The sequence below is a fragment of the Cervus elaphus genome, chromosome 23 (assembly GCF_910594005.1).
Source record: "Cervus elaphus chromosome 23, mCerEla1.1, whole genome shotgun sequence".
Taxonomy (NCBI): domain Eukaryota; kingdom Metazoa; phylum Chordata; class Mammalia; order Artiodactyla; family Cervidae; genus Cervus; species Cervus elaphus.
The window spans coordinates 64,319,199-64,441,143 of NC_057837.1; the positions used below are offsets into that span (position 1 = coordinate 64,319,199).

Genomic DNA, 121,945 nt, shown 5'->3' on the forward strand with positions numbered 1-121,945 from the left:
GGACCACATCATGTTGGTCAATCTTTAGGCCGAGGCCAGAGCCCCGTAGGAACTTTGAGTTTCCAACCACTGCACAGGTCCGGCACCCCACATGGTCCAGTGGGTGTGTGGAAGGCCCTTCGGGTGGCTGCTGATTCTGATTCCCAAACTCCTCTGACTCCATGCCCTAAAGTTCATAGGAATGCAGGAGGGAGATATATAGGGGCTTTTCCCAGGCTCCCACCACCTAGAGAAGAAGGTTAGAGCCTGGGGCCATGGAGGAAGAGATGGCCAGGGCCTGGGGTTGGGGGTGGGGACTGGACAGAGACCAAGAATGTGCACTGACCAACCACAGTAGCAAAGCATCAGAGGACATGGGCACTTCTGACCTCATCAGGGGCTCAATGTCCATCTCAAAGCGTTCATCAAACCAGACAGACTCTCCGGGAATGCCGAGGCAGGTGGAGCACTCATGGACCTCAGATTTACAGATACACTTTCTTAAAGAGTTCTGGGGGCAGTCGCAGGTCTTTGAGTGATTTCTGGGCATCTTACGATTGTCATTCTGGTTAGACTTCTGGTCCAGAAGGAAGACCATCAGCCACAAGGTAAGCACACAGGTGGCTAGCAGATGCAGCTTCAGGTATTGAACCCTCATCTCTGGCCCAGACGCTGGTGCCCCAGCAGGCAGTAGATTGGCTCTGACACCACGTACTGGGGAGGAGGAGGGGCTGGGGTCATCAGACATCCCCAGCGTCCCTTGTCCTAGAAGCTTCCATTCCTTCTCCAATCCTTCACACCATACACCCTCCCAACACCTTACCTCTCACCTCCTCAGCCACCTGCTAAGCACTGGAAAGAACTCTGCCAAGGCCTGGGCTAGAGGCTGAAAGGACAGGAGACGTGTCAGTTGGTGAGTCTGGTGGTCTCCCAGGGAGATTGGTGTCCAGTGAGGTCTTTCACCCCGGCCCAGTTATATCTGGGGACCTCATCACAGAGAACGCATTGTGACCTCTGCACAGGCATCTTGACAAACGCCCCATCCCCACCAACACACACTTTGGTGTTCAGCCCAGAGTCAGGCTGACAAAGGAGGTGTGGATTTAAGCTCAAGGGGACAGGAGGGTGAGGGAGCAGTGGCCATGTGCCAAGTCTGGTGTGGAGGAACAGGAGATCAGAAGGCAAAGAAGAGGCCATTTGGGACCGCTTGTGTGTGTGTTAGTCATTCAGTCGTGTCCAACTTTTTCTGAACCCGTGGACTGTAGCCCACCAGGCTCCTCTGTCCATGGGACTCTCCAGGCAAGAATACTATAGTGGGTAGCCATTCCCTTCTCCAGGGGGATCTTCCCAACCCAGGGATTGAACCTGGGTCTCCTGCAATGCAGGCAGATTCTTTTTTTTTTTTTTTTTTCAGTTCTACCACTTTATTGCTACCAACCCATTTCCCTCCACCCTCGTGCACACATACTCAGTCATGTAATCCCGTGGACTTCAGCCCGCCAGACTCCTCTGTCCATGGACTTTTCCAGGCAAGAATACTGGAGTGGGTTGCCATTTCCTTCTCCAGGGCAGATTCTTTACTGTCTGAGCCACCGGGGAAGCCCTGGGACCTTTTCTGTTCAGAGAGAATTTACCATTTTGACAAAAGTGAATATTTGGTGTAGTCAACACTTGAAATCTCTCAGGAATTGAATTTCTTTTTTTTTTTTCCTTTAAGATTGTTACCAAGATAAATGTTTGAAAACTTTTCCCCAAAAAATCGCAGAATTCAGAAAGACTTTTAATGTGGAGCAGCAGTTTCCCAGCCTCTCTGACTCCTTACCCTGTGGCCCCTCCTCAGAGGACTCCTAACTATGCTTCGGGCATTTGCTTCCATATCTCTAAATAATATGCTTATACCACCATATCATGATATTACATGCAGACTACCTGCTGTATATAATCATATCATTATGTTTAATAATAAACACTTGCTCACTTTGTGACTTTGCACATTGGACTCTCATCTCTATTTCTCATTCTGTCACTTCAAGACAAGATTTCTCTTTTTTTAAGACAAGATTTCTTAAAGCCTTGTTCTCTGAGATGAGAATATTGTGTCTGTACACTTCCCTTTTTTAAGTACTTATTTATTTATTGGCCTGTACCAGATCTTAGTTGCAGTATGTGGGTTCCAGTTCCCTGACCAAGGACTGAACCCAGGCTTCCTGCATTGGGAGCGTAAAGTCTCAGCCCCTGGACTACCAGGGAAGCCCCGTGTCTGTATACTTCTATTTGCCAATTTTTGTCTTTTTGTACTTCCCAACATTGGCATGTGAAAGTTTACATCATCAAGGATAACGTTCAGATTCTGTTGTGTAAGCAATCTGTTGTATCATTACTTTTCACATGCTTTGTTTATAGCAATGCCATCCAAAAGAAATATGCCGAGCCACGTGTATAATTTTCTAGTGGCTGTAGTTTAATAAAAAATAAAATGAAGTGGAGGAAATACATTTGAATAATATATTTAACACAGTATGTCTATATATTATCATTTCAACATGTTCTCAATACAAAATATTAAAATTTTGCATTCTTTATTGATACTAAGTCTTCTAAATAAGAATTGTATTTTACACTCACAGTACTCACAGTATATCTAAATTTGAACACTCAGTTTTCATCAAAAATACATGATTTATAGATTTTAAAAAATTAAAAAAAAATTTTTACAACATGAAAAGTAGATCTACATACTCCAGTTATAACAAGTATACCTACTTAGAAGTGTTCCAAAAACTGAATTGCATTCATCTTAAATTTTAGATTGTTTAAAATTAATTTTTTGTTGTATGTTTTTCATGCCACATTTGGGATCTTCGTTCCCCAACCAGGGAATCAAACTCACAGCTCCTGTGGTGGAAGCATGGATTCTTAATCACTGGAAGGTCAGGGAAAGTCTCTAATTAAGTTAGAAATTCCCTGGTGGTCCAGCAGTTAAGGCCTCATGCTTCCACTGCAGGCGGCATGGGTTCGATCCCTGGTCAGGGAACTAAGATCTCACATGCTGTGTGCCACAGCCCCCAAAAATAATTAATTTAATTAAATTTTCAATTTCTCACTTACACTAGATATGTTTCACTTGCTGTTCCACCATACTGAATGGCAGAGGATTATAGGCTGATTCTGAAAGTCAAATGTCTGTTATCAGTGTTTATAATATTGCAACTAGGTAAACATTGTTTCCTATATAATCTAGTAGTAAACTAGGACTACTTTACTCTTATCATTCATTAAAATTCCCTAGGAAAAAAAGCTATGTAAGAAATTAAATTTCTAAATTTTTGTATGTCTAAAAAAGTCATTATTCTGCCTATTGTGAGTAGCATTGTGTCTGCCTCCAAAAAACTAGCTTCAAGTCTGGACCTCTGGTACCAGTGAACGTGAGCTTGTTTGGAAATAGGGTCTTTGCAGTTTAAAGTAAGTTCATACTGGACTAGGAAGGGCCCTAATCCAATGACTGGTGTCCTTATTTTAAAAAAAAGGAAAATGTAGGAAGAGAAGACACAGAGGGAGAGTGCCATGTGAAGATGGAGGCAGAGAGTAGACTGCTGTATCTGTCTACAAGACCAAAATGGTAAGAATTGCTAGCAACCACCAGAAGCTAGGAGAGGGGCATGGGACAGATTCTCCCTCAGATCTCCCAAAGGAAATCAACCTGAAGTTTGGACTTCTAGCCTCCAGAACTGTAAGAGAAGAAATTTCTGTTGTTGTAAGCTACCGGTTGTTGTTGCTTAGTCGCTAAGTCACGTCTGACTCTTTTGAGACCCCATGGACTGTAACCTGGGCTTCTCAGGTGGCGCTAGTGATAGAGAACCTGCTTGCCAATGCAGGAGATGTAAGAGACGTGGGTTTGATCCCTGGGTTGGGAAGACCCCCTGGAGGATGGCATAGCAACCCACTTCAGTATTCTTGCCTGGAGAGTCCCATGGGCAGAGGAGCCTGGCAGGCTACAGTTCATAGGGTCACAAAGAACTGGACACAACTGAAGCGACTTAACATGAATGCATGTTTCCACATTTTGGCTATCATGAATAATACTGCTATAGACATTTGGGTTCGAGTTTCTGTGTGGACATGTTTTCATTTCTTTTGGGAACCTACCTAAGAGTGGAATTGCTGGCTCACGTGGTAATTCTATGTTTAACTTTCTGATGAACTGCCAGGTTATTTTCCATAGGAATGAGGCACTGAGCCACTGCCCATAGAACTCACTGACCTTATCACATATTAACCAAGTTCATGGAACTGCAGAAGAGCTACAAAGACTTAGTTTTGACTCCAGATCTAGCAAATTAATGAAGAAAAAGATAACCTAAAAACTTTCCTACAATAAAAATCCAGTCTGCTGGTCAAAACATAGTTTTAACTTTTTAAAATTATATTTATTATTGAATATATAATATGGGTCTGTGGTACATAGTCCAAAAGGTATAAAAAGTAAGTAAAAAGAAGGATTCCGTCCCTTTCTTGCTCCCCTCCTACCCAGTCTCTTCCCCAGAGGCAACTACCACTCAAATGTCTTGTTTATCTTTCCTGAATTAATTGGTAATTTTGCAAGCATATACATCTATATTGTTTAATAAAAAGTATTTTAAATGCAGACCAGAGGTTAAAAGAAAACAGGAAGTCCCTAGATGCCAGAAATGAAAAGAGAACTGAAAAAACAGTATGGGGAGTGCTTAAGATGCTTAAGGGGTTACCCAGAAACTTAAAAGTTTAATGCCCATGAAGCAGAGGACCTTGATCCTAGGGGAGGCAGAGAATCAGAACGGAGGCCCCCACAAAACACTGGGAACCTCAAAGAGCTGAATCTTTGGTGAAAAGCTGGGCCCCCAAAAAAATCACCCACCAACATAGGGTGATATAAGCAAGCTTATCTCTTTTGTCCAATGGGAAATGAACTTCTCTGGAGACTCAGTCTGGGCCTGCACTTGACATGGAGCTGGCTCTAAATTTACATCACCTGCATGATCCAGGGGACCAGGCATAGAAATTAATGCAAATATTGTCCCTGAGCTATGAAAGTCAAGTCGGGCCCTTCCTCCCCAACACTGTCCCCGAAGGTAGGAGAATCAGGCCAGGATTTTATTCAGTACCAGACTGATCACTATACAATTTCCTCTTGACCTTTATCCCTGAACGTCCCCAGAGTCCTGCTGCAACTCCAAGACTCCCCTGCATTCAGGCCCAAAGGACAAGGACTTGTGTGGACTTGTGTGAACAGCGAGCTTGTCCACTCTAGCTGACCTCCATTTCTGCTTCTTACTGAGCATGGACAGAATCTCTGTTGGTCTGATTAATATCCTCTCAGTAAGGGGACCACCTCCTTTGCTTTTCTGATCCAGATCCAAAGCGGGAATCCTAGTGGATGAGAGAGGGATATATGCATCAGCAGGCTGAATCCTGTCTTCATCCCACCACCCTTCATTCAACATCAAGGGTGACCAGCTGCCTCCTGAAGCTTGAACAGAGCTCACCTTCCCCAGGGGAGACAGAGTCTGAGCACACAGTGTGACTCCAGACCCCAGACCCCAGAAAAGAGCATCATACGATTCTCTTTGTACTGGGGGAAGAGAAGGTTCTTTGGGGAGACAAGAGGAGGGCATTCCAGGCAGAGGGATCAGCGTGTGAAAAGGCGATGGGGTCAGACCACACAGGGTCTTGGAGGGCAGAAACTTTTAGACTCTGTGCTGAAGGCATAGCTGGGAAAAGTTTTGTTTTGTTTTTTTAATATTTTGGCCACACCACAAAGCATGTAGGATCTTAGTTCCCCAATTAGGGATCAAACCTGCATCCCCTGCGTTGAAAGTGTGGAGTCTTAAGCACTGGACCACCAGCAGGGAAAAGTTTTAAGTGAAGAAAGGACAAGACTCTTTAACTGAGTCACAGGTATGCAAGGCACAGAACAGAGCCATGAGCCCCAAGATGGAGAGTGACCCTCTAATTCAGCCTGTTGCCCCAGTTGTACTTGAGGAAGGTGGGGCTGATCACCAGGACTTGGAGAGGAAGAGGAGGTGGCCAACCTGGGTCCCAGCCCACAGCAGCCCACAACCACATCTTCCCACCCGTCGAACCCTTACCTGGTCTTTTCTATCTTCCATTCTACTAGGGAACTGGACCACCTTCAGAAATCTAAGGCAGAATTAGGAAGTGGAGGGGTTTCAGCAGCCCCTGAGACCTGGGAAGGTCTGGCAGGTGTGCCCAGTAAGTCAGTAGAGAGTCTCCTTGGAGGCCCCTCTGTCATCCGCTGCAGTACCCTCCCCTTACCTGCCATACTAAGAATGTCTGGGTTCCCAGACCACCATCTCCTCACTCAGAGCATCTGAAGTCCATGCGAGATCAAAGAGCTGCAGGAGAAGCAGCAGCACCTGCCTCCAAGAACCCTGGCCCCTGGCATTCCTGTGGGAGACGGAGCATCTCATGGTTTGGTTCCCCAGCAGCTCAATGCCCTGAACAGGGACCTGGTTCATCCTGAGAAAGAGAGTAGAAACTGAAAGAACTCTGGGGGCAGGTCTGGCCATCCAGTCCCCTGCCCTCTCCTCGAGGCCCACCTGGAGACCATGCTGGGTTGGTTGACGTTGTTGCTGAGACTGGCAGCCTGCAGGATCTTCGAATTCCCCATCAGGGCACAAGTCCCACAGAAGAGATCAAAATGGCTCATTGAGGGTCGGGGAATCACCTTGAGCAGCTTCTTCCACACTCTGCCCAGCTCACTTGCTGCGTTCAGGTCCTGAAAACAGCAGGAGAGAGGAGATGGGGGTGCCGAGACCCAGGTGTTGGCTCCCGGAGGAAGGGAAGCAGATCTGAGTGGGTGGGACCTCCATTGGGAGATCAGGAGTTGAAGCTGTGAAGATGGGAGGCACTCTAAGTCAGGGCTGAGGGCAGGGGTTTGGGACGGAAAGTGGGAGGTGACCTGGGCCCGGGGGAGGACAGGATGGGACGCCCCAGTGTGGACCACTGACCGACCACCAGAGCACAGCACCGGGGTGCATGGACTCTGCTGCTCCCATCAGGGACCCCCTCATCTTCTCATAGCCTGCATCAAACCAGCGCTCTCCAGCCGTGTGGTGGCAGACAGAGTGGTTGAGACCCCCGGACGGGCTGCCACATTGCCTGAATTTGAACCAAGGGCAGCTGCAACGCCGTGGTGCCACGTCCATCCATTTTTTCTGGGGTGTTGAATCAGTCTTCAGATCCAGGCAGGGGGCCATCAGCCACAAGAGGAGCATCCAGAAGATGCACAGGACAAAAATCTGCCACCAGCACCTCATGTCTGGCCCAGGTGATGGCTCCAGTGGCAGGCGGCCAACTGGTTCCTCTACCTGGGACTGGAAGGGGTGAGAAACTGAGGTCATAGACAGCCCCCCAACTCTCTGTCCAGTGGGCCTCTGTGGCTCCCCAGACCTCCACACCACACCTCCTCCCAAGCCCTCATCTCCCACTTCTCTGTCCATTTGCTTACCCCCAAAGGGCCCTCCAACTGGGCCTGGGATGGAAGATGTGAGGGCAGAGAGGTAACATATGGTGTGTCCCCTATCCTTCCCACAGAAGGGAGGTTGAGCTCTCAGTGGGGTCCTCCCTGCCAAGGGGTATATTACAGATCTCATCACAAAGTCCACATTGTGACCTCCCTCCTTTAGGCTCAAAGCCACCACCCTATCCTGTCTGTCACACTCAAGCTGCCTGCCTTGAGTGCGAGATCCACATAGACAGGGACTGACCTTTACATTTTTATATATATATATTGTTTTCGGCTGCCTCGGGTCTTAGCTTGTCACACGGAATCCTTTATTATGGTGTGTGGGCTTCTCTCTAGTTGTGGCACGTGGGCTCCAGAGCACACAGGTTCGGTAGTTGCGGCAAGCGGGCACATTGCCCCCATGGCGTGTGAGATCTCAGTTTCCCAGCCAGGGATCAAATCCACGTCCCCTGCGCTGGCAGGTGGATCCTCAACCACTGGACCGTCAGGGAAGTCCCGTGATTACCTTTTTTACCTCTGAATCCCTAAGACTTAATCATTTAAGAAATATTTATGGGATACAGGAACAGAGTGGACAGGGGACCTTAAGTACTGTTTATGGGTGACGGCCCCTCTCCAATTGCATAACTTCGGCTCAGACTTTGCTTCTGTTCTCTCGACCCCCCAACCCGGCAGTCTGTCGTACCTTGACTTAGTTGTCTCAGAGACCTGTCACCCCGGACGAGCCTGAGACCGAACTCATGTTCCTCCTTTTAAACCAAACCCTTCCCAAGACTTCTGTATCTCAGCCCGTGTTCCTCTCCTCACCTCTTGCTGAAGCCAGGAACCCATATGTTACCCTTGACTCCTCCCTCTCCCATGATTTCCAAATCCACTTTTAATCCTTTTGTTTCTGTCTCAAAACCACTTTCCTCACTTCCAGTGCCACTCCCTTAATTCAGCCCTGGCCTGTGGAAGATGTTAAACAAGAAAATGAAAAACGGAGTTGTTTTTAAGGTTTTTAATAGAGGGGGTGGGGTCAGAAATCATTTTATTTTTTTAAAAAATCAAAATGTTTTCTTCCATGGGATGAGAACAGGAAAACAGTTGTCATAACTAGTGAAAATCTGCAGTGGGTATTTTATAGCTTTAAAAAATTCACCAGGGGATTTTGCTGGCAGTCCAGTGGTTCAGACGCCAAGATTTCACTGCAGGGTCTATGGGTTCGAAACTTGGTGGGAGAACTAGATCCTATATGCCGAGTACTGCAACCAAAAAAAAAAAAAAAAAAAAAATTCACCAAAAAATTTGAGTAAGGTCTGTAGAGTAATTGATGCTTTTGAACTGCAGTGTTGGAGAAGACTCTGAGAGTCCCTTGGACTGCAAGAAGATTGAACCAGTCAATCCTAAAGGAAATCAGTCCTGAATATTCATTGGAAGGACTGATGCTGAAGCTGAAACTCCAATACTTTGGCCACCTGATGCAAAGAACTGACTCATTAGAAAAGACCCTGATGCTGGGGAAGATTGAAGGCAGGAGGAGAAGGGGACGACAGAGGATGAGATGGTTGGATGGCATCACCAACTTGATGGATATGAGTTTGAGCAAGCTTTGGGGTTTGGTGATGGACAGGGAAGCCTGGAGTGGTACAGCCCCTGGGGTCACAAAGAGTTGGACACGACTGAGTGACTGAACTGACTGCAGACTAATTAATTGTGTCACTGTCAATTCCCTGGTTTGTATAATGTAAGATGATACCATCAAGAGAAACTGGGTGATGGGTACATGGGATCTCTTTTTACTATTTTTGTAATTTTTCAATTTCAATTTTAATTAAATTTTAAATTTAATTTTAATTTTAATTAAATTAAATTTTAATTAAATTAAATTTAATTTAATTTCTATTTTAAAATAAAAAGGTTTTTTTCTTTTTCTTTTTTTAAAAAAAAAAAAAACAGTGGTTTATTGAATACTTACAACGTTTACACCTTCAATATTAATTCCACTTAATTTTAGAGGACGGAAGTGCACAAAACAAGGAGCTGCTGGAAACATCTTCAAAGTGGGAACCACATCAGATGGAACTGTGGCGCTAGACACTTACCCCCAACATACATGATGGTGGTGATTTAATTGCTAAGTCGTGTCCTACTCTTTTGCGACCCCATGGACTGCAGCCCGACAGGCTTCTCTGTCAATGGGATTTTCCAGGCAAGAATACTGGAGTGGATTGCCATGTCCTTCTCCAAAAAAGGTTTTAAAAAACCATCTAGAAAAAGATGCATAGTAAGTTTTATTGGTGTTTCACTTACATGAACTAACATAATATTTTTGTTGTACAACACTCAAAAACTTACCATTTAAACCATTTTAAAGTGTACAATAAATCAATGACATTTAGGACATTCACACCATAATGCAGCCATCACCACTACCTAATTCCAGAACATACTCATCATCCCAAATGGAAACCCCATACCCATTAAGCAGTCATTCCCCATTCTCTTCTTATCCAGCCTTAGCAAAATATAACCTTTTAAAAACATCCTGAAACATTAGCTTTCATTTTGCGTTTTAGCAATTTTATCAAGGCACAATTCACATGCCATAAAATTCACACATCTTAAGCGTATGATTCAATAAATGTATACAGCTGTATAAGCATCACCACAGCCCAGTTTTAGGACATTTCCATCAGAGATCCCCATTTGCATCTGCAGTCAATGCCACTCCTCATTCCAGGTAACCACTAACCCACTTTCTCTAAAGATTTGCCTTGTTTATAAATGGAATAATACAATATGCAGTTTCTCATATCTGATTTCTTTTCCTCAGCATATTATTTTTTAAAATGTATGCTGTATCATGCACCAGGAGTTAACTCCTGCTGTTGAGTAGTATTCCAGTGTGTGGATAGATCACATTGTGTTTATCCACTCACCAGCTGATGGACATCTGAATTATTTCCACTTTTTGGCTATTATCAATAATGCTCCTATGAACATTTGTTTACAAGTTTTTGCAGGAACATACAGTTTCATTTCTCTTGGGTAGACAGCTAGGAATTGTATATTTAAGAAAAATCTTTCAAAGTATTTTCCAAAGTGGCAGCACCATTTTACACTTATCACCAGCAATGTATGAAGGTTGTAATTTTTCCACATTCTCAATGACATTTGGTTTTGTCTGTCTTTTTGATTATGGCTATTCTAGTGAGCAGGAGATGGTATCTCATTATGGTCTTAGTTTGCATCTTCCTAATGACTAATGATGCATAGCATCTTTTCATGCACTTATTAGCTAGCCATTCATATGTCTTCTTTAGAGAATATCTATTCAAATCTTCTGCCCATTTTTAAATTAAGCTGTCATCTTACTATTTTTAAGAGTTCCTTATGTATTCTGGATATAAGTCCGTTATCATACGTGGTTTGCAAACTTTTCCCTTAGTGTCTTTTGAAATGCAAAAACTTTAGTCATGGTGAAGTCCAATTTATTTTATGGATCATGACTTTGTATCAAGGATTTGCCTAACCCAGGATCATGAAGGGTTAGGGGTGACCATGGTTCAATGTAGTTTAATGGTCCAGTCACTGATTTGTTGTAAGTTATACTTAAACATCTTGAGCTAATAAAGCTTCTGCCCTTTACTAATGGATCTCCATGTGGTTTGGAGAACACACTGACAATTCAGGCAGTTTACAAATTCATCCCCTTTAACTTTCTGCATGCTCCGGACCTCACATTCAGCCAAGGATGACAGGATACCTAGAACCCTCTCCCGTCTCTCCTGAGCATGTGTATAGGCTTGTATACGTAGGCAGCCTTCCAGACCACCAGGGATGTGTGAAACTTTATTAAGACCCACAGTAACTATCTTCTTTCCAGATCTGTTAAATTTCTGGCTGGCTTACCGGTCTGTTGCTTGTCCCAACCAGTATCATGACCTCAGGATTGCTGCACTGTTGATTTTCCTTGATTGTTTGCCACTAGATTGCTGTTATTTTCAACAGCATCCATGGGCAAGAATTTTCCAAACTCTGCTCCAAATCAAATCAATGACTTCCAAGAGCAAAGCTCCTAGTGCTCACAGGCATCCCCACTCTTGCAGGACTGCCACCACAAAGCTGGAGTGGGGGAGGTGGGAATAGCTGCTGTCTAAAATGCACCATGAAACTCATTGATCTTACTGAGGTTTGATAGTTTCTCTAGAATAAATGCATCTCCATTTGATGTATCCCTTTGGTCAATTTCCAGAGTCCTAAGGTGATTGTTCTGACAATTTTATACAGTTTCATTGCTTTAAAAAAATTTTATCTATTCATTTATTTGGCTGTGCCTGGTCTTAGTTGCAGCACATGGGATCTTTGAACTTTGTTGCACTTCGTTGAACTTCCTCTGACCAGGGATTGAACCCAGGCCCCGTGAATTGGGAGCCCAGAGTCTTAGCCATTGGACCATCAGGAAAGTCTCAAATATACTTGGTTCTTTTTAAAATAATTTTATTAATATTTATTCAGTTTTTGCTGTGCTGGGTCTTTGCTGCTGCTCAGGTTTTCTCTAACTGTGGTGAGAGGGGGCTATTCTCTAGCTGCGGTGCACAGGCTTCTCATTGCTGTGTCTTCCATTGTGGAGCATGAGCTCCAGAGTGCGTGGGCTTCAGTAGTTGTGGCACGTGGGCTCATTAGTTGTGGTTCACACTCATTAGTTGTGGTTCATCATTTGTAGAGCACAGGCTCAGTAGTTGTGATGCATGGGCTTAGGTACTCTGCACCATGTGGGATCTTCCCAGCCCAGGGATCGAACCCATGTCTCCGGCATCAGCAGGCCGGTTTCTTCACCACTGGACTACCAGGGAAACCCTCAAATATACTTATTTCTTTGATGATTTAAGGAAAAGTTCACTTATCAGTGTCTCATGTAAGGTGAAAGAAGGCTGTGACTGGGCAGAATGAACCAGTGAAAGGGCCTGAACCCTTCCCCTTCTCTGGTCAGGCTTAGGCTGCATCTACATATGACCAGTGACCCCCTCTTCCTGCAATCCAGTGTGCAGAGTGAGGCACTCCTGTACAGGATCCAACTGCTCCCATGGCCAAAGGACCTTACCTCGATGGGGAGGACTGGAAGCATTAGGGGGAAGCCTGACATTGTGAAGAGCAAAGTTTCCAACTGGTCAGTGTCTTGGTCTCCTGACTTCTGTGCCATGGTCACCTAGAAGAACTCTATGAAGGGAAAGGACTACCTACTTCTAGAATTCCTAAAAAAGAAAGTCTCCCCACTTTGCTGTCCCTATTACAGTTTCCTGATTTTTCCTTCACAGTGCAAGGCACATTCTCCTTTATTTTAATTATTTTTTTCAAATTAATTTGAAAAATTAATTTAATTATTTTTTTAAAAAAATTTTATTATGGTAAAATACACATAACATAAAATTTACCACTGTAACCATTTTCAGAGCACAGTTCAGTGGTTTATATAACATACATACATTTTGTTGTTGTTTACCTCTCCCTATTTCCCACTGAAATTTCCTCAAGAGTAAGTATGAACCACATCTTTGTTACTCAACCATGGTATTCTATAACAGGGGAGACAAGAAAAGCTTGAGAAATACATGTTGAAGAAGTGAAGTGTGTTTTAGCAGGGAACCCCACTGAGGAAGGAGGGCTTGGAAGTCAAACATGAATGGGCATAGAATGGACATATGGCAGAGAGGAGAGGATAATTTCTGTCGACATTGTTGGTGGGCATCCAACTGAGAAACAGACTTCTCCTGCATTTGGTGGTGGCAGCTAATGTGTGGGAAAGACCCAGGCTCTGGAGTCAGAAAAATCAGGCCTTGAACCCCAGCTTTGCTCTGTTAACTCCCCCTGCAACCTCGGGCAAAGTTAGTCCAACTCTTGGCTTCTTCAGCTACAAAATGGGGTTTGAAATAGCACCGACTTGTCAGGGCTGTTCTGATGTAGAATATGCTCAGTCGCTCAATCACTTCTCTTTGCGACCCCATGGACTGTGTAGCTCATCAGGCTCCTCTGTCCATGGGATTCTCTAGGCAAGAATACTGGAGTGGGTTGCCATTCCCTTCTCCAGGCTGCTGTAGAATGGATAACAGTAATTGGCATGTTGTCAGTTTTCAATTAATATGCATTAGCCCTTTCCTTCTTCCCTTCCTAGCAGGCTGTAGCCTGCAGACAGAAAGGGGGACTCAGCTTCTCCTGAGTTGGACTGTCACAATGCACCCAGCTTGTGTCCCTTCTCTTTCTCCTGGAAGCCTTCCCTGACTCAATGTGTCAGTAATTTTCTTCTATGGACTCTCCACAGTTCCCTAAACCCCTCCTTACAAAGTTCTGGTCTGTGTGTGTGTGTGTGTGTTAGTAGCTCAGTTGTGTCTGACTTTTTGCAAGTCCATCGTTGTAGCCCACCAGGCTCCTCAGTCCATGGAATTTTTCAGGTAAGAATATTGGAGAGGGTTGCCATATCCTACTCCAGGGAATCTTCCCAACCCAGGGACTGAATCTGCACCTTCTGCAGTGGCAAATGGGTTCTTTACCACTAGGGCCACGTGGGAAGCCCAGAAGCTCTGGTCCAATGCTACTGAAATGATTTGAGCCAGGCACCTCCACTAGCCATGCTGAGGAAAAGCACTGAGAGGCTGTTTGGGTAGAATCAATCCCAAAGGCTCTTGCTCCCAGAGTACTTTGAGGTACAGAAGAAATGGGTTGGAATCAGGCTCTGCCATTAATTCCTACCATCTAGGCCAAGTTGGGTTTCTCTGGTGGCTCAGATAGTAAAGAATCTGCCTGCAATGCAGGAGACCTGAGTTCGATCCCTGGGTTTGGAAGATCCCCTGGAGAAGGGAATGGCAACCCACTGTAGTATTTTTGCCTGGAGAATCCCAAGAACAGAGGAGCCTGGTGGGCTATAGTCTATGCGATAGCAAAGAGTCAGACACTACTGGGCAAATAACACACACACACACACACACACACACACACACACACACACACACAAACAGGGCAAGTTACTTAGCTTTTCCACGGCCACAGTTTATCCTTGAGAAAAATGGATATAAATGTCACACTGACTTTACAGAGGTGATTCTCAAGCTGTAACTACAGGAAATCGCCTGGGAGCCACTCCTAGAGTTTCTGATCAGCAGGTTTGTGTCAGGGAACAATAATTTGCATTCCTAACCAATTTCAGATGATAATGAGGCTGCCCATTGAGGACACTGTGAAAACCACTGTTCTAGGAGGTTCCAAGAGTCTGACGTGAAACTCGAGGTGCAGCTCCGGGCACAAGGCAAGCGAATGCTGCTATTACTGTGTCTATCCGGTGAAGTCCTCTTCCAGGCACTCTGCTCCACAGAAAACCTAATCCCTTACTTCTTCACCCCCTCAACCACCCCGCGGGAGCCCGTTCCAGCCGCCAAAAGCAGTGTCAGCACAGGTGGGCGGGGCGGCCTGAGTGAGAACGCGGGCAAGGGGTGGGGCCAAGCGTGGGCATTGCTGCGCCTGCGTGCGGAAGGAGGGGGCGTGGCCCAAGCTCCAGGCCGGAAGCGGGAGGCTGCCGGGGCGGGCCCGCTGGCGTCCCCTTTCCGGCTGGTCCCCATGGAGGCGCTGGGGAAGCTGAAGCAGTTCGATGCCTATCCCAAGACTCTGGAGGACTTCCGGGTCAAGACCTGCGGGGGCGCCACGGGTAGGGCGTGGCGGGGTCGGGGTCGCGGGGAGTGGGGTGTCCTGGAGGTTGGCCGGGGCGCCTGGAACCTGTCCGGCCTGCCGGGGGCAGAGGGTTCCTCTTGTCCCTCTGGACAGAGGCCATTCTGACCCTCGCTCCCTGCCCTGCAGTGACCATTGTCAGTGGCCTTCTTATGCTACTATTGTTCCTGTCGGAGCTGCAGTATTACCTCACCACAGAGGTAAGGGGCGGGGCCTAGCATGTGGGCGGGGCTTAGCATTATAGTGGTAGGAGTTTATGGAATGGGGCAAGAGAGGCTTGAGGTGAAATCTTACGAAGGTAGTCCTGCCCCAGGTGCATCCTGAGCTCTACGTGGACAAGTCACGGGGGGATAAACTGAAGATCAACATCAATGTGCTCTTTCCGCACATGCCTTGTGCCTGTGAGTACCTCACCATGGGTGGGAATGGCAAGCCCCAGGGTTCTCAGATAGGCTTCCTAGGTTCACAGCTCCAGCCTTAGGTTCTGGACTGGACTCCAGGAAAGCCTCCTTCCCCTAGTCCACTGCCACCCCAAAACAAGCTCAGCATCCCCTTACTCTCCAAAACCCTTGCCCTTAGGACACAGCCCTTTACCCTGACCTCCTGCTTCCAGATCTGAGCATCGATGCCATGGATGTGGCTGGGGAGCAGCAGCTGGATGTGGAACACAACCTGTTCAAAAAACGGCTTGATAAGGATGGCTTTCCCGTGAGCTCAGAGGCAGAGCGTCATGGTAACTTGGGGGGAAGAGGCCAGATCTCAAATCCCAGAGGTGGACATGCCCAAGCCCTACCTCCTGGCAGGTGGGCTGTGACTGACTCAGTGACACATGAAACAACTAGGACCCAGAGAAGTCAAGTGGCTTGCCAAGGGTCCCCCAGCTATTAAGAGTCAGGGTGGACTGAAATCCTGGCTTTCTAGTCTCTGTGTATTGAAGAGAGTACTCTACGTGGCTGTCATTCTGAGGTTCTGAATCCCTGCCTATTGTGGTTGAGTAACAGAAGTCAGAGGATGAGTCCTATGTGCCTTGGCAGAACTCCTCTATGTGGACCCAGGCTTCTCTGGCTGTCTACTTCCCCGTCCCACAGACTGATTTCAGCCTATAATGCTCTTCCCTCTTGGAATGCAGGATGGCTTAAGTTTAAGTCTTTGTTCTTGAATTAGATTGCCTGAGTTCAGATGTAGCTTTGTCTTTTGCTGTTCATGCCCTCGGCTATTATATCGTGATAAACAGTTGTACCTACCACGTGGAATTGCAGGATCAAATGAAGTAATACATGTATAATGCCTAGTTCAAAGTGTTGTTCACTTTTAGCTTCCTTTCTTTTCTCTGTGCCCTCCCAGTGCCTCCATTAGTTCGGTTTCCCTCCATAACAAAACCTTCCCGAAAGCTCTGATTTTTTTCACACCTTAGAGATTGCTTTGTTGGTCAGCTTTATCATTTGTTCATTAAAATGTTGAACACCAGTAAAACCAATAGAATTTGCTATAGGATTGGATATGAAGTCAAGATTGATTCCAAGGCTTTGGTATGAGCGAGTGAATGATTTAATGACCAGAGAAAGAAGAGGATTTTTGTGTATGGGTGGGAGAGGTGGGGGAATATATATATCTCCACTACTGTGTAATAAGTTACCCCAAAAGTTAGTGACTTAATTCGACAAACATTTGTTTTTGTCAGTTTCTGTGGGTCAGGAATTTGGGAGCAGCTTGGTTGGGTTGTTCTGACCATTGCAGTTGGCAACATGGAGGTCACTGGAAACTGAATAGAATAGTTTTGATACTGTTGGGGTTGAAAATCTAATCACAGAGCAGAAAAGGAAGTGGAGACATCAAGTATAGATGACCCTTCCAGGAGTTTTGCTGTAAGAGAGAGCAGAGAAGTGGGGTGGGGTCTGGAAGAGAGTGCATGTGGGTTGGTTGGTTTGGTGTTGAGATTAAGCCAGGTCCTGTTGCTTCTGTCTTTTTGGTGGAGATTGAGAACAAGGTCATTAACTAAGAGTGGAGAAAGGGGAACGGATTTTGGAAGCCTAAGGAGAGAGGAAAGATATAAATTAGTCATCTCAGCGAATGGAAGAGTGAACTAATTAGTGAAAGGAAGTAGGATTGCCAGGCAGTCTTAAGGGAGGCACAGGAAGAAGTAGGCACAGAGAGCTGAACTCAGCTAGGAGGTGGGTTTTGCTACACTTATACAATGAAGGGAGAACAAGTGACTTGTGCTTGTGTGCAAGAGAATAATTATAGCAGTGGACTAGAGAATTTTTTTTCCAGCTTTGTGGGTGTATAATTGGAATATAGCATCATGTAAATTCAAGCTATACAATATGATGATTTAACATACATATATATTGTAAGATGATTACCATAGTAGGGTAACAGCCATTACCCACAGTTACCTTTTTTGTGTATGAGGTGAGAACGTTTTAAGATCTACTCTTAGCAACTTTCAAGTTTACAGTATCATTAACTATAGTCCCCATGCTGTTAGATCCTCAGAACTTATTCATCTTATAAGTGAAAGTCTGTGCCCTTTGACCAACGTTTCCCCATTTTCCCTACCCCTGAACCCCTGGCAGCCAACAATCTACTGTCTTTCTATGCATTTGTTATTTTTAGATTTTACATGTAAATGAGACCATAACAGTATTTGTCTTTCTTTGTCTGACTTATTTCACTTAATATTAATATCCTCAGGTTTATCCATGTTGTTGGAAATGGTAGGATATTCTTCTTTTTAATGGCTGTATAATATTCCAATATATATACATACAGAGCTTCCCAGGTGGCCCAGTGGTAAAGAATCTGCCTGCCAATTCAAGAGACACAAGAGACACAGGTTTGATCCTTCAGTCAGAAAGATCCCCTGGAGGAGGAAATGGCAACCACTCCATTGTCCTTGCCTGGAAAATTCCATGGACAGAGGAGCTTGGTGGGCTACAGTCCATGGAGTCACAAAGAGTTAGACATGACTGAATGACTAAGCACACACACCCACGTATACATATACATAATATATATTGGTTTGGCCAAAAAATTTGTTACATATATATACCATATGAAATATGTGTGTGTATATATACACACAGACACACAAGTCACAGTTTCCTTATCCATTCATTTGTTGATTGACTCTCACGTTGTTTTCATGTCTTGGTTATTGTGGATAATGCTACAGTAAACATGGGTCTACAGATATCTCTTCAAGATAGTGATTTCTTTCTTTTTTTTTTTTTTTTTGCATATATACCCAGAAATGGGGATTGCTGGGACATATGGCAATTCTATTTTTAATTTTTTGAAGGACTTCCATATTGTTTTCCATAACGGCTATACTAATTTACACTCCCACTAACAGTGCACAAGGGTTTCCTTTCCTCTGCTTTGTCAACAATACTTATTTTATTTTTTGTTTTTGTTTTTTCCAATAATAGCCATTCTAACAGATGTGAGGTGATATCTAGTGGTTTTGATTTGCATTTCCCTGATGATGAGTAACACCGAGCACCTTTTCGTGTCTCTGTTGACCATCTGTATGTCTTCTTTTGAAAAATGTTTATTCAACTCCTTTGCCCATTTTTAATTGGACAAATTGGTTTTTTTGCTATTGAGTTTTATCAGTTCCTCAAATGTTTTTAATATTAACCCCTTATCAGAGTTATCTTTTGTAAATATTTCCTTTGTTCCATAGGTTGCCCTTTCATTTTAATAGTTTCTTTGCTGTGCAGAAGCTGTTTCTTTTGATGTACTATAGTAGCACTTATTTCTTTTTGCTTTTGTTGCCTGTGCTTTTGGTATTGTATCCAAAAAATCATTGCCGAAACCAGTGTCAAGGAGTTCTTTCCCTATGTTTTCTTCCTAGGAGTTTTGCAGTATCAAGTTTTACATTTAAGTCTTTAATCCATTTTGAGTTAATTTTTGCAAGTGATGTAAAACAGGGCTGTGATTTCCTTCTTTTGTATGTGAATATCTGTTTTTTTCCAGCACCATTTAATAAAGAGACAGTTCATTACCCATTTGAACCATAGAATTTAAATAAAGAGGGAAGTGAGGGTATGAAGGGGTGATAGTGGTATCAAAGAATTGGTGGGTTCTGGGAAAAAGAGGATAAGATTTAAGATTGGGATATATGAAATTGAATTTTGGAAGGTTTGCGACCACTGATAAATAACTGAGTATGGAAATGGCTGGTGGAGGATGGTTGACGAAAATAAAAAGTTTATTGGAGGACTAGAAGTCAGGGTTCTGAATATTGAAACTGCGAGTTATGGTGAGGTAGTTAAAGGCAGGGAGCCAGGTGCAGAGAGAGCAGTCTGAGAGCAAGCACCAGGGCGAGGGGGTTAAGAGCTTACACTTTGGATTCAGAGCTGAAATCTGCCGTTTACAGTGTTGTATTAGGCGAAATCACTTTTCATCTCTGAGCCTCAGCACCTTCTCAGTACTGTGGGGATAGTAACCTCCACCTTCACAGAGTCATGTGGGGTTGAAAAGAGACTATGTGTAAAGTACAGCAACCTGTACTCAGCTAATCTTTAGGATTCACTTTTATTGTTTTATTGCTATTACCTTTTCTTTAAATACTACAGGTGTGGAAATGCTTACTGCCTGACACATAGTATGCACTATGTAAATATTAGGTATTACAATGTTTATTATTCCTAAGCCACAGGCCAGAGGGCCCATGCAAGGATTGTGCTGTGCTTAGTCACTTAGCCATGTCCGACTCTTTGTCACCCCATGGACTATAGCCCTCTAGGCTCCTCTGTCCATGTGGATTCTCCAGGCAATAATACTGAAGTGGGTTGCCATGCCCTCCTCCAGGGGATCTTCCTAACCCAGGGATCAAACCCAGGTCTCCCTCATTGCAGGCAGATTCTTTACTGTCTAAGCCATCAGTGAAGCCCATGCGAGGGTTAGGGGTGCCGATTTCACTGTGCCTGCCCCTGGCTCATGACCCTGCCTCTTGCCCTCCCCTTAGAGCTCGGGAAAGTCGAGGTGAAGGTGTTTGACCCTGATTCCCTGGACCCTAATCGCTGTGAGAGCTGCTACGGTGCTGAGACGGAAGACATCAAGTGAGCCAGGGTCAGGGGGTCAGGCTGGGGGGTGGGGAGCGGGGCTCCCATCAGTCATCCCCAGCCTCTGTTGGATGCCCGTGGTGGGAGGAGTGGTGTTGGCCAAGAATTCAGATGGGATCGGCTATGTGCCTTGGTCACTGATCCCAGGTCAGGTGTCAGGCTCAGTGGCAGGCCCTTCCTGGGGGCTGCAGAGCTGGGGACGAGGTCAAAGTGGTCCTTGTTCTGGTTCAGTGGTAGTCTCTGGAGTCCAGCTGCCTGGGTTCCACCTATGTGTCCTTGGGCCAAACTACATAACCCCAGTGACGGGGGTGAAAAGGATACCTTTCTCATAAGACTTACATAGGGAATAAATGTATTTTCTATGTACAGCACTGAGATTGAAAGGCCCGGCCCAGGTTCTTAAGCCTTCCTTATATGGCAACTGCTATTTTGTTTCTCAGGCCCTGACCCCCAAGATTCAGCAGACCTAGGGTAGAGCCTGGGAATATGTATTTACAATCTTTTTTTTAATTTGGGTAAAATATACGTGACATGAAATTTACCATTTTGACTGTTTTCATATGTGCCATCTGGTAGTATTAACTACATGCATAGCCCTGTGTGATCATCACCATGATCCAGTCTAAAACTTTTCATCACCCCATCAGAATGGGAGTATGTATGTTTTCACAGCCCTGCTGCCGCTGAGGAAACATACCTGGAGGACACTGGACGATCAAGGATGAGGCTGGGGGAGGCTTTGTCGGTGGGCAGCACTGCCTTGTTCCCAGGGTGCCGGCACTCTTTGGGTGCCTCTCTGACGCTCCCCCCGCGCCTCCCCTCCTCAGGTGCTGTAACTCCTGTGAGGACGTGCGGGAGGCGTATCGCCGTCGAGGCTGGGCCTTCAAGAACCCAGACACCATTGAGCAGTGCCGGCGGGAGGGCTTCAGCCAGAAGATGCAGGAGCAGAAGAACGAAGGCTGCCAGGTGTACGGCTTCCTGGAGGTCAACAAGGTACAGGAGGAGCCCAGGCGGGACAGGCCAGCTGGGCTGTGGGTTGGCCCCGTCCACTGTGACTCGAGGGCACACTTGCCCTCAGGGGACAAAGGACAAAGGGAAAGGAGGAAGCGGCTGGAGGATGAGAGGGCATCTCCCCCCAGGTGGCTGGAAACTTCCACTTTGCCCCCGGGAAGAGCTTCCAGCAGTCCCACGTGCACGGTAAGCAACCCAGGTCAGCCGGGACACCTGGCGAGTTGGAGGGCCCCTTCCCCTGCCTGATGCTCTTTTGTCTTTGGCCCAGAGCAGACCCTAGTCTGAGGGCAGCAGTTTGGTAAACAGTTAAGGGCACACGCCAAGGAGCCAGACTGTCTGGCTTCAGGTTTCAGTTTTAGACCTTCCAGGCTGTCTACAACTTTGAGAAGATTCCTTTACTTTTTTTTTTTTTGATTCCTTTACTTTTTGAGCTTCAGTTTCCTTGTTTCTAAAGTGGTGATGATAATACTTATCTCCTATGCTGTTTGGGCAGGTTAAAGATGATAGCAGGGAACCTGGCGTGTGGTAGGTACTTGTTTAAGTGGCAGCCCCCTGTGTCAAGTAACCCATGTGCGAGACTCTGACGGAAGCAGAGCTGGTTTGGAACCCAGAGTCTGCCTCTCTCAAGCTGCGTCGAACTGGGACGTACTGAGCCCTACTCTGTTTCTTCTTCTGTAAAATGGGCCTGAAATAGTACGTGCCTTACAGTGTTGTTCACGAGGATGAATAAATGGAGATTTATTCTCATTCCTTTTTTCATTCATACATTCACTAGATACTTAGTAATCACCTATTGTGATTGTCTAGTCATGCGCTAGTCTAGGTGCTAAGGAAACAGCAGCGATCAAAACAAAGTCCCTGCCCTCAGAACATTCTAGTAAAGAAAGAGACAGTCAACAAGCACATATAAAGATATGGTATATCGAGAATATATTTAAGTAACTCAAACCCAAAAAAAGGCAGGATAAGAATGATTGAACTGAGAGGCTTGGGTGAGATGGTATGTGTGTGTGCTGTTCCATGGAGGGTGTCAGGGAAGACTGATGGGTAACCTCTGAGTGAAGATCTTAAGTGAGTACAGGGCCCGGCCATGTGGATGACTGTGGGGAGGTGTTTTCAAGCAGAGAGAAGAGCGAATGCAGATCCCTAAGGCAGGAATGTGCTTGGTGAACTCAGGGTGCAAGGAGGAAGTTAGGGTGACTGGAGCACAGTGAGCTGAGCTGCACGGTTAGGATAAGGTAAGGGAGGTGACAGGGCCCTGTCATGCAGGGTCCGGGAGGGCATTTTAGGGACTTGGGCTTTTACTTTGCGTGAGATGGGAGGGTGTTGTAGGGCTCTGAAGAAGTGGCATGTGATCTGACTTCTTTGACTTAACTCCGATAGGCAGCATTCTGCTGGTGGAGGAGACTGGGGGGTTGTGGGTGAGGGGGCAAAGTGTGGGAGGACAGGGGCAAGAGAGGCCAGTTAGGAGGCTGTCGCGGTGGTCAGTTGAGGCACCAGATGATGGGGCTGGGCTGGAGTGGGGCTAGAGGCTAAGGATACAGCAGCGAGAAGTGATATAGCAGGTATGAAGCGACCATGGCTATTTCAAAGGTGGAGCTGAGAGGGGTTGCCGACAGATGTAAAGGTGAGGGGAAGAGGAGTCAAGATGACTCTGTGGCTGAAGTTACCATTTAGTGAGAAGGGGAGGCTCAGAGGAACAGGTTTAGATGGTTGGAGTGATAACATAAGGCCACCTTTGACATGTTCAGACCAATGGGATGTCACCCCAGATGTCAGGTAAGCAATTGGCCACTCCAAGTCTGGAGTTCAGGAGAGAGGTCTGGCCTAGAGATACACATGCTGGAGTCATCTATGTATTTAAAACCATGAGACTGGAGAATCACCTTTCAGGTGGAGGTGAGGGTAGATGGAGAGGAGGAGAGTTCAGGGGTCTAAGCGCCGGGCCCCCAAAATTAGAGGACAGAAGGACACAGTGGCGGAGACACTGGGGAGATGAGAGTGTGACCCAGAGAGTGACATCCTGAAAGCTAAGGGACGGGTGTGTTTCCAGAACTGTATCAGGTGCTTCTGGACGTCAAGTAGAACAGCCATGGGGTGTCTAATATGGCAGTGGTCACTGTGACCGTAACAGAGTAGTTTGGGCCAGGAAGCACCCACTGAGAGGTTCAGGAGGGCATGGGAGAGGAGTTGGAAGTGGTGAACAGAGGCAACTCTTGCGGGACCAGTACTCAAGGGGAGGGGGAGGGGCCGTCGCTGGAGAGAACGGAAGTCAAGGGGGAGTTTGGTAAGATGTGTGATGTAGCCATGTGTCAGCATGCTGTCGGAAATTGCCTAGTGGAGAGAACAGAAGGGATGCCCTGTAGGTGAGGGGGACATTTGCTAGAGTGAAGTCCTTGAGAAGGAAAAGGAAGACAATGTAATGCCCTAGAGGTGTAGAAAGTCCCAATTTGACAACAGGAGGGAAGGCGGACCTGCATAGGTACAGGTAGGTTGGCAGCTGAGTGACATGGAAATCATCAGTTGTGACGGGGCCATCGTCTAAGAGAGCGTGACAGCGAGTGGCCAGAACTCTAGAGTGCCAGTGTGAGAGGGCTGCCCGGTGGTTCTGCGTGGGTCTCCAGGCGATTCAAACAAAGGGGATGGAAGGTGGTGTAGTGCCGTGAGCTGCATACCTGAGATTTTTAGGGAAAATCAAGGGCAATGAAGTGATCTAGAAATGGCATCAAGGAGCACGGAGGACCTCTGTTAAGGCCAGGAAGGAGGACAGGTGTGGGAGAGGAGTAGTCACTGCTTGGGGGCTGCAAGGGGAGCCGGGCTGTGGCCAGAGTGTGAGGGGGAGGGAGTTGTGGAGGTTGGAGATGTCGGGGTTTCGCTGATGAGTAACAGGGCGTGTGGAAGGACCTAGAAGGGATGGGAGTCAGGATTGTACTCGGGGACATACAGAGCCACATGGTGGTAAGAGTCCAGGGGACAAGAGATGACCCGGCAGTCCTGAGCTGCCTGGTAACAAAGGACAGAAGTAATAGGCTTGGTGAAGATGGCCCTGCTGGTCTTCAAGGCGGTCTGCAGGGATTCCCCTGAGCGTGGGGGCAGGCAGGTGCATCTGGAGGGTCCAGGGAACGTGGTCTCACTGGGATTGTAGGAAGACGATCAAGGTGGCTCTGTGGGCAGAGGGCCTGCGGGCACTCAGTGAGAGGTGACCCACCTCTGCTTCTCCGTCTGGCTGTTGTCAGAGCAGGGAGCCCGGGGCAGAGGGTCCCCCATGCCCTCGAGGGATATTCCAAACACAGAGCTACAGCTGCCCAAGGCCAGAGGCTGAACTGAAGGCCCGGAAGCTCGTTTCTGACATCGTGTTGATTTGGGGGAGGAGAGAGGAAGATTGTAAAGTTTATCTTAGCTCCTACCTGGTCTTCAAGATAGCCCTGTGCAGAGAACACCAAGGCTCAGAGAGAACAAGTGACCTGCCCAAGGTCACACAGCTAGGAAAGGGACCCTCTGGGCTCTAGGTCTTTTGTTCTTCCTAGGCTACCACAGGCCTGCCCCAAGCCCCCTTGCCCTCTTCTCTGGCCAGGGGAGGGGCCCGGGAGGAGGCCTGTTAGCTGAGTCCAGAGCCCGCTACTGAGGCAGGAACACCTGGTGCTCCCTTCTACCACGTGTCCTGCTCTGTAGTTCTCGCTGTGAAGCTTTGAATCTTTTTTCTCTTCCTCCCTTCTCTCTCCTTCTCTCCCCCATGCTGCAGTACACGCTGTGGAGAGTAAGTGGCCCTACCCCCAGGGAAGCCAAGCCCCCATTTCTGGGGCAGCCTGTCCTCCCAAGAAGGGGTGTGGGTGTGGGTGGGCCTGGGAGGGGGGTCTTCTCTGGCCTGACGGCTGGGTGACTATAACAAGCGGTGGGTGTATCCATTCACTGGGGTTCCTTGTAGCAGGAGGGATCAGGGTTTGCGGGCAGGAGGAATTTGTTTTGAAACAGGGGGTGTCGGGTGCCTGCTGGGTTCCCTTTGGTGGCTTGAGGGTGGGAGCAGAGGAGGTTGGGAAAGAACTTAGACCACATTCTTAAGTCCCACCTTGCTTTGGGGTTCAGTGACTGGCCCATCGGCTCTAGTTCCTGAAAGACCTGAGTCAGTGGGCTTTATCTCCTGAGATGCAGGGCCTCGGGCCTTGGTGGGAGCAAAGGTCTGGAGTGGTGCCCATGAAGGGCTCCCTGCACATGCGAGGGAAGAAGTGGGCCCTGTAGAGGGCATGAATTCTCACCTCTCATGCAGGCCCACAGCAGGCCCTCTGGCTGCCCTCAAGCAGGGCTGGGTTGGTGAGTGAATGAGGGGTGGAAGACGAGCCAGGCAGGTCATGGTCCAGCAGGAGGAGTGGGGAGGCCTGAGTAAGGGTCTGGAGAGCCTGCTCCCCTGCTGACACCTCCTCCCTTCTCTCCTAGTCCACGACCTGCAGAGCTTCGGCCTCGACAACGTACGTACCAGGTGGAAACCATGGAGGGCGGATGGAGGTGGAGGCGTAGTTGCTGCCTTCATCCTCTGTAGAGACATCCTGGGATGCGGGAGCAGATACAGAAAAATAAACCATGTTCTGACAGGGGTGCAGTGTGAGGATCACTGGTGTGACTTTTGAACTGAGACCTGCATAGGCTGGAGATGGGGGATGGGCTTGGACAAGAGCATCCGGGCAGAGGGAGCCTGGGGTGAGGTCAGGAGGGTTGGGGCACTTGAGGAAAAACAGGGCTTTTTCCTGTGTGGTTGGTTGAGGATGAGCCTGGAGGGTGTGCCATTCAGGGGAGTCTGGTCTCTTTCTGGAGCAGTGGGAGGCAGTTGGCTTACTTCAAGCAGGGTCATGATGGAATCAGATTTGCATAGTTTTTAAAAGATCCCTCTAGTGGCTGTTTGACTCGACAGGAGCAGAGCAGGCGAGGGAACTGGGAGAAGTGGGGCCCCTCCAGCCTAGGCCACCAAGGACCTGTGCTGTGATTGTCTCATGTGTGGGTGCAGCCAGAACCTCAAACTCTGCAGCCCCATGAGCCCCAGACCCTGAGGAAGGAGTTCCTAGGTGGGGGCTGGGGTGCCTGTCTCAGGCAGGTTCTTAGGGAAAACCCATCTCCGCACACCCACTCCCCAGACCCAGGTGCCCCTGTGTGAAAAGCTTTAGAGAGGGTGGGGCCTGTCGGAGCCTCGAGTGCTTGGAGGCCCAGGTGCTGGTGTTGCTTGCAGATCAACATGACCCATTACATCCGGCACCTGTCATTTGGGGAGGACTACCCAGGCATCGTGAACCCCCTGGACCACACCAACGTCACGGCACCCCAAGGTACCAGCGCGGGAGGTAGCCCCCAGCGGCCCACGCCCTGCTGGCAGCCATGCCCAGCGCCCTCTTCTCCCCGCAGCCTCCATGATGTTTCAGTATTTTGTGAAGGTGGTGCCCACGGTGTACATGAAGGTGGACGGAGAGGTGAGTCCAAGGGGGCCCAGACTTCAGGGCACCCCCTGGAGCCAAGCCTGAGAATTCCTTCACCCTGGGAAGTGAAGTCCTGTTCTTACCCCATATGATGGGTGACAGGCTGAGGCTCAGAAGGGGCTGGGTGACTTGCCCCATCGCTAGAGCTCAGGCCCCAGGCTGTCAGAGTTCAGAGCACTTTTTCTCCTTGCCACCCACTCCTCCCGTGTACACTCTCTGCCTCTCTGTCCCCCACGGTCTGCCCTGGGCCAGGGGCTAGCCAGGCTGACCCTTCCATGCCCCTCCCTCCTATCTCTCCTGAGGCCTGTGGAGCGGCATCTCCACAGATGGGTAGAATGCGTGAGGACTGAGTGGAGAGGATGCCAGACCCAGCATTGCCTGGGGTTCATGGTGCAGCCCTGAAGAGTTGCTATTCTCCCCCACTGAGAGGGTCCACCATATGGAGCTGGGATTGGTAACCCGGAAAGAGCTGGTGACTGGAGGGAAAGCGGGGATGGTCAGGCTGCGAGAGGGCGTGGAGGTGGTCCCCGGGCCCTGCAGTGTTTGATTCCAGCACGGGGGCCTTGCTTTCTCCTCCACACAGTCGAGGCACTGCCACACCAGGGGCAGGAGCGGGGGCTGGGGCCGCGGGGCTGGGGGCCGGCTCGCAGACCTGGCCCCGGCCCAGCCTCCCCTCCTGTGCCAGGTGCTGAGGACGAATCAGTTCTCTGTGACCAGACATGAGAAGGTCGCCAACGGGCTGATGGGCGATCAGGGGCTTCCCGGGGTCTTCGTGCTCTACGAGCTCTCGCCCATGATGGTGAAGCTGACAGAGAAGCACAGGTGAGGGCCGGGGAACGGAGGGGCCTGGGCCTGCAGGGGGCAGGGTGCCTGCTGACCTCCCCTGCCCTTCTGCCAGGTCCTTCACACACTTCCTGACGGGCGTGTGCGCCATCATCGGGGGCATGTTCACAGGTCAGAAGCTGTGGGGTGTCTGTCTGGGGCTGAGGGCGAGGTGGGGAGTGGAAGGCTTGACACCCCCTCCCCCCAGTTGGGTTTTGGTTGAGGGAGGAGGGGCACTTCAGGGGCCAGAAGGAGATGCTGACCTGGCCAGTCAGGTGATAAGGCCCGGAGGTCAAACCAAGGGCCCACCTGGGCCAGTGCCAGCCTTGGTCTCTCTCCCCAGTGGCTGGACTCATCGACTCTCTCATCTACCACTCAGCTCGAGCCATCCAGAAGAAAATTGATCTAGGGAAGACAACATAGTTGTCTGTCTCCCCACCCCTTCCCTCTTTCTCCTGTTTCTCTTTGACTTTGTGGTCATTTTCCCAGCCTCTTCTTACCGTACTCACCCCCACCCCCACCCCCATTCAAAGAGGCGGTTGCAGCTCCAGGTTGTTGGTAAATCTATTGATTGTGATATACTCGCTGGTCTCCGTGTGGTTCTTGGGTCTTGCTGAAGTGTGGGAACAACCCCTCATTGCACCCTTACTGAAGGCAGTCAGGACTGGCAGATCAGAGCAGGCGGCTCTGGGGGCCCCAAGCGGACATCCCTGGTTTAATAGGACTTCATTCAAACCAGACTGATGTCCACCGCACAGCCCTGTCACCAGTGCTCCCACTGTGGTCTTCGGGCCTTTTGGGTTCAGCCCCAAGGCTAAGATGGAACTTTCCAGGATGAGCTTCCCGGAGTCACCGCAGCTCCCAGGCTTGTGAGTTTCCGACCCTACTGGTTATGGGCCCTGTGCGCAGGCTGGGGCTTGTCCCCCCTAGTGGTGGCTAAAGCTGGGGCCCCTCCCTGCCACCCTGGGCTCAGTCACCTGATCCTCTCCTGCTTACTGACCCTGCTCTGTGCCAAGCCCCTCCTGGCTCCTGGTGTCCAAGGGGGGTCCATCCAGGTCCTTCGCAATTTCCTGGGTGGACACAGAACTGAAAAACGGGGAGGGAAGGTAGTGGTACTAGCAGGGCTAGCACTAGATCGCGGCCTTGGACCTTGTCAGGGCTTTTCATTAGAGCCCTTCAGACGTGTGGGGAGCTAGTCGTAAGACCTCACTACTGCACAGCCCGGGGAACCAGGGATTTTAAAAGCTGGTCAGTTCAGCTGATCATTTCTCGGGGAGTTTCCGTGTAAGACAGTAGTGGGGGGAGATGCAAAGTAGAGAAATGACCACAAAACTTCTGGAGGTAGACGGACATGAGACCCAGCTCTGACTTGGCCACTTGCGAGCTATGACTTTGGACATGTTATTGGTGGGCACTCGTCTATAAATTGCAGATGATGTCAACTTCAGTGAGTCTTGTTTTTTTGGTCGCCCAGGAACCATTCCTCCTATTAACAGTATCCTGGGTTTCCTCTGGGAACCTCCCTGCCCACCCTGTCAGCTTGTGTGATTTTTGAGGAGGGTCGATCTCCCACCCTAAGCTCCAGGGGAGGGCCCAGTCAGCATGCCCTATCTCTGCTGGCCCCAGCGACCCAGAGCGAGCCAGGCTCCAGCAGGACTAGGAAATCTTTCCTCCTGGACGTGAGGATGGGGAGAGTCAGGGTTGCTGCAGCCATCCTATACTTCCAGGGACAGACCATCTTTGTAAATGAGCTTCCCCTGAGAACAGCAGTGCCAGGCTCAGAGGCAGAGAACCAGTCTCAGTGACATTGTCTGAACCCTATGACAAACAGCACCTGAAACCCACCATATCCTGGGAATTACCACTGTGGAAGCCAGAACAGTCCCTTTTTGCTTCAGCCAGCTTGGGTTGGGATTTCTGTCACTTGCAACCAAGTGTCCTAAGTGACCTGCCTACTCTCAGGGTTACAGGTTCATGGAGCGCACAGAGGGTTTAGCTGCCGTGGAACAGCAGCAGCCACCGGCAGATCAGGTGAGCGCACCCAGCCATTGGCAGGGGCAGGAGGGCTGCTCACAGGGCCTGACACCTCAGTGGCCAGGCCTCCTCAGCAGGGAACCTCCCCTGGGTCCTATTCCTCCTGGCAGTAGGGCCACGTGGGCAGCTCCCTCATCCTGTGTATTAGTCCAGTGGACCCCAGCTCCCAAGGTCACCCAGGAACACCTCTATTCTCTGCCCCAAGCATTATTTGGATTATTTATTATCTGCTGTGGGTGTGCAGGTGACAAAGGTGGATTCCCCGGAAGGTTTGGGCAGAGGAAACGGGAACCCCAGGATGGTTTCCTGTCGGTAGGAAGGAGGCAGGACCTGGCATTACGGGATGAGTGTCCACGGTGAGTTAGGGGTGGTGGAGGGGGCGGAAGATGACCTGGCTTATCTGCCCTGGCATGGTGTAAAAAGACGAGGAGGAGGAAGACGGTGATCAGCACCAGCAGCAGCAGCAGCACCAAGGTGCACCAGTACCGGTGCCAGATGAAGAAGACGAAGGTCTTCAGCGGGTTCACAAACCAGTTGAAGGAGGTTTTGGGGCGGCTGCGGGGGAGCAGGTGGTGTCAGACGAGAACGAAACCCTCTGCTGTCTCCACCACCACCACCGCCGCCACCCCCCCACCCCGGATGTGGCCCTGCCTCCTGCGCCCCCCACTCACTCTGGATTCTCCAAGGGCTCAGGCTCCTTGTGCCCCTTCCCCACTGGCCGTTTCTCAGCCTCCTCCACAGTCAGCAGCTCAAACTCTGCCTCTACCTTTCCCTGGAAAAGAAGGGACAGAAGCCAAGTTCTTGGGTGGGCTCAGGCCCGACCCTCGACCCCCCCCACCCCTTCCACCCCCGTTCCTGCCCTGACCACTGCACCCACCGTAAGGATGTAGACATTGCCTCCTGAGTCCCAGAACTCTAAGTCTCCCCACTGGCCTTTCCTCTTCTTCCTGCTGGTCTGAGCCTCCCGCTGCTCCCGCTCCTTGTCCTCCAGCTCCTGCAGCTTCACTACCGGCCACCAGCCCCGCAAGCGGTGGCAGCGAAATAAGTTACACCTGGGTGCGGCCCCATCCTGGGCCAGCCGCATGGAGCAGAGCTCGGGGCCCCGGGACCCTTGCATGTCTGGTAGCTGCAGCTCCAGGGATCCTGCAAGTCCAGAGTGCTCTGGGTTAGGCAGGAGCAGGTGGTCTGTCTGAGCCAACCTCCCATCCCTGAGAGTGACTCCAAGGAAAGCAGAGCCCAGAGCTAGAAAGTGACTGATGGCTGACTGAATCCCGGGAGATGGAACTCAAGGCATCTAGAGTTAGAATGGCAGTCCAGTGGTTAAGACTCTGCACTCCCAATGCAGGGGCCCCGGGTTCAATCCCTGGTCAAGAATCCAGATCCTGCACACTGCAACAAAAGTCCCAGCTGCAGCAACTATGACACCTCCCGAAGACAAATTTCTTAAGAAGAAGCTAGGATGTGGTGGTCAGGCCACAGCTATGGACCACACATGGCAGCCCAAATGTCAGCGGGTTGTCCTCTGGGACAAGGCACAGCAGGGACCAACAGCTGTGGGGCCAGAGTAACCTGAGCTCAGGTCAAATTAGAGGACTGAGTTGGAGACTGGGTGGGGACAGAGGTTATGATGCTCAGGGCTGAATAAATTCAATAAATTAGGCCAGAAAGCAAAAGTTAGTGACTTGGATCTGAAATCCAGGATTCAGGGTTGGGTTAGAGTAGGGAAACCAGGGGCCAAGGGCAGGGCAATGAGGGCAGAAATCGGGGCTAGGGTGGAGATGGGAGGACAGCTCAGCAGTACCAAGGAAGTCGTTTGCAGAGATGCGGTCATAGTCCCAGACCTGCAGGACTAGCATAGCCGGCTGCCGGAATTTGGCTTCTTCCAGGGCAAAGGGTCTAGGGCGGCGCCAGATGCTCACGTCGCGCTCCGTGGGCAGGTAGTCAAAGCGGAACACGAAGCGCCAGTTGAAGTTCCCCTCCCCGGTCAGAGAGTTGAAGTGAACGTCTGTCTCCTGTTTGTCCTGCTCCAGCCCTTTCACCCAGCTGGGACCAGGGGAAAGGTAGAGGCCAAGAGGGTGGGCATCCACACTGGGCTGAGTCCAGAATCAGCTCCTCACACCTGATCTGCCCGTCCACTCACCCTCAGGCTGGTCCCTCCACCCAGCTCCCAGTGTCATCAAGGGCCCATGGGACAGGCAGGGCTCTGGCTCAGCCCAGGACCCAAGCCCCTGTTTGCAGTCTCACCTCGGTACATAGCCATGTGCCCATCTCGGCTTGCAGGCCTACCTTTTCACATAGATGTCACTCGACATCTCTCCAGTGAGCGGGTTCATGTCATCCAGAACTATATCCTCCGTGTTCCAGATGATGACTCGGAGCTCATAGCTGAGGGATGTATTGGGGGGAGGGTTTTCAGACTCTTGAGAGGGGTCTTGGGAGGAGCTGCAGGAAGTACCTGGGTCAGGGCCACTGACACTCAGCAACTGGAGTATGCCTAGCCAGGTGATCAGATGTCCGTAGTCCCTTGAAGGGGCAGCCCAGGTATCACTGACCACCCCAGCCACTGCGGATGGCACCAGGAATGGTCTGCTGACCCACGCTGGGTCAATGAGATTTTCCCTCCTGTAAATCTGGAATCAAGACTCTGAAAACGTGAGTCCCAAAGCATCAGACATAGATCTGGAGCCACCACAAGCTAAAGTGCTGTGCAAGCGGAGAGAGCCAGTCTGCAAAGAAACACTAAGTGGGGATGAGAGCACAAAGCCCCTAAGAGACAGAAGGAGGGTCTGTGACATTCTTGATCCTATCCCAGGTAGCCCTGTCCTGGGCTGTCAAATGGTTTCCGGATATCTGTTGTTTTGTCCAGCGTTAATTTCCCCTCATTTGTTGACTGCACCTTGATTTTCTGTTGGTGACCCTACCCCCACTACTGTCAACTGTGTCATACTGGTGGGTCTGTCACCTCGGGGACATCACCCAGGACTGACCAATCAATGTATCACAGCCCCCTGATCATAGTGATTGGTTCTGGAATCAGCATTTGATCCAAGCGGGTCCAATGATAGTTAGCCCAAGACTTTTGCTCTAACTGGGAAAGAGGTGTTTATTTTTCTGCTCAAGTAGTCTGGTTGCTAAGATGTAAGCTTGCGCTGTTAAAAGTCACTTTGACCCCAGACTGCAAAAGCTTCTATGAGAGTGGCACCTAGGAAAGCAGAGCCCAGAGGTAGAAAGTGACAGATTGCTGACGACATCTGAAGTGCACACACTCCCCGCTCAGATCAGCTTAGGTCAGAAGGTAGTTAACTGGTACTTGGACTCTTCAGTTGCAAGTGACACCCAACTCACAGGGGCTTATGAAAAAAAAGAATAATGTCTCGCCTACCTGAAGCCTGGGTCAGCTCTGCCGGCTTCACCAGGGTCGCTTGTCCAGGTTGGCCAAGATGTGCCCGCCCCATGGGAGGAGGGGCCAGGACTCCTCTTACCTGATTGGCTGTCGAGGCTTTATGTCAACTGGGGGTGGGGCAGGCACGTCTCTGGGGAAGATGTCAATCCACATGTGAAGAGACCTCTGGGGGCACAGGACCAGGCTGAAGGGTCTTCCCGGGGGGTCCCACCTCCCCTAACAGCCCTGGGGCCAGAGGTTGTGCCTTGCCCCAGGTGGAAAGGAGAGCTGGGGTCAGGAGGGCAGATCCTGGGGGATGAGGATGAAGGCGGGGTCTGAACTGGGGATTCCAGGGTTGAGATTAGGCTGGGTGTTCAAAGATGAGGCCCTGGAAGTGGAAGGCTGAGATCAAAAGTGAGATCCAGTGTTCCCAGGTCCAGATCCTAGAAATCTGGGGTAGAGGTCAGATTGGGAGTGCCAGGTCTGAGCCTTGGTAGCCCAGGGCTGGGACTCCTTCAGAACCAGAGTCTGGGGTGAGGGGAGGGGGTCCACAAAGGAAGTCCAAGACTGGAGTGGGGAGGGGAGGGACCAGGATCAAAAGCCAGAGTCAGAAGTGGCTGTGCCCAGGTCCAGGGCCAGGTGGGAGTCCTGGAGCTCTGGGGATGCGCCCTGAGCCCTCCTTCACCTGCAGCAGCCCTGGGCTGCGGGGATGGTAAAGGGGCCGTGTTTCTACGTGCTCAGGTACCAGCTGGATCCCAAGCCCTGGCATCTCCTGCCAGCGCTGCAGCACCAGCAATGCCTGGGCCTCCTCAGAGACATCTCTTGCCGCCTTGGAGCCCCTGATACCTGCAATGAGAGGTTCGTGAGCTTGGGTTCCACATAGTTCCCAACTCTGCTCCCTTCCTCCCAATCTCCCGCCCTCAATAGACACTCTGGGCTGAGGCAACTGCTATACTGGACAAACCGATTTCCTGGGAGGGCATGTCCACAATGCATAGAAAGTGGCGGATGCTGCTGTAACAACTTTTGCCAGTGAAAAGCCAGCAGTTGGGGGACAGTGGGATTGGAGGGGCTGTGGCCTTTGTGCAAACCTTGTTTAGAAAACAGATCACTGGCCATGTATGAAGCACAAGCTAAATTCTGCACCATATTGTATATTGCATGGGACCCCGTGTCCTCAATTAGCTATGGTTCTGAGGGGTTCACTAGGGCTCCCCGGAGATCTCACACTCACCAACAAAGACCATTTTCTCTCCATTATTGTCATTTCTCAGCCAAACTCACCTCCTCTGCTTGCAGAGGGAGGCAGGATCTTTGGGGACACATTAGGCTGATCATCAGTGGCCTCCCCCATACCTTGCTCTACCATCTTGCCCCCTCTGGATTGTCCAACAGAAAGAGGCTGGTACCTGGGGGCAGGGTCTCTGGCGGTGTCAGAAAGAGTTTGCTGCCTGCCTTGACAGTCTCGACTCAATATTCAGGTGGGGGGAGGCCACAGCACTGGCATAGCCCTGCCAGGATCTGCAAAGGCCGGAATGCATCATGCCAGGCATTGTACCCATCCCTGCGGGTGGAAACGGAAGATGCCTTGGTTGGATCCAGCACATAAACATAGTTGGGCACAGGGGCAGGGATGGGCCCTTGAGGACTTAGGATCCAGGTTCATAACTCTACTGGAGAACAGGTTAGTCCTCGCTTACAGTAATGGTGAAAATCAAGTATGCATGCCAGATTCTCCTATGAAAGAGATACTGATATTATTACCCCCATTTTGCGGATGAAGAAACTGAAGTTCAAGGAAGTCAAGTGACTTATTAGTTACAGATCCCAACTTCCAAGCCCATTTCTTAACCAATAAGCTATAATGTTTTGGTTGCAGGGGAGTCCCTGCTATGAAATTAAAAGATCTGGACCTTCAGGTGGGATGTGACCTTGAAAGTCTTTGGTCAGACTTAGAATGACTCCCAAGGGCCCTGTGGGACTCACACATCATACTGGGACGCCAGCCCACAGTCCGCCCTGTGGTGGCTATAGAATTGGTTTTCCAGATCAATGTGGGTCTCTCCGATGAGGTCATCAGAACCCACGAGGTCATGGTCAAACACAGCTACGGTCAGCTCAGGCTCAGCAGGGAGAGAAATGCTGAGTTCCAGGACCCTGGCCAGGAGAGAGCACAGCTAAGAACACCCCCACACCCTGGGGGTGTTCCTGCGGGGGAAGGGGTGGACTCAGCACCCCTGTCCATTCCCCCACCATCACCACTAGCTGCCTGAGTGAGAGTCACAGGGCCAGATGGCAAAGTTACTCCCCATCCCCAAGCCCAGGGCCCAGCCTCACTCTCCCTAGATGAGATTCAGCTGCTTGGGGATGTATCGTTCCTTGGGGTCCAGCCGCTCCCGGCCAACGCTCACCACCACATAGGGGTCTGCTTTGCCATTGGGGTCTTCAGGAGCCAGGTTGGTAGCCTAGGGAGACAGTATGGGGTGGAAATGAGAGAAACGTCAAACCCAAGGTTGCCCTTGCTGGGCCTACTCTCCGATTTAGTAAAAACAGGAAGTTACCACGGAAAATTCTTCCACTGCAAGACGTTAGCTGAGAGGTTGGATGAGGTGACATACTTTCTTTTAATTATTGAAATACAGTAATTATTGTCATACAAATAGGTATAACAGGAATATAATGAAGGCTTCCCTGGTGGTCCAGTAGTTAAGAATCCACCTGCCAATGGAGGTCACATGGATTCAATCCCTGGTCCATGACTCCATGTGTCGAGGGGCAGCTGAGCCCGTGCCCCACAACTGAGCTTGCACTCTGGAGCCCTCAAGCCTCAACATGAGAAGCTGCTGCAATGAGAAGCCAACGCACCACAACTAGAGAGGAGCCCCTGCTTGCCACAACTAGAGAAAGCCCGTGTGCAGCAACAAAGACCCAGTGCAGCCATAAATAAATAAATACAACTATATATATAATGAAACAAAATATGTGGAAACATGTATAGTCAGTTCAGTCGCTCAGTTGTGTGTGACTCTGCGACCCCATGGACTGCAGCATGCCAGGCCTCCCTGTCCATCACCAACTCCCGAAGCGTGCTCAAACTCATGTCCATTGGGTCAGTGATACCATCCAACCATCTCATCCTCTGTTGTCTCCTTTCCTCCCGCCTTCAATCTTTCCCAGCATCAGGGTCTTTTCTAGTGAACCAGTCCTTCGCATCAGGTGGCCAAAACACTGAAGTTTCAGCTTCAGCATCAGTCCCTCCAATGAATATTCAGGATTGATTTCCTTTAGGATTGACTGGTTTGATCTCCTTGCAGGCCGAGGGACTCAAGAGTCTTCTCTAACATCATGGTTCAAAAGCATCAATTCTTCGGTGCTCAGCTTTCTTTATAGTCCAACTCTCACATCCATACATGACTACTGGAAAAACCATAGCTTTGACTAGATGGACTTTTGTTTGCAAACTAATGTCTCTGCTTTTTAATATGCTGTCTAGGATGATCATAGATTTTCTTCCAAGGAGCAAGCATCTTTTAATTTCATGGCTGCAGTCACCATCTGCAGTGATTTTGGAGCCCCCCAAAATAAATTTTCTCATTGTCTAAGGGACTTAATATTCAATTTGTAACTTTCCATATCATTTGAGTTTCACTCTTTCACAATGAGCACATTTTACTTTCATTTTACTGTTACTTTATTTTACTTTTTATCCCTTTTTTTGTTTTGTTTTGTTTTTAATTTATTTTATTTTTGTATTTTTGGCTGCACTGGGTCTTGGTTGCTGGGCACACCGATTTCTCTGTGCTGTGAGGGGAAGCTACTCTTCCTTTTGGGGCTCAGGCTTCTCACTGCTTCTCACTGCAGCAGCTGCTCTTGTGGTGGAGCCCGGCTCTAGGGTATGCAGGCTTCAGGAGTTGCAGCACATAGGCTCAGGAGCTGTGGCAGCCGGGCTTAGCTGCTCCACGGCATGTGGGCTCTTCCAGGACCAGGGGTCAAACTGGTGTCCCCTGCATCGCAAGGTGGGTTCTTAACCACTGGATCACCAGGGAAGTTGTTTATTTGTTAAATTAAGAATATTTTAACTAAATAAAAAAAAATTACAATGAGCATGTGTGTGCCCAGCTTCATAAATAAAACACTACCAACAAATGTCTCTTGAGTATGTGACCGGATTTAATTCCCTTTCCATCTCTAAAGTAGGGAGAACTCTTTATTTGGGGTTTTTTAATTGGGGTTTCTCACACACACACAAAAAAAGAAAAAATACTTCTGTTACATATACATGCATCCCTAAGCAATATATAGCATGATCTTTCATGGTTTAAACTGTATGTAGTAAACTTACTTTTTCTGTTTTTGAAAACTATGTAATTTAGTAAATACATAACTTATACATAAATTACTGAAGTAGAATTTGTACACAGCAGAGTTCCAGTTGCTCCTCATCTTTCCCAGCGTTTGGTATTGTCAATCTTTTTTTATTTTCCTCATTCTCATGCATGTAAAATTGAAGCTCATTGGGGTTTAATTTGTGTTTCCCTGCTGATGAAGCATGTTGAGCTTTCTTTTTTCACTTTTGAGTATGCTTATTAGCCTTGTATATATATATATATATATTTGCTTTTGCGAAATGACTTCAAAGCTTTTGCTCCATCATTGAGTTTTTAATTTTCAATATTACATTTCTAATTTCTAAACATTCTAACTGGTCCTTCAAACTTGCTGTTTATTTGTGATGGTCTCTCGTTCCTTGCTCATTTTAATTTCATTCTATTTCTTTAAACATTTCATATTCTCTATCTAGTCATTCCAATATCAACGGCCTTGGGATCTGAATCTGTTGTTATTTTTGCTAATTCTTACTCCTGATGGTCTTTTTCTTTTTCTTTTGGTACTTTTTAATCACGACTCATATTTGGTATGACTCATGCTGAGGGCTTGTTGTGGGTGTTCTCTGCCAAAGAGGGTTTGTTTTCACTCCTGCCAGTTCCCTAGGCAAACTACCAACCTGCAGCCACTTTAAATTTAATCCTCCAAGTCATCTCGCCCTGGAGCCCACATGCCGCAACTACTGAGCCCGAGTGCTGCAACTACTGAAGCCCTCGCGCCTAGATCCCATGCTCCACAACAAGAGAAGCCACCACAATGAGGAACCTGTGCACCTCAACTAGAGAAAGCCCTCTCGCAACAACAAAGGCCCATAGCAACCAAAAACAATAAACAAGTAAATGAACGAATGAATGAAATCTTCTAATTGAGGTTGTGAGGATTACATCAGAGGTGAGAATGCAGACTGTGGTCATGGATGCTTAGGGAGACTTTTCCCCTCTAACCAATGCCAGGGTTAAGACAGGCAAGCTTCCTTGGTGTCTCCTTCTGCCTTGCAAGTTCCTATCTTTGTTCATCCTTATGCTGAAGGTGTAGGTGTGCGGGCTCCAGGTGGCCCCAGGATTTCATCTTCTGTCCTCACTGCCTGCCATGAGGAAGAGGAGGTCTCTCTGGTCAGCAGTGAGTGTGGGGTGAGAGCCAGCTTTACTACTCCTTTTCTCTTAGTTCCTGTATTAGCTGTACTCCCATATTTTCTGTATTCTTTTCTGTTATTTGTTTTTGACTATGCAGGACTACTCTTCATTGTGGTGTGTGGGCTTCTCATTGTGGTGGCTTCTCTTGTTGTGGCTCCCCGGCTCCAGAGCTCAGGCTTCGGTAGTTGTGGTGTGAGGGCTCAGTTGCCCCAAGGCATGTGGAATCTTTCCTGATCAGGGATCGAACCCTGTGGCCCCTACACTGGCAGACAGATTTTTAACCCCTGGACCACCAGTCCGATTTTCTGTATTTTTGATGCTGTGGTATCTGGGGCTGTACTGACCCTGGAGAGACTGCCCCTGCCAGGGCTACTAATTCCTAGAGTTAGCAAGCAACACATTTGCCAGAGTACTTTTCATATACAAACCAACTAATCCAGACCCCATACAATATCCAACCACCTTCTCTATCTGGCCTTTATATTCTAGAAAGTAATATTTCTCTGCTTTTATCATCCCCATGGCCAGGTTCAGACAGCTAGAGACAGTTAGACAACTACTGTACCCTAAAGCCCGTAGGAATTATTCAAACTAGCCAGTCATAAGCCTGCTTATGCTGCCTTGCCCTGCCTTTCCATCACACACACACACACACACACACACACACACACACACACAACAAAGGCTCTGGCCCTCATGCTTCCCTTGTTCCTTCTGCCTTCGGACTGGCCATTATGTTTTCCTCTGTAACCCTGCAAGGCACAGCCTGCCCCACCTCTAGAAAACCGAAACAAACAACAGTCTTTTCAATGGCAGCCATCTGATCTGTCGGCTTCACCATACATGGATAATAACAAAACCGTGGGTGCATTTTAAAGCGTTCCTGCTTTTACTTGGGGTTTTTTTCTACTCTAAAATCTCTTACTTTCTTGGAAGCTCAACATTGCATTTAAAAGATGTTTTCGAAGTATGGAAGTTTCTCAAAAAACTAAAAATAGAGTTGCCATATGATCCAGCAATCCCACTCCTGGGCATATACCCAGAAAAAAACTGCACTTCAAAAAGATACAGGGAATTCTCTGCAGTCCAGTGGTTAGGACTCTTTGCTTCCACTACAGGGAGCAAAGGTCTGATCCTTGGTCAAGGAACTAAGATCCTGCATGCCTCTTGACATGGCCAAAAAGAAATAGAGAAAACATAGCAACAATAAAGATACATGCACTTGTGTGTTCATAGCAGCACTATTCACAATAACCAAGACATGGAAACAACCTAAATTTCCATTGACAGATGAATGGATAAAGAAGATATGATATATATATATATGATATATATATACACACACACTGGAATACAACTCAACATAAAAAAATAATGAAATAATGCTATTTGCCACAACATGGATAGAGCTAAAGATTGCCATATTAAGTGAAGCAAGTCAGAAAGAGAAAGACAAATACCATATGATATCACTTATATGTGGAATCTAAAAGATTACACAAATGAACTTAATTATGAGACAGAAACAGACTCACAGACATAGAGAACAGACTTGTGGTTGCCAAGAGGGAGGAGGCGGGGAAAGGATGGGTTGGGAGTTGGGAATTAGCAGATGCAAATTATTATATGTAGGATGGATAAACAACAAGGTCTTACTGTATAGCACAAGGAACTATATTCAATATCCTGTGATAAATCATAATGGACACATGAAAAGGAATATATATATATGTGTGTGTAACATATATATACACATATATACATACATATATGCAATATATACATGTGTATATATGTATAACATATGTGTAACATATATGTGTGCATAACATATATGTGTGTATAACATATGTGTATATATGTATATGTATATAGATGTATATATACATGTATGTATATATGAATATGTATATATATGTATAACATATATATATGTATAATCACTTTGCTTTACATCAGAAATTAACACAACATTGCAAATCAACTATGATTCAACGAATTTTATTTTTTTTTAATTTTAAGATGTCTTTAAAATTTGATCCAGCATTTTTAGCTTTTGGTGAGTGATGTTAGCTTTAATCCTCAGGGTGTGCTCTTCCCTGTGTTATATATGTATAACATACATACATATATACACACATGTATATACATATGTGTATATATGTATGTATACATATACGTGTATAACATATATGTGTATACATATGTATATACCTATATGTATATACACACATATATATGTATATACGTATATACACATATATACATGTATATATGTATATACATATATAGACATATAGGGCTTCCCTAGTGGCTCAGAGGTTAAAGCGTCTGCCTCCAATGCGGGAGACCCAGGTTCGATCCCTGGGTCAGGAAGATCCCCTGGAGAAGGAAATAGTAACCCACTCCAGTATTCTTGCCTGGAGAATCCCATGGACGGAGGAGCCTGGTAGGCTACAGTCCACAGGGTCGCAAAGAGTTGGACACGACTGAGCGACTTCACTTTCACTTATATACATATATATACATATGTATATATATGTGTGTGTATAACATATATATATGTATATCATATATATATATGTATAATCACTTTGCTTTACATCAGAAATTAACACAACATTGTAAATCAATGATGATTCAACGAATTTTTTTTAAAATCTTAAGATGTCTTTAAAATTTGATGCAGCATTTTTAGCTGCTGGTGAGTGACGCTAGCTCTAACCCTCAGGGTGTGCTCTCCCCCGAGACGCAGGCTCTGCTGACCTTGAGCTCTGATGAGTGATGTCCTCTCTCCCTTCCTCCACCTGCATGGCTCTTGGAGGCTCTACAGCTGCCCTGGTGGTTTTGCAGTTTTAAGGCTCTGATTTCAGCAATTGAAACTCAGATTTTTTGTTAATTGTTCTTGTCTGGAGGTGATTTTCAGGAAAAGGAAGGGGAAACGCCCCACTGGTGCCACCTTCCACAAACTGGGAATCATCAAACTTGCCTACTTCATCCAAATTTCTGTTGGGAGATGTATCCTTATTGATATATGTTACTTAGTTCGTTCAGTTTAACTGTAGTACTTGTTATGTGACCGATACACATGCTCTCTCTCTCCTATTTAGGAACACTTTAGGTTATTTCTATATTTTTTATTATCACAAATACTACTAGAATGAGCATATATGTTTTCTTAGACACATTATGTGAAAATTTTTCTAAGATTTTATCTAGAAGCATAATTACTGGGTATTGGCTATGAGAATCTTCTATTTGACAACATATTGTACATCTTACTACAAACTGTTCTCCAAAGTTGTTATAACAATTTACATTCTGTGGCAGGCAGAATAAAGCGCCCCACAAGATCTCCAAGTATCCCTGAACCTGTGAATATCTTACTTTACATAGTAAAAGAGACTTTGCAGATGGGATTAAAGATCACAAGATGAAGGAAGTAGCCTAGATTATCCAGGTGAGTCCAATATAATCACAATGGTTTTTATAAGTGAAAGAGGGAGATGAGAGACTCAGGGAGAGAGCTTTGAAGGTGCTACACTGCTGGTTTTGAAGATGGAGGAAGAGGTCATGAGCCAAGATACACAGGCCGCCTGCAGAAGGTAAAAAAGACAAGCAAATGATTGCCAGAACCTGTAGAAGGAAGGCAGTTGGGCCAACACCTTGATTTCAACCCAGTGCAACCTGTTTTGGATTTCTGCTCTTCTGAATAGTAAGATGATAGATAGACGGTAAGTCTGCGGTAACTGGCTGCAGCAGCAAAAAGAACTAATGCCTCCTTCTACCAGCACTGCGGTAGAGTTCTACAGCTGCCCAGCCCCTGTCTAATCTTGCCAATTAAAGGGAGGGAAATGTCTCAAGGTTTCAATCATTTGCCTGTCAGATTACAGTTAAGGTGCAGGTTTCGTTGTTGTTTTGTTTCTTTGGTTGCACTGCACAGCCTGTGGGATCTTAGTTCCTGACCAACGATCCATCGAACCCTCACCACCTCCCCCCCGCAACCCCCGCATTGGAAGCACAGAGTTTTAACCACTGGACCGCCAAGGGAGTCCTAAGCTGTAAGACTTATTAATATGTTTATTGACATTGGAATTTCTTCTTCAGTTAATTTCCTTTTCATACTTTTTTCTCAATTTTTCTTTTTGGTCTTCTTACAGATTTGCAGGAGTTACTTAAGCATATTGCAGACACTAGCCCTTTATTGATTATGCATAGGGTAAATATTTGACCCAGCCTGTGTTTTGGCTGTCATTTAATCGAACATGTCTATGGATGCCTAGAAGTTTAGTCTGAATGAAGTCACATGTATTATTTTTTTTTCCTAATTTAGGAAAACTTCCCCCCACCCAAGATCATAAAGAAATCTTAATATTTCCCTATAGTTTTGCTTTTCACAATCAAGTATCAGATTTGGCTGGATTTTTTTGTGGATGCTATAAGTTAAGAATTTCATTTTATTTTATTTTTTCCACACAAATAATCCATCTTCATGGGACCACTTACAGAACAGTCTCATTTTCCCCCAAAATGATCTGCAGTGCCAACTCTGATGTAAATTTCTAGGTCTTTTTTTTTTTTTCCCTTTGGTCAAGATGAGCAGCTTGCAGGATCTTAGTTCCCCAACCAGAGATCAAATCTGGACTCTCAGTAGTGGAAGCATGGAGTCTTAACCACTGGACCAGCAGGGAATTCCCATCTGTGTCTGTTTTTGTTTTTTTTAAACTTCTACCCTGTCCCATTGGCCTAATCATCTGTTCCCATGCCAAAACCACACTGCCTTAATTACCATAGCTTATAAGAATTCTTGTCTTCCTACATTGTTCTTCAAAATTGCCTTGACTACTCTTCGAACTTTGTTCTTCCATTGAAATTTTAGAATTAGCTTTTTAATTCCAGGGTAGCAACCCTTAGCCTTGTGCCTGGCTTAGAGTACACACTAACACTGCTTGAATTGCATTCTCCCTTTCTTTCCACTCCTTAACCATCCACACTCTTTAGGTAAATCAGCTCCTTTAGTTTCTAGTTTACTCTTCTGGTATTTCTGGTTCACAGAGGAACAACTATGTAAATTCCTTGGATCTTTTTCTTTCTTATATGGAGAGTGGCACTGTAGATACTCTTTTGTATTCTGCTTTTTTCACTTTATACTGTGTCTTGGAAATCACTCCATCTTGGTTCAGAGACCGTCTTCATTCTTTTTACAGCTGCATAGTACACTGGTGTGTAGCCTTACCACAGTTTATTCACCCGTTCTGCTATGATGTATGTGCATTTAATAAGATTTGATTTGGGGATGTCCCTAGTGGTCCAGTGCATAAGATTCTGTGCTCCAAATGCAGGGGGGACAGGATCAATCCCTGGTTGGAGAACTCAGATCCCACATACTGCAACTAAGCTCACATTGCCACAAAGTACTGTATGTTACAAAGAAGACCCGGCACAGCCAAAATAAATAATAAAATTTTAAAATAAAATTAAAAATTACATTTGATTTTTAATGGCACTCCAGCTTTAGAAATTTTATTATTTTCAAAGGGAAAGTGAAAAGTGAAAGTGAAAGTCTCTCAGTCATGTATGACTCTCTGGGCCTCCACGGACTGTGGTCCAGGGAATTCTCCAGGCCAGAATACTGGAGTGGGTAACCATTCCCTTCTCCACGGCATCTTCCCAACCCAGGGATTGAACCCAGGTCTCCCGCATTGCAGGTGGATTCTTTACAAGCTGAGCCACCAGGGAAGCCCTTATTTTCAAAACTGCCCAGCAAATTTTTTAAAATATTATTTATTATTTATTTATTTGGCTGCACTGGGTCTTAATTGCAGCCTATGGGATCTAGATCCCTGATCAGAGATCAAACCCGGGTCCCCTGCACTGGAAGGGCAGAGTCTTAGCCACTAATCCACCAGGGAAGTCCTGCCCAGTCAATTTCTATAGCCTTTTGTTCTCTGCCTGTGAAATAATTTTAAACAACTGTTTGTATTTTAATATTTGAAAATTCTAACATCCAAAGCCTTTAGAGATCTAATTCTCCTTTGTGTTATTTCTTTCTCACAATTTTTCCTGATGATTGTTTTCTTTTCTTTTTTTCCATTTATTTTTATAGATGACTGTTTTCTTACATAGATTGTCATTTAGGATTGTGAACCCAAATTTGGTTATCTAAATCTCTGGAGTCTGTGAAGCCTGATTTGGGACCACTTTAAGCCAATTTCTCAGCTTTGAATTTTCTGGATTATGCAGATAATAAAATCTCAAGTCTTAGGGATTTCCCTGGTGGTCCTGTGGTTAAAAATTCACCTTGCAATGTAAGAGACATGGATTGGATCCCTGATCAGGGACCTAAGATCGCATATGCTGCAGAGCACCTAAGCCCGTGTGCTGCAGCTACTGAGCCTGTGCACCACAACTAGAGTCCGTGTACCACAACTAGAGTCCATGCGTCACAACTAGAGTCCATGTGCCACACCTAGAGTCCGTGCATCACAACTAGAGTCCGTGTACCACAACTAGAGACCATGTGCCACAACTAGAGTCCATGCATCACAACTAGAGTCCGTGTACCACAACTAGAGACCATGTGCCACAACTAGAGTCCATGCGTCACAACTAGAGTCCATGTGCCACAACTAGAGTCCATGCATCACAACTAGAGTCCGTGTACCACAACTAGAGACCATGTGCCACAACTAGAGTCCATGCATCACAACTAGAGTCCGTGCATCACAACTAGAGTCTGTGCACCACAACTAGAGTCCGTGTACCACAACTAGAGACCATGTGCCACAACTAGAGTCCGTGCATCACAACTAGAGTCCGTGCATCACAACTAGAGTCTGTGCACCACAACTAGAGTCCGTGTACCACAACTAGAGTCCATGTGCCACAACTAGAGTCCATATGCCACACCTAGAGTCCGTGTACCACAACTAGAGTCTGTGTACCACAACTAGAGTCCGTGCATCACAACTAGAGTCTGTGCACCACAACTAGAGTCCATATGCCACACCTAGAGTCCGTGTACCACAACTAGAGTCTGTGTACCACAACATGAAGATGCCACATGACACAACATAGATCCTGCATGCCGAAACTAAGACCTGATGCAGCCAAGTAAAGAAATACATTTTTTTTTTTTTAATTCAAGTCCCAAATCAATGTGAGGGCAAAACTCTAATAATAAATCCTCAGAAAAGGTATTTTTTCTGTTTCACCCAGCTGGAACAGAGACTGAGACAGACCATTTACCTTACAGGCTCCTTTTCCAGTGGGTGGGCTTCCTCTTGACCACCTTTCACTGACGGTAGAGCCCTTCCTGAGTCCTGCTTTATGCAAGTGTCTTAGTTGTGTCTCCCACCTTGTATAGGCTGTTGAGGATTAGAACCTAAGCCTTGGGGTCCAGATATTCTCAAGAGAATCTGACTTTAGGGCTTGTTCTGGATTCCTGCTGTTTCCTCATTTGACCATTGAGAATTCTCCTTCTTATGAGTTTAGCATTTGTATAAAAGACTGCTTATCTAGCATTTCTAGATGTAGTATATCAGGAAATTATTTCAGACCATCTAGGCTGCAATGCTGTTAGAAGCAGAAGGTCCAGATGACTGCAAGGTCTCCAGAGACTTCAGGAAACAGGTGTGTTATGATATAAATAGAAGGGAGGGAGGGACTTCCCTGGTGGTGCAGTGGTTAACAATCTACCTTGCAATGTAGGGTTCAATCCCTGGTCAGGGAACTAAGATCCCACATGCCTGAACACTGCAATGAATACCCAGTGCAGCCAAAATTTGAAAAACAGTAAATAAATAAATAGAAGGGGGGAATTCCCTTGTGGTCCAGTGGCTGACTCTGCGCTTCTGATACAGGGGGGCTGGGTTCGATCCCTGGTTAGGGAACTAGATCCCACATGCCACAACTAAGACTCTATGCAGCCAAATAAATAAAAATAAATGTTTTTAAAAAAATAAAATAAAAAAATAAATAGAAGGGAAAGGACCTTCTTTCCTATTGTCTAGGATGAATGTACTGTTGGGACTGAGATATGGGAAGTGGGAGCAGAAGGAAGAGGGGAGTGGGCCAAGGGAGTCTAGACTTTTCCACAGGTACAAAAACACCTATAAAATAAGGATAATTAGTGCTTGCTTCGGCAGCACATATACTAAAATTGGAACGATACAGAGAAGATTAGCATGGCCCCTGCGCAAGGACGACGCGCAAATTCGTGAAGCGTTCCATATATTTATTGTAAAGTAATTAGTCTCCAAATAATAAAAATAATTGAAGAAAATAAAATAAGGATAATTACCAAACTAGTATGTCTAGTCTACTAGTAGTCTAACAAACTAGACCAAGTTACTGAGGCATCATCTCATTTGATTTTCCATTTGCTCTGAAGACAGCATATCTTATCTGCCTGTAGACAGATAAGGATGCTGAGTCCCAAAACAAAGCATAATGGGACTTCCCTGGTGGTCCAGTAGCTAAGACTCTGCCCTCCCAGTGTAGGAGGTCCAGATGTGATCCCTGGTCAGGAACTAGATCCCACATGTCACCCTCACACCATGACTAGAGAAGCCTGCATGCTGCAACGAAGATTCAGCTCAGCCCGAAAAAAACAAAAATGCTTTTTTAAAAAAGCAAAAAAGCTTCGTGCCCAAAGTTAAACATTCATAGGTGATACCAAGCTGTTCCTCTTTACAGCTTGTATTCAGGGCTAGAGACACCAAAAAACAAAAAGAAAATGTTCACAGAAAAGAAGCCATCATAATTAGATACAGAACATATTGTATTGTCCCTGCCCATGAAACATTAAAGGAAAAAGAGCCAAGTAATTCACATTATCTAGTGTATGCACTAGGATGCTTAGATTATGGCAGAAGAGTGCCACAGAATGTTTCTTTAAATTACATCTTAGAATCCCTATATTTAAACTAGATAAAAGTACAGCATCTGCTCTGTGCTGGGAGTAAATGTGTAGCAACCCCCTCACTCCTTTCATTCTCTGAGATGCCTTTAAAGAAACTTCAAGGCCCTGCTGAGTGCCGTATGAAAACCTTGATGATCCAGTGGTTAAGAATCCACTTGCCAGTGCAGGGGACACAAGTTCAATCCCCGGTCTGAGAAGATCCCACATGCTACGGAGCACCTAAGCCCACGTGCTATGACTACCGAAGCATGTGCTCTGCAACAAGAAAAGCCACCGTAGTGAGAAGCCTGTGCACCGCAAAGAGTAGCCCCTGTTCACCGCAACTAGAGAAAGCCCTCGCATATCAATGAAGACCCAGGGCAGCCAAAAATAGTTAATTCATTACATGATTGATTTTTTAAAAAATAAAAAAATACCCTGCAGCAATGGGAAGACCTGTACAAAGGCTTTGGTGGGAGGCCATCACGAAGCTTTATGGGTTGTGCTCTTCCTGGAATTACTCTCCTCATTCTTTTAATATGAGACTAGAACTATGAATAAGGAGTCAGCAGATCTAAGCAGTAAATTCAGGTTCTGCCATGAGCAAGTCGTGTAACCTTGGGGAGTCTCTTAATGTTGTGCCTAAGATTTCCAAAATGAAAAAGCTGGACTCCGATCCCTTCTGTCTGTAGGTTTTGTGTACATTACCTTTGTTGGACTTAGAGGTGTTCAGGGTCAATGGATGCTCACCTTTACAACATATACTCTAACCAGGAACTTGATGGGCTGGTTCTGTGGGATCCCCCAGGAGATCTGGGGCTCAGAGAAGGACACTGCCTCTGATTCTGGGTAAATGAGGAAAGGAGCCCTGGGTGGGATGGGAGTGGGGGGCAGAAAAAACACTGCTAAGAGAGACTTCCTCCTGCATCCCTGTCTGTGCTCCCTGGTCCCCCACTCCTCCCCCTAACATACCTTGAACTTGCCCACAAGCTTTCCAGACCCTTCATCCTCTCCATCTCCACCCTGACCCCCCTGCCCACGGTACAGGGGAACACATTCAGCCAGTCTTCAAAGTGGTCAAACTCTTCCTCCAGGGTGGTGTTGTAAATCTGAAAGGCAAGGGCCTCAGTGACAGCCCGATGTTTCAGAATCAGAGCATAATTCCCAACACCCAGTTACCTTCAGAGTGGCGAGTGCTTTTTTCTGGGACACAGAGCCTTTAACTTCAGGCTCACTCTGGTCGTGGGCTTCCCCATCCACAGAAATGGGGTGAACCCCGTCTGGGAATAGCAGAAAGGCCCCATTAGAAACTGGTGTGGGGCTTCACTGGTGATCTAGTGGTTAAAAATCACCTGCCAATGCAGGGGACACAGATTTGATCCCTGGTCCAGGAAGATCCCACATGCCGTGGAGCAGCTAAGCCCATGCATCACAACTACTGAGTCCGCACACTGCAGCTACTGAAGCCCATGTGCCTAGAGCCCGTGCTCCACAACAAGAGGGGGCACAGGATGAGCAGCCCGTGTGCGCCACAAGAAAGAGGAGCTCCCACTGGCTGCAACTAGAGAAAGCCTTGCACGCAGCAAAAAGACCCAGCACAGCCCAAAATAAATAAATAAATCTTAAAAGGAGAGAAGGAAAGAAGCATGGTGTTGGGAAAGGGAGGGAGATGGAAAGAGGAAAAGCAAGAAAGCCCATCTCTTACCTGAATCCCCAGGGTCATCCATTTCATCCTCATCAAAGTTGGCCTGAAATCAATGGGCAGGTCAGAGACACTTCCCTTTCCTTCCCTTCCCCTCCTTCATCTACCCCTTTCCCAGGATAGGGAGGTGGGAAACTTCAGTTCAAGTTCCAACTGGGTAAGCCTACTTGTGTTTTCAAAGCCTTAGTTTATCATGTAGTCCTGATATGTAACCATCAGTTACATGTGGAACTGTTGAGCACTTGAAACGTGGCTGGCCCAAACTGAGCTATGCTCCAAGTATAAACTACACACTGGATGTCAAAGACTAGTATAAAATAAGACTGTAAATTATTTCATTATTAATTGATTTTTGATAGTTACTTCTTGAAATGCTATTGTAGGTATACTAGGTTAATAAAACATATCATTAAAAATCAACTGGTAAAAAAAAAAAAATCAACTGGTTCCTCTCACTTTTTAAAAAAATGTGGCTGCTACAAAAGTTAAAATTGCATATGTGGCTCACATGATATTTCTGTTGGACAACACAGCTCTAGATAATGGAGTTAATAACCCCCAACTTCTCAAACTGTGGTAAAGATGAGCAAAGATGGCTGTAACAGAGAGTTTTGAAAATCTGTAGAGCTCCGTGTTTGATAAGATCCTTCTTACCATTCACCCTCCTCTGCCTTCAGCTCCCCCACTCCCACCCCCAGCACCTTCCCCTGCTCCCACCTGGCCCTGGAGCTCCTGAAGTGATGCATAGTACTTGGACCACCAATCAAGCTCTTCAGGCTCTGGGATGTCCTCCTCCAGCCCTGGGCCTTGATTCAGGAGGCCTCACAGAGGCAGCTTCTTCAGAGGAGCCTGGGGGAGTGAGAACTCAGCGCCCCTAGCCCAGCACCACCCCAAGCCCTGCCAGCCCCTTCTCCATCCCCCTTCTCCATCACCTTCAGGAACTGTCTGAGTGTCCCCATGTTGGCCCTGAAGGGGTCCAGGGACCTCTGTCCTGAGAGGGGACAAATGACACCAGGAGAAGGACAGGCAAGGAGAAATCAGACTCCATGTCCCACTGGAAGATCTCTGGGAGCCATCTCAGCCAGGAATTAGATGAAGACTTCTGTCTGGTGGCCCCTAAGGGGAGAGCCCTTTACCTTGAGGTTTCTTGGGGACCAGATCCCCTGCCTCCTCCTCTTCTTGCTCCTCAGGGGCATCCTCTTGACCCCGGAGAGTGAATCTCAGCATGTGGGGGACAACATGGGACCCCACAAACACCGTGCGGCCAAAGGCCCGGCGCTCGATCACCAGGACACTGAGAGGGGGCTGCAGGTAAGGCTGCTCCGGCAAGTCCTGGGGGTGGGAGAGAGGACCTGGATCTCTGCAGACTCAGAGAGGAGGGAAAGGCCGCAGCAGAGACAGGTGAGAGAACAAGGCAGCTGAATGTGCGTTCGAAGTCCACAGCCTCACTGAGTCCTCTCTGGTGAGTCACTCACTGCCTTCCCAACCCACTCCCCAGCTAAAAGGGGACACAGTCCTGGATTGGAAAGGTTATTGTATCACATGACAGAACAGATACAAAAGTAATTTGGAGCCTACAAAGTACTATCAGAAAGGTGAGGTTGTTGTTATTATTATGTAAAGGAGAAACACTCAGTTTGCTAATATAGATTGAGAACCATAAAATTATATATACCCTTTAACCCAGAAATTCTATTCTATCAGTGGATCCTGAGTGGGGAGGAAGAACAGATTATAATACTGTATTGTTGGTTTTATTTTACATATATGTGACAATCACAGCACAAAAGAGAGAGAAATGGAGTTATAATAGAGCAAAGTATTTCTGTTTTATTGAAACTAAATCAGTATTAATCCGAAACAGACGGTGAAAAATCAGTATGCATACTGTAATCCCTAGAGCAACTACTAAGTAAATATCAACTAAGGAATTAAAGTAGTGTACTAACAAATATCTATTTAATACAAAAGAAGACAGTAAAGGAGGAAAAAAAATAAATGAAATGTATAGAAAACAAACAGCAAAGTGGCAAAGGTAAATCCAACTATATCAGTAATAACATTAAGGACTTCTCTGGTGACCCAGTGGTTAAGAATCCCCCTGTTAAAAAAAAAAAAAAAAGAATCCCCCTGTTAATGCAGGGAATACATATTCGATCCCTGATCCGGGAAGATTCCACATGCCGTGGGGCATCTAAGCCCGTGTGTGGCAACTACTGAAGCCCAAGTGCCCTAGAGCTCTGCAATGAGAAAAGTCACTGCAATGAGAAGCCCAGGCACCACAACTAGAGAGTAGCCGCTGCTTGCTGCAACAAGAGAAAAACCTGCTTACAGCAGCAAAGACCCAGTGCCGCCAAAAATAAATAAATAAATATTAAAAAGCCTTTATTTCATTGGCTCCTCATAACACACTCTGTCCCTTTTTCAAACAAACAAGCAGACAAATCAAAGCTCAAATCAGACAAGTGATTTGACAAGCACTTAAGGGACACTGCCAGAATTTGACTCCAAGTCCACACTACAGTATGGTAATTACAATTTAAGCAAAGAATGTATTTATCTTTCTAACCCCTGGCGTCTCAGTTTCCTTCAGACTCACATTTCATGACTTTTGGCTAATCCACTCAATCAATAGAGCCAGCAGAGCATCACCAGTTCATGGATTAATCCAGGGATCGGCTAATTATTGCCTGTAAACCAAGTCTAGCCTGTTGCCACTTTTTGTAAGTAAAGTTTTCTTGAAACAGTCATACTCATTCATTTCCTTGTTGTCTTAAGACTGTGTATAATAGCAGAGTTGAGTAATTGCAACTGAGACTGTATAGCCCACAGAGCCTAAAATCTTCACGAACTTGCCCTTTCTAGAGGGGCTTCCCTGGTGGCTCAGTGGTAAAGAATTCACCAGCAAGGCAGGAGACACAGAAGATGTGGATTCAACCCCTGGGTTAGGACGATCCCCTGGAGGAGGAAATGACAACCCACTCTCAGTATTCTTGCCTGAAAAATTCCATAGACAGAGGAGCCTGGCAGGCTACAGCCCGCAGGGTCACGAAAGAGTCAGACACAACTGACCAACTGAGTACACACAGCACATACACCCTTTATAGGAAGCCTCAAGACCCCCGGGTTGGTCTAATATACCCAGCCAGGAAGTCACCATCTCACTGGCCTATTCCATTTCTCAGCCCAGCACTTCTTGGCCCCAGCCCATGTTCTCACCACCGTCAGATGCTTGACGAGCTCGGTGAAATTGGGATTCTCACAGTAACTGGCCAGGACCTCGGACTCCACTCGTCGCCCCGCCACCTCCGGCACCACCTGGGGCTGCTCCACCTCGAGCAGATGCACGCGGCCAAGGCCCCTGAGACCCAGGAACAGTACCTGGAGTTGGGAAGTGGGAGATTCAGGGGCCTGGACCTGACTGAAGGACACCCAGATGCGGGGAAGGCGGAGGATGCGAGTTCACTACCTCAACAGGGAACTCCCCACTCCCGGGTGCACGTGGGGCGGCAGGACAGGCGTCCAGAGAGGGGCTCAGCCGGGAGGGTCAGGTCCTGGGGCTTCACATCACTGGGCACTGAGGGCTGCAGGGAGATGAGGTCAGGGCTCAAAGAGGAATCAGGCAGGAGGAGGGGAAGTCTGGGCTCAGGGTAAAGACATGGAGGACTGCTGGTGAGATAGAAATCCAGAGGAACCTGGCAAGGCTAGATTGGCAGGAGGGGGTTGTCTCGAACAGCCATGTACAGGGAGAAGATGGGTGTCTGAGGCAACGGGATCAACCCATAGCCTGGGTTCTCTGGGGTTGGAGGCCTGGCAAGGTGAACCGAGGGAAGGTCTACTTGGAGTGTTCCCTGGAGTCAGGAGGTCCAGTGAGGTGGCCCAGGACAGACCTGCAGCCCGCATTCTCTGGGGGTAAGGAAGTTGGAGGAGCAACCCTGGGACATGCCCACATTCCCGGAGTGAGAGGACCTAGAGGAATTGCAGGAGCGGTCCACGGGGTGTCCCAACTAGACTCCAGCACTCTGACCTCAAGCCCCCTACTGTAGTCCAGTTCAATGAGTTCAAAGGTGGCGATGAGCTCCCCCGCTGCCTGGGGCCCCTTCCTCAGGGGGAAGAACTGCAGTTCGGGACGTTGGTAAGGGTCCTCCATCAACTTCACCCTCGGGGCGGGCAGCGCCCTGCCCAGGAACACATCGGGGACCTGAGGGGAGCAGAGCAGTGAAGACAAAAGTAGAAGAGGCTCAGGAACCCAGAGAAGGCGCATTGAGATGGAGAGAGGAGGGTCCTTGGGGGTGGGAACCCAGGTGGGGCCCAGGTCACACTCACGAACTTACTGTGGTCAAAGACATTGACAATCACTGGTGGGGGCTCATACTGCAGGTGCTCCCTCCTCCCGTCCACGATTGGCTGATCAAACACCAAGAGTTCGTCCCACAGGGGGCTCAGCTTCTGCTCCAGGACCTTGAGGGCCGTGCAGGGAGGGAGGTAACAGCGGCTAGTGTCAGGAGAACCCGTCACCCCTAAGACCCTCTGGCTCTACACCACCCCCTAAATCAGGGCGATCTGATCCAACATCCCGTCCTGAAAATTGAGGGCAGAAGAGAGACTGGGAGCCTTGGAAGAAGCTCAGTTCCCACCTACCTTGTCTCCCAGTGCCCCTCCACCACCCACCTCCCAGTCCAGCCCTCACCCGCATGGTCTGGCACTGCGTAGAGATGAGGACTCGAGCAAAGGGGTCCGAGAGCCCACTGTCATCTGCTGCCAGCACCCCTTGGGTCTGGTACAAGTGGGCCCGGAGCTGGAAGTAGCTGAAGTCTAGGGTGGAGGGAAAGAAGGGGCCGTGTGAGCTCGGGGACCACTGGAGTCCCTGACCTCAGACCCCTCCGAATCCCCAGCTGAGCACCTAGCCCCACACCTGGGGCAGATGGAGAGCCAGCCCGCCCGCCTCACGGCCTGCACTCACTGTCCCGGTACAGGCTTTGGGGCAGCCCAGCTGAGGACTCAGGCAGCAGGTCCACGGGGAGCTCTGCAGTACAGGCCGTGTCTTGTTTGCCCAGCCCCAGCCACAGGAAGAGCTCCAGCTTGGCACAGACCTCACCAGGGGCTGCCCCCGGTGCCTGTTGTGGGAGGAGCCATGTTAGGGCCCCACCTCTTACTACCCCTGCAAGACCAGTCCGCTCTCTGTATTCATCAGATCCCTAATCCAAACAGCACTCCGTGGGGACCTCCCTGGTGGTCCAGGGTCAAGACTCTGCACTTTAAATGCAGGGGACACGGGTTCGATCCCTGGTCAGGAAACTAAGATCTTACCTGCCTGGCAGTATGGCCAAAATAAAAACCAAACAAAAAAACAAAGAGTACTCCCTGTACCTGAGCCTCTTCATGCCCTCCCCCTGAGACTCCATTATCCTTAACTTCCATTCCCTGTCCCCCCTGCCCCAATACTGCCACCTCCTATGCCCCAAACCCCAGACCCCAAACCATGCTCTGAGTTCTGCACTCCGCTACCCCACACTCAGCCCTCTGTCTCCTCATCCGCAACACATGCGATTCCCTGTCCCTTACCCAGAGATCACAACTCACCACCAGGGACCCCTGCCGATGTCTGTCCCAAGGACACCTCATTTAGAAATATTCTGCCCCCAAATCAGCTGGACTTCTCAGGAACTAATTAGTCCTATTTTCATAACCTGGCCCATCTGTTGGGCCAGAAGAAGGAAGCCCATGCTCAGAGATGACAAGATTTGCTGTTTATCTCACATCAAAGCTCACCTGGGTAAAGGCACAATTTCCTTTTGGCATTTTAGATAATTAAGAGTTTGGTATCCTTTTCTAAATTTTTTTGGCCACGTGGCACAACATGTGATATCCTTTTTTTTTAAGAATAATAAATTTCTAATTGAAACACTTTAATTTTTAATTTAAAATTTTTAATTAAAATTTTTGACTAAAAATTTTAATTAAAAAAAGTTTAAAAAGTAAAATAAAGAGTTTTAAGGGAATTCCCTGGCAGTTCAATGGTTAGGACTCTGCACTTTCACTGCCAAGGACAAGAGTTCGATCCCTGGTCAGGGAACTAAGATCCCAAAGGCAATGTGGTGAGGCCAACAATTATAAATAAAAATTAAAGAGTTTGGGGACTCCTACTGTGCACCGTGTGGCTCCACCCCAATGCCTGGGCCACCCTAAGAGCCTCATCCCACTCCAATCCCCAGCACCCTCAGCCCCCAGGACCCCTCACTGTGAGCAGCAGGCTCTGGATCTTCCCACAGTCCCGGCCCCATTCCTCCTCTACCACAGAGAACAGCACATCCTGGGCAGGAATCCGGGCCCAGGCCACACGGCACCGTCCACTTAACATCCAGACCAGCACACCCGGGAGGGGCGACTGGGGCTGCAGGCAGAGAACTAGGTTACAGTGGTGAACTTGGAGTTGAGACCACCTGCTCCCACAGCTTCCACTGGATGGACAGGCCAGAAGTCCATCTCCAGCCCTGACCTCCCTCCAAACCCCAGGTCCACCTGGCCCCCTATGTCCTGGACATCTCTCCCCTGGATGCCCTATCCCTACAGGTCTGACTTATTTTTCTGGTCTATTTTTTTTTAATTATGTTAAAATACACAAAACATGGGGTTCCCTGGTGGCTCAGGTGATAAAGAATCTTCCTTCAATGCAGGAGAACCAGGTTCCATCTCTGGGTTGGGAAGATCCCCTGGAGGAGGGAATGGCAACCCACTCCAGTATTCTTGCCTGGAGAATTCTATGGACAGGGGAACCTGGTGAGCTACAGTCCATTGGGTTGCAAAGAGTCAGACACGACTGAGCAACTAAGACTTCCACACTTTCACTCACACATACTGTAAAATTTCCCATCTCAGCCACTGCTAAGTGTACAGTTAGGTAGGACATTCACATTGTCGTGAAACTATCACTGTTGCCCACCTCCAGAAGCTTCTTCAACTTTCTTCATTGGTAGGACTGACACTCTGTAGCCATTAAACACTAACTTCCCATTTTCCCCTCCCAGCCCTGACAATATCTATCCTACCATCTCTCTATGAATTTGACTGCACTAGGTACCTCATATCAGTGGAATCATATGTATTTGCCCCTTTGTGATTGGCTTTTTTCATTTATCATAAGGTCTTCAAGGTTCACCATGTTGGAGCATGTGTTAGCCTGATTTCCTTAGTTTTCCCTCCTCCCAACCTGATTTCTCTGCAGTGATCCCCACCTCTCCTTCCGCTACTCTGCTTTCCAGTTGTGTCTTTGCACATGCTCTTTATTCTTTCATACTTGCCAAACTCCAACATGCCCTTCAAGATCTGAGACCAAGGACTTCCCTGGTGGTCCAGTGGTTAAGCATCTGCCTGCTAATGCAGGAGATGCTGGTTCGATCCCTAGGTTGGGAAGATCCCACATGCCGAGGAGCAACTAAGCCCATGTGCCATAACTTCTGAGCCCACACTCTAGAGGCCATGCTCCACAACAAGAGAAGACACTGCAATAAGAAACCCATGCACTGCAACTAGAGAAAGCTGATATGCAGGAACGAAGATCCAGCCCAGCCATAAATAAATACATAAATATGATTTTTTGAAAAAAAATCTGAGACCAATATCCAACTACTCACTCTCTTTGACCCTGAGGACCTATTGGTTCCGGTGGTCAAAACTTTTTGGAATGACTGAGCTTCAGAGTGGAGCAGAAATGGCTTTGAAGTCTAACTCTGCCACTTAACCAGCCATGACACAGTGGATCCATCACTTTGCTTTTTTAAGCCTTAGTGTCTGCACTTGTCAAATGAGGTACATCTTCCCAAGGTTGTTGAATTACATGGGATAGTACATGCAGATACTTAGCAAAGAAAACTTTCTAAAAATGTGAATATCCTTTACCCTTCCCATGTGTTGTGTTCAGAGCTTCAGACCAGGGAAGTCATGCCAAGGAATGTACCCTGAAATCTTCTTCCAAAGAGATCCTGGCTGTTCCCTGCATCCCTGCTGGGTCCTAAAATATACATCACCCTTAGCTGCTCCAAATGGAACTGGGTCCTCTATTCAGAGCAATGGATCCTATGGCCAGGCATGGATCCACAGGACTAATGTTAGGTCAGTCCTACCCAAAGGCCCCTGGTAGGCTTAGGAGAAAAGGTATTCAGGGTCGGGGAATGGATGGGTAAGGCATTACCTCCTGGGCCAGGAAGCGCAATTTCACCAGGAGCTTCTTGGCCAGCGCCACTTTCTCTGGCACGTTTCTCTGACTCAGGCCCCGTAAGAGCCACAATCCTTGCTTTGCCAACAGGTTCTGAAAAGTCAGGAAGAGAACATGAGTGGCAGGTCTCTGCTGGGTTCCCCTGACCCCCTTCCCTAGACCGTACCAGGCTATACACCAGCAGTTTCCCTCGGCATTGATCCAGGGCGTTGGGCCGGGTCGTTGTCCTGCGCTCAGCACCGTGGCCAAACTGTCTGCATGAGCAGGGGCAGGCGTGGCAGCCGGGAACACTGTCCGTTAGGGGTCACCTTCCTCAGAGCAGGTCTCCCACACCAGCCTCCCTCACAGCTCGTCTCAGTCTTGTTCGCAAACAGGCAGCCTTGGGGCTTCCCTGGTGGTTCAGTGGTTAAGAATCTGCCTTGTAATGTAAGGGACGTGGGTTCCATCCCTGGTCCAGAAAGATCCCACGTGCCATGGAACAGTTAAGCCCACGCACCACAACTACTACTGAACCAGTGCTCTAGAGCCCACGAGCTACAACTACTGAAGCCCCCAGAACCTGGGCTCTGCAGCAAGAGAAGCCACAACAATGAGAAGCCTGCACACCGCAACTAGAGAGAAAAGTGCAGAGCACTGAAGATCCACCACAGCCAGAAAATAAAATAATCTTTAAAAAAGAAAAATAACAGCCCTGGGGCAACCCAGAGGGATGGGGGGGAGGGAGGTGGGGGGTGTTCAGGATGGAGGGACACGTGTGCACCCGTGGCTGATTCATGTCGATGTATGGCAAAAACCACCACAATGTTGTAAACTAATTATCCTCCAATTAAAATAAATTAATTTTTTAAAAATGAAAAACTAACAGGCATCCTTCCTCAGTTAAGGATGGCTTCTGTATTTGGACCATTTCCCAACTCATCAAGGCCAGCATCACTTTGGAGTCCTAGAATGTACTATAAATTAACTATTTACTGCCCTGGCTACTCAGTGTAGCCGAGGCCCAACAGCATTGGTGTGACTTAGTTAGAAACACAGAATCTCAGCCCCATCCTGACCTTCTCTGTCAGAAATCTGCATGTTTATACTCGGAGGATTCAAGTGCATATTAAAGGTTCACATGGGCTGTACTTGACAGTTCCAACATGGACTAAAGATAGTTCCAACAATGCATGCCCAAACCAGGTGCATGAGTTCCAATGACTGCCCCACCCTATCCGTCTAAAAGCAAACCCTGAAAAAAAAAAATAAATAAATAAAAGCAAACCCTGCTTCACTTCAAACCTTCCAAGTCTCCGTCGCTGCTCTTTCTCTCACTCACATTCCACATCAACCCATCAGCATATCATTTATTGTTGTTGTTGTCCAGTCACTGTTGTGTCTGGCTCTGCAACCCAATGGACATGTCATATAACTTAGCATATCACTTAGGCTCTACTTTCAAAATACATTCAGAATCTGACCACTTTCCTCCTTTTCCAGGCCCACCCTGGTCCAAGCCACCATCACTTCTCACCAAGATTACTGCAATAGCCACCTAGCGGTTCTCACTTCTTCCACTCTTACCCTCTGGCCTACAGAATATTCTCAATACAGCATCCCAAATGAGCTTTTTAATGTTTTTCAGACCATTTCACTCCTCCCCAGAAGTTTCTCATCTCAGAGTTAAAAACAAAATACTTAAAATGGTCTTAATGGGGAGATTTCCCTGGTGGTCCAGTGACTAAGACTTGGCATTCCCGATGCAGATGGCCCCAGGTTCAATCCCTGGTCAGAGAACTCGATCCCGCCTGCTGCAGCTAAGAGTTCCCATGCCACAACTAAAGACCCCATAAGCCAAAATGAAGATAGAAAATCCTGCAGGCCTACTAAGACCTGGTGAAGCAAAATAAATAAATAAAAATATTTTTAATGGCATAAAAGGCCCTACATGCTCTATTTCTCTTTAGTTCCCTGTCTTCACCAAATATTGCTCTCCCCTCAAGCTCAACCCTATAGTCACACTGGCCTTTTTGCTCCTCCTTGAATACCCCAAGCCTATTACCGTCCTCAAGGCCTCTTATTAGCTGCTCCCTATGCTGGAATGTTTGGCCCTAGACCTTCCCATAGCTCATTCTCCCCTTCTTTGTTAAGGCTTTTGCTCAAATACCTCTTCACAGACCTTCCCTGGTCATCCCATCTCAACAACCCCTCCCACTTTCTCCATCTTCATCTCTGCTTTTTCTATCTCTCTAAATAGAATATAAGCCATGGCAGGGACTTCATTTTGATTACCACTGTATCCTCAGGGCCTGGCACCTAATAGATGCTCAAGAAATACTTGTTGGGTTAAGTAAAATGATTTTAATCCATGGAATTTGGGTCCCTTTTTGACTCCCCCTCAATGATTTCTTAACTTTTTATTGTGGAAATTTAAGTATATATACATATTATATATATATAAAATAAGTGACTCCAAGGATTTTTCACCTAATTGTGCTCCCAGAGCTTATCTTTTTAACTTATAATGCTCTTTACTCCAAGATTTCTACTGGCAGACACAATCTGACTGACAAGGGTCAAAACTGCACTTGCTTCTTGAGAAACCTATATGCAGGTCAGGAAGCAACACTTAGAACTGGACATGGAACAACAGACTGGTTCCAATAGGAAAAGGAGTACATCAAGGCTGTATAGTGTCACCCTGCTTATTTAACTTATATGCAGAGTACATTATGAGAAACGCTGGGCTGGAGGAAGCACAAGCTGGAATCAAGATTGCTGGGAGAAATATCAAAAACCTCAGATATGCAGATGACACCACCCTTATGGCAGAAAGTGAAGAAGAACTAAAGAGCCTCTTGATGAAACTGAAACAGGAGAGTGAAAAAGTTGGCTTAAAGCTCAACATTCAGAAAACTAAGGTCATGGCATCTGGTCCCATCACTTCATGACAAATAGATGGGGAAACAGTGGAAACAGTAGCTGACTTTATTTTGGGGGGCTCCAAAATCACTGCACATGGTGATTGCAGCCATGAAATTAAAAGACGCTTACTCTTTGGAAGGAAAGTTATGACCAACCTAGATAGCATATTAAAAAGCAGAAACATTATTTTGTCAACAAAGGTCCATCTAGGCAAGGCTATGGTTTTTCCAGTAGTCATGTATGGATGTGAGAGTTGGACTATAAAGAAAGCTGAGCACCGAAGAATTGATGCTTTTGAACTGTGGTGTTGGAGAAGACTCTTGAGAGTCTCTTGGACTGCAAGGAGATCCAACCAGTCCATCCTAAAGGAAATCAGTCCTGAATATTCATTGGAAGGACTGATGCTGAAGCTGAAACTCCAATACTTTGGCCACCTGATGCGAAGAGCTGACTCATTTGAAAAGACCCTGATGTTGGGAAAGATTGAAGGCAGGAGGAGAAGGGGATGACAGAAGATGAGATGGTTGGATGGCATCACCGACTCAATGGACATGGGTTTGGGTGGACTCCGGGAGTTGGTGATGGACAGGGAGGCCTGGTGTGTTGCAGTACATGGGGTCGCAGAGAGTTGGACACGACTGAGTGACTAAACTGAACCAAACTGTATAATTTTTAAAACTTCACTTATTAACATTGCTATTGATTAAAAATTGACAAGAGAAAAATATCTTCTTGACAAGATTTAGATCCACAAAACTGGATTCAGGAAAATTAGATCTGGTAGAAATAACAGTGGCATACACACACACACACACACAAAACCACACTGGATAAAGCTATAAAAAGTGAAATATTACATGAGTAAATCTTTCATTGAAATTTCCCTGCCAAAGAATAATTTTAGTAATAAAATAACTAGGACTTTTCTTGTGGCTCAGATGGTAAAGAACCCTCCTGCAATGCCGGAGGAAACGGTAACCCACTCCAGTATTTTGGCCTGGAGAATTCCATGGACAGAGGAACCTGGCATGCTACAGTTCCATGGTGCCACAAAGAATCACACACGACTAAGAAATTAAAACTTTCAAAGAAAAAATCAGTGAAGTGAAAATGGAAATAGTTTCATTGCATCATATAAAAAATCAAGCAAGGAATTAAATTGGATTAAATATGGTTGCTCTTTTGGAGACACAGAGAACATAGACAGAGAAGAGAGCCTTACAGTGAAACCCAGGGACACAGTACACGAAATTTGTAACATTCAGAGGTCAAGAAGATAGGGAACCAGCAAAAGAGAAGAGAAAGAATGGCCAGGGAAGCCCAAGGAAAACCAGGGACATTGAAGTCAACAAGAGAGTCTTTCAAGAAGGAGGGTGGGGTCAACTGTGTTTACCTCAGTGTTTCACTGAACTGAAAGGTTGACTGAGATAAAGAAAGAAAAGTAACCACCAACAAACAAGTCTTTAGCCGAGTTCTCCTCTTCTTCCCTCCCTCTAAATGCTGGAGCTTGCCAGGTCCCTGGAATGCAGGGACAATGCAGGGGACCAGAGTTTGATCCCTGGTCAGGGAACTAGATCCCACATGCCACAGCTAAAGAATTCACATTCCTCAACTAAACATCCCACATGCAACTAAGATCCAGAGCAGCCAAATAAATAAATTAAATTAATATTTTAAAAACAGAAGTCAGAGTTAACAAGTCCAAAAATGAACTTTTGACATTCTCTCCCCTCCCACCAGAACTTCTCCTCCTCTCATTTTCCACAGCTCAGTAAATAGCACCATCTACATAGTTATTCAAGTCAAAATCGTAGGAGTCATTCATAACTTTTCTCTGCACATTTTCCAAGTCCCCTAAGACAATTCATTAGTGAGTCTTGAGATGTCACTTTCACAAACCCATACTGCCCTTGAATCCAGTCCTATCACTCTATTCATCCTAGATTCAATTCAACCATCACCTCAGTTATTACAAGGCCCTCTGCTTTCTCTCATATCATCCCTCCCCCACTGATTCTTTTTAAGGATAAGTTAGAGCATATCATCCCTTTTCTTTTCAAAATCATCAGTGGCGTGCTCGCTTTGGCAGCACATATACTAAAATTGGAATGATACAGAGAAGATTAGCATGCCCCCTGTGCAAGGATGACACGCAAATTCGTGAAGCGTTCCATATTTTTAGGAAACCAGATCTGAAAGAGACATGTGCACCCCAATGTTCATCGCAGCACTGCTTATAATAGCCAGGACATGGAAGCAACCTAGATGCCCATCAGCAGACAAATGGATAAGGAAGCTGTGGTACATATACACCATGGAATATTACTCAGCCATTAAAAAGAATTCATTTGAATCAGTTCTAATGAGATGGATGAAACTGGAGCCCATTATACAGAGTGAAGTGAGCCAGAAAGATAAAGACCAATACAGTATACTAACACATACATATGGAATTTAGAAAGATGGTAATGATAACCCTATACGCAAAACAGAAAAAGAGACACAGATGTACAGAACAGACTTTTGGACTCTGTGGGAGAAGGCGAGGGTGGGATGTTTTGAGAGAACAGCATCGAAACATGCATATTATCAAGGGTGAAACAGATCACCAGCCCAGGTTGGATGCATGAGATAAGTGCTTGGGGCTGGTGCACTGGGAAGATCCAGAGGGATGTGGGGGGGAGGGTGGGGGGAGGGGGGATCCGGATGGGGAATACATGTAAATCCATGACTGATTCATGTCAATGTATGACAAAAACCATTACAGTATTGTAAAGCAATTAGCCTCCAACTAATAAAAATAAATGGAAAAAAAATTTAAAAAAATCATCAGTGGCTCCTCATCTGAGGAACTGGAAGGTGTGTGGAGATTAGAGGAGAAGGGGAAAGAGTTTATTGAAGGGGAGTGGCCTAACATCCAATAATTTCCATCAAGTTCCCTCCACAATCATCTCCTCCCTCTCCTGTAAAGTGCTGATCAGACTGCAGCATCCAGGGCCCTTGGGTCCAGACAGCTATCATGGGTTTCCCTTACCTCAGAGTCTGCAGCAAGGAAGGGGAGGCTCTCCGCTCGCCTGCTGCCCGCCACCAGCTCTTTCAGTGCCTGCTTCAGCCGTGTGAAGGCCCCAGGTCCTGGCCGGCGCTGCAGTGTCTCAACCTCCTGCAACCCCTGGTCCTGTGCCAAAGGGAAAGGGTCAGACTCCACCTCCTTTAGACCACGCCCTCACTCCAAGGCCCCGCCCACTCACGACTGCTCCTCTTGGCCCCACCCTTCTTTGACGCCAACTAATTCTGGGTTCAGTTTCTCAAGCCCTCGGCTGGCTCCACGGCTGTGAGTCCAGGCCCCCAGGAGCTCTACTCTTGTTCTTCCTGGGTCCAACAGTTCTGAATTCCAGCCCTCCCACAATTTCTGGCCTTCTCAGCTCTCCCGGAAGCTTGCACCTGATGAGATGTTGGGTAACCCTGGTGCTTTACCCATTAGCCCCCGCTTCATAAGTCAGGGTGTCCCGAATGCCCCTCTATCCCGGCCTTGCCCTGTGAGCACCCGCCTTGCTCTCACCAGCCTCTCGGCCACTCTCCGCACACAGTTACTGCTCTGCAGACGCCACAAGTGATTCTCCCAGCGGCTCCACACACTGACACAGGGCTTGCAGTGATGTAGGGGCAAGCAGAAGTAAGGCCTGGGCAGAATGCAGAGGAGCAGAGTCTGCGAGGGGCAGTCCTAGGCCGCTGGGAATCCCCCAACGCCTTCCTTCCAGCCACCAGGAGCACTCACCCACTGCCATCCATGAGCTCAGGCCGCTGAGCTGGGGTACCCAGCTCCTCCTCCTCCACTGGCCCCACTCCCATGTCTGACTCCAGCAGGAGCTGTTCCTCCCCTTCTGTGTCCTCTGCTTCCTCCCCTGCCCTGGACCCTTGGCTCAACTTCTCCTTTCTGTAACCTGCGTCACCCGCCAGGAGCCACAAGTGTCAGTGGGTACCAGCCTGAGGGTTCCCTCCCCCAACCTCTGCCTCAATAGTTAAGTCAGAGCCCACCCCTTACTGAAGGTCAACTGTGGCCTAAGTCTGGAACGAGAGTGACCACCCTCAAACCCACTGCCCTTAGGGCTTTGGTTAGGTCTCACACCGATGGAGATCTCAAAGCTGATGGGCTGGGCAGCCACGGCCGGGTCGATCATGGTGGCCTCGAAGAGCACAGCGAAGAGCAGGAAATCTTCACAGGAGCCAGGGCATTCTGGGAAAGGCGGGTCAGGATGGAGTCAGCCCCCACCCTCCCAGTTTGCAGCCTGGACTAGGCTTGGTCACAGTGCCCACAGAAGGACATGCAACGAAGGCCTAGAAGATTTGCTGCTGGTGTCCTGCCTCCCTCCGCCCCTTGTTGTCCCAGTTCATTGGACCTGGGACTTAGTTCTCTCTGGTTCGTCTCTGAGTTGTCACCCTCCTCTTTCCATGTGTGTAATATACATAGGAGCACATGTGTACACACACTGCAGTCTTCACCCAGGTCACCAAGTTGAGACACCCCCCTGCCCTGGTGTTTAAAGCCTGGGAGCCGGGTACACACTCCAGAGCTGAGAGTGTGTACCCCGACCCCTCACTAAACTTCAGCCCCACCTCTGGCAGCAGCAGCAATTCCTCCACTTCCACCTCCATGGCACCAGGAATCTCAGGCGCATCAACACTGGAGCTGGCATCCCAATGCTGCTGTATCCCTGTAGGAATCTGGCCACGCCTGGCTTTCTTCTTCTTTCCTGTGAGCCGAGACAACCTGGACCCCTGTGGGGCCTGGGAAGGCTCGGGTTCAGTTCTCCCTTCCAACACTTTCATGGACATGGCCACCAGCAGTTGGCCTCGGAAACAAATGCCTTAGCCAACACCTTCACTGAGATTCTGAAAACCATCCCGAAGACCCGTACTGGGGGGTGAGCCATAGAGAGGTACCCAGGCTGGGCCGAAGGTGGGGTTAAACCCCGCTGTGGGGAGGTGAAGGGGCAAAAACAGTGTTTTGGAGGGAAGCGTGGAGCAGGTGGGTACTAGCTCAGTCTATACTGAGGAAGAGGGGTGTCAGATTGGACCTCTGGAAGGAAAGCCTTCGAACAGCTAGGGACCGAGAGCTAAGGACCAAGACCTGGGAGAACTATTTTTTAAAAACAACTATTATTTAGTTGTTTGCTTTTGGCTGAACTGGATCTTTGTTGCTGCCTACAGCCTTTCTCTAATTGCGGTGCTCGGGCTTCTCATTAGTGTGGCTTCTCTTGTTGGGAGCACAGTATCTAGGGCGTGGGCTTCAGTAGTTGTGGTGCACCGGCTTAGTTGGCCCACGGTATGTGGAATCTTCCCAGACCAGGGATTGAACCCGTGTCCCCTGCATTGGCAGGAGGATTCCCAACCACTGGACCACCGGGGAAGTGCCCTGAGAGCAGTTCGACAGGAAAGCCGCCCTGGGGGCGGAGCCAGAGACCGGGAGGTGGAGTCAGAATTGGGGTGGAGCTACAGGTGACCTGGTAAGGGTCGGGAGTCAACCGTTAATGTGGTCAGGGCTTGTTTTCCTGCAGGTAAATCTGTGAGAAGAACTGGGCTGCAGTGATTACTGGATATTCAGCTGTAATTAAGATTCTTGTCAACAGAACCAAACCAAGGGTAGGGTCTGTAGTCTGCGGGCGACAAGTGGGACTGTGAAGGGAGGGGTCGGCTTGGAGCGAAGTAGTTACTTGGCATAGACCCGACTTTCTAAACTGAGCTGGGTCAGGAGGATGGGGTTTGCCGTCGGGGGCGGGGCCCTGGGCAGACAGGGCCCGGAAGGAAGCGCAGCAAGCGTTGGCAGGATGCACTTACCCGCGCGGCCGGAATGCGAGATCTGTGTCAGGTCCAGCACATGCGTGGCGAGGGCCGCATCTACGAGGGGCGCATCGTCCCTTAGCTGCAGACGAAGGCCGCGCGTTAGCGGCGGAAAGAGCTCCAAGAAGCTCAGCTGCTCGTTCCACTCGAGCGCCATGGTCTCACTGCGCACCGACGTCTCGCCCTTGAGCGCCGGGCGAAGACAGGTGGAGAGCGGTCAGTGCGGATCCGGGCCTGGGCCTCCGCCGAGTGGGGATGGGAGGGACTTACCTGCTGCCCCAGGAAAGACACCCGCACGTAGGGGTCCACGGGAACGCGCTGGTCCAGCAGGGCGTGGGCCAGGCTGCCCAGCAGCCCGGGGCGCAGCGCCGGAAGCCCCTCCGCGCGGTACACACGCACTCTCAGCCGCGCCCACGGCCTCTCCGCTGGCACCCGACGCGGCAGCAACAGGTTCCTAGGGGAGACGGGCGCTGAGGGGCCCAGAAGCCCGAGGCTCGGCCCCTCTCCTTCTCCGCATCCCGGAAGCCTCGCCCGGTCCTACTCTTTCCCATCCCCGCCCCCGACCCCGGCTCACTTCTCGACGTTCTAACTGTGGCCTGGGTCCGGTGGTGGCAGTGGAGGGGGCAGATCCCCGCGCGCCCTCACGGACAAAGTGACCTTGACGAAGCCTTTGGTCCCGGCACGGGTGTCCCGGGGGTCATGCAGTGGGGCCCATTTCTGATAGAAGTGGCCATCTGGGGACAGAGGAGTGGGCCCACGGGTCAGGCGGCCCGGCGGGATGTGCAGGGTGGTCGTGGAGGCTGGGATTAGAATGTTGGACAATGGCCGGGGTTCAAGTCCGGCTCAGTAGGGAGGAGCAGGAGTACGTGCCTGCCAGTCAGCCGTCGGAAGAGACTGCTACTTACAAATTAGTACACTGGGCTCGGTGCCCAGCGGGTCCGCTTCCCCTGTCCACGCAGAGGAGTCTCAATGACGGCAGGGAGGGTGGGGTGGGGTGGTGGTTCAGTACCTGGCTGGTCGAAGATCATGCCCAGGTCCATCCTGAAGGTGCCAATCCGAGTGGCCATAAAGGGAAGCGTCTGCGAATGGAAAGCCTGGGGAAAGGTGGCGTTAGTCTGGATCTTCAGCATCTGTCCTTCTCTGATGGCAACCTCTCACCCCTAACCCTCTCACCGTGATTTCCAGCAGCAAGTTCTGGAGGTGAAGCCGGGTCTCGTGAAATTCAAACAAGAAGTACTGGGTTGAAGTGGAGAAGCAAGAGAAGTGACAGCAGGTTATACGTGAAGGGTTCACACCCTCTGGCCCCTAGCCCTTGTAAAGAGAACGCCCTCTTTCCCCCCTTCCCCACTCCACCCCAATTCGGTGACCATACCCCTTTGCACCTTTTCCAGCACCAAGCGCTTGGCCCCAGGCCAGCCAATAGGCTCATTTCCCCCCCAGGCCACGCCCCCTCCACGCATAGTTCTTCTCCTGGGTCCCGCCCACTCTCTCAGGCTCCTCCTTCCCTGGTTGCGCCCACCTCGTTGTAGAAGGGGCAATTGGTGCCGCGCTGCGTGGCGGTCACTCGGCGTTGCTCTCCAACGCGCACGGCCACATAAGGGTTATTGTTGACTCCCACCAGCTTCTGGGCCTCCAGCACCGTGACCCCCACCTGAAGGGTAAGGAAGAAGGAGGAAAAGAGCCAACCTGCCATGGTTAGAGGGAAGAACGTGTGTGGAGAGCTGATGGTACTCCCCAAGGGTTTGGGCCTGGAGGGAGAGCGGTACCTGGAAGTCCTGGGCCCTGGACACCTGGAAAGGATCGCCGCAGGCCAGGCCCCGAGCTCGGCTGCAGAGAGGGGGTTACGGTCAGCTCTCACTTCACTTCCTCCCCCTCTGTACACACACTCTTGCTTGGTGCTGGTGCTGAGATTTCTCCCCCTAAATTTTTGGTTTTTAAGTCCTTCCAGTCTTGTCTGGCCTCCATCTCAACTCAACACTCAGAATTCGACTCATTTCTGAGCCCTAAAACCATTCGTTCATTCAACAAAGACTGATGGAGCACCTGCTATGCACCAACACTTTTCTAGGCACTGGAACGCTGCAGAGAACAAAAGAGATTAAATTTCTTGCCCTCATCAAGCTGGCATCACCTTCATGGGTTCCAGAAGCCATGTGTGAATCAGTGTAACTGCGTGTGTGAATGCGGCAGTGTCTACGCCAAAGAGTGAATGACCCTTGACCTCAGGATATCCACTCCCCACCCATACGCTTGGAACTCTGTATTTGTGAGGGTGGACAGGCATGGGCCTGCAGGTAAGAGCAGGTGAGGCTGACAGACACACCGGTAGGCTAGGGGAGTAGGTGTGCAAGGCTACAAGTTACCTTTTGAGCGGGCTGAACACAACGCCAGAAAGCTCCACATCAGGCTCATCGTCCAGCTTCAACTCCAGCTCCAGCTCGTTGTCCTCATTGTCCTGCTGACCTGCTCCTCGAGCTAGCCTGCGGCCCAGTGCCACTGCCTGCCGCTCCAGCTGGGCCTCCCCAGGCCTGACAGGAAAGGCCCTCCAGGAACATGTCTGGGACCTCTCACCCATCTCTGGGCACCCATCTCTGATGTCCCTGACTCTAGGACCCATCCCTGACTCTGAACCTGAGAGCCCTCTAATTCCAGAATTGACCCCTTATTCTAGGACTGATTTCTCACCCCGGAATTGGTCCAGTACTGATCCCAGACCCAGGAACTGACCTCACATCACTGGGTCCCAATCCCAAGGCTGACCCTGTAACCCAGGTCATCCCCACATACTTACTCTAGCTCCTGGAAGCCCACATTGGGGATGATCAGCTCTGAGCTGGGAGAAGGAGAAATGACAGGAGAGGGCCAGGTGTGACTACAAAGTTACAAACTGGGCAGCATGGATCCAAGAGTAATCACATCCAGCAGATCCACAGGGGAACTGGTTACCATTCTCCTTTACTGAGGCCTGCCTGGGCCTTGCTTAGATGGGTGGGAGGTTTACCTGTCCCGAATGGGTGCTCCAAAATTCTCTTGTGTCCAGACTCCAGCTGCACCCTCTGGAGGCTGATATTTCAGGTCAAGTTCCACCTGGACCTAAAACCAAATCCACAGTGGCCTCAGGCCACCCAAACTACCCTGAGGCTAGGAAAACCCCAAAGACAGTGCCTTTTACTCCACCTATAAACAGAGACCCTCCTGGCCCCATCTGTGGTGACTTTGGTTCCTCTCTGATCATTAATAGTAGTGGCTGAAAGCATGAAATTGTTAGTTACTCAGCTGTGTCTGACTCTTTGCGACCCCATGGACTCACGGAACTGTAGCTTGCCGCACTCCTCTGTCCATGGGATTTCCCAGGCAAGAGTACTAGAGTGGGTAGTCATTCCCTTCCCCTGGCGTCTTCCTGACCCAGGGACAGAACCCAGGTCTCCCACACTGCAGGCAAATTCTTTAGCATCTGAGTCATCAGGGAAGCCCCAATAATAGTGACTACTCATAAGCTATTAAGAACTTACCAAGTGCAAGTAACCTCTTGAAGGGGCCCAACACAACTCCAAAATTCTCTCATTGCTCTTGGAAATGCACTAATGTGGCCTTCACAGTTCTGCATGGTCTGGGCCCTGCCAAACTTTCCAGCTGCATCTCTTTGGGGCTCTGCTTTGCCCTGCACCCCAGTTATGCTATCTCAGGGTGCTGGGCTTTTGAATATGCTGGTTCTTCCACCTGGAACAGTCTCTCCTCCCACTTATTTAACTCCTATCATATCTTTCAATTCTAAGCTCAAACACTACTTCCTCAGGGAACCTTTTCTGAACCCTATATAGGTCACATCTCTCCATTATACATTCTCCCAGCCCTCTGCCAGCTATTTTGTAATGTCCTTCATAGGCATTTTTACATTTGTTTTTGTGAATATTCTTTTTTAACTGTTTTTTTTCTTTTTTACTGTGCCAGGTCTTCATTGCAGCTCACAGGATCTTTAGTTGCAGCATCCGAACTTTTCATTATGGCTTGTAGCATCTTGTTCCCTGACTAGGGATCAAACAGCTCCCTCCCTGCCTTGGGAGCATGGAATCTTAGCCATGGGACTATCAGAGAAGTCCCATGAATATTTGTTTAATGTTTGCCTCTCTCTGTAGATATGGAGTTCTAAGAGCGCAAGTCCTTATCTGGTTTTGCTCACCATTCAATCCTCATTGCTTAGAACTGCACTTGCTTGTAATCAGAGCGTAACAAATGATGGCAGGCTGAGTGAAAAGCTCGGCATTTTGTAGGACTCCACATAAGGTAAGTGAGGAAATGGGCTAGAGAAGCTGAATAACTTGGCCAAGGTCTCAGATGGGAAGTGGAGGACTTGAGGTTTGAACCCAAGTTCATTTCTATGAGGCTACGCTGACTCCCCATGAAACACCAGGAAAATCCACCCAGGCTCATTTTTGTCTCCGACAAGAACTGTACCTGGTACAGGGTCATGGGGCCAGAACTTCTTATCTTCTCCCCTTGCCACACCCCTGGCCCTCAGAGCTGGACCTGATTCTTGGCCCCAGGAGCTGTAATCCAAGACACCCTGACTCAGGGGCCGTGTTACCACTCCTGTCTGGCTCTGAGTTTTCCCCTCTGAGAAATGGAACCCACTTCTAGAGGGACCCTCAGGCTTGAGGGTGGCAGGCTGGGGGGCTGGCGGAACTCACTGGAGACACGCGCAGATTCTTTTCCACTAAGGCCTCCTGCAGCACCAAATGCCCGGCAGTCTGTAGCTGCTGCAGGGAGATCACAAGTATCCCCAGAGATCTGGGGGTGCAGCACGAAACAAAAGAATGACCCAAGAGAATGGCCCCAAGGCCCCCTCTACCCCATTTGCATCCTTGGTTCCCCAGGCCTACTCACCTGGGGCTGAACACACGGCTGCAATTGACCACCTGAACAGACAGACACTCCCCAGCCAGAGGAGCCCCATAGTGTGGCCAACAGAAGAGCTGGGAATAGGAAGAAGCTTGTGACACCCAATGCTAAGCTGACACTGACCCCCAATCCATAGCCTATTCCCCAACCTGAAGTAGGAGCCAACAAATTGAGAGCTAACTCCATGGCTGATCTCCTAGACCAGGAACCAGTCCTCCCCGATTAGGGCTGATCTGGGGCTAACTATCAGTCAAGAACTAATCTCCCTAGTCTTGATCCTGACTTGTCCCATACTGAGTCTAACCTCTTGAGCATTAGACAACCCCACCTCCTGAGACTGTACCACCTCCCCAAGTTCAGGAATAAGCCTCCCAGCTCCAGGATGGACTCAGATGGGGTACAGATCAGCTTCTCCCAATCCAGAACCCAACCCCACTCACCTCACCAATATCTGCCTCTCGACCATGGTGAATTCTCCTCGTTTTCTGGGTAAAACCTACTCAGAATTGAATCTAGTCATTTATCATCTCCTCCCCCTATGCACACACAAATCATCTCTCCATCCCCTCTTGGCCCAGAGTCCAAACCCCCTGGACTCACCCTTAAAGAGCCATAGAAGATATGGAGGGAGGGAGGCAGAGAGATGGAAACATCGGGCTCAAGGACAAAGGAGACAAACTGTAGAGATGCCCAGAGATGAAGTGGGGGACCTGGGGGGGCAGAGCTCCCCATTTCTAAAATTTCTCAGAGCATCCCTGCAGATCTCACCTCGAAAGCTGAGCCTCACTTGTCGGTCATGGGTGCCTGGCAGCCCTGTTAGTCGCCGCACACACACAGTCAGAGCCATTGTCCCAGGGCCACTGGCTCTGCCTCTGCCCAACTGCCCTCCTGCCCACCTGAATCGCCTCTGACTCACTGGACTCACCCAACTGGTTCAGCAATTCCTGCCCTTTAGTCAAACACAAAATCAGCAGGCCTGGGGGTCACAGGTAGGGAGGGAGTGAAAGGACAGAAAGATAGGGGTAAGTAAGGTCCCAGTGGTCAGTTTAGTCCTCCCTGCTTGCCCCAGCTTCAGCCTCTGTCCTGCATCCTTATTGGTGGGGGCAGATACGACCATGTGGGAATGGAGGCAAGGGGAGAGGGCTGGACCCAGTCCGGCCTCTGCTAGCCTGTGAGGACTCAGAGATATGGGGCCTCATGTTGTTCCCTGTTCACCTCTCAGTCAAGCAAATTAAAACAACATTAAAAAAAAAAAAAAGTGAATCCTCTAGCCCCCAGTATTAGAACGTAGGCACTCAACATATTTTTTGAATTAATGAGTGAATGTGCGTCCCTAGCTTGCATATAGCAGGTATTCAAAATGCTTCTTCTTTTTTTAAAGATTTATGTAGCTATTTATTTTTATTTTTTGGCTGTCATGGGTCTTTGCTGCTGCACGCAGCAAAATAGTTGTGGCACATGGGCTTAGTTGCTCGACAGCATGTGGGATCTTCCCCAACCAGAGATAGAGCACATGTCCACTGCATTGCAAGGCAGATTAACCATTGGACTGCCAGGGAAGTCCCAGAACATTTCTTAACCAAAATCTTCGGGTTTACTGGTGGAACCATAGATGGGAGTGTGCAAACCCTTGAAATTGCCTAAAATTTTGAGCATGTGTGCATTTTTCTGGACATAGTCCTCCCAGCTTAGATTATTAATCCTGAAACAGATGTGAAGTACTTTGAATGAATGAAGGGAATGACCGTGTCTCACAGTCTGAACCCATGAGTGACAGTAACTCTGTGTTGAGTGCATCTCAGGGCCATCGGTGACACTGCCTATATACAGAACACATGCTGTGTCACCCTTGGTGAAGGGGGAGAGGAGGTGCCATCACAGAGGTGATTCAGGCATTTCTTCCAAATCGCTTCATGGACTCCAACACCAAACAAAGCCTAGATCCCCATCAGAGCAGGAGAGGGTCAGGGCTGCACTGCTCAGGGGAGGGAGGCCAGAGGGGCTTCCTTGAGGAGCGACTGCTTAAATTGGGCTTTGAGGACAGGAGTTCAGCAGAGAAGGGCATCCAGGAAGTGGGGAGAAATGAAAGGCATGTTCCAGGACCTATGATTTGTTCAGTTTGGCCAGAGTACAAGGAATGTATCAATCAGGCGGCAGCAGCAGATAAGAGGAGGCAGTCAGAGGAGCTGGGTCTGGCCAGTTCCTTGAACCAGAAGTGGTCACCTCCTGTGCTTCAGCTGCTTCATCTCAGCACAGATTTCCCCTGCTGTCCTAAGGCAAAGTGGCAGAAGGCAAAAAAGCAATCGCCCTAGGATACATCTTGCTATTGGATGTACAAAATAAATCTGAATGAAGCACAGATGCTCACAGACAGTTCAAGGCTATGAAGGCTGTATACTGAGATGCTGAGTTTGTAGTTCTCGGGGAAAGAGCTTAGCGGTGCCAGTCTTGCAGCTCTGGGTGCAAGCTGCCTTTGTAATAGCTCGCTGAGAATGCTATTTTTGCTTTTTGCCTTTTTTGTGAAAGTGAAAATCTTCAGGTTTCTTTTCGTGAGCAAAAACCAGTACTAAAATAGGTCTTTTGTAAAAAGCAAGGGATAACTGTACTGAGGTTGGAGAGTCTCATTCTGCCTATTCCCCAGGTGTAACGTGCTCAAATGAGTTTTGGGGTCTATACAATACCAGACAAGAGGCATGGGTGAGTCTATTCCTAAGCAAGGCTACACTTCAAAACTCCTAGATGTTAAGAGAGGGCTTCATCTCCCCATTTGACAGATGGAGACACTGGGACCCAAAGGAGGGTGGAGAGGGGACCAGAATTATTAGGTGTCACTGCTCTGGCTTTCTCTTCCCTCCCTCCCCTGAACTCTGTGGCATCTAGTCAAGCAAGGTATTTTTGCTTTTTTTTTCTTTTAATTTATTTTATTTTATTTTTTGGCTGGATGGGGTCTTAGTTGCAGCACACCAGATCTTTCACTGCAGTTTGTGGGCTTCTCTCTAGTTGGGGTGAGAGGGCTCTATAGTTGCAGACTGTAGGTTTAGTTGCCCAATGTCATGTGGGATCTTAGTTCCCTGACCAGGTGTTGAACCCGTCTTCCCTGCATTGGAAGGTGGATTCTTAACCACTGGGCCACCACGGAAGTCCCTCAAGTGAGTTATTGATGCCTCTGGAAGCTAACACAGGTGCCTCCTCTTTGGGTTGGAACACACCCTGGTTGGTTCTCCCTGGGCCTCGACCCTTTAAGAACTCCTACATCCACGTCCTAACATTCCAACAAAAATAGGATGTGGTGGAAAGAGTACTAAGCTCCAGGGCAAGGTTTTGGAATTCCAACTGCTGTCATTCATTGTGTGGTTTCCGGAAAATACTTTCTCCTCTCTGGGCCTGGTTGCCCACTGTGTAATATGCGCAGGATGAACTCCACCGCTTTTCAAAGTGTGGTGGTTAATCAGGATCACACGTGGTTGTTAAAAATGCACATTCTTGCTCCCACTGTAGAAATGCTAACATAATATCTCAAGGTGTGGCTGGGACCTGAATTCCAGAAGCCACTTTGGTACTATTCTGCTACACAGCAGGAATTTGGGAATATCTGGTCTCTTGACTGTGACTAAGTGTGATTCCTTTCTGTTCTAGGTGACTCAGATGGTCTGCGTGTCCGTATGGATATTGTTGTTGTTGTTTAGTCACCCAGTCGTGTCCGACTCTGTGCAACCCCATGGACTGTAGCACGCCAGACCTCCATGTCCTTCACCATCTCCCAAAGTTTGCCAGATTCTTGTCCATTGCATCAGTGATGCCACCCAGCCATCTCATCTTCTGATGCCCTCTTCTCCTTCTGCCCTCAATTTTTCCCAGCATCAAGGACTTTTCCAATGAGACCGCTGTTTCAATCAGATGACCAAATTACTGGAGCTTCAGCTTCAGCATCAGTTTTTCCAACAAGTATTTAGGGTTGATTTCCCTTAAGATTGACTGGTTTGATCTCCTTGCTGTCCTTGGGACTTTCAGGAGTCTTCAGCACCACAGTTTAAAGGCATCAATTGTATAAAAGAACAAAAAGATATGGTGATTGAGGGGTACTGAATTCCCCACAGACCCCTGGTGAATATGGGTCCAGAAGAGATCACAGATCCCTGAGGTCACAGTTCTCTGACTTGATGACTAGGATGAGAGGAGGAGGAGCCTGAAGGGTTTTTAGAGCAAAAGAGACTAAAAAGACTGTATTGAGAAGTGCCACATGGGGGTGATCCCTTGCCCCTTCTTAACATCTATTCTTTTATAGATACATGAGCACCTACCACATGCTACATTCCATGGGGTCACAAAGAGTCAGACACGACTGAGCGACTGACCCATTGAACAACACTACATGCTAGATAGAAACTAACTATCGAGGTGCTGAAAGATACAGTAGTGAACACAACAAAAATCTCTGCCTTCATAAAGCTTACTGCTCTACTGGGAGTGACACGTAATGAAGAATGAAATAAAACACCTAAGTGCTAAGGGGAAAAACAAAGCAGGAAGGGGGACAGAAATTCTTTCATGTTAAGCAGTAGTTTTAGACAGGGTGTTTTGGGAAATGCTGTCATGTCATCGCTTGCTTTAACTTGGGAAAGAATAAGGGAGACTGCCAAGGCTCCCAGGGACGTCACGACTGGCTCTGTGACGCCGGCCAGGGCATTCCACGGAGACGGTAGTCTCCTCTATGAAGTCAGCAGCCAGGCCCAGTTACAGAGGAGAGGGTTTGCGGCAGGCCACGGGGCCCGCCGGCTGCACGCAGGGTCGAGGGGTCCGGGCGGCGCGCACCAGCTGAAGGAGGGCCGAGGGCCTTGGAGGCCGCGACGGTGCCTTTGGCGTCGGAAGGCCACAGCCCCGGGTCAGGATGCGGCGAAGCCCCCGCCCGGGTTCTGCCGCGTCCCAGCACAAGCACACGCCCAACTTCTACAGCGACAACAGCAACAGCTCTGTGAGCGTCACCTCGGGGGACAGCTGCGGGCACCGGTCAGCTGGGCCGGGGCCCGGGGAGCCCGAGGGCAGACGAGCCCGGGGCTCGAGCTGCGGTGAGCCCGCCTTGAGCGCTGGAGTGCCCGGAGGAACCACATGGGCTGGAAGCTCTCGGCAGAAGCCGGCGCCTCGGAGCCACAAAGGGCAGACCGCCTGTGGCGCGGCAACCGTGAGGGGCGGGGCCTCGGGTGCGGGCGGGGTCGAACCCGGGTGAGCGGAGGGAAGGGGTGGGGCCTAAGGGGTGGGGTTTGGCGCGGAAGCGGGATAAAACTATCTGGGCACCTCCTAGGGGGCGGGGCCTGAAGGGAAAAAAAAGGAGTAGGCAATGAATAAGACGGTCTCGGTGAGGTGGACGGTCCTGGGAAGGGGCGGGGAAAAGCTTGTGATTGGGCACCGCCGAGGAGGCGTGGCCTCGGTTGTTAGCACCAGTGGCTACCTGGCAAATAGGCCCGCATCAAGACCTAAGGCTGGGGGCGGCACCACCGTTTGGCGGGGGGTGGGACAACGACTAGACCGAGCCTCCCGGGGTGGGGGGCGAGGCCTCAGAGTGCTGCAGGAGCTCAGGGTTGTGGATTCTGTGCGACCAAAACCTGTAAGGCTGCCCTGCTTCTGGGCTAAGGGAACCTGCAGCCAGGTCCTGGGGAAACAGTGGGCCTGCGGTGCACAAGGCCCCAATGGAGCCCTTGGGCTCCCGCAGAACCGCCTGGCTCTCCCGCAGTCTCTGAGGAGCAGCTCGACCTTCTCCCGACTCTGGATCTGAGGCAGGAGATGCCTCCCCCGCACGTGTCCAAGAACTTCCTGAGTACGGGCCAAGCCAGCCCAGATCCCCTCTGACTCCTCTGACTCCCCACTCCGAACTCCATTTCTCACCTCTGAGGCCCTGTTTTCAGTTCTGAGCCCCCGGTCCATGTCTGATTGTCCAGCCCCTTCCCTGAGCCTGACCCACCTTCTCTAAGAATGAGAATCCATTCTCCTTGTCCCCATCTAAGTCTCCTAGCCCATCCCTCTCTTCCTGAGGCCCCTTCCTAGGTTTTTCTGAACCTCCAACACCACTCTGTGAGCCCCTCCCCCCCATCTCTTTCCCTCCCTAAGCCTAGTCCCTTCTCTGAGCCCCCTTTCTTCTCCTCAGGCCTACTCTTCCAGGTGTTGAGCGTGTTGTTATCCCTGGTAGGAGACGTGCTGGTCAGTGTGTACAGGTCAGAGGGAGGGAAGGGGGAGCCCCAGGGGCTGCTCTTTGGAGGGGGTGGGGAGCAGGGCCAGACCCGGCTGAGGCTTGAGCCGATTCATACCTGTGTTCACAGGAGCTGGGTCTAGGACCCTGGGGTGGGGTCTGGGGATTCTCTGGGGTCTCCGAGCCTCAGCCTCCCTTTGGTTCCTCAGGGAGGTCTGTTCCACCCGCTTCCTGCTCACGGCTGTGTCACTGCTGAGCCTCTTTCTGGCAGGTGAGAGGGTGATCAGTTCCCGGGGCCCCAGCCCTGGATGCTTTGAAGCCAAACCTGCTACACTTTCTCTTATATCCTTCAGCCCACTCAGTCCCTTCAGAGGCTCACAGTTCCTCACAGTCCCCTTCAGAGCCTTCCCTCCTCAAACTGAGCTCCTTCAAGCCTCTTTCCCCCCACTGTCACCTTTTCACCTGAGAAACCTCCTCCCTTCCCTTCCCCTGAGACCATCCTTCTTTCTCCAGCACTCTGGTGGGGGCTCCTGCACCTCGCCCCTCCTTTGGAAAATGTGAGTCGGGGAGACTGTCCTGGGGTTGGGTGGTTGGCAGGCTATAAACCTGGAGGTTGTGGGGAGTGCTCCGGGCCACTGGGGAGGGAGGCAGTGCCGGAGGCTATCACCCTAAGGAAAGGCTGGCTATAAACAGGAGATTTCTGGGGGATTGTGCCCAGAGGTGCTTGAGGGTCTGTCTTGGAGAGATGCTGGAAGGTCAGGAAAAGGGGGTAGGCAGTCCTCAGAGAGAAGGCCCTTTGTATCTGGCCACTCCCACACTGAGGTGGGAGCTAAGCAGCGCTGTTTTTTGTCCCTCCCTCCTCCCTCCAATAGGAACCTAAGGAGATGCTGACTCTAAGGTGAAAGAGGGCACAGGGGTGGGGAGCTGGGGGCCTCAGAGGTGCTTCTGTTGGGGTGGGGAGATCCTACGGGAAGTGGCCAGGGGGACAGGGAGCCAACTGCAGCGTGCCAACCTTCTGCCTGCAGCGAATACCACGAGCGCGTGCGCTCCCAGGGGCAGCAGCTGCAGCAGCTCCAGGCTGAACTGGTTAAACTCCACACAGAGATGTCCAGCGTTCGCGCCGCCAACAGCGAGGTGAGTCCAGCAGACGCAGCATGCTCTCAGAACCCGGTCCAGGAGCTCGGCCGCTGGGAGCCTGGCCCCGTGGCCCCGCCCATTGTGCAGTCCCCGCCCACCTTGGAGCCAAGCTCCCTCAGCCCCAGTCTTAAGGCCCTCCAGAGTCTTAAGGGCCCGGACCTGAGCTCCCCCGCCCACCCCGAGAACTCCGCCCCAGTATAAAATCTGCCCGCAAGCCCCGCCCCCCATGCTCCGCCCTCTCTCTTTTCAGAGAGTGGCCCAACTCGTATTCCAGAGGCTGAGTGAGGACTTTGTGCGGAAACCCGACTATGCGCTGAGTTCTGTCGGTAAGACCCAGAGAGAGACTGAGACTCAGAGACGCAGACAGAACTATGTACAAGATCGGCCCAGACAGACTGACCTCAGACGGACAGTGCCCTCGCTGTGGGTCTGGCCTGGGAGCCCGACTAGTTGCTTCTCCCTGCTCCAGGAGCCTCCATCGACCTAGAGAAGACATCCCAGGACTATGAGGATGCGAACACTGCCTACTTCTGGAATCGCTTCAGCTTCTGGAACTACGCGCGACCGCCCACGGTTATCCTGGAGGTGGGCCTGGAACCTAGATCCCAGAAGGGAACCAGGGGCGGATTCTGGAGAAAGGATCCCACAGCTTCCTGGGGTTGGACCTGACTTAGCTGAGGGCGTGGCACCAGGGGAACCCTGCTGGGCATAATTTGGCCGCCTAGAGGCGGGCCTGGCTTGCCTGGAGTGAGGCTCTGGGTGAGGTGGAGGACAACATAATACTGGAGAGACCTGGCAGTGCTTCCCTGGTGGCTCAGGCGGTGAGGAATCTGCCTGGAATGCTGGGTTCAATCCCTGGCTCAGGAAGATCCCGTGGAGAAAGGAATGGCTATACACTCTTTTTCTTGCCCGGAGAATTTCGTGGATAGAGGAGCCTGGTGGGCTACTCCATGGGGTCACAAAGAGTCAGACACGACTAAGCAACTAACACTTTCTGGCACTGTTAGGGACTGGAGTCCTGGGTGGAGTTCTGGGTGGGCCCTTGATAGGGTCAAGCTGATGGAGGGGCCTACCAGAACCAATGCCCAGGAGGCTTGGGAAGGGCCACAGTTGCTCAGTCCTGTGGTTCTGAAGATCTATCCACCCCCCTGCAGCCAGATGTGTTCCCTGGAAACTGCTGGGCTTTTGAGGGTGACCAGGGCCAGGTGGTGATCCGGTTGCCGGGTCGTGTACAGCTGAGCGACATCACTCTGCAGCATCCACCACCCACTGTGGCACACACCCGGGGGGCTAACAGCGCCCCCCGTGACTTTGCAGTCTATGTAAGTGGGGCTGAGACCAAGGAGGTGGGGGATATTCCTACAGAACACAGGCAGACATGAAAACTGGGGCTACTGAGTCTTTGCTTGCTCATCCATAAAATGGAGATACTACCACTTACCTCTCAGGGTTGCCATAGGCCTTAAATAACTACCATATTCAAATATTGGTTATGGTTTATTGAGTCCTTAATCTGTTTTGAGTACTTTACATGGATTGTATATCCTTGCATCCACACAACAACCTATGAAGTGCTATTATCTCCCCCCTTAAGAGACAAGAAAAAGTAATGCTCAGATAGGGGAGGTAACTTGCCCAAGGTCACACAGCTAACAAGTGGTCAGGCTTAAATTTGCAACTTGATTTCTTTGAGCCCAGATTCCACACTCTATCATCCTAACACCAAATAATAAATGAGAGTGTGTATACAACTATGGAACACAAAGTAGGTTCTCAACACCTCCACCTCCACCTGTGTCTCTGTTCCTCCACTCCTTCTTCACTTACCAGGGCCTCCAAGTTGATGACGAGACAGAGATCTTCTTGGGGAAATTTACCTTCAACGTGGAGAAATCTGAGATTCAGACTTTCCACCTACAGGTATGTTGGTCTCTGGGAGGTGAGGGGTCTAAGAGAATGGGACAGTGAGGGAAGGTTGGGGAGGAAGGCAGCCCTTGGGAGAGCAGACATTGGCATCATCCATTTGTCTCTCCAGAATGACCCCCCAGCTGCCTTTCCCAAGGTGAAGATCCAGATTCTAAGCAACTGGGGCCACCCCCGTTTCACGTGCTTGTATCGAGTCCGAGCCCATGGTATTCGAACCTCAGAGGGGGCAGGGGACAGTGCCACAGGGGACGCCCATTAAACATGCTGATTGTTGGAGTAGAGTGGAAGTCTGTCTGAAAGAAGCTTGATCAATGCTGGGAGGTCTGTTGTGGGCAGGGAGGCTGGCACTGTAGTTGCCTTTGGTACATAAATGTGGTGGGGGGGCATCTATCAAAGTGCCTTCTTCTTGGAGAAGCCCAGATCAGTATAGAAGCTGCTGAAGCTACCATCTGCAGTAGCTCATGTGTATGGAGTGTTTACCATGCACCTAAGACAGTTCTCTGGATGTTATATGCCTTCTCTAACTAATCTTTACAACCACAGAGGGAGAAACGGCTCAGATCAGGAAAGTTGCAAGGTCACATGGCTAGTGAAGAGCTGAGCCACAGTGGGACCCTGAGCCTACCTTTCTCTAGAGGGTGCCTTCTTGTTAGAGCTACCAGTCGGCATGAAGCCGTGCTGTGCCCCTCACTTCTCATCCCAACTCTTGCTGGATGCAGGTGGAGGCAGAACTTCCCTTTTTTCAGGTAAAATCTTAGGGAGACTTGAGAACCTGTAGGGGGCATGAGTCAGAAATGATGCATGCCTGACTGTCCCTACTCAGGTTGTTTTCACTAAAACTTGAGTGTTCAACTATGCTAGGAACAGTATAGGTGGTAGAGTGTTGACCAGTCCCTGCCCTCCAGGAGCCCGACAGGGAAGAGAAGACGCTCCAGAAAATGGGACAATTCATTTATTGATCCAAGAACTCTTCATTCCAAGGGTCAAAAGTAGAATTGGAGGGAAAAAGACGGAGGAGATGGACATCAAAGGATTAATTAGTTCTACCCGGGCAGAGGGCTTGAAAAGGGGGAAAAGTGTCAAAGAAACACATGCAACATCTTGACTGTTAGGATCCTTTCCAGTGTGTTCATGTTTTGGAAGAATCTACAGACTATGAACAGTGTTCTAACTCTAGAAAGTGGAATGCAAGAGTATGTGTGAGGATGGAACATGTATCCATCTGTTTAAATCTGGGGGTTATTACTTTTGTAATTTGAAGACAGAGGGAAAAGAATCTATTGAGTACACTTCAAGTCTGAAGTTTTGTAACTAATGAACTAATACAGTTTTTCTGGAGGGCATTTTCACTATAGGTGCTGAAAAGTCTTAACTTTTTTATACTTTTTAATCACAGCAATTCCATTTCTAAGAATGGATCCAAAGGATACACAGATATAATCTAAGTTACTACTTTAAGGATGTCGATCACACTGTTGTTAATAAAAGAAAAAATGGAAATAGTATCTAAGAAGATAAAGTACACTACAAAAATAATATGTAGCCAATAGAAATAGTAATATAAGAGACTTTAATGTCATGAAAAGTAAGTAATAATACATAGATAATTTTTTAAAAAACAAGCTAGGTTACATACACACACACACACACATACACAAAAGCAAGCTAAGCTGACACACATAAAATTTTTAAATTTCCATATCAAAAGAGTTACATAGACCAAAAGACACTATAACTGAAAAGATAACAGCCTGGGAGGAAATATTTTTAACATGTTTAAGAGATTAAGGGTTGATAACTGAATAACTAACAATAAAGGCTGTAAAGGACAACAACAACCTATAAAAAAGCTAGTCATAAGAAATACAGTTGACAGATGAACATATAAAATGATACCTAGCCTTCATAATTCAATAAATTCAACTAAAACTGAGGGGTTTTTTGCCTGTCAGATTAATGAAATGGGTAAAAAATTGTTATGAAATGCAATTTACAGTATATTAAAATATTAAGTATTCCTATCTTTCGATTGAACATTTTCACTTGTCAGAATAAATGTTTCAGAAACATTACTATAAATGCAGAGATAAATGTATTAGGATATCCCTTACAGCATTGTTTGTTGTAACAGAAGAAAACCAGAAGGGAAACAAATCTTGATAAATTAGGGATTGGCTAAGTAAGCTATAATACACTCATACACAGAGTAATCTATAGGCATTAAAAAGAATGAAGTCAGTAATAAATTCTAATGGATAAAATACCCAAAATACAATAAAACAAAGTGCAAACAGTGTAGTAATCTATTTAGAGAAAAAAAATTGTCAGACATAGGAAATACACCCTGCCCATTATCTATCTCATACATTTGAAATAATTTTGTACTAACTAGCATACATTTAAAAAACATTTAAAGCATAGTAAAACAGTACATACAATATGGTCCCAATTCTGTAAAATAAAAAATATGCATCAATGTAAACATGTATAAAGTATTAAAAAATATGCATCAAATATTTTAATGGGACATGGGAGTTTGGGTAGTATTTTTCCCTATAATGAATATACATATTAATTTTCTTGTAAGAAAAAAAATAGCTATTAAAAAAAGTGAGGCTTGTAGCCTATTTTTAGGACTAGAACCACCACTGCTCCACCTTCCAAGGAGTTAGGCATAGCCCTTGATCCCCTCCCCTAACACTTTCCACCTTGTCTGTGTTCCCAGCTCAGCTCTGCTCTGAGGCAGGGTGTTTGGCTTATACTCAGTCTTTGCATCTTCCAAAACAGAGTCAGTGTCTCTAGATATCTGGCCAAGAATACCCAATTTCTTTGAGTGGGGGCTATTATATCAGAGACTCCTTCACTCAACAACCCCTAAAAGTCAACAAGTAAGTTCAGAGAGGAGAACTAACCATGGCTAATAGCAGATTCCCACCTAACACAGAGTAGTAGCAAAATTCATCTTTATTGAATGAGGGATTCCAGGGGCAAGCAGGTGAGATCAAGGGCAGCAACAGCAGGATTAAGTATAAAAGTATAAAACATAAAGTGCAAGCACTAGGGAATGTGTGTTCAGGGCTGGTGACCTTAGGAACATGGAGGTCGACCTCTTCAAGGGAATCTAGGCCTGGGGGGCCTGTGCAGGGCCCTTGGCTGCAGGTGGAGGTGGCTTGAATGGAGCCCAACCTTGGGCCCTGAAGTAGGAGACCAGTTGCGTGGGTACTTCTGCAAGTACAGTCTGCGCCAGTGCCTCTCGAGGGGCCTGCCAGAGAAGAGGGGCAAGTTCAGTGATGGGCCATAACGGCTTCATTTGTACAAGGCCGACATTTCACACCCAAGAAAGGATACAGAATCCAACACCTAACCCTGCCCCAGGCTCAGGTGAAGGGGTAAGTAGCCCCACACACATCAGGGAGAGGTGGAAGGCTGAACTCCCAGCTCTGTTCTATCCCCAAGCTTGCCCCTACTCACATTCTGGAAACGGCGGTAGGGCACAAACTGCACTATGTCACGGGCAGCTGCTTCCCCGGAGCGTGTGTGCAGGGGTCCACCATCAGCGTCCAGCTGCTCCATGGCCTCGAAGTCAGCACAACCCACACCCACGATGATCACCGACATGGGCAGGTAGGAGGCACGAACCACAGCCTCACGTGTGGCCTCCACATCTGTCACAGCACCATCGGTCAGCAGCAACAGCACGAAGTATTGCTAAGGGCAAGTCCATTCATATACTGAGGCAGGCCCTCTAAACATCCCAGCCACACATTCCCACACTGACAAGAAGTCTCTTGTTATACAGTCCTCAAGGGAGCACCCCCCTTCCTTGCCCACTACCTCCCATGACCCTCACCGAAGCATTCCTCTGATTTGCAGCCTGAGCTGCAAACCTAGCCACATGGTTGATGATGGGTGCAAAGTTGGTGGGACCATAGAGCCGAACTTGGGGCAGGGCCTGGCGGTAGGCATCCACAATCCCCTGGATGCCTAGAGAAGAAAGGCAAAAAATACCATAAAATACTGGGCCTCTTGGGGTTCTGCCAGCCCTGATGACACTTTATCCTGGCCAAGAAGATTTGGGAACCTGAGTACATTTCATTCACTCGCCCCTGTAACCAAAGGTTCTTAACTTTACCCTACAGATGAGAAAATTAGGGCCAAAGAGAGGAAGGGCATGTGCTCTGAACCACACCTTGAATTAAAATCCAGATTGGGGGAATCCCCTGAACAAATCCAGGCGAGTTGAGCATCAAATTATAATGCACTTAAAAAATAATGAATTATAATCCATTTTATAAAATAAGAATCCACAGACATATAATAGGCAAGGGAAAGCTATTAATAAATGTAGAAGAAATTATAGAATAATTTGACAATCAGATAATTGATTAAGGCAAGGATTATCAATGGATGCTAAAAGGTAAAAATTGATGAGTGATTGGATATTTATATAGTCTCAAAGTATCCTCCCAAAGGATGATGATTAGTTAAAAAACAAAAAACAGGCCCACTCACCCACAGTCAATTAACAAAGGAGGCAAAAACGTACAATGGAGAAAAGAGTCTCTTCAAGTGGTGCTGGGAAAGCTGTACTGCCTCAAGTAAATGAATGAAGTTAGAACACTCCCTCATACCATATGCAAAAATAAACTCTAAATGGCCTAAAGACGTAAATATAAAACATGACACCATAAAACTAAAAAGGAACATAGGCAAAACATTTCTCAAGGAAATAGGAATAAAAGCAATAATAAACAAATGAGAGACCTAATCAAACTTAGAAGCTTCAGTACAGCAAAGGAAACTATAAACAAGACAAACTACAGACTGTGAAAAAATGTTTCGAAATGATGTGACCAACAAGGGCTTAAATTCCAAAATATACAAATAGCTCATACAACTCAGTATCAAAAAAACCCAAATAATCCAAAAATTGGGCAAAAGACCTAAATAGACAAATCTTTAAAGAAAATACAGATGGCCAGTAGTCACATGAAAAGATGCTCAACATTGGTAGATGCTCAACATTGGTAATTATTAGAGAAATGCAGGGAATTCCCTGACGGTCCAGTGGTTAGGACTCTGTGCTTCCACTGCAGGGGGCACGTGTTTGATCCCTGGTAAGGAACTAAGATCCTGCATGCTGTGTGTTATGGCCCCCCATAAGTGAAGAACTGCAAATGAAAATTACAGTAAGGTATCACCTCACACCAGTCAGCAGGGCCATCATTAAAAAATTTACAAGTAACAAATTCTAGAAAGATGTGGAAGAAAGGGACTTCTTCTACACTGTTAGTGGGAATGTGAAATTGGTACAGCCACTAAGGAAACAGTATGGAGGTGCCTTAAAAACCTAAAAATATAGCTGCCAAATGATCTAGCAATCCCACTCCTGGGCATGTATTTGAAGGAAACACTAATTCAAAAAGAAACATACACCCCAATGTTCATAGCAGCATTATTTACAGTTGCCAAGACATGGAAGCATCCCAGATGTCCATCAACAGATGAATAAAGATGTAGTATATGAATAAAGCTATCTATGAAACAGAAACAGAACCACAAACATAGAGAATAGACTAGTGGTTGCCAAGTGGGAAGGCGTTGGGGGAGGGATGCGAGTGGGAGGTTGGGGTTAGCAGATTTAAGCTTTTATATACAGAATGGATAAACAAGTCCTACTATACAGCACGGATTACTATACTAAATATCCTATGATAAACCATAATGAAAAAGAGTATTAAATAAGAATATATATATGTATAACTGAGTCACCTTGGTGTACAGCAGAAATTAACACATTACAAATCAACTATACTTCAATTAAAAAATACTAAAATAAAAAATTGAGTCAAATAATTTTGAGAAAGATAATGGGTCTTAAACTGTTTCTTTAAAAAAACAAAGGGAATTCCCTGGTGGTCCAGTGGTTAGGAATCCACATTTCCACTGCAGGGTGCCTGGGTGTGATCCCTAGAAACTAAGTTCCCGCATGCTGCATGGCACGACCAAAAAAGAAAATACTTTTTAAATTAAAAATGAATAAAAATTAGTTAAATATGTATGTGTGTGTGTATATAAAGGAATGAAATATTGCCATCTGCAGCAACATGGATGGACCTAGAGATTACCACACTAAGTAAGCCAGAAAGACAAATGCCATATGGTATGTGGTATTCAGATTCCACTTATATGTGGCATCTAAAATATGATAAAAATGAGCCTGTATACAAAACAGAAACAGAGAAAATAAATTTATGGTTAACAAAGAGGAAAGAGCATAGTGGAACAGTAAATTAGGAGTTTGAGATCAGTAGATACAAATGACTATATATAAAATAAACAACAAAGCCCTCCTTTGTAACACAGGGAACTATATTCAATATCCTGTAATAAACGATAATGGAAAGAATATGAGTTTATATATACAAACTGAATCATTATTCTGTACATTAGGAACTAACACAACATTGTACATTAACTATCCTTCAATTAAAAATGTTTTAAATTACATATAAAGAAAAAAGCAGTACTTGTATAGTAGAGAAACCTGGTAGATTCCACCTCAATCAAATGATCAAAGTTAATACGACTGGTAAGAGGATAAATCAACATATGCCTCCGGAACATACAGCATGGCTTCTGTGGTATTCCCGCCAAAAATGCATAACTTGAATCTAACTGTGAGGAAATAGATAAACTGAAGGACATTCTACATATTAAATGACCTGTAATCTTAATAAAAGCACGGGTCAGATTAGATCAGGTCAAGTTTTCAACTTCAGCTTGTTTACGTGCGGGTGGCTAGGGAAACATGGGGTTTGGTCCTCCCTAGACAAAAGTACCCTGAATAGAGCTGCAAGGAGGCACCAATGCTTCTGCTGATGCCCAAATAAGTACCTGTGAGCCTCTAAGCAAAGATAATGATAATAAAACAGCTACCATAGTTTAAAGAGCACTTAGAATGTGCCAGGATTACTGCTTCAAGCTTAATATGCATCTTCTTAAAATATTCAATATCCTATAATATTTATTATGAAGCCAAAGCACACAGAAGCTAAGCAACTGGCCCCAAGTCACGTGATTATCAATGGCAGGACGAAGATTTGACTCCAGAGGCCTAGTTGTAAAATCCGCTCCTCTAGAGAATGGAGTCAGGTGTCTATCTCCCCACCCTCGTTCTCCCTTGCCCACACGATCTTGGCAGAGATTGGACAGATATACTTTATGCTGGAGGATGGGGGACTTACCTGCACAAAAGGGGTTACTGGGGTTGAAGTTCAAAGCAAATTCATGGGAAACCTGAGGGCAAGAATAAAAATGAGGTTCCTTCCCCATGACCACTTGTGTGCTAAGAAAAAGGGCACTAGGATATGTACAAAGCATTATTTAGGAGGTATTTAGTCCTGAGCATCTGTTGTATACATGCCTGTATGGATGAATCCCTGTAATTCCACATAAAGCTGGTTGCCAAGTAGCAAGTTTACCACATCCCCCCTGATCAGGACCATGAATCTAAAAACAGGAGTAGTGGAGGGAAGAACTCACTCACCTGCCAGTCAGGGGGTACCTGGGCCCCAAATCCAAATGCTGGGAACAGCTTGTCCCTGTGAGAAGACAGCAAAGGGGGGAAGAGGCAGTGAGAGGACTATGAGCCCAGAGGCTAACAGCATCTGCAGGGAGCGGCGATGAGCAAGGGACAAAGCTACTTACGAGTCATAGTCCTGAACCACACTGCCCACACTCCACAGTGCCGTCAGGTACTCATTGACCCCTGTTGGGCTCAGGTAGTGCAAAGAATCAGGCGAGGAAGGGTCTCCGTTGGAGCCTGTGAAGTCCACGCCCACCTGTGGGGAGGGAAGGAGGGGAGTTGAAGGCCATCTTCCAGCCCCAGATCTTTCTTCTTGCCCCTGATGAAGCAACTTACAGTGAAGTTGATTTGACAGCCTCCCATCACATAGTCCAGGAATGAATGCTCTGTTTCTACCTGCAGTTGAAACCAGGGTTATAGCTGGAGTGAAGGGATTGGGGTTGTGAAGCTTCTAAGGCTGGGTCACATGGGCTATTGTCTCACCTGACAAATCTTGACACAGATAGTTCCAGAGTTCTTGTAACTTTTCTTTTTCTGCTGTTTCTCAGGGTGAATACATTCAAACTCAGCCTGGTAAGGAAAGAAAAATCAGAGTAGAAAACTTCCAGAGCATCAGCCAGGATGGGAGCTGCCTTGTATTCCCTCTATTCCTGGGGCTGTAGTCCCTATGTCCACCTCAGTATCCCTGAGCCAGCACTCACTGGGGCTGCTTGCAGCTGAGCCAAGCTGGTGCGGAAGGTACCAATGAGGTCATGTGAACCATCACTGTCATAATCGGAGCATCGCACCTAGGAGGGAAGGTGTGTGTGTATGTAAAGACCAGGAGGCAGGTGGCAGGTGAGAATAAATCCCTCCCTAGACTCTGCCCCTACTCAGTCCATGCAGGAGGCAAGCTCCTCACCTCGATGGGTGTACTGGGGTCTCCCCCACAGAAATGTTGAAGGGGAACAGAGAACCGTTTCCAAGTAGGATTCAGGTTGTTCTTGATGACCTGAGGGTGGAGTACAAAGCTTCCAGTGAGCTCTGGGTTGGTATGTGGGGAGCTGCCATTCTTCCCCAGCCATATGCAGACTCCTCCCTGTCCTCCAACTCTTGGTAGTTACAAACCCCAGGAGATTCTCTCCTACCCCACCACACCCAATCCCAGGGGTCTCACACCTCTGATCTGTATGCCAGGTGCCATTTGCCATCACCCTGACGGAAAAACTCCAAGAACGGATCCGATTTTCCCAGGAAGTCCTGTCAATGTCACAGAGACTCCAGTCATAAGACTCAGGCAGAGACAAACACTATGAAATACCTCTGTCCCCTCCCACCCTCCCACCTCCAATACACCACCCCTGTCCGCTTAATTCTTGAGCCCCCAGGGCCTCCTTCCATACGCACCTTCTTATCCAGGTTTCTGGCTTCCACCTCCATGGTCACTACACGATTATCTTTCAACTCCTGAGCTGAGACCTAGGTAGGGGAGGCAGGAGACTGTATCGTCTCGAATTCCTCACTGATATGAGCACACTCCCACAACAAACCCCAGCCTTACCGTGATGGTCCCCCGCCCAGCAGGCTTTCCAGGCTTTAGCATCAAGGGCAGAGTTAGCATCCGACTGGATACAATCTAGGGCAGGGGATGGGGGACCAAGATCTCAGACAAGGTTAGGTCCTGTTGACCCCCACCTCCAAGTTCTAGGCTTTCTGGGTTATCTCATAGGGCTCTGACTCAACCTGTGTCTGAAGGATTCTAATCCTTGGACCTACACACCTGTCCCAGGGAACACTCAGCTCCTCCCAGGAAGTCATCGTCCCCCAGCTCAGGTGTCTTGTTGTCTATGTCATAGATGCCAAATCGGAGCTTTTGGACTGTTTCAAAGTGGTACTCAAGCTGCAGAGTCTTGGAGAACTCAGGGCTTGAGCAGTTCCGTACTCGCTCAGTCCGGCCAAGCTGTCGGCAGAAGCCAATAAGCATCACAGTCATGCACCTTCCACCCCTAAACAGTCCTAGCATCCCTCCACAACTTTAACCCCCATAGTCCTCCTTACCTCAGTCCAGTTGCCCCCTCCCACATCTTGTAAAAGGACACAGAGCGGGTCAGACTTGGAGCCGATGTCCTTGTCAATGAGGTGGTCACATGAAACAGACAGTTGAACCAAGGTCACGCAGTGGGCCATCTGGGGGGCGGAAAAGACACAGATCAGCCACCGAGGACCTTTCTCCACCTTTCCCTGACTGTAGGTCCCAACTTGTAAAGTCAGTCAGCTTCCACCAGGCAGGGCTGAGCCTGTGTCTTCCCCCATGACACCTAAGGAACAGAAGGCCCTATAGGTTCCAAACTCCTCCAATCCCCTTGGGTAGGCTCAGTGGGATGGGAGATGGCGATTACAGCCAACCCTGATCCAAGAAAAGGACAGTAAAATGCAGAAACAGTGTACTGGCCTCCATCAACAACTTTGACCCCAAACTAGTCCTCAGCCCCAAATTGGGTCCTAATCCCAATAATGCTCCCTGGACCTGGACCCCAAACTTGATCTTCTCAGAGACCAATCAATCTCACTCTGATGCCTTTACTGGCCTCAGATCAGACCTGAGTCCAACTTCTAAGCCCAACACTGCCCAAAATACAACTGTGATCCAGATTCTGCTTTCCAAAGTCTCTTCCTTCAGTGATTCCCCTCTAACCCTGGGGACCTACATCGTGAGGTAGAGTTATGATCCTCACACTGATTCTCCTAGCCTCTAATCAGCTGTTCAGGTCCAGCTCCTATTTGCACTACCTAGTCCAAGCCTATCATCTCTCACCAGCCTTACTGCATCACCTTTGAAGGTCTCCCTTATCCTACCTATGCCATTCCCACCTCCACTCATCCTCACACCAAAGGTTACTCTCAATACAGCAACTATGGTGACCCTGTTAAAACATGGGTCATGTCACACTGCTACCAAGACCCAATAAAGATTTCCCATTCCTTAGAAAAAATCCAAACTCTGCGTTGGCCTACAAGGTCATGTAGTGGTAAACAATCTGCCTGCCAATGCAGAAGCTGCAGGAGATGAAGGTTCAATCCCTGGGTCAAGAAGATCCCCTGGAGGATGGCAACCCACTCCAGTATTCTTGCCTGGGAAATCCCATGGACAGAGGAGCCTAGTGAGCTACAGTCCATGGGGCTGCGCAGAGTCAGACACCACTGAGTGACTGCACACACACACAAGCAGGCACTAACAAGGTCTTGAAAGATCTAGATCTGACCTGACCCCTCTTGCTCATTCCGTTCTGGCTACACAGTCTGCTTGTCATTCCACAAATATGCTTGTTTCCACCTCAGCACCTAGAAGCTTCTTCCCTCCTATAATCCACATGGCTTTCTGTTGCCTTACAATGTCTCTAGGTCTCTATTCAAAATCATCTTCTCCATTTTGAACGAAAAGTTTCTCCTTTTCTGGCCATTCTGAAATTTCAACTCTACTACTCCTGATACATCACATACTTATTTCCTGCTTTTTTTCTCCTTAGTATTTATCACTAATATACTGTACATATTTATATGCTTTGTCTTCCCCATTAGAATGTACACTCCATGAGGGAAGGGATATTTATCTGTTCTTTCCACTGCTCTATCTCAAGCACCTAGATAATATTTATAATATTTGTCAAATGAAATCTGAAAGGCCATCTCTAGCCCCTGCTCCCATCTTAGCCAGGTCTAAACTGACTGGTCAAACAGCACCAAAGCATCTCCAATTCATCCATCTCCTTTACTAGAAACACTATTTTATTGCATGGATCACCATGACGTCCATATAAACCCATTTTCCTAAGTCACCATAACAGTTATCCTCAGACTCTTCACTAACCCTCTGTCCCTGCTGACCAAGACACCTGCAGACCATCTGTGCCAAGAGTGCAAACGAGATCAGATCCCTCACCTAGCCTCATCTAGCATTCCAGGTTTCCGAGCACTATACCCCAGGATGCCTCCAGCCTCAACCTCCTCTAAATCGACCCTGAAGTCAATCCCTCGCCCAAACCAGCCCATAGTCAGTGCTAGTCCCATCTTGGTGTCCCACGGTCTCCATCTCAAATGCTGTTATCAAGCAAAACTGGAATGATTTTTAAGAGTTCAATCTGTTTCATAACACTGTCCCTCCATAGCATCTGAGCCTCTGCTTGAATGCATCCAATGACGGAAAACCCACCACTCTTATAATTCAATTATCAGTAAGTCCTGCTCCATCAAGTTCTAGGCATATCAACCCAAGTGAATTCTCACTTCTACACATTCCTATTTCTTCTTCGGTCTAAAATTCAACAAGAAAGCTTTATTTCATCTCCCTCTGAGAACCATCTGTAACCTGGAAGCAGTGAACCCCAAGCTAAAATCTGGAGAAATAGCCCTAGTTCTTTTGAATATTGCCACCAAAATGTGGATTTTAGACTTCTGACCAGAAGTCACTGCTTTACAGGTTCCCCTAGGACAGATCCAGAGAACGACACATACTCCCTAAGGGAATGGGACTGTAACTTAACCCCAGGTCATAACTGGACCCCACACTTCTCACTTTACATGTTCTCTCAGGCAGTGTTTGCATAGTACAGAGACAAAGAAGAATGCTGGAAAACATGAGACAGCTTAAAAGTCTATCCATTAGGTGGTGACTAAGTAAATTATGGTAATTAGTCAATGGAAGGCTGAGCAGCAAGTAAATAAACAATTAAGGCAGAAGTATATTGGTATCATATGAAAAAATAAAGTTGCAAAAAATGCTAAGAAAAGTTAACCCCATTTCAAACTTCAACTGTATGTGTATATACAATAGATTTAAATATATATGCAAAGTAAATACAATCACATTAAAAAATGGAAGACACACCAAATAAATGCAACTTTTAGGTACACCTCAGAGGAATGGAATAAAGGTGAGAATTTTACATACTCTTATAGACACTTCTAAACAACGACCTAGGTGGCGTAGTGGTAAAGAATCTGCCTGCCAATTCAGGAGACGCAAGAGACACAGGTTCGATCCCTGGGTCAGAAAGACCCCCTGGAGAAGGAAATCACAACCTACTCCAGTATTCTTGCCTGGAGAATCCCATGGACAGAAGGGCCTGGCAGGCTACAGCCCATGGGGTCACAAAGAGCTGGACACAACTGAGCAACTCTCATGCACAGACACTTCTATATTATTTCAATATTTTAAACTACTTTGTATTTTTTAAAGGGACTCAACTTTTTCCCCCAATCCGCTCCTCCAGGTCCTCCTGACAATATTCTAACCCCAAAGCCTCTACACACTTTCCACATAACTTCAGACCTCTTTGTTTCCTGCCTCCTGTTTTTTCATCCTATCAGTGTCTTACCTAGTCATCCTTGATGCCACCTTTCTGAAAGTCTCTACACTACCTAGAAGCCCTGTATATATCTGCTCACGGCCTTTAGGTTCAAAGCCTAATTCCCCAGCATAGCCACCCTGTGGCGCAACTCCAGAGGACCAATCTATACAGAATTAAGTAACTGTGTAATATGATGATTTTGCGTCTATAATGCAACCTTCAAAGCTTTTTTTGACTGTTCTACCGCCTGTCATTCCACCACCCACCCAACTAGTCATTGAAGGCTATTTCTTGATCCTCAAACACACACACACAGACACACACACATGCTGATACCTCTGACTTTCTTCCCCAGCAAATGCCTTGTCATCCATGGTTATGCTATGACATTATTCCTTTCTGAAGTCTTGCCCACCTTCCCCACGTTGGACTTCTCTCTTCTGTGGATGACTGCAGCAGTTTCTTCACCAGCTTTTCCGTATGTACATGTGCACACATGCACGCACACACACACAAAATTCGTCAGCCAAACAGAAACCAGTTCATGCCATTTCTCTGCTTAAAACTCTGGAATGGCTTCCAAAATACTCAAAATAAAAAAAAATCCATAGTTCTTACCACGGTCTACAAGGCCCTGCAAGACCTGACCCTCACCTAACTCATCATCTTATTCTGTACCTTCCAGACAGATTTAATTTCTGATCCACGTACACTCAACATCCATTTCATTCCTCACTTCAGGGTCTCTGCACTATCTTCCCCCATATGAAAGTGTTAGTCGCTCAGTTGTGTCTGACTCTTTGGGACCCCATTGACTCTAGCCCCCCAGGCTCCTCCATCCATGGGAGTTTCCAAGCAAGAATACTTCCCCCATATATACTCCAGAAAATAAATAAGCTATATTAGAGTAGGAACTATGTCTGGTTTGCCTATCTCTATATGTACAATACCTACAACAGTACCCATCCTATAGTAAGAACTCAGCAAATATTTAGTGACTTAATGTTGAAACCATTATATCAGAATCTTTACTTCTGTCTGTCTACCTACATAATATGGCCTCCTTGGAGCTAGGGGTAGGTATTATTTCTGTATCCTTAATACTAGTGCTTAGTTGGTACTCATAACTATTCACTGATTAAAAGGTACATGTGCTTCTGCTCAACTCAAACTTTCAGGCCTTTTCCATTTGAACTAATGTCCAGCAGTAACACAGAAGTTGTACTCTTCTACAACTAGCCTTTAAAATTTAAATGCAGGACTCCTAGAACTCAATGTTAAATGACAAGTCAATTTAAAAAATGGGTAAAAAAAATTCTGATCAGATATTTCACAAAGGAAAACATATGAACTGGAAATAATCAAAGGAAGAAGTCATTAACAGCACTGGTTACCAGGGAAATACAAATTAACACCACAGTGAGATACTATTACCTACCCGTCACAATGGCTAAAAGTAAAAAAACTGACAACTGCCAAATCTTGGCAAGGATGTGAAACCCTCACACGGTGTTAGTGAAGGTGTTAAAGGTACTGCTTTGACGGTCTGGGAGCTTATTAGAAAACCAAACACATACCTAGTCTAAGAGCACCCACATCCTAGTCTTTTATCCAAAAGAAATAATATCCAAAAGAAATAAAATCATTACGTTCACAAAAAGACTTGTAGATGAATGTTCATGGCAGCTTTATTCGTAACAGCCAAAAATTTGAAACAGCCCAGGTATCCATCAGTATAAGAATGGATAAACAAACCATAGCATGTTTGCATATGTAATAGAAAACTACTCAGCAAAAACAGAAACAAACTATTCATATCTGCAACATGAATGAGTCAGAAGCATAAAATGCAGTTACACTCTATCAAGTTTTAGGACAGGCAAAAACTATCATGAAAAAAAATTCAGAAGTGTTTGTTCTTCCCCTGTTCCCCAGGGGAAAAGCAGTTATTAACTGTGAAGAGACAGAAGAGAATTCTAGGGAGAATGTAAGTTCTTTAACTAGATAGGAATGTGAGTCACAGGTGTATTTACCCTTTTCATCTAACGGTACATTGAAGTTATATACATCTTATTATATGTAAGTTTTATCAACTCCCTGTCCCAAAACTCATAAACTATATTCAACTCAAGGCATACTGAAATGTTTATGGGTGAAGTATGCTGACGCTTGCAACTTCTTTGAAATGCACCAAAAACTAAAATGATTTATGGAATGGATAGATGTAGTAAAATATGGGAAAGTTTAAACTGTAGAATCTAAGCGGTAGATATATGGGAAGTCACTGTGTAATTTTTTCAACTTTTCTGTTTGTTGAAATTTTGCATAATAAAACGCTAGGGAGTGGGAGGAAAACCGAAGGGGACTTCCCTGGTGGTCCAGTGGTTAAGAATCTGCTTTCCAATGCAAGGAACAGAGGTTTGATCCCTAGTTGGGGAACTAAGATCCCACATGCCACAGGGGAACGAAGCTTGTGCGCCACAACTAGAGCACCCGTTTGCCACAACTACTGAGCCCGCATGTTGCAATGAAAGACCTGCATGATGCAACAAAGGTCCTGTGTGCTGCAACTGAGACCTGATACAATCAAATAAATTTTTTTTTAATTAATAAAAAAATGTTAGCGGAAAAACTTAAATGGAAGACTACAGGTTTATTCCTGATAAAGACTTTGCGTGAACTCTAAGAGTTATTAGCAGCAATTAACTGTGGTGGTGAGATTATAGACAACAACTGGACTTGTTACTCTTCCCCTCTATAACTTCTTAAAGATCCCAGAAAAAGATGCTTTTGATCTGAGTCAAACACATGGCGGGTAAGGAGCTTCCTCTTGTGCCAGGCCTCAATTTCTGGTAGGCCAGAGCCTTCTATTTTAGTCTGTTACCAAAACCACCTTCTTCACAGCTGGTCCTATTCTTGTTTCTTCTCGGCCCAGACTAAAACCGCAATCAGAATGCTGTGGGCCCGTATCTGTCTCAGAAGCATACAGGGCTGGATTTCATTCTGAGAGGTCAGAGCTTCCTGGATAACTAGTTTTGTTTTTTCACAAATCTGATTTTTACTTTCTCATTGGAATTAGTGATTCTTATAAGCAAATTTTTATAACGTGGTTTTCCATCCTTTGAGTCATATTCCCTTCAAACTTTCAAATGCATGGGATTATTATTAATCTCTCCTAAATCCTGTTTATCTCCTTTAAATTTCATTTCCAAGCCTGCCCGTTTGGAAATCTTCTAGTCCGTGCCACTCTTCTATCTCATATCCCTTTAACATACTTTACACCATGGGATGTTCAGTATTCTTTACAGGACTGGAATTCTACAAAACTTTATAAAATACAACATTTAAGTGAGTCAATAAGAGTCTCAGGAATTTTTTCATTTATTTTTGCAAGAGATCTGGCAAATACTCATCAGGTCTTTTGTGTACTTGTTTCTGAATCAGCACATCTTGTCTGGATGTCTGTAATCATCTTCTAACTGGTCTCCCCATTTCCACTCTAGGTCCCTTCCCATCTGTTTTCTATGCTGAAGTCAGAAATCTTTCCTGACTTCAACCAACAAAACGCAGCTTCTCACAAACCTATCAAAATGTGTCATTTACTTGCATACTATCTATTCCCCCTACCAAATTATAAATTCAACAGGGGATGGACCAGATTTGTCTTATTTCCATTCCAGTGACTCATACATAGCAGGCGCTTTACAAATAACTGCTAAGTTAATGCTAAAAGAAAGGAGTGATAACTTCAGGATCCTCAGAAATAACCCAAATAAAGCCCTGGCCTGCTGCTAAAGCCATCAAGGGAGAAGTGAGCAGTCTAGGAACATCCAATACAAAAGACTAGCTTGTTCTCTCTGTGCACCCACAGTTCACATCTTTCCACCTGGGGAATTGCAAATGGAAACAACTGAGTGTTCAGCAACAACTTTTTCTGCTTTTGCTTTCCACCACTTGGGAGTCTCATTCCCTTCACTTGCCCTTGTAGATCGCTTTCCTCTGCTTACCCCATCACCAACCAGACTTAGAGCTTCCCATGCCTCATACCCTGACAGGATACTTTTCCCACTGCTCCTTAAAGAAACTATACTCTCAAATTTTTATAACTTAAAATTCACATGTTAGAAATAAAAAGGAACTGAGTGATCATCTGATTCTCAATTTAAGACGAAGAGGAAAGGTGTGATTTGGCTAAAGAGACATACATGGATAAGTAAAATGAGGACTAGAACTCAAATATGCTGACTCCCACCTAGTCCCAAGACTTTGGGACTTTCTCCACCGAAAGAACCTTCCTTCTTCTATTAATAGCAATATGATATAGTGGGCAAGAGTATGAGTTCTGCAGTGAAGTGACCAGGCTCCAAGTACTGGCTTTACTCCTTTCTAGCCACGATGAGATACTACTACACACCCACCAAAATGATGTCTCACCTATGCAATTTGGGCAGAATTCTTTTTTACTAAGTCTTAGGTTCCTCACATGTAAAGTGGAAGGTATTTCTATTTCTAAAAAAAATAACATCATAAATAACGTATGCAAGATGCTTAGTACAGACTCTGATACTATTATTACCAATAAACGTTAGCTGTTAATATTATCCTTCAAGTCCAGCTCTCAAATGTCCCCTTGTCATGATCTTTCCAGCACTCAACTTCTCACTCTGGACTACTATACTTGATCCACACCACAACCATACCCTGTCAATGCTTCCAGCTCCTGGCCTGTCAATGAAATAACAAGTTTCTTTAGAAGACACTGCTTCAGTGTCTATGTCACAGGGCACAGACCTGAGCACACAATGGGAATTCAAAACACCTGAGGGAGGCTTGCAGTAGTGTGCTGCGGCAGGCTTGTATAGTTTACAAGAGAGGACTGTAAATGAATTTTCTAAGTAGGCGGCCTCATTAAAAGTTTGAACCACAGAAACCAGGCAAATGCTAAAAATCAGGGCTTCCCTTCCCCGCTGTGAGCCAGTTAACTAGCATTGTTGACAGGGAATCCCAATGTCTGCCAACAGGGAGTAACTCACTCTGTATTTTCTTTGGCTTCCCCTACCCCTACCTCGTGAGATTTTAACTTGGCTCTTCATAAACCAAGAACAGATCTTTCCTCCTGGATCCAGATGGATTCAATTCAGTGCCAATCGAGTTGAAACTCATCAGTCCTTCACACTCAGGAGTTATTACACTGCCTTCCTCCATTCCCAAAAGCCTAACAAGGCAAAGCACCAGCCGTCGACCCTATTTCCAGGCTATGAGGAAGAACAGAGCACCCATCTGTATGGCAGGATCACTCATTCACAAACCAGAGCCATGTTCTCACTCCTGTTGCCTACCTTGGCACGCTGCAGCAGCTCACACGCTGGATCAAATCTTGAAAACCCATCAGGAAGGTCTCCATAAGCTCCCAATGGGGAGAAAACCACTCATGGAATCCTCTCTTCTCATAAGATTGAAAAGACAAACTACACCCATTTCCACCACTCTTCCTTTCCCTCTCTGCGTCAAGAGACATGAAGGAACACAAGTATTTTTACCCCTTTCTCGTAACTCAGGAATTCCCCAAATTTAAATCAGTAGCCTAAGGGACAGTCCTTTTGGGTCACAAGCTGAACCAAATATGCAAATCCTTACCACAAAATTCTTTATTCATACATATGACTAATGGCTACTAAAATTGTATTTATAAACTAAAATCATAAGCAATATTTGGTTTAGATCCATAGATTAAGAAGTCTGGTTGTCAAGTAGTACTTGGCAATACTAAAAAGCTTAAGATTGGAGAAGGAAATGGCAATCCACTCCAGTATTCTTGCCTGGGAAATCTCACGGACAGAGGAGCCTGGTGGGCTATAGTCCATGGGATCGAAAAAAAAAAGCTTAAGATGTGCATGTTCACCCAAAAAGTGAAAAGTGGGAAAATATGGTATAGTAAATGGTAGCAGGGTTTCTCATCCTGCTATATTTTTGTGGCCAAGAAAGTTTGGAAGCCACTGATCCAACGCCAATGTCCCAAAAAGACTTGTCCAAATATGGGCAAATCCAACCATTTGTGTTCAACTCTCCAAAGGGAAGCTAGCTTAAGGAGAGAATATGGGGAAGGAATCAAACCAAGAAGGAACACATGGCCTTCAAAGCACGATAAGACTGTATCAGAGTGGAAGGTTTTCCTCATGACTTTGAATGAGCTTAAACAAAGCCTCCACCTTCTAACTTCAAAATAAGCAATTGGATTACAGGCAAAAGGCTGGAGCCCCTTCCCCAGTTGGCTCAGGATCCATGAGAAGAGTGATGCCAATGGCCTCCCGTACCTCCCTGCATCCCAACACCCAAAGGTCAAGGAGAGGCAGGAAACAGCTAAGGAAAGGAGGGGCTCTGCCTCGAGTCATACAGACGGATGATCATTTAATTCTTTCCCTTATCAAAGAGACTTTGGGCAAGTTATTTTGCTTCTGATTGCCTGGATTTCTCCCATCTGTAAAGTGGGGATAATAATAATGTCAACTTTACAGGATTGTTGTGAGACTTAAATGGGATCAACTGTGGAAAGTGCCCTACATGTGTTGATTGCTCCTCTGTTCAGTGCTCATAAATGCTTCCTTTTACTGTTTCATTACCTACTGGGTGGTTGACACCAGGGGATCACCTCTGGTCTACCTGCTCCAGAGAACTTAACTGGCAGGAAAGGAACAGCCTCTAAAAAAGGGAAACGAAGACCCTTTCCTCTCCTAATGAAATCTTCAAGCTTAAATGTGAAAACGCTATCACTCAGGAAAAGCCATAAAACGATAGCCAGACCAATATTTTTAGTTCCAATGGTGTTTCATTCAAGGTTCAAATTAACTACAGATTTCCAGAAAGAAATGAAATGGCTGGGTTCAAAGAAGTTTAAAACCAGACATAATGAGATTATCTAACTTAATCCCATTTTGTTAATTAATCCTATTAATCCCACTGAAGACAGAGAAAGGAAATGTGTTCTGGAACACACAGTAACTTGGGTGAACCACCTGATTCCCTGAGGATGTGGTTTCCACCCATTTTACCAACATACCACACTTTGTAATCCAATTCAATCCAAAACCCACTTGGCCACTAAAAGAGCAGTGGGCTCACGTGGCCTCTTCTCACGATCTACACTAACTTCGCACACAGATCAAAAATAATTCTGCATCCACCATACATCTTCTTTCCCTATTTGTCTGCCAAGGCAGGAATGCAGACACTGTGGTACTCCATATTTATAACGTTTTTTCAAAGGAATAAACTTTAAATAACAAGCATGAATAATAGCACTTAAAGTAGAATTTGCTTCAGAAAATGAATTATACCAAAAATTTCAAAGAACACCAACTGGGCAGTCACCTCTGCCTTCAACCTGCCCTGCTGAAATCTATATATATTAATCCATGTTCTTTAAATAATAGAGACATCTGCCTCTATTGCCTGCAGTGTGTCTGAGACAACAGTACTAGACCACCTTCCTCAGCATCTCCAGGACAAGGACATCAACAAGAAGGCATCTCCAGTGTGCAATGTGACCAATGGCACAAAAGGAGCTTAGATAATGAACAAAAGCAGCAGAACCAGAGCCTTTGGAAAATAGTCCTACCTACAGTTGATAATGTAAGCCCCCTCACTGGAATAAATTTACAAGGCATACATGGGAGAACTTAAGACGGGTGGATCTTCAGAATTTCTATGTAAGTTGAGAAGTTAAAATGAGGATTTAAAAAATGAAGACACTACATTACAGACACACGCGGATTTGCCCACTTGCCATTATGGATGGGGTGTGGGGTGGAGGTAGATTCTAGTTCTGTGGCTGCTGCTGGTTGCAGGATCAAGGCTTTTACAACATAAAACTGTCACCTAGTTAACCTCCAGGGCAGCCCGTAAGAAAGGTAACTGAGGCAAGTTCTCAAAAACAAAACAAGCCTGCAAACACAACAGGAGGGGTAAAAGTTAGCAGGAATGCAACAACATTCAAACACCCAAAAGTGAAGAAACAGCTGAAAGAGGCAGCAGAACTAAGAGAGAAATGACAGGGAATACTTTTTTTATATTGTAAATCTGGTCTGTCCAAAAGGGTAGTTTTGAACCACATGTGGCTATTCACCACCTAAAATATGCTTCAGTTCAGTTCAGTCGCTCAGTCGTGTCCAACTCTTTGCAACCCCATAAATCGCTTAGTTCAAGTCATAATGTGCTATAAAATATACATTGAATCTTGAAATCTTAGTACAAAAAAAGGAATGTAAAATAGTTCAATAATCTTGCATTGAGTGTATTTAAAGAAATTGTAACATTTAAGATCTACTGGGGTAAATTATATTCTTAAATTTCACTTGTTTCAATCTTTTAAATGTGGCTACTGGAAAATTTTAAATGACACTGATTCTTTTTTCTATTGGACAGTGCTGCCCAAGATATCTACACCTGTGCTGCTCAGTACAGTAGCCACTGCTGCTGCTGCTAAGTCGCTGCAGTCGTGTCCGACTCTGTGCGACCCCACAGACGGCAGCCCACCAGGCTCCTCATCCCTGGGATTCTCCAGGCAAGAACACTGGAGTGGGTTGCCATTTCCTTCTCCACTAGTCACATATAATTCAATTACTGCATTAGTGCAGATGAGAACACTTCCATTGCAGAAAATTCTATTGGACAGTGCTGGTTAAGAAGAACTAAAAGGTGGACATTTTACACAGAAAAGCTAACACTGTTTCGAATGTATCTAAGCCCAGAAAGGAATGCATAACCACTATGCATGTAAGTGGTTAAGCTGATGTGGAAATTCACAATTCTGAAGGGTTTATGAATGTCTTACTAGACCGCTTGTTTATAAAAAGTATAATCTGGCAGCTACTCAAAGACTGTTAAAAAGGGAAAAGGTTCTGGCCCTCTGCTAGGTCAACACATCCCTAGAACCAACCCTTGCCTTGTCTGCCTGCCCTGCAGACCGACCATTCAGCTCAGTCATACCACTTGGGCTGCTGGAACCTCAAGCTATGCTGTTACGGGACAACTTAAAAGCTCTCAGGACAGGCAGAATTTTAGATACTGCCACTGTGCTGCCTCACACAATCACTTCCTTCTACTAAACTAACAAATATCGTGTCCCCAAGAACCCTAGTTAGAGATCACACGTAAGGCTTCTGTTACACTTGTTGCTGTCCCACCATTTAGCAACCGGTTAGGAATCCCTTTATCTATTGATAGTTCCAGTGGGTCATGAGTATATATACCTTGTATATATACAACTGAGCACTTGTATCATTTGAGACTTTTAAGTCTTAAGACTTTTTAAGACATTTAAGTCTTTTTTTAAGACACTGAAGAACAGGTATCCTTTATACTTCCTTTTCCAACACAATGTATAAGTGCTAGGTGCACAACACTGCTTAAAACACTTACTTAGCATGAGTTATATGGCTAGGCTGTATATCCATGTGAAATTGTCGGTAACAGATGTTTCCAGTTCCAACCTGCCAATTCAGTGGTCACAGAAGCAAAGGTGATTAGCATTAATTTACTTCAGTAAGAGTAATGCAACTAATGCAAGTCCTTCTACCACCTAAGCCAGATTTACAGCAGAGGGATCCTCCTGGGCCCACACCACAGAAAGGAGTTATGTATAAAGGATATGACATTTTTTGTATCGCAACCCAACATGTAGGGAAGTGCGGAACAAAAGACAAAAGAGGAAATTAGCAATACCACCTGTTAGTATGGTTTAAGACCCCCTAAGCAGCTGAACTTCCTTACCCTTAAGACTTTCCCACTCTGCAAGGGCTAACAAGTGACTTCTTGTACAATGTGGTGGTTACATTTTATGTGTAGCACAAATGCATAAATGACAAATCTTACTTCACTAATCAAGAGCTGTAAGTGAACTCACACTCACTCCAACTTAATTAAGTCAGGGCTACAGAGAGAGTGGTGAGGGGGCTTCAGTCTAAGTAAAATTTAATAGTGCTGGTTACTAGGCAAGCTTACTGTATAAGCAGATGAGAGAGGAAAATTGATAGCATCAAAACAGACAGGGAATCGAACACCAAGGAGCAGTCTGATACTGGAATACTGGGATGTGTTATGATTATTTAACATCTTTGACTCTGTCCATATTGAATTATGTTCTCTGCCTGGTCACGGCTCTATTTTCCCCAAACAGGGGCCACCTCCTTCACTTGACATGAAATGGGAAGTCATCGGTTGACTAAGGAAACTGATAAGAAACTATTAAGTCACTAAAATCAGAGTCCAGATGTCTGAAGCAGCTAGAGGGCCAATTCCAATGTTCTGCTGTGCTATTTACCCACTTCTCTACGCTGGTGTTTGCTTAGTCTCTATGACCTAATGGTTAATATTTCTGCTAAGGAGAGGTTCCTGGGGCTCTCAACAGAATTCATGGAATATGGTTAATGAGCACTACTTTCCTTTCTCCAGAGTTTTAAGAGTGCTGCCCTTCGGTCGCTGGGGCTGGAATGTTTGCCCCAGGTGGCTTTCTGCCCCTTCAGTAGGAGAACAGTATGTAGAAAAGCAGTGCCTTGGTTGCTAGTTGCTAGTTATGGTGATCCAGAAAAGGAGCCATATGCTTGCGAGATCCTCTGGCACAAAATAGCTAAGGCACCAAGAACAAATCCAAGAACAGCACAGTGAAGAATTAAGATTTACACAAGCAGGCACCAACAAGAGATGAGCCCGCTTATTGGTTGAACAGAAGAGTTTCCCCAAAGTCACCACAGCATCAGAGGATTGTGCCACCACCAGAGTACACTCTTCCAAGAACATTTTAAAGTAAGTTAATGTCATCTACCAGATTCCATGCTAAAGAGGAAGCAGAATATCAAGCAATTTTTTTTAATTAAAAAGAATAGCCATTAAGTTTGGAATCTACCATATCCCATTAAAAACTCCACTTTTGGGGATAAGGAGAATGGTGGCAGTGCACATAATTGACAAGACAATTACTTGCTGTAAACAATGGAAAGCAGACAACCATGAATTATAGAAATTGAGTGATCTCTCCTCATCAAGAAAAGGAGACATATTAGCACACAGTCCACCCTTTTAAGATGATAAAGGCCATTCTGGATATTTCAAACAGCTGATTTCATTCTGTAATTTTTCAAATGCTTAGTCAAACGGTCACAATTTTAAAAACAGCTCAGCAACTACCTGGAATTTATTACGTCTAGTCTAAAACTTTCTCAAACAAGCCAGGGATTCAAACTCAAATTCAAGCTAAAATTTTCATGATAAAGAAACAAGTTATAAACATTTTTCAAGAGTTTTGGAACAGCCCGCTAATTTCTCTGCAACTCCAATTCAGTTTTTTGTTTTTTTTTAAAGAGACTCTATGGAGTTTCTGGAAACTTTTTATTTGCTATTTTTTTTTTTCAGTAGAAGTTAAACAAACATGGAAAGGACAAAATCAGAGCATCAGTATCAGAAAGCAGCAGTATTTTTGATTTCTCACCCCACTTCCCCACCTAAAATACCTAACATACTCATGCAAAAACGAAGAAGGAAAACAAAGTTTTAAAGGTATGTGCAAGTGACAATATATTCTGAATATTTCTTTTCCCATTTCCTAACCATTAAAAAACAAATTAAATTCACAGCCCCCTTTAGGACTCCTTTCATGAAAAGGAGCATCTGGTTTCCAGTTCTTTCTCAGCCCACATTAACAAAGTGGCTTGCTAGCAAAACACACATAGTAAGTCTGAAAAAGTGGACACCACAGATTTGACCTAGAATCAAGATTCCTCCCTGCAGTTCCAGGTATCCTCTTCTTTCCATACTTCAGCATTAGCAGACAAGGATAAGCAACAATCGTTACCTCCAAGATCACCAAAGCCACGTTTCCAAAGGCACAAAATATTTTCAACAGTTTTTTAAAAGACCCAAAAATATCTAATGGTATAGCTCAACAGAGTACGTCTGTGCAGTTAAAAGCATTAAAAGCATCAGCCTGTTTTATTTCGTGACAAGTTTATTGAACAATATTCAAGACTTCATCTATAAAAACAAAAATCTGCTGAATGAAGCCAAGGCAGTATTTTGCTGGCAATGTTGCGGCCATATTGGCAATACGTCATTCTATTGTGTCTGCTTTCTAAAGTTTGGACTACTACAGAACTGCCAGTATAACAATTTAAATGTTTGCAAGAGTGTGAAATAATTTTTTTAAGTAATCACTGCCAGAAATTCTTTCCAGAAAATTTAACTAGCAGCAATTTTACATCTTCTTTACTCATTTTTAAAGTGTTCTTCAACTGATTAGTGAATTTATTTTTAAACACTTGACCCACACCTGTACACAATGACAGAATCCAATAAAAGGGACTCAGCTTGATTAAGGCTTTTGTGCATCCTTATTTTCATCCAAGGTATTTCCATCCAAAATGTATGTCTGTTTACTTCCATACACAGCCCTATATTTTCATCCAGTGGGTTAAGACTGACCTAATTACACTGAATATTACTCTCCGAAATTCCAAATAAAGTTTCCTAATGGAATTTCCACTATCAATGCTTTGACAACTTGAAGCACAAAGCTAGAAACTTATCACTTAACAGTGTTGTGTTAAAAAAAAAAAAAGCCACTAATAATTCTACATCCAAACTACAGTGCACAGAACACACCTCCAAATGTTGCTTATGAACTAAATGTTTCACTCATGTTCAGGAAAAGTTTACAAGTTTGCTTATTTATAAAATACATTTTATAGATTTCACTGACCCTTTAGACTAAAAAAAAACAAAGCAATAAAATGGAGGGGGGACCCACTAAACCTAATGGAGAAGTTTCTCTTCTATTAATGTCAGAGTCACCAAAAACAGGCAATAAAATTTACACAGAAGATTGAAAATATCATGATAGTGTTAACAAATGCACAAAACTTTGAGCAAAGCTTTACAAATCCTTCATACCATACAAAGCAAATGAGAAAATAATGTAAATTTTCATCCCAAACCTTATTCTTAGGAGAAAATTTGCAGGAAGAGAGGTATGAATAGTTTCACAGAACATATTTTCAAGAATTTTTTAAAAACTCAAACTCCAATCAGAACTAGATGAACAGTATGCTTAGCAGTTAGCACTATGTTAATAAGTCTCAGATACACAAAAATCAAGTTCCAGAGGGCAAAGTATTTAATTACATTTCACAACAAGAGAAGCACTGTTGTGATTTGACCAAATATGAAAACACAATTCTCTCCAATTTCTACACAAACCACTATTTTCTCAATTTATTTAATTTGGTGAACAATTAAATCAAGTTTTCCTTTTTAGCATTTATCTAAAATGTAGGAATAACAAAGTAGTTGCAATAAAGTATATGAAATATTTAATAAGAATTTATGAACACATAACCAAAATAAATTGTGAAAAATAAAAACTTTCATCTTCAAACAACCCATTTTTCTAAAATGAAAATAGCTTTCCAATTGGGAAAATAATCTGCAGTTGAAATAAGATTCCCAAGCAGCGCTGAAGTTTTTTGCACTCTGTCTTTGGAATGAGAGATGATTACTTAACAGAAAACTTAAATTGAACAGCATATACAAACATATTGCTTTTTTAGTTGAGGAGGCAATTATCTAGTGATCTGTCAAAGCAAATTTGTATTTGTGAATTACCAAAAGACCCACAACACAGCCATTTCGTCTTTGAAAGTCTAAATAATCCTTTCCCTAAACAAAAAATCCTGTACTGTCAATCCTCTAAGATTGTAGTGATGAAAAGGCTTTCCAAATCTTACCACACAAATGAAACTGTTGCCACTCTTAACTCTAAATTACAAGAGACGCTGTATTTAAGCGTTCTGCTGAATTGCAACACCAAAAAGGCACTATTTTTCTTAAATAGAAAATACTTCTTTTAAAAGGCTGACCCTTTTGTAAGTACATTGATTGGTAGGAAATGTTGGGGATGTTTTAAACCAAGACAGAGGCCCATGTAAAAGACAAATTTGTTTTTCATGATATCTCACCAATCTCCCATTCCGTTTATATGTGACACGTCTTTAGAGCATTTTAAGAAAAGTAACCATAAGTAGAGCCTTTTGCGGCAATGAGTCGGACGTTGTAAGGCAAATGTTTTCATGACAAGGACACTCACCAACCAGAACCCATGTGGTCCTCCTGCCTTGGTGTCCTGAATGCCAAAGTATGAAAGGGCAAGGAGTCTCAATTCTCTCCCATCTAGCAGCGGCACTTGTACTCCTTAGAATTTTTGTAAACAGGCTCCTGATCAAACAACTAGACCAAAAAGCCTCCAAGTAACAGGATTAAGTATGTATCAATCTATGGGCTAGTTTATGGATCTTTTCCTATCACACTATTAAGAGTTAACAAAACTAACAATTTCAACTTCAATTTTAAAAACCTATATATAATGATGCTTTCTTATGAATGGACCCTTTTTTGTTTAGTTTTACAAGTCATTTCATATAAATTTGGGACAGAAGGAAATTGCCAGAACATTAGAGTCCATCTTGGGCAGGATTTCAACTCAGGCATCTTAAACAATGATTACCAAAAGTGATTTCTGTTTTTTTATGCCGTCCAAACAACAGGTACGGTTTTTAAACTGACTAAACTACAACTCGGCGGTCAAACCAAAAAGGCTCTGGTAGGTAGAGGACTCTGTGTTTTACTTTTGTGGCAAATGTCTTATTCCACACAGTTTTAAGTGTGACAATAGAAATTAAAAGTTCAAGGTTATAGCACAAATCAAGTGTGGAGTTTTATAATAGAAAAACAACAACAAAGCAATTCTGCTCATTTACAAATGAGTCAATTAGGCAAACAAAGCAGCAACTTCAGAAGCAGGACTGTCTATACAGCAAGAACCCTCAAGAAGCAATAAAGGTACATACAGTGAATCTGTATACAGAGATTTTATTCAATTTTAAAAGAAAACGAGAACTTTAGACAATGCTTTGACCCTATAACAAAGCAAATCTGTCCAGCTTTGAACCAAATTCCAAGAGTAGCCAGCTTCTATTTTTCAGCAGCTGGCAAGAGCACCCTTAATAAGCTCTATTGACATTTCTATCTTCTTCATCCATAAGGTATAAAACAAAAACCAATCTAGACTCCTTGATAAGCTTTATGTGGTCATTTGAGTTTTACAAATGGTTCTCTAATGGTAAGCCAAAATCATTTTTGTGTTCTCTCGAGACAGCTTTACTATAACATACAGCAATGTTTATCTCGGTAGTGAGTCGTCTGTAAACAGTCAACCAACACTCTATGTTATGGAAACCAATCTATATGCAATTGAAAGAATCCACAGGTTCTAACCTGGAAACACTAGGAAAACAATCTGAATGCATTAATCACAGCACTATGAAGACTATATCTACCCTATGAAGAATTGATGTGAACAGCTACCCTAATACAAGTTTTACTTTCCTAGAGCCAATAGGTCTGTCATTTAAGTCAATGACAGCAGCTGTGGCTTCATCCCGAGATTCGAAAGCCACCATAGCTTCACCGGTGGGCATACCTTTTTCATTGTACTTTAAACACACTGAGCCTGGGATCACTTGATAACCGTAAAAGAAATCTAAAATCTCATCAATAGACACAGTGAAGGGCATGTTCTGTACTTTAATTATTGTTGGTCCTGGTTTTCCAGAACTAGATCCAAAGCCAGGAGGACCACCAATGTGGATTGGGCCAGGGCCAGGGCCAGGACCAAAGGCTGGAGGCCCACTCAAATGCCCAGGGGCATTTCCAAGGCCAGGGGGCCCGCTTCCAAAGCCAGGGGGGCCACCTAAACTACCAGGGCCATTTCCAAAATTCTGAGGGCCCCCTCCAAATCCTGGTCCACTTAAATTATTTGGTCCACCTCCAAAACCTGGAACATCCAGTCCTAGACCAGGCAAACCACTATTTCCAACTGAAGGCATTCCAGGCCTAGCATCACCAAAGGCCCCTCCTAATCCTGGAGGAGGGAGTGGTGGTCCAAAGGCATTCGACCCACCAAAATTACCAGGAAAGTTAAATGGAGGCCCACTGTTGGCCTCCTTAGATCCTACAGCCAAGAAGGCATGCTCTTCACCTCCTGCACTGGGCATTCCCGCACCGGGCATTCCCACACCAGGCATTCCCGCAGCAGGCATGCCTGCACTGGGAATTCCTGCATTGGGCATTCCCGCAGCAGGCATTCCTGCAGCAGGCATTCCCGCATTGGGCATTCCCGCATTAGGCAGTCCCGCACTGGGCATTCCTGAACTGGGCAATCCCGCATTGGGCATTCCCACATTGGGAATTCCTGGCACTGCAGGATTACCTGGCACAGACATCTTTAACCCCTTTTTTCCTTGGGCAGGAGGATTTTTCTCAATCTCTCTCATATCTTCTAAAGAAACTACATGAACAAAAGCTTCTCTCCCATTAAGTTTTTTACGGTGTAAGCGTTCAGACTTACGTGCATCATCTTCATTTTTAAACTGAACCAATGCCTGTCCTAGACCTTGCCCATTGTTATCAACAAGAACATGTACAGCATTTTCATCCACTGGGATTCCTTCTAGGAACTGAAGAACATCCATCTTGGTAATGCTGAAGGGAATATTTGTTATATGGGCACAGACTTTGGCAGAGGTGACATCCCCCTCCGGATTTAACATCATTTCCCTCTGGTCATAGCTGAAGTTTTGCAGTCTTTTTCGAATCATATCTATCTTTTCTAGCATACCTTTCTTGGTAATTGGATGAACTTGAATAAAGCGATTACCCATGTACTGTTTATGACGACACAGAGCAGCCTTATAGTCAGCCTCATTCCTGAACTCTACGAAGCCTTCACCCGTTGCTTTCCCATTGGGTCCATAAGCAATATAAATACTATCTTCCACAATATCCAACTTTTTAAAAAAATCAATAACATGTTTGTTTTCTGCTTCAAATGGCAGCCCTTTCAAGTAAACACAAAAACCAGCCTCATGTGGTGATCTTGACCTTGACCTTTTCTGCCCACTGGGCGATTTTGACCTGGGAAGTGGCTGAGGAGGGGGATGGGTTTGTCCAGAAGGTCCTATACTTTGCTTAAAAGTGATATGGCCTCCAGCAGCTACCCACTGTCTCTCTGTGGCAGGACTAACTTCCACATAGCGTTGAATCATCAGCATTCTGTTTCGTTTCAAAGCTTCAAATGTATCTTGAGGGGAGAGAAACTTAACCAATCCATTCCCATTATTTCGACCTACATGATCTTTCAACAAATGCACCGCATCAACACGGAGCCCATGGAAAAAATCTCGGACATCATTTTCCATTGCAGAAAAGGGCATTCCATGCACACTGACATACAGATCATCAGGGTTGATGGGAAGTGGTTTCACACTGCTTTGCGAGTTCATCTGGACAGGATTAACAGGATTCAATGGACCCAGAAACACAGGGTTCAGGTTATTGTTCAGATTCACAGGTGCTCCAGAGCCATTCATTCCAGCAGGTAGAGGTGCCACAGGTGGCGGGTTCAAAGGTGGCATGCCTGACATGGGTGGCAGCGGGGTCATGGGTGGCACAGAAGGGACTGGGGGGATTGGGGGCACAGGAGGCACAGGAGGCATTGTAGGTACCGGAGGAGGAACTGGTATTGGGGGAATAGACGGCATTGGCGGCAAAGATGGCATCGCTGGGATTGGAGGAATTGGTGGAGGTGGGACTGTGTTCATTGGAGAGGCTGTGCTCGGAACAGTTGAGCTAAACGTTGGGCTCCCAAAGGAAGCCCCCATATTTGGAGGAGCCGTTCCTATGCTGGCTGTGGAAAATGTCTGTATGTTTTTGCTGCTTTCATGAACAGAAGTGGTGGCAGTAACTACACTGGGTGAAGGATTATTAAAGTTGGGTACTGTTGTAGGCAAGTTCACCCTGCCACTCATTCCTGAGCTAGGTGGCGGTCCTGATCTACTAGCATTTGCCGGTGGTATATCTAGGTTGGCAGTTTCAAAACGCCTACGACTCAGTTCAATCATATTCTGCATTTCCGTTTTACTACTCAACAACAGTGTTACTTTTGACCCTTTAATTGTACCACCTGTGCGCATCATACCAAGCCTTGCATCTTCATCAGTGGCAAAAACGATGAAAGCCTCACCCAGTTCACCCCCTACAATATGCACGCCCCCATCAGGAATGGTCAATCCAGAGAAGAAGTGGCGAATGTCCATGGTCCCCGCCACAATTGGGAGACCTTGCAAACGGATGACCACAGCCATGCTGCGCTGAAACCACACACACCTGCAGATGAGAAAAGGCAACGGCCAGGTCAGACTCCTGTTTATCACACCAAGTTTTCAGCTATAAGAATGACCATCTACCGTATTAGGCCCTCAAGTATTCCCTCAAACTATCACAATGTCATTTTTAAAAATGTGGATATTCTAAAAACTGGGTACTATATGCCATTTATGATGTAAAACCCAAATTCAACGTCCAAAAGACATTAATTCTGAAAACAATTAAAAGTTCAGAACTCAAAAGTTTCAGGGCAACAATTAGAAGTTCAAGACTCAAAAGTTTCAGGGGAAAACCCAGCATAGGACAATAAAATCACCAATTATATCATCATTGAATAAGATTTAAAAGAAATGTGTACATCAAATCAGGAAACAAAGTTTATCTACAGAGGAAAAGATAGAAAGAATGTGTCAAAGGTAATATTTAAAACTGGCTCAGAATCTTCCTTATAAACTTAATAACTTTGTAGAACTATTGTAAAATTATTTTATATGGCTTGATCTCATAACAATGAATTTCAAATAATAACACTAAAGCAGATTCAAGTCTCAAATAAGTGATTCCATATTTCACCCAAGAATGAAACAATTTATTAAAGATTTTTTATTAAAAAAAATGATATATGGGATTATGCATTACATATAAGGTTAACACATACTAAGTATCCAAAAGAAATACTGAATAAAATAGCCAAAATGTTAGATTCCTAAGTTATCATTCCAAAAAGTACAATCTGGTTACAGCGCCATTCAACATGGCTGTTCCAATTACAACGCAGGTCCAAGGACTTATTCTCAAAACCTCCATTTAATAAAGTCTTGTTTATCCCACAGAGAGGGCTGATAATGATAAAGAGCTATTTTTTATTTCTGAACTAGTGAATGAACTTTATTCAGTGATTGGGACCCAACATAACTCCTATGCTATTTCTGGGTACTCACTGATCTCCATAGATAATGTCCATTTTGATATAATCAAAAAGAAAAGTTTCTCCTAAACTTAAACAAAATTTCAGTATTTCAGTTTGTATAGTTTCTAAGAATAAATGCAAAAGCAGCCATTAGTAAAGTGATCCAAAACAAATTCTTGGGGCTGAAAAAATATATTAATTTGAAATTTATGTGGTCAACAACACAGGATGTTTTCCAAGCCATTTTAAAAATCGACTCTGAAACACAAACCTATTAAACTGGCTCTGTGATCTTAGGGAAATTATAAATTATGTGAGCTTTGGCTTCATCACTTCTCAAATAAGAACAAAGAAGAGCAAAGTTTCCTGCTGCAAGCTCTAAGGATACTAACTCCATGAAAGCAGCTTTCCAATGTCAAATGTTACATGAATACTAATCTGAGGCAACAAAATCTGCAATTATATCTCAATATTACGACTGCTGTACACAAGAGGAATACCTTGTTTGGCTTTCAGACACTTTTCTGTCACACACCTACACAAAAATAAAAGCCACTTTCAAATTTAACCCGGAAAGATGGACTGGCAAACAGAAAATAAGACCATATAAAACACTAGCAATCTGAAAAGAGGCAGGGGGAAGCTTTTCATTTTTGGTTGAAAGGATCAGTAAGAAAAATTAATACTAAACACATCACAATGATAGACTCTTTTGCCCTTATTTACTATTTAGCAGTCTACAAGAAGTTCATCAAGAAGGTTCTGATTCATTAAATCAAATTCTCATTCCTTACTAACTCTGAAAGATTGGCTATACAGCAAAGCTAAGACAATAATCCATTCAACTTCAAAAATCACTTAATCACTAATTGGGGGAAACATCTTGGGTAATCTAGATCCCCAAAACTTGAGATAGAGACAAAGAGAATGTTAGTTTGCATTAGGACAATAAGATGAGGATTTTAATATGTCCCAAGAATTAAACACAGGGCTAAAGTGACATACACAGTTAAGTCTTCATCTGCTGCTGAGGGATGGGATTTTGGCAAAGTCTATACAAGGTACACATGAAAACATGATATTGAAGGTCTGCCCAGGTTACCATCTACAAAAGGGCTGAGTAAACCAAAGTAGTGCATAAGATTTATTCATACAGCCATCCAAAGGGGAGAAGGTTTTAGGTTCTCAAAAAACATGAAATAAAATCTGCTATTCTGCTACAAAGTACCTGTCTGACAGATGAGTCATTTCAATCTATCTTGCTTGAGCCTATCCTAGTTATTTAACAAGAGGATCAAATTCCAATCAATAAGGTTCCATCTAAAGTCAATTTGTACTCTAAAACATATGACATATATACTTCTACCATTTTCTCTACCTATTCCACAAAGGAATATTAAAAAACCATCCCAATAACAAGCATCTCTATTTGTAGGTGGTCTAAAATGATACCGAGGAAAGAAAACAGCTACTTACTGCCTAATAATGAGGAATTCAGCAGAAGAAATGCATCCATAGAAAACTGACTCCCAAAGGAATCAACAACTGTTCAAGACACCCGTCCACCCCAATCCCATCCCTCAAATAAGCTTGTTAAAAACAACAACAAAAAAACCACATTTAGTTATTATATGTATTTTCATGTTGTTTAATAAGCTATCTCATTTTATTTTGTATAAAAACAAACCCTCTATTCAAATGCTCTTACCTGATAAAACAAGAGATGTATTTTCTTAACAAGAAGTAGAGGTCAAGTCAATCCTGTGGGCAACCAATTAAAACCAACTTTTAGACTGCAATAGAGAATAAATGGAGGCAAAAATCAATGCAGGAAACACAAAAATACGCACAGGCCACACTGAACTGTATATTACGAAGGCGAGTATGAAACCACTGGAGTACATCATTATGAAGTATTAGAAAAAAATATAGGTACCAAAACCCCACGTGTTTATTATTTATTATTTGGTATTGCTTTCAAATGCTTTCTCTCAAAATGTTATATATTTACACACATCAAGAATGTGTCATAAATTAGCCCAAGAAGAATGAATCAAGTGAAAACTAAAACAGTCATAAAGCTCAACCTCACATCTGGTAATTGCTTTAATCACTTGATGATTAAACCAGTCCAGAAAATTCCATAACACAAGTCCCAACTGCAATCTATCTCCTCAGATTCCCACCAAACTTTTACGAAAAAGCACAAATTCACACAGTAACAGTTACTGGGCAAATTAAGCCATCAACTCAAGGGTATTCATGAAAATTACGGCAATTACTCTTTCAATATATTTTCCTTTGCACCAAAATAGCAGTCGAACAACAAAAAAAACATAAATGAAGTAAAAGTTCTGGCTGTAGGAGTAATTCCTAGTTAAAAACCACCAGAGTTCAAAATATTAAAGGAAAGTTTTTTTTCTTCTAACACGCCAAACTTGTTCCAAGAAACTTGTTAAAAATAAAAAGTCCAGCATATTAAGAGTACTTTCAAAGTAAAAACAGATCACTCATCTTTCACTGGAATGTCTCCCAAACTGGTGAAGTTATGCACAATTCACAAGCAATTTATATGACCAAATGATTAGACAACTATATTCAAGAGTAAGAAAACTGTCACTATTAGGTATTCAGATTACCCACAGAAGCCTACTTAGAATGATGATGCCTATTTTTAGCTATCTGTCAAGATCAAGATACCACCATTGAACTTAATATGCATCACTAGACACATTCAAAAGTTTCAGTGTTACTCCAAACTTTTCTGAAGAAACAAGCTAAAATAAACATCAACATCCACTCAAATTGCTAAAGAACACTGAGATTGTTTTGCCACAAAAAGTTATGCTATATGTCATAAACAACACTTTCAAAAGTCCAGAGCATTGTGTTAAATCTTTTAATAGTTGTACAATCAATACTAATTTGTCTAGAATTCTAAAACTCTTTACTTAAAAAGCCACATCTAGTACTTTAACAGGTCACAAAAGGCAATGTAAAACAGAAAAAAGCTTGCTTTACATAAAGTTTATGTTCAAACAAAGAAGAGCATGAATTATTGCAGGTTTTTTCCCCAAAATGTACAAGTTTGCCTAAGGTAATTTTCTAGTTAAGCACTAGTGATGATTCCTACTGGAGATTCCAATTCAAAAAGGTCAGGGGGGTCAGGACATGTGCCCTGAAGGCAAGGGAAACAAGTTCCTCAGCCTCCTCCCTTTCAGACCCAAGAAGGTAAGTAAGATTTGTCCACTCACAGAGGAACAAGCTTGGTATTAGCCAGTTAAGCCCAAAGGGAACATGCTATCTACTCCCAAAAATGTCTACAGGGTTGCCAGAAATTACTGAACAAGGAGAAAAGTTAAAAGAACCAGCTGAATTTGACAAATCTCTAGTTGAAGTGTAACATGCTGAATTTACATGCTACAAAATCAATCAAGACATAAATTGTTAATCTCTATTTCAGCAAAACAGAAGCTCCACCTCATCCCATACCAAAGAAAAGTACACAGGAAGCTCAGGCTAGAAGCCAGAACTTCACAACTCTTCGTATTACATCCCTTCCTTCAAACAGAAATTGAGAACTAAAGTACTTTTGTTTTCAACATCTCACTTGGAAAGGGATGCAATGATTTAATAGAAGCATTAGGAACCTACTCATTCCTGCATTCTAAATGTCAGCAAGCAACTAAAAGTAGGATACCAAAATGAAAATTTCATTCCAATCACCTTAAGCTTTAACGAATTTTAGAAAGACTGAAACAATTCTAAGCAACAAAACATCTAAAATGCATGTTTTACCTTCTCATAGAGCTAAGGGAAAGAGAAAATGGGCTTGATTTGCCATTAAATCCACTGATATAGTTCAGATCTAAAACAAGCAGCTTGCTTTAGTATTCTTTTGCACTTTATTTTGAGAATTAACTCACATAGTGGCTTTGTTTCCACTTTACAAATACCAGATACATGCACAAATATTTGCTACAAAATTTTAGCATATTATTAGAAGACAGATTCTCTTATTTACTAGCCATTCCAAAAACTTGGAATTTCAGGATAAAATGTCTGACAACAATCTGCTTTACCAGGAAGCCAAGGCACAAATCGGAACTTGATCATTTTCACTATTCATTTGGTAATAAACATCCGAAAGTGAATTTTAACTTTGTTTAATCAGTTTTTTTTTGTTTTGTTTAATCAGTTTTGATCACAAGAACCAGGGTACAGGTACAATCTAAGATCTTCAGATTCAAAAGAAAACATCAGCACCCTTTGAATGTTCACCACAAAGATGAGTAACAGAGAACCAATCATAACGGGCACCATGCTACATGCAACATAACCACATCATGGTATACATTATGAAAAAGAATATAGCTTCATCGACTTAATTTAGTCTCCATCCCCAAATGGATCACATTTCAGGTTCTGTTCTTAAAACAAATCTTCTGACATTGAGGGAGATATAAACCTTTGATAGCGCATTCTCCACTTTCTCATTTATCTCCAGTCAGTAATCAAAGGCAGTGAATCAAAAAGACATTTCTAAATATGATATTTATGCTCTTGCCAAAAAGACTACATTATTTTTTATATCCCCCCAAATGCCAACAAAGTTCATTGTCTTACTGGCTTTAGACTTCAAAGAAAATATTTCTTCTAACCTAGCCAACCACATTCACCCTCACTACTGGTTTTAAGGCTTTAAATTTAATGAACTAAACTCTATGCAAACCAAAATGTGTTCGTGTGGTGGTAGTAAAATCTGGTAAAACTATAGATTAAGTGATTTTTCTTAGTTGACCTAAAACACAACAACATTCACTTTTCCCACAAACATTTATCAAGCACTTACTGGCCAGGCAGAAGATCAGAGAAATGGAAGATAGTCACTGCGTTTTAGGCAGGGATATCTAAAAACCTCTTTTGCGCAACCGTTACTGACAGAAGTTCTTCCTATTTCATCTAGAGAAGAAAATATTCAATAGAAGGATGGAGTGACTATCTACAAAATGGAATAAAAACAGCATGAATACTCGCTGAATTTCAACATCTGGAAGACACTGGCCCACAAAATCAAGTTTCACGTCTAAAAATTGTACCAGCAACCCCCAAACTCATCATGCAAAAATCAAGTCATTTGGTATGTCGAAGAAAGTGAAAAAAGCCTCAGGTTTTCTGGAATTAGCGTGTAACAGTACATTCCAAGGAACTACCACGATGGTTTCTAAAGCTTCACATTTTTCACCTAACAGACATGAACATAAAAAAACTGAAATTATGCATCACAATACATAAACAAAATAACCAATAATAGAGCATATAAATGTATATAAATGTGGTATAAAAATGCATTCCCTGCTTCATTAAAATTTTCCAGTAATACCGAGCACATCCTCAACTTTTACAAAACAAGCCAAACATATCATTTTCTTCAGAGATTAATTACCATAAACATTTTTTAACCTCCTGTAACAGTTCCTCCCAGCTTTTTAATATTCTTAGAAAACGCCTCAACACAATTTCCTTCCACTAAATCCAGAAATCCTCCACGCTATCAAAACTACCAAGTACGACCCAGTCTGGTGTATGTCTATAATTAAAAAACAAAACGCAACGAGAACGGCCTATATGTCCAGACGGCTAAGATTTTTTTTTCAATTGCAAATGCTCTGAAATGCATTAACAATGTAAATTAGATAATAAAATTCAAAGAAATTCATGTCAGTACTGCATTTTACAAAAATGACACCATTTAAAACCATACAAGAAACTCTAAAACAAATACTCGTCCGAAGTCTCTCCTTAAACAAAACCTTCAGTTGCAATCAGTTTTTTAGTAGGTTATATCGACTGCCAATTACCTTAATCTTGTATATTTTGGTTCCTGTCAACTATCCCAATTTACATTATGTCATCCTGGGAATCCGGGGCAAGAAGGGTTTTAGGATCCAGAAACCTCGCTTATGTTGTCTGCTATTTCCAGTACACAGTTGTCGGTACGTTCAGAGATGAATAATCCAGAGTAACCCTCACCGGAGCTCAAATTTTCCACTATACGGCAAACATATAGTCCATGCACTTAACATCTAGCAACTAAGCCCCCTGCACTAGTGATCTTCCTGTCACTAACCTGTGGACTATCAAAGCCGCTCCCACTCATTTCACGTGGCCGCAAACTACCATCTCCAGCCTTCAATCAAAACACTCAGTTCACTCTCCATCAAAATCACCCAGTCTCCGCATCCCATTGAACCTCCTCCACCATAAATGCTGGAGGCTCTCCCAAGGGACACGTAAGTGATGCTCGTAGCAGACCCTTCCCTACGCGGGAACCAAGGGCCTAACATCTTAACAATTCTCACAAGGCTTGCGAGGCGGACTCACCCCCACGCCACCCGTGCGGCCTTCTCAAATTAACTACACCCCAGAGAGCAAGCCCCGCCCCAACGCTGGCCCTCAGAAGCTTTTCCATAGCAACCCCCTCTACCTTCAGGCCTCCAGGGCGGCTGGCCAATTCTGACTTCCTTCCTACACTCAAGGGAGAGAACCAACTAAGGCTCCCTCCCCACAGGTATGTCCAGTCCCTTTTTTCAGGGGCCTCCATTCCACTTCCAGTGGAGGGAGTGTCCTCACCACGATTATCTCCTCATTTTGGGACACAGTTATAATCTCTGCCCCACGTGAGGGCATAGAGAATCTTGTTAATTCGGAATGTAGCGTGTTTTCACTGCAGTTCCCGTTCGTTTGCGGGCCGCTGGGGCACCCAGCTCTGGCTTCCTCCCCTCTCAAACAACGGGGGCATCCTCGCTATGGCATCATGCCCTCTTCGGTAGGCAGACTCATCCTCTCTAGTGTCCTTCTTGCATCCTCTCAGGACCGAGAGGCGCAAATGGCGCCCCAAGACCCCCGCAGCCAAGCCCCGACCCTTTTGTGTAGGGCGCTCGCTGCGGCGGGCTCCGAGGCCTCCGAAGGCCCCGCCCCGGACCACCAAGGGGCGGCTCGAGCCCCGCACAGCCCCGCCCGTTCCGGAGCTGCAGGAATCTTACCGGCGAGAGCTGCGCGGCACCCGAACCCAGACCCGAGTTACCCCCCGCGCGAGTGCCTCCGCCCCGCGGCCGGCAGCCCCAGCCCGAATGGCTTCCCGGAGCCCAGAGCAGCCACCTCCTTCTTCTCCGCTTCACAAGATGGCCGCCGGCCCGCTCAGCAGCTCAGCGTTCCAGAAAGGGCGGGGCGGAGTGACTGATGTCACGGGGCGGCGCGGCGCAAGCGCGCTGAGCATCTCGGAAAGCTCCCGGAAGTTGCCTGTGTTTCTTGTGAGAAGTTTGCGACGTTTGCGCACTAGCTCCGCCTTTAGGGGAGCGACGCTGCTTGATGGGATCAGCTCAAGTATTTGGCGCTTGGGTTCAAGCAGTTACTTCTTTTCGAGCTTCTGCGAAAGGAGGAAAATTACTGCCTACCTTGCAGAATTGTTTTGAGATTAGAACGACCACAAAATGGTGAAATTTTAAATTTCAGTCCGGGGAGCCTTACCAGTCCTCGTTAACCCCTCCGCGATTGCACTTTGGTATTGTTTTGTTATAGAAAAAATTATGCAACTTTGGTCCTAAGCCTCGCAGACTCCACTCACTCGTATATATCCTATCTCTTGATTAATGTTACCGTAATTGAACTACTCTTCCAAGGCAGAAAAAGAGGCAATTGACTAACAAAATCAGGGACTAAATCCCCACAACTCCCAACAAGTTTGGTGAAGATTTGTGTTGCAAACTAGCCTGGTGCTAGCTGAGTGTGTAAAAAAAAAACAAAACAGGTCACGCTTTTAAACAAATGTATGATGCTGGGAAAGACTGAGGGCAGGAGGAGAAGGGGACGACAGAGGACGAGATGGTTGAATGGCATCGCCAACGACATGGGTTTGTGTGGACTCCGGGAGTTGGTGATGGACTGGGAGGCCTGGCGTGCTGCGGTTCATGGGGTCCCAAAGAGTCGGAGACGACTGAGCGACTAAACTGATACTTCATTATATATACTTTTTGGAGGTAAAATGCAATGCGTTAAGAACAAAATCTACTAAATACAACGTGGTACCCAGGATTGAATCCTGGAGTAGGAAAAGGACATTAGTGGGGAAACTGATGAAATCTGAACGAAATCTGAAGTTTAGTTAATACTGATGTACAGATGTCAGTCTCTTAGTTTTGACATCATAGTTTTATGTAAGATGTTTAAAATTAGAGGATAGACATGCAACTTTATACTATCTTTGCAACATTTCTCTAAATCTAAGATTATTCAAAATAAAATTTATTCAAAAAACTATAATTCCATCTCCTCCTTCTCATCTGTCTGCATTCACCGTACTTTAGCCTAGTGGCTTTCAAACTTTGAGTATCAGTCACGTGAGAAATACATTTGCAACCTGTAAACTCATTAAAATATGTGATAAAAATAAGATACTTAACATATGTGCTATACTGTTGGTGGGAGTGTAAATTGGTGCAGCCATTATGGAAAACAGTATGGAACTTCCTCACAAAACTAAAGCTAGAGTTGCCATATGATCTAGTATCCCAGTATTGGGCATATACCCAAGTAAAATTATAATTCAAAAAGATATTTGTACCCATATGTTGATTTTTTTTTTTTTTTTTTTTTGGCCATGCCTGCAGGGGTTTGATCCCTGATCAAAACTAAGATTCCTCTCAGGAACACCCTCAACTCCCTGAAAATCGTTTGCTTCTCCTTGAGATGGCCGACGAAGAAACGGACACTATTTCAGTTCATTTCTCCTTTCCTATGTCTGACTTGTCACAAGTCGAAACTAAATTCAGATTTTTTGGTCAGGAACCCACCAATTTTATTTGAGAATTTAGAGGACTCACAGTGGCTTTCAATCTGAACTGGCAGGACATAGATGTCATCTTGACCACCTGTTGTACACTAGAGGAAGATATAGAGAACAGAATTGCAGGTGCCAAGGGGGAGGCAAGTAGGGAAGGAAAAGATCAGGTGTTTGGGATTAGGAGATACAAACTAGTATATATACAGGATGGATAAACAACAAGGTCCTACTGTATTTCACAGGGAGCTATACTTGATGTCCCATGATAAACCATAATGGAAAATATGAAAATACATATAACTGAGTAACTTTACTCTTCAGCAAAAATTAATGAACATTTTAAATCAACTATACTTCCATAAAATTTTTAATTATTTACATGTGATGTACTCGAGAAAAATTTCTTCTTCATCCCTTTTAATGGTGGTAATCTCCCACTTATGGTTTCAGACCCACAAATCAAGAAACTCTACTCTGGCTATTTGGACCTCTGTTTCTCAAACACCATGCCTTTTCATGCCTCAGGCCCTTTGCTCTTAGTGTTCCTTCTTATTCCTCATCAATCCCTAGTTTTTTGATGGCTAGAAATCATGTTTGTGCTTAATTAACACCTCCTCAAAAAAGCTTTCCTAGTATAACCAGCATGGTAGGTTCTTTCCCTGTTACTTTCTCTACCGCTCAATTTCTGCTACAGCACACATCACAGTCTATAATAATAGCCTTATTTAATGCTTATTTTCTTTCTGCCTACTCGTATGAAAGTTCACCGAGAGTACTTTTATGTGTTTTTAATCAGTGTATCCCAA

At 46.0% G+C, this 121,945-nt stretch overlaps 5 protein-coding genes and 2 non-coding genes across 22 annotated transcripts; 4 read left to right on the forward strand and 3 right to left on the reverse strand.

The window, feature by feature from the left end:
• Nucleotides 1-6,103: 6,103 nt before the first annotated feature.
• C23H20orf173 (chromosome 23 C20orf173 homolog) lies at nucleotides 6,104-7,295 on the reverse strand. The gene is made up of 4 exons (XM_043882826.1): nucleotides 6,987-7,295; nucleotides 6,576-6,754; nucleotides 6,292-6,423; nucleotides 6,104-6,156 (listed from the first exon to the last, which is right to left on the reverse strand). The coding sequence occupies exons 1-3, from the start codon at nucleotides 7,293-7,295 to the stop codon at nucleotides 6,300-6,302; spliced, it is 612 nt and encodes a 203-aa protein (XP_043738761.1). The 3' UTR covers nucleotides 6,104-6,156; nucleotides 6,292-6,299.
• Nucleotides 7,296-15,022: 7,727 nt separating this feature from the next.
• Nucleotides 15,023-28,147, forward strand: ERGIC3 (ERGIC and golgi 3). 2 transcript variants are annotated; one of them, XM_043883883.1, is made up of 14 exons: nucleotides 15,023-15,182; nucleotides 15,332-15,402; nucleotides 15,516-15,603; nucleotides 15,816-15,935; nucleotides 20,178-20,271; nucleotides 21,102-21,267; nucleotides 21,414-21,471; nucleotides 25,028-25,042; nucleotides 25,717-25,748; nucleotides 26,501-26,597; nucleotides 26,674-26,738; nucleotides 27,430-27,566; nucleotides 27,643-27,698; nucleotides 27,910-28,147. In XM_043883883.1, exons 1-14 carry the CDS (start codon nucleotides 15,095-15,097, stop codon nucleotides 27,987-27,989), a joined length of 1,167 nt encoding a protein of 388 aa, XP_043739818.1. In that variant the 5' UTR covers nucleotides 15,023-15,094; the 3' UTR covers nucleotides 27,990-28,147. The 2 variants fall into 2 exon arrangements, with proteins under 2 accessions (XP_043739818.1, XP_043739819.1); XM_043883884.1 differs by lacking the exon at nucleotides 25,028-25,042.
• Nucleotides 28,148-29,837: 1,690 nt separating this feature from the next.
• On the reverse strand, nucleotides 29,838-71,808 carry LOC122681111 (fer-1-like protein 4). The gene is given in 48 exon segments (XM_043882827.1): nucleotides 29,838-30,021; nucleotides 30,023-30,155; nucleotides 30,272-30,372; nucleotides 30,478-30,743; nucleotides 31,402-31,643; nucleotides 31,887-31,985; nucleotides 33,083-33,168; nucleotides 33,668-33,828; nucleotides 34,392-34,546; nucleotides 34,969-35,139; nucleotides 35,320-35,447; nucleotides 48,154-48,271; nucleotides 48,359-48,449; nucleotides 48,452-48,512; nucleotides 48,583-48,683; nucleotides 49,109-49,151; nucleotides 49,823-49,954; nucleotides 50,038-50,096; nucleotides 50,242-50,437; nucleotides 52,325-52,526; nucleotides 52,622-52,689; nucleotides 53,133-53,306; nucleotides 53,432-53,566; nucleotides 53,796-53,920; nucleotides 54,069-54,222; nucleotides 55,347-55,499; nucleotides 57,297-57,413; nucleotides 57,487-57,574; nucleotides 63,299-63,399; nucleotides 63,784-63,904; nucleotides 64,000-64,165; nucleotides 64,351-64,446; nucleotides 64,449-64,458; nucleotides 64,839-65,197; nucleotides 66,060-66,246; nucleotides 66,333-66,516; nucleotides 66,637-66,796; nucleotides 67,072-67,156; nucleotides 67,236-67,298; nucleotides 67,582-67,713; nucleotides 67,829-67,889; nucleotides 68,426-68,590; nucleotides 68,854-68,895; nucleotides 69,064-69,155; nucleotides 70,751-70,850; nucleotides 70,947-71,035; nucleotides 71,402-71,457; nucleotides 71,730-71,808. Coding segments are annotated over 48 exon segments (5,967 nt in total). The 3' UTR covers nucleotides 29,838-29,961.
• Nucleotides 46,633-46,739, forward strand: LOC122682259. Its single transcript, XR_006337280.1, has one exon. It is a non-coding gene; the product is annotated as a U6 spliceosomal RNA (small nuclear RNA).
• On the forward strand, nucleotides 62,298-62,404 carry LOC122682255. The gene has a single exon (XR_006337276.1). It is a non-coding gene; the product is annotated as a U6 spliceosomal RNA (small nuclear RNA).
• A 3,868-nt stretch (nucleotides 71,809-75,676) lies between the features above and the next one.
• On the forward strand, nucleotides 75,677-80,481 carry SPAG4 (sperm associated antigen 4). Of its 4 annotated transcripts, none has more exons than XM_043882740.1 (12): nucleotides 75,681-76,159; nucleotides 76,690-76,773; nucleotides 77,101-77,167; nucleotides 77,352-77,413; nucleotides 77,656-77,699; nucleotides 78,015-78,040; nucleotides 78,168-78,276; nucleotides 78,530-78,605; nucleotides 78,749-78,864; nucleotides 79,434-79,601; nucleotides 80,110-80,199; nucleotides 80,315-80,481. In XM_043882740.1, exons 1-12 carry the CDS (start codon nucleotides 75,850-75,852, stop codon nucleotides 80,462-80,464), a joined length of 1,302 nt encoding a protein of 433 aa, XP_043738675.1. In that variant the 5' UTR covers nucleotides 75,681-75,849; the 3' UTR covers nucleotides 80,465-80,481. The 4 variants fall into 4 exon arrangements, with proteins under 4 accessions (XP_043738676.1, XP_043738675.1, XP_043738677.1 ...); XM_043882742.1 differs by having other exon boundaries at nucleotides 75,685-76,140; nucleotides 76,669-76,773; XM_043882744.1 differs by having other exon boundaries at nucleotides 75,951-76,140.
• A 1,273-nt stretch (nucleotides 80,482-81,754) lies between these two features.
• Nucleotides 81,755-119,525, reverse strand: CPNE1 (copine 1). Of its 12 annotated transcripts, none has more exons than XM_043882735.1 (18): nucleotides 119,344-119,511; nucleotides 114,006-114,058; nucleotides 111,245-111,387; nucleotides 89,831-89,959; nucleotides 89,553-89,732; nucleotides 89,334-89,408; nucleotides 89,180-89,251; nucleotides 88,952-89,032; nucleotides 88,695-88,784; nucleotides 88,495-88,581; nucleotides 88,277-88,363; nucleotides 88,130-88,189; nucleotides 87,916-88,049; nucleotides 87,755-87,809; nucleotides 87,453-87,504; nucleotides 84,056-84,189; nucleotides 83,677-83,913; nucleotides 81,755-83,467 (listed from the first exon to the last, which is right to left on the reverse strand). In XM_043882735.1, exons 4-18 carry the CDS (start codon nucleotides 89,957-89,959, stop codon nucleotides 83,327-83,329), a joined length of 1,614 nt encoding a protein of 537 aa, XP_043738670.1. In that variant the 5' UTR covers nucleotides 111,245-111,387; nucleotides 114,006-114,058; nucleotides 119,344-119,511; the 3' UTR covers nucleotides 81,755-83,326. The 12 variants fall into 12 exon arrangements, with proteins under 12 accessions (XP_043738670.1, XP_043738673.1, XP_043738672.1 ...); XM_043882738.1 differs by lacking the exon at nucleotides 111,245-111,387 and adding an exon at nucleotides 117,150-117,259 and having other exon boundaries at nucleotides 114,006-114,090; XM_043882737.1 differs by lacking the exon at nucleotides 111,245-111,387.
• Between the last annotated feature and the right edge of the window lie 2,420 nt (nucleotides 119,526-121,945).

Excerpts from the sequence above, each read along its gene's own strand:
- ERGIC3 (XM_043883883.1), top strand. The coding sequence starts at position 15,095 with ATGGAGGCGCTGGGGAAGCTGAAGCAGTTCGATGCCTATCCCAAGACT. Across the intron at positions 15,403-15,515 it reads AGTATTACCTCACCACAGAG|GTGCATCCTGAGCTCTACGT; the intron begins GTAAGGGGCGGG and ends GTCCTGCCCCAG. Across the intron at positions 27,567-27,642 it reads AAGCTGACAGAGAAGCACAG|GTCCTTCACACACTTCCTGA; the intron begins GTGAGGGCCGGG and ends CCCTTCTGCCAG.
- CPNE1 (XM_043882727.1), bottom strand. The coding sequence starts at position 111,365 with ATGGCTGTGGTCATCCGTTTGCAAGGTCTCCCAATTGTGGCGGGGACC.
- SPAG4 (XM_043882740.1), top strand. The coding sequence starts at position 75,850 with ATGCGGCGAAGCCCCCGCCCGGGTTCTGCCGCGTCCCAGCACAAGCAC. Across the intron at positions 78,606-78,748 it reads CTATGCGCTGAGTTCTGTCG|GAGCCTCCATCGACCTAGAG; the intron begins GTAAGACCCAGA and ends TCCCTGCTCCAG. Across the intron at positions 80,200-80,314 it reads TTCAGACTTTCCACCTACAG|AATGACCCCCCAGCTGCCTT; the intron begins GTATGTTGGTCT and ends TTGTCTCTCCAG.
- C23H20orf173 (XM_043882826.1), bottom strand. The coding sequence starts at position 7,295 with ATGAGGTGCTGGTGGCAGATTTTTGTCCTGTGCATCTTCTGGATGCTC. Across the intron at positions 6,755-6,986 it reads GTGCTGTGCTCTGGTGGTCG|GACCTGAACGCAGCAAGTGA; the intron begins GTCAGTGGTCCA and ends TGCTGTTTTCAG. Across the intron at positions 6,424-6,575 it reads CAACCCAGCATGGTCTCCAG|GAATGCCAGGGGCCAGGGTT; the intron begins GTGGGCCTCGAG and ends CGTCTCCCACAG.